This window comes from Coloeus monedula, assembly GCF_965178545.1.
Source record: "Coloeus monedula genome assembly, chromosome: 1".
Classification (NCBI taxonomy): Eukaryota; Metazoa; Chordata; class Aves; order Passeriformes; family Corvidae; genus Coloeus; species Coloeus monedula.
In genome coordinates this window covers 121785662-121929840 of record NC_138781.1, presented here as the reverse complement: position 1 = coordinate 121929840, position 144179 = coordinate 121785662, and the positions used below count along the sequence as shown (strand labels likewise).

Genomic DNA, 144179 nt, shown 5'->3' with positions numbered 1-144179 from the left:
TGTGCAGTTCTCTTCAGTTCTGAAGGCCACTGAGCTGGCTCTTACAAAAGCAGGACACAAGAAGACCCAACTTCAAGATACAGAAGGTAAATTGAATTTTGAATAAACTTTTAAAAATTTCCATTTTGCCTGGCTGAATCATTTTGAGTTTCCTGGTAATAAACCCAAAGGATTCAGTTTTCTAAGGAAAGCTGACTTCTTTGAATATAAAAGTATTTTAGTTCTTCTGGGGAGGGGGATGTGTGTCATCACTACAGGAAAAAGATCTAGTTCACCCCCTCACTGTATCTGGTAAGTGCAGATTGCTTCTCAGAAACCTAGATCACAGCAACCCTTCTGACTTCTGCATTGTAACAGTTTTGCACCTTCTGGTTTGGTGATAATGAAATACAATCTTTCAGCCTTCCCTTTTTGCTTTCTGAAAAAAACATATCCTGTTTGTTTTCATAAGTGCTTGAAAGTGTTCAGAAGTGTTTAAATGAGGCACATGTCAGCATACCAAACTAACATTGTAGCCATAAGGAGTGCTATTGTATTTATACCTTACAAATCATCTCCAAGCCCTTATCTGCTTTTTGAAAGAACAGTCTGTCCAAAGTTATCATTTAGTGAAATTGTCGCTGAAAATTGTTGTGGATTTGTTACAACACTGAAAAGGATTACTTGATCAGGAGAGAAGAATATAATCTAATTTCAACACAGGTAGGGAGGGCTTAATGATATATTTGCTATGTTGAGAGTTTTTTGGTCCATGAGAGTTTGTGGTGTCTTGTTTGTTACAATGTTTTAGTCCTGTTCCATATCAGAGAATCGTAAAATGGTTTGGGTTGGAAGGGGCCTTTAAGATCATGCAGTTCCAACACCTGACCATGGACAGGAACACCTTCCACTACTCCAGGTTGCTCAGAGCCCCGTCCAACCTGGCCTTGAACACTCCCAGGGATGGGGCATCCACAACTTCTCTGGGCAGCCTGTTCCAGTGCCTCACCAACCTCACAGTGAAGAATTTCTTCATAATGTCTAATCTATATCTACCCTCTTTCTGTTTAAAGCCACTCTTCCTGTCCTTTCACTACATGCCCCTGTAAAAACTCCCTCTCTTGACTATTCTTCACTGTAAATTTTGCTCTGCCAGTTCTTGTAATCACTGAAACAGCCTGTGTGTGCCGGTACAGTAAGGCTACAGGAGAGTGACATACTCTCAAATATTATGTGTTGGACAGAGAGCAGAAAATAATTTATCTAGTTTGTACTTCAAAGCAAGAGAAGTGAGAGCCAGGCAGAGGAAAAAAAATGTCCTGTTTCCAGATCTCTGTATGGAAACATTCCAGATCACTAGCTGCTCTGAGTGATTGTTTTCCACTTAGTTAAGGTAGAAACTAGAGATCAAGAGCCAAGATGTCCACAGTCAGAGATAAAATCATGGGACACGAAGTTCAGGTGTGATGATGGAGTTTCTTTTTAAAGTGCGACATCCTTAGAAAAATTGAAAACTCACAAGGGTGAAGGTTGGGAACTCTGTCCTTTAGCAGCACCAGTGCACAACATAATGAAACATGTCAGAAAAATCATTATCTTTTGGAAAGTGAAAACTTTATTTTGTGTTCAGAAGACAGCAGATGTAAGCAACTTTTACTGTAACCTGCCAATCCAAGTGTTTTCAAGCTGACATTTTTTGTTTATTTTGCAATTGGAGAGTCTGCATGACTTATCATTTGTAAGGGAAATACTGATTTTCAGTCCAGAAGTGCTTAATCAACTCCACGTTTTCATGAATGCAAGAACATTTATGCAAGTTCCACAAGTATTATTTCCCCAGGAAAATATTTTAACAGTCCAGTTTCACACTGGTGTTATTATATCCCATTTAATCAGTAAGATTAGTAATCTAGAGCTGCTGAGTGACTGAGAGGAATTCTGATTCCTCTTATTCTCTGGGCCTGTATTCTCCGGGCCTGTATTCTCCATCAGTTACAGAATTTTCAGGGATCGGCTTTTCAGTGTGGAGAAATCCACCATTAAGCAATCATAATATATGTTTAGAGAGTGAGGTGTGCAAGAGTGGGGTCTGTGGGAGCACACAATCACCATTAGAAATCTCAAGTGAGCAAGAGCCTTACTCCTTAAAAAAGCTAAGGGTCTCTATCTCCCTCCTGACAAAATTAGATGCTGTTTCTCAGAAGTCCCTAAAGCAGGAGATCAACAGATCCAATACAGCTTATTCAGTCTTGTGAAACACTCACTGTCATACTCAGACTCATTTTTCTGTCTTTGGAGGTGGCAGTGCAGGGAGAGTTGAGTGTGGGTTTTATTAATTCTTCAGATGAAACTTTGTCATGCTTTGTAATGTAGTTGAATGCACTTAGACATTTTAAATCTCTACAGACTCTGAACTCCTCTGGAATTGCTGTATGTAGTGTGAGACAGTTTAATAGGACTAATTGAGATAATTTCACTCTAGCTTATTTGAGACATGGTGAGAATATACTCGCTTGGGAAGTGGGTGAGGTAGTTCAAGTCCTCCTGAGAGTTAACCTTGAGTGTCATAGACATATGAGGACAATAAAAGCTAAGGACAAAAGATGCGGCATTTTTTTTTCTTATTTTTTTAGAAGAAAAACTGCAGGGTTTTTTTTGTCTAAGAACACCAATCATGTATAGCCTCACAGAGGAGAAAGAAATGGTGCTTCTATCATCTGGGAATTCCCTTTGAGGACATAAGTATGCTCCAGACAGAAATTTTATTTTATTTTTTAGATAGCTGTAAACTTTAGACTTTTCTGGAGCAAGGATGTGCTGAAAAGCTCCATGTAGGTGACTTCTGGAGTCAGTGTGTAGATCCTGGGTCCTAATCTTTTTGTGAATCTAGCCTTACATTCCTGTCCTTGCTCTCGAGCTTCTGATGGCTGGATGAGAAAAGCCCTAAAGAGTGAGAACACTCCCTTTCTATAATTGCAGGGTGAAATCACAAACAAATGGCACAGCACCCGTTGACTTCAGGTCATGCCAGAAATTCACATGTGGTTTTGGTTTTATTGTATGTCTTTCCCCTTTGTTCATGAGCATTGGCAGTGAACCTAACATAATGAGACTTACAGAGCTTCCCTGGACAATATTATTAAAAAGGAAAAAGGAAGCTGTCTAAGGTATCTAATAATAACTGAATGATAGCAAACTATTCACATGGTTGTCTTTGCCAGCAGGGAATGTATTTAGTGACTAAATGGGAGGGAGGACTTCCAATCTTATATTCCTATGAAATATGCAAAGCACTGAACAACAAAGGATGACAGAAAATATGCATGTCCAAGTCAAACAACAAAAGTGACCTTTCCTTAAAAACATTTTGAAACAGTTAACTACAATTCCAAGTTAATACTTGGTAAGCGATTAATGAGTTAGCATACAGGCTTCTTTTCCAGACATTACAAATTAGTCTGCTTTTACACACAAAACCCATGCTACAATAAAAAACATAAATCAGATGTTTTTATAGCCTAAGAATATTGTATTTAACCCAGCTCAATCTAAACATTTTTCTGTCCTTCTGTCTGCAAAAAGATTTGTGCTGCTTGAACAGAAAAAATGTTTGTGCCGTTACTCAGTTTTGTTCTCACTCCTTCAAATATTTTGAAATTAAGTGTTGTGGCTACTATTCGTAATACTTTATGCTTTCTACTTGTTCTTTTTCAGATTGTGGTGCCAGGATTTCTGTTCTTACTTGTCATTATGTCTTTTGCATTGTCTCCTTGTTTTGTAATTAAATGTCTACTACTAAATATCATTACTAAAATGTAACTCGTCTGACCAAATTGTTCCTGCCAGTTAGGACACAGAGCATATAGCAAAAATTCTAGCACCTGCATGTCTCATGGGGTATTTTAAACTATAGTTTTACTTCAAATTAAATGATTATTAATTGATTGTAGATTTACTCAATATAGTTATTCATTTTGTTAAATTGTTGTACATATGGCCTGCATTTTTGTTTCCCTACAGGCACTTCTCTGCTTTTAAAGCCAAGTTAGTTGTTTCGAGCAAATGCTTGTGTAATGTCCAAAGTGTTCTTCATAACAATGTTAACAAGAAAGTAATTGATTTACAAATTATCCTAAAATCCATCTACTTTGGATAGTTTTCTGAGTTTATCATGCAGAATAGTACAAATGAGGTCCTTTATTAGAGACTGCCTTGACTATGGAGTTGGATTATGTTTTGTATTCTTTTTCTCTTGCTTATTCCCTCACTTAATAATATACATGCAGGAAATACTTACAGAAAAGGCATTTACATTTTAGTCAGTGCTGTCACAATGACCAAGATTTTGTTGCTGGATTTGGTTACATGCACTGGTTTATTCCAATTCCTATCCTTATAGAATAGATGCACTTGCTTATAAAATTTCCTTAAAAATATTTTTGCTTTTCATTTGCTTCTTTGTTTTTGGTGGACACAGCATCTGCTTATATCTTAAACAACACTACTAAATATCTTTCTGGTTGCTTCCCTCCATTGCTTGTGGTTGAATGTTCATGTCTCTCTAATTTTGCTAGAGTAATGTAATATGTTTCATCATTGAGTCACACTCCACCCTAATGCTACTTGCATTTAACATTTCTTTTTTCCCTGAAAGTGCATATATTTCAGTTAGATGTGTTAAAATCCCCATCTATTGCAAAACACTCCATTTTATCCGTGTGCTGGTATGTCTGGCAGCCACTACTTTTGGAATCCCATGTATTGTCCTTCTCCAATGTCATTTCAGCCGTGAGCAGGGCTTTCCTGAGGTCAGGAGAGGAAAAGGGTGTGCCTCTACTGACCTTTCTGCCTTCCTGCAGAGGTCACCTCTTGTAAGGTGATAAGAGCTTCTGGCTCTTGCTATTGTTAGACAGGACAGTTCTGACTCAGAGCAGAAAAGTGCCTAGGCAAGACATAGGATATGGTGGCCTTTGTGCAGTTCCCCCAGCTCCAAGACGCTGCATGCCAAAGCCTGTTCTCAGCACATGCTGACATCTTTGCACAATTATATGTAAATGTGTGGGACTCAGTTTCATAAATTGGATTCCAAACCGCTGCTCAAACCTTGCATGCTGAAATGTTAGTATTTCATAATTAAGGATATTACACAGAAATTATGTTTTTATGTTATGTGTAGTTTTTCCCATTCATCAAATATTAGATTGTATTTTACATTATTGTTTGGATGCATTTAAGCTTTTTGCATCCAACTTTGTTGAATAATAACTTATCTGTCATCTGTTAATGTCTACTTGATAGCTAAACAGCCGAGTCCTGGCATCACAGCTCGAGATATTTGCTAGTTTAGTGCTGTTGCTTTCATATTCATTGTTTGTTCTGTAATGGCCCTTAAACATTTCCCATGCATATTTGAGCTAGAATGATTCTTTACATAATGCCTTAGAGGAAAGCAAGGTTCTTCTAATAGCAATTAAAATTGGCAATGTTATTAGGCTAAGAATTTAAAATTACATATCACTTCTGTGCCAATTCCCTTTTATCATTAAAAAAAAAAAATCTGTTTTCAACAATGTGGTATACCTCATGCATTATACACAACTTCAGTGATTTACTTGTTTTGGCATAAGCTCAGTTGAATGATATAAGAGCTAATTTTGTTTTTCTGCTATAATAGCTTGTATTGTCTGCATAATGAATCCTTTCTGAGTTTCATCAGGAGAGTTATGATGTTCATATACTTCTGTTAGCGAAAAATTTTGTTCTCATTCTCTAAGAACTTTATCTTACCTATGATCTGAAAGAACCATTCATGCAGGTATCAGCTATCACACAACATTCACAGCCATTCATTCAGGTATCAGGAAGAGTTGAATCTAGAGATGGGTTTTCTTGTTAGGATGGTGGATATTTCCAAGTGAATGCAGGAAACAGAAGTGAGGAAGAAAACATTTAAAGAAGTTCCCAGCTATGCTACACATTTTGATAAATGACACTGTGATGTTTCCATTGAATCATATAAGAAATTATATCATACTTGGAGAGACGGGCAAAGAAAAAGCTTTTTGTAGCCAGAGAATGTCAAAGAAATAACAGTGAGGACTAGCAGATCAAAAACTTGCGATATCTGGACTTTTGCAATGTTAGTCCATTTGGAAATATTCCAGAAATTGAGCTCCTTTCCTTTTCCTCAAATCAAGAAGAAATGAGAGGGGAAGCTTAGAAGAAGCTTGTAACCTACACTCTCAGTGTTCACTATAAAGTAAATCAGGCAAATCAGAGTAAGCAAGACTTACTAATAAAGGTGAAGGAGTACCAAAGATCCTAGAAGAAAGAACAAATGTGAAAAGAGTAGGTGACAGCTGAAAGGCAGTAGAGCCACTGGAAGGCAGCAGAGGTAGGGAAAAGACCCTGTTGAGGACTAGGCAGTGAGGAATGATGGAAGTGCTTGTGTGTTAACTCAGACCAACATACAGTAGTGATTTATTTTTATGTTTCCAAGAGGGAGGCTGATATGTTCTTGTATGAAAGTTATCTTCAGCTGTGTAAGATTTATTATAGATGTTTATGATAAATCATTATATGTCAAGTGGATAAAATCTAGCTTAGAAATAAATGTCTTTTAATTTAGAATGTCTTTGTAGAAATATTAAGTGTATCAAGGCATAGGTATTATTTTTCCTTTGTAGTAATAAGTATGTCTCTGTCTGCCTGGATTTAAACTGTTTGAATCCTGTATTTGCCGTGACAGTCACAGTAGATAAACAATGTCAACATTGAACACATGCTTTGCTTCACTTACTGGAGGTTTGTCATCTGGGCTATGTAGGTAGAAAAACACCTTATAATTCTCATTGTAGTCATTTCACTCTTATAGATGGGATTCCTAGAAGCTAGATTGCAGTGAATATCAACTGGAAATCAGTGGATAAATGAAGAAAAAGGGTTCTCTGGGTCTTGAGTTATGACATAGACACTCAAAAAGGACTTGCAAAAGCTGAAGCCCATCTTTAGCGCTGAGATAAAGGAAAGCTTCCACTCTTTTTGAAATATTTCAAGAGAATTGATATAGATTATGATGCCATACAATGTTTAGGCATTTTCTGTATATCCCTAACAACTGTATCTATCTAAGCAGATTCCAGCTATGAGACTTAGGAGAGCAAAGCAGCATGAGGTGAAAGGGAAGTTAGCTGATGATATTCTTGATTTTCACACAATTCTGGTTAGAGTCATTCACAGGTCTCTATCTCAAACATTCAGTGAGAATAAACATTGATCAGATATACTTTGGAGAATTCTTGTAGACACTAACAGTGTTGATGCTGGTTTCTGCAGCGATGTCTTGATGAGGAGGTAGATGAAATACAGCAGGACTAAGTTCCAGCATGACAAATCCAATAATCTAAGCTTGCTCCAGCTTGCTATCAGCCGGTAATTTTTTCTATCTATACTAGCAGTTTGTCTTTAACATTCTGAGGGTATGTAGCAAAGATGGAGCAGTTCAAGCTAAGAGGACGAGGACAAACACAAACCTGGATGAGCCAGAGGGATTTTGCTTGCATGAATACAATTTGAAAAGTACTTTTTGCATTTAAGCTGAAAATAAAAAAACAACAAAGAGCATTAGGGTACAAACAAATAATGCAAGAAAATAATAATAAGGTTACAATATCTCTTCTTTCAGAGTTTGCATGTTTCTTAGCCTGGTGAGAAGTAGAAATATCACAGAAAATTGATTATTCAGATGACCTGGCCAATCTAAACAAACATGCCTCCTAAAGGAACACTTGGCATGAAGAAATAGGTGGGTTTTGCTTTATTCAACACTCTGAACACTGTATCTCAGTGCCCATTGTGGAAGACTTGAAATTGCAGGTATATATCTGTGAAACCCGGGGCTGGAGGAAAATGGATTTTTACATGCCTTCAACCTTAGAAATTGCTCCTGGCCTCAATTTGGGATAATTTTATCCTTTGGGGTGTGCTGGAAAACATCTCTCTGCTTTAATCCTTTTGAGGAGGCAAAGGAAGGGGTGGAAAGCAGGAATGAAGGGTTGGTCTTTGTGTAGCGATTACTGGGCATGGGATGAAGGAAATGTTGAGGATTATGTTGCTTTGGATATCTGAAGTGATTGACTGGGTTCATATTAATTTCTACAAATAAGAACAAAAGGTATATATATATAATATATATATATATATATATATAATATATATAAAGGTATATATATAAAATATATATATATATATGAAATAAATATTTTAAAGGAAATTACAGTACTTTGATATATTTCCTTGAATATAAGTTTCAATGAGGTTGGGGCAAATGCTGCTGCCTCACCCTGAATTTCAGCATGGAAATGTTTCCAGTGTAGAAATTCAATCACAAAAAGAATCTCTTTTCCCAGATCTTACCAACACTGCACAGGAACAATAAATTATTCTCTGCTTTAGCAAAATAGAGTTTGTCTGCTGTGTTGTGTGAGTCTTTGATACTGGCTAAAGAAAGTACAGCAACTAAAACATGAGTCATGGCAGCCTGTGTTAAAGTCATGCAATCATAGAACAGTTTGGGTTGGAACCTTAAAGGTCTTCTTGTTCCGATCCTCCTTCCATGGGCAGGGACACCTTCCACTAGACCAGGTTGCTCAAAGCCCTATCCAGCCTAGCCTTGAACAACTCCAGGAATGGGGCATTCACAACTTCTCCAGGCAACCTGTTATGGTGCCTCACCATGCTCTAATCTAAGTCTACTCAAGCTTAAAATCATTACCCCTTGTCTTATCACAACATGCCCCTCTAAAAAATCCCTCTCCAGCTCTCTTGTAGGTGTTGGAAGGCTGCTATAAGAGACAATTTATAAGAGGCTATATGAGACTTCATGTCATGTTACTACTGGGTGATGTGGAAGAGAAGTGCTGAAATTGGGGCTTCAGTTTACTAATTATCATGTCTTAGCTGGCACACAAAGGTGGTAGATCATAGAGAAAATGGCCACTCTTTGGTAGAAATAAAATTAAGTTCCAATATTATAGAGTTACTGTCTGTCCAGGCTTGCCAAAAACAAGCGTTCTGTATTATTAGTTGAATATATATTTGGAATACGTTGTATTCCTTTTCATGATAGAATCACTGTTATGTCTCTTGGAATGACTTAAGAAGGAAGTGTTCTCTTGCTAAACAATTCCCCAGTATGATGGTTTAATAAACAGGCTCTGAAAAAATCCTGTAAATATTCCTATTCATTTAGTGAAAAAAACCCAAAAACATATGTACAGACAAGAAAAATAAGTATGTAAAGTATTGAGTTAGATATGTACTTTTGAAAGTTCAATTTAAGGGATTGTAATAAATCTAAGATCACCTTCAAACAGCTTAGCCTCAAGTTAAATTTTTGAGCAGTAGTGCTCTCTATAAACAAGGTGTCTGTGAAGGTCTAGGGTTGGCCAATAGGAGACAACAAGCCCAGGAATTTAGGTAAAATTTAGGTGAAATGAATACATCAATAAAGCACATTTCAGAAAACGTTCTAAGAAGCAAATCCAATTGCAGTGCAAGCTACAACTCAGCAGATTATATGCCCTCTGCTTCACTATGAGAAAATTGTCTGAAGAGCAAACATTTCTGGTGAGAGCAGAAGTTAAATAAATGTAACATATATCTATATGCTAAGGCTTTTGGGAAGCCCATTTTGGATCCTTCATTTTTTGTGGTTTTATTTTTTTTTTTAAAAGATCAAATGCTGTTTTAAGATTTTGGGCAAAGACTTTTTGATTATCTTATTAAAATAAAAAAATAGTAATTAAAAGTGTTGTTTTAAAACATGATGTCAAATGTTTTGTTTAAAAGGTATCCTAAAAAAATATTCAGTGCCTTCAAATAAGGAATTTCATTAAACAAAGAAATATGAAACTGAAGTACTATGACCTTTTTATTCTCCCTAGCCAGTCCCCGTTTCTGGCTGAATTTATTAGTTGATTTGATTCAAAGTTCCCTAGTTCCAGTTCCCCCCTAGTTCATTTACTCTACAGAAAAGCTTATTTGCCCAGTTCTGAAGCCAGCCTTACATCTCACCTCTTTTGTAACTACTCCTCGGAAACAGAGTACTCCTTGCGAGACTCAGAGTAGGTAGTTTGGTAAAAGACTGTGTACTCAAGACCTGTATTCTTCTTTTTTAAAGAAAAAATACTAAGGCTGTGATGTCTAGTCAGTGTTGTACAGGCAGTGGTAGTCAGTGGGTACAGTTAATATGTTGTAATATTGTAATATTTCACATCCTGACCTTTGAAAATTGCTGTCATATATATCCTACACATAGTAAATCTGTTTCACAAAGGTTGGAAGAGTTCCTGAAACATTTTGTTCAATATTAATGTGTGTTTGAGCAAAATGGAGAGAGAGATTTTATGGAAAAGAATGACGTTTTCTAGGGACACTTAATTATTTTTTGGCTTTGATGTTAAAAATATAATGTTTAAAGGGGCCTCAGTTTTTTCCATTTCAAGAAGTGAGAAGCATTAAGGGACTGGAGTATCTCTCTTATGTGGAAAGACTGAGGGAATTGGGGCTGTTCAGCCTCAAGAAGAGACGACTGAGAGAAGATATCATCAATCTCTGTCAGAATCTGAAAGGAGGGTATCGAGACAATGGATCCAGCCCCTTCTCGGTGGTGCCAAACAATAGGACAAGAAGCAGTGGGCAGAAACTGATGCACAGAAAGTTCCACCTGAGTATGAGCAAGAAATTCTTTATAGTGCAGGTGACTGAGCACTGGAACAGATTGCCCAGAGAAGTTATGGAGTCTCCCTTACTAGAAATATTCCAGAAGCATCTGGACACAATCCTGTGCCATGTGCTCTAGGAATGACCCTACCTGAGCCGAGAGCTTGGACCAGATGACCCACTGAGGCCCCTTCCTTGGGAGTGGGGCGTTACCCATTTTGTCTATTTGTAAATCAGAGAATTCACAAAATCCCTGAATCTACATCTCTTCAAAATGTTTTCACACTTTGAGACTCAAAAAGTAAAGCTGGATTTTACACGATATTACAGACCATAATAACCCTAGACATAATTTTACGCAATGTTACAGCGTTTGGGTTCGATTTCATCGAATGCACAGCGTTTGTGACTATTACACCCATCATCCCTTTACTGCATGGCGCCGAGCATGGGTACTGTGCTTTGCACACACAACAAAGTCTCTGCCCGTGATCTGGAGCCCAGTCTGGAGTGGTTTAGTACAGAAAGTCTCCTCTTGTGTTAGGTAGGTATGAATCACAATGAATCCTGGAAACAGAGAGAAGGCAAAGCAAAACAGTGCTATAGAAATGAGTTTTCAGGGATATATTCTATCAGTTCATCCCTGAGATGCCTTAGAGTCTCACTCTGCTCTCTGCTTTCCACAAACATAGCTGGATTATTATTTATATTAATTAATAATGCTATCACTATTTATTATTATTTTGGCTGTATGTGCAGAATGTATTACATTTGATGATTAAAAAAAGTCTTTTACCATCTTTTTCAGACTGATGAAAATAATGTTTGATTCCAAAATAACTGAAAGTGAGGTAGTGGCAGATGTACTACATGGAAATGTCACTGCAGCAATCCTCACAGAGGAGAAGTAATAATTAAATGCCTTTCAAACACTAGGACCCAAGCCTCAGAGCTGCTTAGTTTAAATGCTGTACCTCCTGAAGCCCACTATGAAGTATTTATAGGATAGAGACTGAAAGGTAGTCACACTAAGCACTGACAGTCTAAAGTAAATGAAAATAATTAAAGGAAGCAGTATAGTGTGTAGTACAATTTACAGAAAGTCAGGATAAAAATAGGTGAGGATCAATATATACACTAAATTACATACATTGGTGACTATTTAACATCTTGTGTCTGTCATGTATTTGCTTTATTTACTGTGAAAGCAAGAAAGAAAAATGATCATAAAATATTTAAGAGTCAGTGTAAATGGAAAAAATGTTTTCCCAAGGTAATGGACTCCTCCAGCTATTAGGCAATGAAGCAAAGTAGAAGCATTTATTTTCCAGGCAGAAGGCAGTGCTTCTGAGATAAATTTCTATGATAATGAACATAAGGCTGAAATGCGATATAATGGATCCAGAGGTATCTGGTTTTACACAGAGAGCTCTGAATGAGCAGGGATGGCTTTTGTCCACAGCCTGGCTGTGGTGGCCCAGCCCCATTTCCCACACCAGTCCTGCCAGGGCTCCGTGTGCTCAGTGTCCATCTCCAGCAGTGTGTTGGCTCCCAGAGACTGGTGCTGGCTGAGAACATATGTTTCCTCTCTGACAGAAGTGATGTTTGTAGCATGAGGGGCAGGCTCTGACAGACTGCTTTTTACTGCACAAATGTCCTTTATGTGCTTCCTATGAATAAAAACCTTTGCAACAGAGGAAACTCTAACCCTCTTTCACAATGATTTTCGTAGGTGACATTGCTTTTCCCCACAGTTATTTTTTTATGCAACTGCTGACCACCTGCCCATTTGCTTCAGAACAGTGTTTCCCCCAGCCTTCCAAACACCACTTCAGACAGGCTTTTAATCCCCCCTCCTCATGCATCTCCTGTGCTTTACTCTGGGCACAATCAGCACTTTGTTTTCCAGCTGACTTCTCACAGTTTGATTCTCAATATCTTGCAGTCTCAAATTTAATGTATATTTGAAGATACAGAGCATTTTAAAAATTCCCTGACTTCCCTACCTTTCTTAGCACTTCAACTTTCCTTAATATTTGTTCAACATTTTAACATTACTTTTATGAATTATCATATTTAAATGTCATCTTGGCTAGGTTGTTTTTTCTTTTTTTAGCATCTGAACATGTATTTCTTCATCAAGCTAAAAAATATTTGCTTTTGCCTTAGTAGTAATTCCTTTCTAATCCTTAAGGCAAACAGTCGCTAGCCTGAAAATGTAAATTGATAAATGTGTTTTTGATTTTTTAAATAAATATTTTGTTAGGAAATTGTCACTAGAAAGCATTAGAAGTCAAATACATAAGTAAATGCAACCTGGTGGTACTTTTAAAATTATGCAGGATAAATTTCAGAAAGTCAGAATTAAATAAAAGCTTTTGTCACTCTGAGCACTAGCACTAGGTCCTAGGCAGATCAGACTCAACTTGTCAAAACTTCCCCTTGTGATTTGAAGTATATGTGCCTGATTCTTGGACTGTTTGATCTTAAAATGTCACTGAGGCTATTTGTGCTGGGTCATATCACTTCAAACAAAGTATTTTATACTCTTCTCCCTCCTTTCCTCTTATCTGATAGGTGGATAGGTCTGCTAGTGCTTAATGTAAAACCATTAAACATCACTTTTTCATTTATCTTAAATCACTGCTTTCCTAAATTGATACTATTATCTACTTTAAAAAATGGATATTGGGGATACATATATAATAACAGTAGTAATAAACACTGCTAGACTTCCCCAAAGTGCCATTAACACTTAACATTTTTGTTACCATTGCTCTGTTTTATGGGCATGTTTAATAAATATAGAAATACCTGGGTACTCTCCCTACATCTGTGTTCCACTTCTGTGTTTGATAGCTATCATTCAAGTTATGTTAAAACATTTCATGACAGTAATAGGGCTCAGGCATCAGCTTAGGAAACTTTAGGAGTCAACTTCTCAGTATTTTGTAGTGAGATTTGTTTATTGGATTCAATCTTATTGGCAATGTGAAGGTTTATGAGTATTCACATGGCAGATGCAGGTGCCTGACCAGGCTCTGCCTGCCACACGGTCAGGTCTTGGAGCATCGGGTAGCAGGGATGTAGAAAGAGCTGGGGTGGCTGCATGCAAGCCAGGTTGAGACTTGAAGTGAGTGGTAGCTGTAGTGAGGTGAGTCTGTGCTGTTTACAGGTACTGACTGGATGAGAAATCTGTTCAGCACTGCTGGTCATAGCATTACCACCTCAGGTCTCAGTGAAGCTGGGGAGACAGTGCTCTTTGGTGAATTGCATTTGGTGCAGGCACTGAAACATGCAGGGGGGCTAAACCAAGACAACAGTATCCCCATCCAGCTGAAGGCAATAAAAACCATGCAGAAAGGTGAACATTCTGGAAAACCACCGGAGTCTGATATAAGGCATATTGCAATGGTAAAGTGCATGCTATGCTTTGCTTAAAAAGCGGGAATTTACATGTGATTGTCTAATTTGTACTTTTAAATTTGAACCAGTGTTTTGAGTACTCTCCACTCCCATCATTTAAGACTCATCCCTTTTAAACACAGTAATATGCCCTTAGCCATAGATGAAACCAACTTTCTTGACTGGCTGAAAATCAGAAGTGTAGTAAACGAAATAATTTCTTAGATTATAATTACTGTGTGTATAACAGAGAGCTCAGTGAGTTGAAGATCATCACACAAATAAGTAGAAAGAGACAATCTCCATATACATGCCATCTTCATTTAAGAAAAGGAAATCTAAACTACACTAGAGGTCACTGCAGTTGAACCTTAGAAAGTCTGAACTGCTGAATTAATTTACAGGAAGTTCAGGAAAACAAATGTAGACTGCTGTATTCACCCTTACCTGTTATTTCAATTTTCCTCCTGTTTAGGTAGGGAAAAACAAAGGAAAAATCAGTTCACCTCTTGCAGACATATTATTGTCTGACAATATTTCAAAAGCTGTGCAGGCTGGTAATATCTACATGAGGGAGAGCAAAATTTAAAACCAGTCATTATAGTCCCAGGCTAGAACTTCCTTTCCTGAGAGACAACAAAGAATAGGCACAAAGGGCCCCTAGATTACTGAATAAACACTGCTCTGAAGTTCCTCATGACTATAACTCTTTTGTTGTGTATTACTGTGGTCATGCTTATTTTTTCCATGGTGCCCAGGAGGCCTAAGCAAGGGAGGCCTAAGCAAATCCTATCCTGCACCTCTAAACAGCTGCTCAGAAAGACAATTCCAGTTCCAGAGAGCTTACTGAGAAGAGATTGTCTTTGTAAGATGAGTAAGGATGTTTTCAATAGTGAAGGGTAAGCATACTCAAATATACCCTCACCAATACACTATTTTTCAACTCTAAAAGATGTTTTCCAGGTAAATAAAGAAACATGTATATTCAAATCAATATAGGGAGCAACGAGTGTCTATCTCCTGCTTCTGAAAATTCAACTCTATGAACATGGAAGTGGAAAACAACAGCTGGGAGGGAGGGAATTTGGAGTACAAATGAACACCAGACCCAGCTGTAGATTTGCATTCTTTGACATCTGGTGCTGAGTAGACACTGGGGAATTCTGTGACAACATGAGATTTTTTGCATCTGTCAGCTAAATCTAGCAATTCTCTTTGGGACAGTTGCATGGATGAGGTAGATCTCAGAGAACTGTTTTAAGCCAGAACAAAATAAAAGAAGAAGACTATATCTGATTTGGACCCTCAATTCACAGAGCTGGCAGGTTGAATGAATTGAAATCACACATCTGTTCTCCTAGAATGTGCAAGATAGCTTCCATAAAATACCAACAGGTTTGATTTCAGGAGTGCTGTGATTTGGGGCCACTAAAACCTTTTGGTGCATAATGAAAGGGGTTAAGAGTGTGTGCGTGTGTGTGTCCACATGGATGTGGGGAATTCAATTAAAGGACAGACCTATACAGCTTAAAGAATGGACTTTCAACACTTCTCTTTTACAACAAGATTATTTGAATATCATACTAAATCCAGATACTCAAGGAAGAGTTGTGACCATATGAAGCAATTCCCTGATCTGAAGTAATCCTGCCCTTACCTTTGTACTTTTGCCTCATTCCAGTACAGCTAATCCTTTTTTTCTGAGATGAGAAAAAGTCTTGTGCCTTATGCCAAACCAGTTTGTGGTTTACATGCAAACAAAGGAGTGAGAGTTTGAGCATCAAAGACATTTCACATTATACATTGTAAATCCTCATGTGCCCTCTTTGTCATTGACATTATATAGTGTTTGACACTACACATTGTAAAACATCATTGCCAAATGAAATCAGATGACTAATTCATGGAATTTTACTTTAATCTGTGCTTCACAGTAATTGCCATTCTTAAGAAGGCAGCTACTTAATTTAACGTGATTCTTCTTTGTATGCCACCAGGATAAACACAGACCTCATATGAAAGCATTTAACCTCCCTTCCTCATAACTCTGGATAACCAGGGCTGGGTTGTAGACAGGCCAGATCGTGGTGCTGTGAAGTCTGTGGCTGTGACCTTTCCACCTCAGACATCTGAGAGCACACACTGCAGCAGTGCTAATGAAAGTGCCTTTTCTCAATGAACTCCTGCTTCACAGTCCCTGCCATGGTATATTGCATAATCTGAGATGATGTAAAAATGATCCGCAGTGCAGAAGATGAAATAAGTCTTCTTCCTTCCTTCCTTCCTTCCTTCCTTCCTTCCTCATCTTCCTCTCAGATAGGCTGCTTGAATTGCTTTTGTTTTGGGATGACCCTTGTTCCAAGTGATTTCTGCACCGAAAGGAAAGCAAAGAGCTTTTTACAACTGCTGCTTGTAGATCATGACTCTTCAGATATAAACTAACAGGACCATTTTTATGCTGTTGTCTAGTCCCCATTATCTGCAAAAACTAATCAAATTTAAGCCATTTTCAGATACAGTGATTGAACAGTTATTGTGTTAGAATGTTGTTTTTTTAATGACACGTGCCATTGTGCTATTGTCATGAATATACGAAGAAATACCCTGAACTGCTTTGGCTCCCAGTTGTCTCTTTGCAAAGCAATCTTTGTGCTACACATTGGGGGGCAAATGTTTCTGTAATACAGACCCCGACTCCTTTAATTACAGCTTATTATGCTGTGAAGGAAAAAAAACGACTAAAGCTCTTAAATACCATATTAATGACAGCTATAAATGTAGATATTACCTTAGCAGTGCTGTAATAGAGTCTGGTATGCTGAATAAAAGTCCAAAATTTTCTAAAATTATGCTGCTGTAACTATGAAAGAGACACAGGTGGGAGCTTACCAGGAGAAAATAGGCTTGGTTGACAACTTGTGGCTGACAAATGTTAAAACCCAATTTCTGAGAAATTCTTGGTTGGTTATAAATCAGGCATGAGAGAAACTTTGCTCCCTTGAGACAACTGCCAAGTTTTTGCTCTGGATATGGATGTAGTTCCTTAAAAACAGAATGTATTTACAGCCTGTAAGATACCTGCTATTTTTAATAATGATTCGCAACAAGCTAACAATGGAATTTTTTGTTTATATTAGAAAGTGGTGGTATGTCTGCGCGGTTTTTGTGTGTCCATGCATGTGAATGTAACCCTTGCACATACTATGCAACCTGTGGAGGGCCACTATAGGTGGTATTCAAGTTATGCAATTAATTAAGTCCAGGCCACCCTAAGGCACAAGTCCCAGGGCGTGCACACATCAACCTTTCTAAAACTGGAGCACTAGTTTACAGCACTGACATGCCTAAGCAAGGGACTGACATTAACCTCGTGCTAGATTTAAATCATTCCAGACAATCTGTTTTGAATTTCCAAATGTGCCGTACCGTTCTAATGAGTTAATTCACTTGGTATCCATTTCCTCCTGTCAGCTGCTTTTGGAAAATAAATTGTGCATTGTTATCTTAGCCTTGTCTATCCTGTTAATGGTTTAGGAAATGCAGCTGAAGATTAGCTGGAGTTTTCTATGGCAGAGGTTGACCTGTGACAATGGGATGATCAATCATATCTTGAAGGAGTCAGAAACTGTGAAATCCTTATTCATTTTGTTTTCTGTCTTCAGTATAGTTTTTTAAAAAATTGTTTTCCACCGTTTGTGCAGAGGGGTAAAAACAAAAGTGTCCAGAAGTTTTGAAAAACATCCATTTCAGTGTTTAAATGTCATCCATCCAATGAGGGTGGATATAGCAATATACTACAAATTCCACATTTCCCAGCAGTATATTAGAAGTCTTCTCTGTTGCCTTCTTGTTCGGTGTTAGTGATTATATTGACCACACCCTGATGTTTTTTGGTGTTTCGTGATGCTTTCTTAGGCTAGGTGTGAGTGGGGATGGATGTAGTTCTCTCACCCCACAGTGTCTTTCAACACTGGACTCACAAGAGAGCGTTGTCCAGCAGGACCCTGGTGTTCCCCAAATGCTCATCTCCTTCAGCTCAATGGCACAGCCTTCACCTGTCAAATCCTGTCCCCGGCTTCCCAACATGTGTTAAAGATGGCAGTACTTGTATCCTCTAATTCATTCTGGTGAGAGACGCTACTTTTAACTGGTCCTCCTTGAGTTTAGAAAACAAAGCTACCCAAAGTGTCTCTGATTCCTGTTGAAGAGCTGGAAAAACTCCCACAAGAGACAATTCCTGTCTATTAATCTATTTTGGCAGCAGTATCCTTCCCTGCTCTTTCCAATCCTACCACCACTTCCAAAACCTCACAGTTTTTCTTTACACACCTTCCTCAGTTTCCTAGCAAGCATTTCAAATCTGCTCTTCTATGATTATTCCAGCAACTAATTTTTAGAAATGCTTAGATATCTTTGCTCCCTGGTGTTCTGGCTGTGTTGCTCATGTCAGCTTTCGGCACTGTGCTGTGTGTTAACCCCACTGCGGCACACAGCGCAGCGTTACTCGTGCCCACACTCTCCCTTCTCTCCAACCACAATTAGATCATCTCAAAATATCTGTACTGCTCAGAGGCTCTAGATCTGATGTGAAGGTTCATAGATTAATTTAGCACAAGTAGTTTACCTTGGGATTTAAACAAGCTACTATTTTAACAGCCCTGAATCTTTTTGGCTGTCCCTGTGCTGAAGTCCTATGCTTCCCATAGGGTCTGTGGGAATAAAAAGTGTATAAAAAGAAAAAGAAGCACAAAATTCTTAGCCTTTCAGCCCTTCATTTCCCTGTGACTTTCAGACAGTTCTGACTTGCACACTGGAGAGACTCAGAGTTATTTTTTTACAAGAAACAGATTGAACGCACAGGTTTTCATTGATCTCAGTGCAAGTGAAGTTCACCTCTCTGAAGAATCCCCAAAGAGTCTAACACATGGTGCCAGGAATAGTCAGGACCTTGTACTTGAGTCTGTTTTCTCCTGCACTTCCCCTCTCCTCAGCAGGTGGTGGAAAGACCTCTTTATTTTCCCTCATTACGCTTTTCATTGTTGCAAACGGCTTTGACCATTTTAGCCTTACTTTAACTTAAGCCACCAAAGTGGAGCCCTGAGTTGCTCTTTAATCCTGAGCTGAGTGGGAACAGAAGCTGCTTACACAGTAGTGAGGAAATCCATTTTCTGAGAAGGAATTCTCTACAGCCTCACATGGCATTGCCTGAGAACAATCCTCACCAACACTGATGTGATGCACAAATCTGAGCTGGGCCAAATAACTTGCATCCTGTGCACATCTGAATTTCCATTTTCTCAGAGTGTTTCTCAGTGAGCATAAAAATCCCCTCCCCTGGAGGTGCTGGTGATTCTTGGGTGGCTCTCTGTACCCTGTGTGGCCTGAAAGTGCCTGGCTTTTTGCTGGTGTCTGTGGATAGCTCATTCTTCCCATGGTGCTGAAGAGCTGCAGCTGCGCATCTGCAAGATACTCCAGGGAGAAATGGACCACAGTTTGATGTTCATAAATAGCCTCTCCAGTCCAACATCTGTGAAAGAAAATGCTGCCAATGCTTCTATTTCAATTTTAGCCTTAATTAAAAAAAATTGTAATAATAATAATAAAAAATGTCCTGTATTCTCTGTAACAAAAGTTGGTGAAGTTCCAGTGGAGTCTGTGCAATTGCATCAAATATGCCAGCAGAAAATTTGGCCCATGAAGGGAAAAGAAGTCTCAATAACGTTATACTCTCAACAGGAATATTTATTTTTCTTATTGCCAAAAGATCATTTTCTCTGTTCAGAACTCCGACTGCAAATTTTGCTATCAAGAATATGGCTTTTAAATAGAAAAATAAAGAGTAAACTATGATAATTTACAATATTACTTTAGCCTTAATTTTCAAGTGAAAACATTACCAAACTAAATTTCAGATAGCGTTTTATTATGTGCAAACCACTGTTGATATAATAACTTCTATTTTAGGTTGCTAGCAAAGAAAAGAACAATGTGACCCATTTAAAAACTGGCTCACAGAAAAATATTAGCAAGCCATTTATCATTTCTATTTAATTTTGGTGATAAGCACCTTTTGATAGAAACAATTCTTTGTTACAAAACTAACAGTAGCATAGGACATATTTGACCATAACACATGTGCTTTGCAATGGTACTGAGAAATGGACTTTCTGTTTGTTGCCCGTTGTTTGGAAAAGAAATAGAAAAAGGGAAAATGCTCACCTTTGAATTCTTTGGTAGATGGAACCTGTTTTTTGAAATCTCTGATTAAAAGGCAAATCAAACTCACAGAGCTGGACTGCTGCAATGGCTGGATACAGCCTGACAAAAGCAATCCAAGAGGTCTCTAGAGTGCATTGGCATAGAGGGCTGTAGAGCAAAAATAATATTACAAAATTTCTGGTAATGATAATAATACAAACATTTCTGATACAGGTGACCGAGAAGGTGAAGAGAGGAGATGCTCTGCAGGACCCGATTTTCACAAACAAGATCTTGTTGGGAATGTGAATGCCAGGAGCAGATGTGGCCACCATGGAGTTCAGGATCCTGAGAGAAGACAGCAATTTAACAACCCTGGATATTAGGAAAGCAAACAATGAGACCTGCTTGGAAGTATCCCATGTGACAGCATCTTGCAGAAGAGAGGAGGAGTTCAGGAGGGCTGACTGATTTTCAAGGATCACCTCTTCCAGACTCAAGAGTTGTTGATCCCCACCTGCAGGAAGTAAAACAAAGGTGGGAGGAGGCCTGCATGGATGAACAGGAAGCTCAAAGGTAAAAAAGAAACATTCAAGAGGTGGAAGTAGAGTTAGGTCATGCGGGAGGAATATAGAGACACTGACCAAGCATGCAGGGATCAGGTTGGTAAAGTCAAAGCCTGCTTGGAGTTGAATCTAGCTAGAGATGTGAAGGGCAAAAAGGGAGGTTTTTGCAGGTACATCATCAGCAAAAGGAAGACTGGGGAAAATGTAGGCTCACTGTTGAATGGGACAGGTGACCTGGTGACAGAGGAGACAGGAAAGACCAATGTGCTCTTTTCTCTTTTTCTCCACTGGTAAAACCAACCTCCAGGGATCTCAGGTCCCTAAGACACACAAAAATATCTGGAATAAGCAAGAATTGCCATTGTTGGAGAAGGACCAGATTAGGGGACACTTACACAGCTGGAATGAACACAAGTCCATGGGACCTAATAGGATGCAACCACAAGTCCTGAGGGAGCTAATGTCACTGCAAGACCTTTCTTGAAATGCCATCAGGGAAGGGTCCTGAGGACTGGAAGAAAGCCAGTGTCCCTCCTTTCTTTGAGAAGGAACTACAGGTCAGTTGGAGCTGAGTTTAGCAAAAGTTATCTTATCTTGAATTTAGCAAAGTTTTTGACACTGGCTACTGTGACATCCTTCCTGTTAAATCGATGTACATACTAGATAACAGGAGTGAGTTGGACTGAAAATTGCCTGAACTGCTGGGCTGAAAGCACTGTGATCAGTTACACAAAGTCTACCTGGAGACCACTCACCAGAGGTGTACACTGGAGATTGATATTGGGGCCAAAAGTGTTTAACATATTCATAAGTTACCTTATGAGAGTGGGACAGTGCTCCCTCAGCGAGTTTACAGATGATAGAAAAATGGAACATGTGGCTGCCACACCAAATGTTTACACCAAATGTGGAGAAACATGCTGAACAGAAACCTCTTGAAGTTCAAAAAAGAAAAATGCCAAGTCAAAGGAACCCATAGAACTGCAGGTACCCATAAAAGCCGTGGGGTCAACCAGCTGAAAAGCAGCTTTAATACAAAGGACTTTCTGGGCTTCATTAGGAAGAGAGTTGCCAGAAACTCAAAGGTGGTGAACCTGCCCCTCCACCCAGTGCTGCTGAGTCTACATGTGGAGTTTTGTGTCCTGTTCTGGGCTGCCCAAGATGAGAGGTGTTGAGCTAATGAAGAGAGTCCAGCGCAGGGCCAAGAAAATGGTTAAGGAACTGGAGTGTCTCTCCTAACAGGAAAGGCTGAGATAGTTGGGGTGATTGAGCCATGAGATAAGAAAGCTCAGAGGGGATCTCATCCATGTGAATAAATACCTGATGGAGGTGAGTGAAAAGGATGGAGTCAGGATCTTTTCAGTGGTGCCTAATGACAGGACAAGGGTCAATGAAACAAATGAAACACAGGAAATTCCGCTTAAATGTAAGAAAAACAATAATTTCTGTGAGAGCAGTTGAACACTGGCACAGGTTTCCCAGAGAGGTGGTGGATTCTCCATCCTTGGAGATATTCAAAACCCAGTGAGACATGGCCTTGAAAATCTGCTTTAAGCTGACCCTACCTTGAGCAGGGGGTTAGGACTAGTTGGTTTCTAGAGCTACTTTTCAATCTCAGCCATTCTGTGGAACTATTGCTTATATAATAAATCAAAAAGTGTTGGCTGTGTAGGAAGCCCCATGTCACAGTCTGGATGTAATCATGCTCTTCTGCTGCTAGTAAGTTCTGCTAGAAAGAATTAATGTATAAACCTGCAGGGTGTAAGTGCATGTAGGATCCTGACATCCAGGGAGACAGCGGGGATCTTTTGGCACCTGATTCTGGGGTAGATGGGGGATGCTTTGTCGCTCCTCACCAGCTGCATTCCTTAGAGGCTGGGCTTTCCCATCCCCAGGTAGGGAGCACAGTGAGCATGACAACCTTGCTCCATCAGTCTGCTGGAGAGGAGGAGCGAGCTGCTGGTGGGGAGCAGCTAGGGAGCACTGGCACTGGGGCACCTGAGGAGCCCTTCTCTCAAGGAGAACCTGCAGCTGATTTTTCCAGCCTACTTTCTAGACCTTTTGTGCTGATCTCACAAAGCACAAAGGGAATAGAGCAGGGCTGGGAATATGTGTGAAAAAATATCTCCCCCAGCCTTTTAAATACTGAAGAGAAGGAGTATGTAACAGCATGACTTTTGTACCAATTCCATAGAGATACAACCACTTGGAAAGCAGTTTTTTCATTGTTTAGGAAAACTAATTTTCTGCCCTGCTTTGAATTAGACAAAGTAATTTTATTTTCTCTCCAAGTTCCTATTATTGTTATGACTATTATCAGCAATGAATTACTTTGAACACCAAGCATTAGAAGAAAGCTATATATTTTTTTTACATCATCCTTTTAATAGTAAATTTTGGCCTAGACCACTTACTCTGTTTAGGATTAATGCATTCATGAGCCTTAGTTTCAGTAGCTATGAAGAAAAGACATTTTAAAGCAAATTGAGGTAGTTGATATCTTCTCTAATGCATTTTTAATGTATGAGACATTGTAAGGACCAGAAAAGCATTCTGTGCTCTGCAATACAATTTGACAACTAGAAAAAAACCAAACAAAAAACCAATAAAAAAGAAAGTAAGATAAAAACAAGCTATGGGAACATATGGGAGAGTGAAAGATACAGCCATGCTATTAGTGTCCAGTTAGCTAATTTTATTGGTATTTCCAGCATATGAAAGATGAATATGATAACTGGTGGGGGTATGAGGATGTTGTGATATTAATAAGAATGTAATTCCATAAGAAATTGTCTTGTGATTTATAGCTAATAATGTTACTGAAATGAGGCTAATGAAGGCAATCAATCCTATATAATACATTTTTGTAAATCTGATTCTCAAAGCATTTCTGATAGAAAGAGGATAGATTTGTCTTCTAGCAGCAATCCCTGCTGACATGAGAACTCCCACTGAAATCAATTGACAAGCAGACAGGGGAGTAAATAAACCTCTGCAGATGCACTTCTGCTCTGCCTTGCTTCTGTAGTTCCTCTCTCATGACAATGTCCTTAGAGTCACATTTTCTGTAAGAAAACTGCTCCGGTGCATCTGGAGCGCAGTCTCAGACCTCACTGCTCTACTCATGAACTCTGCCTGCTCTGAAAGTTGCCTTTGCTCTTGCTGACTTGGGTACAGATCACAGAGACCTTTGCTGTGCTATGCCAGTCTCTCCAGACCTTTAGGTATTTATGCAATTAGCTGGTCTACACTGCTTGGTTTTACTGATATTATTATACTACAGGAAGGCAAGTTTCATTGTACTTACCCATTTTGTAGGAACATTGCAGACTGCAGAGCATCTTTTCCCACCCCAGCCTCCTTTCCTCTAAGCAACTGAAATCAGCTTCAGTGAGATTTAACAGATCCCTGAAAACACACAGACACTTACTCCCCTCTTTGTCCCCTTCCTTGTCTGTTTCATTACCCATTTTCTTTGGAAAGGATGAATTGATTTATAATCTGTATCTTTATATCATTTGGAAGAACACCTTTTCTTCAGAGAAATGTCATGGGATATATTTAAAATTACAGAAATTCTAGATATCTGGCAGTACTTTGCTTTGCTTGAAGTACAGACTCATAGTTCTCCTTATAAAGGGATGTCTACAATGAAATGACTCATCTTGTGAAAAATTTTGTGATGTTAAAGTGTGACCTCTGTTCTGGGTAGACTGTGAAGAGAAGCTCCCACACACATTTATCTCCTCAAGCCCAACACCTTCCTCTTCAGGATTCTGGGAATGGACATTATAGCAGAGATTTCTGTCCCTGTCACCATGCTTATTTAAGTCAATGGCAATTACCTTTTCGATGTCAGTGAGGCAGGATAAAATCTTGTGTAAACAGCCAGCACTCACATCTTTCCTCATCTCAAGAACCTTGCTGACATCTGACTTAACACCTTACACACCCACCTCACCCAAATACTTAAGTAGGCACAGATATGTGACAGCAAGGAGGTATCATGGTGAAGAAAAGGATGTGAATTTAAGGTTGGATTAAAGGTGTAGTGCTATAGACAAGATCATACCATCTATTTTTCTGTGCAAGTGAATATCTCCATTCAAGGCACCTGTTGAGGCAAGCAGCATGAGATACAGAAGATTACAGGCAAAAATATATTTGAACCATCCGATGCTCGGAAGAACTGAAGTCTTATCTGAGCTTGGTGAGAAGAACCTGAGAAATGACACAGACTGGAGAAACACCAGGAACACAGCAAACGAGGGAATGGCTACTGATTTCAAAAGAAAAACAGCTGATTATATTTTGTCAGAAAAGGAAAGATTTTAGTCCTGACTGGTTTTTTGTGTTTGAGGTTACTTATGAAAACCACTTAGCACAGAGCAGATTAGATCCTGGCTTGTGTGTAAATTCATTAATGTTTCACTGAACTGTTCTAATGCCATTAGAGTGCTCCATGTCACATGTGTTGTGTCTATGAATGCTCTCTTTGTCTCCCTGCATAGCAAGGAAGGTGAAAGGCACTGGAATTGAACTGATTCTTCAAGCCAAGAATCTTTGCAATCATAAATAAAGTAAGTCCCTTCAGCTTAACATTCATTGCCTCCTTTCTCATTTACAAACAGATGTCAGCACAAGGAGAGGGCAGGTGCAGAGTGCCTCTTTCAGCTGCTTTTGAAGGAAAGCAGGAAGTGAATAAGTCACAAGGAGCTGTGTTGTTTGGATCTTTAGAAAGCATTTATAGCTTCTAGATACGTTACTGCTAATGAGGGTGTGAGATGCCAGCTCTTTGGAAGTTACAGCATGCACTGTTGCACTGTCATCAACTCTGATGGATGCAGTGTGTATGGGAATATAATTTAAACATGAGGATATTGGGAATGATTTAAGTTACCACGGAAAGTACTTAAGAAAAAAATGTCTAATACTAGAAAAAATGTCTGGCATAGTTGAATGCTATATAAACTACAAAATTTCTTATAAACTGGAAACCCCCAAATGGATGCTCTCCATAAATTGCAGCACTGTCTGAAACTGCATATAAATACCCTGAATAGTAGCTGTAAAATATTACAATTTACAACAGCCAGACTCCTGAACCTAATGAAGGCCACAAACTGATTGTTGCTGATCATATTATTGCTGTTAAAGCCAGCAGCAGTGTAGTCTGAGAGCATACTATGGGTGTGTGGTGAGAATCCGGCTACTGCCATTTTCCCCCTTAGGCAAACCAACTTCCACACAAAATAGTGTCCTTTTTCAATGAGGGCAAGATCAGACGTGATATGTTCCATAGTCTCTACAAGACACCAGACTGGGTGAGTAGAAAGGAATAAGTAGCCCTGTAGCCTCTCTCTCCTCTCTTTCCACATCTATCAAGTCTGATGTGGGTGGAAACACGCTATTCTTTGTAAGGAGCTGGCACAATTTGCCCTCATTAGCAAAGCATGCCTACTTTTTTTTTTGCCACTTTTGCTGTACCTCATTTGAAACACCACACTGCAGGGATTTTGCACAGTGCCTGGGATTTTAACTATGAAAGGAGTTTACAAGAAAAACGCCTGCAGCTTCCTGGGCTTGATGCACTGCATTGTCTACCATGGATTTCACTTTCCCTGTGACACTGAAAAAGCACTGCCATGGAACAACTTGCTTTGATGCCCTAAGCTAGCAAAGAAGTTCTGTGATAAACAAGCTTTTAATCATGTATTTCCTCACTTTTACTAAGTAAATTGCAACTTGACAAAGCTGTGTGTCAATGACTGTGCCAAAAGCTCAGTCCTGAACAGAGATGGTAAAAGAGAGTAGGAGAGAAAGTGCTCACAGGAAGCACACAGAAGAATTGTACTTTAGAAGCTTTGTCAAAGCTTTGATTTAGTGCCATCAGTCCTGCTGCAGCAGGCCTTCTACTAAGTGCTAGTGTAAACAGTCCAGGAAAACTCCCAAGAAGCTATAAATGATGCCTTGTGACCTGAAAAGTATCTTCTGCCTCCCTGAATTCTAAGGAGGGATCTGCCAAAACAAAAAATGTGCCAGGACTCACAAGGAGCCTGCCCTTTCATGTGATAAGGTCTCTATGGAGAGAACTGTAGTGTAATCAAAGTACATAAGTAGCCAAATCTCAGCATCAGATTTTCAGGAAAAAGCCCTGCTGGCTCCTTCCATATGACACCAGTCCACATGTGTCACACAGAACAGCTGGTGATGAGCCATCTTCTGCATGAAGGGAATACCCAGCACTTACATGTATGTTAACATACCCAATACAGGGTTTTTCAGTGCCAAAATGAACAGTCTGGGAAGCAGCACAGGAATGTAAGTAACAGAGGACCTTTTCTGCTTACCTGAAAGTCATCTTGTTGCCTGAAATCTTCACAGTATCCTGGAGTATTGCACTGTCTCCTGGTGCTACTCTGTTCCTTTTCCAGATGAAGAGAGGCTGAGCTTATCTGCTTTGCTGATGCAGATTCAACAAAGCACACTATGCTACGAACTAACTCCCTTCCTGTGGAACAAACATTAGGAAGCAGCTGAAGACTCCTGTGTTTTAATGTAAACCAGCAAATGCCTGTTTTCAGATTCTTAAACAGGAGGGTGAAGACTGTGAAATACAAAATCCAATTGCAAGAATAAAAATCCTGATATCAAACTCTTCTTTTTAATGAATAAATGTTCTCCGATGTCTTCCCCCCTGCCCTTTTTATACAGAACTGCAGTACACAGATGTATTGTAGGACATTGATAAAGTATTAGAACCACTGGATAAATTACTGCATGGAAATCTGGAGTATTTTTGGAAAATATTTCATATTCAGTGTGGGAAAGTATTTTTATTTTTAATGGTAGCTGTTTGAAGTTGCTCAGTGGCTTGGAAAGTTACCAGTTCCTTTTCATTTCTGAATATGAACATTTCTATGTCTGTGCAAGATGTCAATTCTTGAGGCTGTGGTTCTTTTTACCACACATCTAACTGGAGCCAAATATTACTACATTATTTTTGATTATATTATCACCCTGGAAGAATACTAATCCAAGAAAAATCAGTGTTCAATATTTCTATACAAAGCATTTAAATTAGAACACAGTCAGTTTCTTCTTCCTTGTTATCTACCAATGATTAACGATTGGTAAAATATAAATCTGAATGGAAATATCTCCTCTTCCAAGGTTCCAGTTGATCAGTTTTGAATTGCCAAACTGAGGACATGAGCTAAGAGCCACTCTAGTAGCATTACAGTGACACACTGCCTGTCACTCACTGCCTGTTCTCCTTTTAAGTACTTGTTCCTTCAAAATTATTACCTGCAGTTGGCCACTGGACTTTGAAACTGCAAACTGCTTTCCATGTCTTTTGTTTCCTGCTGTATATACACTGAAATCACACGGTTTGTTATCTGTCACTAAGATTACAAGCATCATGACTTAAAAGGAAAAAGGTAGAAAAATGTCAATGAAAGTAGGGAGCTCTTTACTGACTATAAAGTGTGACACATTTCTGTACCCAAAAATAGAGCAGTGGTACTTGAAATCTGATGCTGATTCAGTGGTGAATAGAAAAAAATGAGTAGAAATAAGTAAAAAAAGAGTAAACAAATATTGATATGTAGTAGAAATTTCAGGCCATAAAAATATTGATAAACACTTCAAGAAAAATCAATAACCAGATTTCACACAAATTTGTAACAATTTTTTAACTACAATAATTAGAGAAGAGACTCAAAGTCATTACTGTCTGAGACTCTGAATTTGTTGATGGTGATAAAGAGATAAAATATTCATAAATATTTTGGGGGTTTTATGTTTGGGGAGGAGTATCATCTGCTTACATCATGTGTGGTTAAAAAATTTTGCATTTTATTAATAGCTAAGTGGTATTGTGCAATATCATAACCTTAAAATCTGATTTAAATGTATGCACCTGGATAGGTGCTTACCAGATTCTCACAGAACCCTGGCATTTTACATGAATTGGCTGAACAGATCCAAAGTTTATTCTGTTTGGTTTTTTTATTATTTTATTTTTAACAAATATAGGAAGATGTTAAAAGACCTAAATAATGTTATCATTATGTAAATATTAAAGAAAGAGAGAGAGAAATGAGATAATTTAAGTAATTACTCTCTGGTTTGACAAAAGTAGCAGGAAAACTACAAAAAATATGGGACTACAGTCATAAAAACTTGATGTAGAGCACTAATGCTAGTAACAATAGTTTTACTAGAAGTGTGTCTTGTCAAAGAAACTTATAATGAGATTACAGATTTGTTGAGGCATATGATTTACTAGTGTAAAAGATACTGATTAAAAAGGAACATTAGGGCTCATTCAAATGAATGGCATTTTAGGTCAACAAAACGTAAAATGATAATGCAGTCTGTGTCCACATCCTGTAGACTGGCTGCTGGATACCCTGACTCAGAAAGTGGATTTACTATTTATACTAAATTGCAGCAAACAAGAGATCCAATATTTGATTCAACAGCAAAAAAAGACTAATGTGAATCCTAAATGTGCAGATAAAAAAAGAAATAAATGAGTACATAGAGGTGAAACAAGCTACGCAGTGTCCATATTTTTAATGTGGAAAATGGGAAAATGTGCAGAAAAAAGCTAAACCCAAGATATCCTGATCTTAACCCTCTAGTAAGTGTTAATGAGCTCCTTTTGTTTAGGCCTCACAGAGGTGACCACATTAGACCACAGGTGAGCACATTAGAGAGAAAACACAAAGCAATAAAGGTTCCCCTGTCAAGGCAAACAAGCATAACATGAGCTAGAGGCTGAAAGTTAAAGCCAGAAAAATTCAAATTAGAATTGAATATCCATTAGTTAACACTGAAAGAGATTAACTACTGGAACGAGCTCTCAAAGTAATGAATTCTTCATGTCTTGACGTCTTCAGGTCAGGCATTTCTGAAAAATGTGCCGTGGCTAAACACAAGTTATTATTTATTGATAGCCAAATAATTAACTTAATACATGAGCAATTGCATGAAATGTAATAGCTTGTGATATAGGAAGCCAGATTGCACTCTGAATGTACGATTTCATAGCTTTTCCAGAACAGGGCACATGAGCACTTTGCCAGCTATGGATGTTGGCACATTGATAAGTGAAACTTAGTAGAATGAATGATGAACTGACACTCCTTTCACCATCATTTTACAGGCTCAAATATGTTGTTATCCCCTTGCCACTTCATGCTGATCAGTGCTTCCTCTTTCTCACAAGCTTCCCAGATGAAAAGTCAACACCTGTAAGCCAACACCTGCTTGTGCTCTTCTAGTGAAAAAATGATCAGGCTCATTATTTAGCTCATTCTCTCCTTTTATTTAAACTCTAGAAGGTATTATATCTTTCCCTGATTCAGTACTTCCCTTTGAAACATTTAATTTGCAAGTGGTGGATTTAACGTCTTTCAATTCCACTGACAAAGAGCCACTCCTTTTCGATAGCTATTATATGAAATTCATAATCCTTCAAGACTCTCATCTAATGTTAAAGATCTGAAATGATTACAGCTAGGTAAATACATATTTATCATCTCCTTATTGCAGATTTTCACCCTCAGCTTCCCATCTTCTTCCTTTAATTTGCATCTGGGTGTATCTTTAGTTTTGCTTCCTTCCTAAAGGAATAAAGAACTATTTACATAGGAGTTTTGCCATGTCAGGGCCCTTGATAATCATTTGCATTCTGTGTTTCAGAGACATCCTATTTCATCCTTTAACACTCTTTTCCTTTTGGCCTGGTAACAGAAAAAAAATCTCACTTCCCTTCTAGTCTTCTATTGTCTTCAGGAATTCACTTTACTTTTGTGCTTACTTTACTTCATCAGCAATTCCTGCTGTGTCCACCACTTTTTGTAATTTTTATACATTTTTTTTTTCCCAGGGCTAGATCCTTTTAGGGGAAGGAAAAGCTTCAGGAGACTACATAGATTACTCTCTAAAAGTTTTAGTGTGCCCTTAAATACGTTGTACTTTATAATTTCTTCAGTTCCCTTTTGATGGTAGTATTTTCAGTTCTCAAAAATGACTTCCTATTCCTTATGTTTTCTTTAAAGAACTTGAAACTATCCTGCTGTAGTTTTAGTGTCCTCTAGCTGTATGTCTAAATTCTCATGGGCAGCCATAAATAGTCCTGTTTTACCCATTTGAACACAGGGGGACTACACAACAATTATGCCCATAGGTTTGTAGCTTGTTCCCATTTTCCCCTGATCTCTTGTGCATGTAAGAGGTTTATAACTATACTGTAGAAGAACTTCTGTACACACTTGCAGATCAATATGTTGATCTTTAAATTCCCCACCCAAACCATGCATATTGTAAAGTGAAACATGTGAAGTGTGTGCAGGGCCAATCTTCTATCCTATTACCTGGCAAAACCAGGAAGCACAAATTTACACTTACAGTCCATAAAAACACACAAGGCCATGGAAACCACCCTTTGGTGTAGATGTAAGGGGAAATTGGGATTCAGCTGACATATTTTTGCAGTATTTGCAGTATATCATTTGCCAATGTCAATCTGACTTGCAAACATACAGTGGCCTTCACTGTGAATAGTTTCTTTTTGCTATGAATGCCCCCTTTCTGGAAACGATCTCCCTTTACCTTTTCATCTTGGACTGTTTGAACTATCCAAACAAACTTTTCCTTTTTGTGACACATTACTACAGATGAAGAAAATAGGCAAATATTATTATTATTCCAAGAATACTGGAATATTGTTCCTTTTGATGAACCAGTTCCTTTTAAAACGTGCAGAGATGTTTTCAATATTACAAATAAGCTTGCTCTTTAATGTTCAAATGCAGAAACTCTGTGCTCACACTTCTAAACTTGGAAAAGAATCAAACTTATTTGAGAGCGTAACCTGGCAAGAAATAAAGATAGAAACAAGACCACGTGGGAGATGTTTGCTGGTCAACCTCATAGTCAACACAGGAAGCAAAATAGGAAGCCCTATTCAGTGGAAAAACTAGATGCTCCGGGTCCGTTCAGCTGCCTGTCGTGATGTACAGACATTGCCTTTTCTTTCAGGACACCTTGGCAAGAACTGAGATCTGGCTTGCAGAAGCATAAATAGACTCTAAATTACCCCAAATGGAATGCTCTAATATTCCATTGAACAATTCCCTCCCTATCAAAATATTAAATCCTGCATGCCCTCAACTACTCTAGGCTGGCAGCAGTGTAATAAAGAAAAGTGTGGATAATAAGGAAATATGATCCTCTCAGAGTCTGAATTTCTCACCCTTCACACAGAGGAAATAACTGTCAGTTCTGTGTTTGCAAAGAATCATGCAGGTGGGAATGTATAGTCTAAAATAATTAGTATGTAATTCTGCCTTTTTTTTCCCTATAGATTTCTCAGTAGCCTGTACAGTTGTCTGCATTGGACTCTCTTCAGAGTGGTGAAAGCAGTAAGTAAAGTTGTGGATATGCAACCTCTTAAAAAAATATTGCTAGTCATTAATAACAATTTACACATACAAATTTTACAGCGTTTGGATGGAGAATTTTGGTTCAGGCCCAGTTTTCCCAGTATACACTTTTTAAGGTGTTTGGGGAAGATATATTACCTTCTGAAAAAAAAAAAAAAAGAAGAACAAATAAGTATATCTAGATATAGAAAACAGAAGAATAGTTGCTTGGAATCTCATCAGGATTAAGTATTTTACTGACCATGTTTCAAAACGCCATTTCTCGTTTGACAAAAGGAATGTCAGAGACTACACTGCTTCTGAACTACTGTTGTGTGAGTTCAAAGAGGAACTGTTAAGCCCCAGATCTGTGCCTGAGCTTTTTATTCCTGGTACTATCAAAGGGTGTGATCATTAATCCCAGTTAAACAAGAAGTCAGCATGTTCCACAGAATCAAAGGCTGAACTGGGATTCAGGAGAGAGGTGTCCTTCTCCTGCTTCTGTTGATGAGGTGTTATATCACTTATGAAGGTCATGCTGGCTGAGCTTCTCCTACTTTTAGCCCAACAATTTGATATTAGCTTGGGGGCCATAACTATACCTATCTATAGCTTTTTCAGTGTGTTGAGCCAATGTAGCAAACATCATGAGCAATACATTTTTACAGAATAGAGCATTTATATGTATTATAGTTATACATTTAACACCTTTTCATAGTAAATTCAACTATTGGGAGCTTCTACACAAACTTACATAATTTTACATTTGCCCACATCATTAAAGGAGATCAAATCCCACTGATCTTGAACAAATCTTAGATCATACTACTATCTCCATGTGATTGTTTCAACCCTTTTACTTGAAGCTGAGTCCATAAATGAGTGAGTTGGCTTGTGCAGAGATTGGTAAGGTCAATATCCGCATTTGTGATTGGAGTTTAATGTGAGGGCTCAGTCCCATGCTCCATTTCGTGGTGGAGAAGCAAACTCCTACATTACTTACACACTTCACCATCAAAGAAGTCCCTGGAATCTTCAGTGGAATGTAATCTGTTGATTAGATCATGCAATGCCTGACAGATGCTAAGGAAGAAACAGGATATTTGCACAAAAACTACTCAGCAGACATATGGGAATAAAGAAATGTCAGCTATTCAGTAATGCTTTACCTGCTATGCCTAATTTTCCTGATGGATATGGAAAGAATCAAAAGGTTAAAAGGAAGGGCAACAAATATATGGCAAAGCCATGAGAAGTATTAATTGCGAGACAAGGACTCACAGGTCTGATAATGTTGCCCCTCATAAGCATGAAATTCTAGAACAGACATCCCACAGGAAGGTTACTGCAGGAAAGGACTTAATAGAGAGCATGAATGAATGAAATACTGTATTTCAAGAACTGAGGGAATGAACCCAGCCTCCTAGGGCTGCTTGGTTTGTTTCCAAAATATAAGACTCCTTTTGAAGAAGAAAATTAATTTCCAGTCAGATGGACCAGAATTGGTGATGATTTAGGGTAATGTATGGTTTTTCCCCCATGTGGTTGAACAATGATTCAAATGAATCTACATTAATAGAAGCAGCAGGTGTGTCTTTTAGAAGTGAGTAGATGATAAAACTTAACAACTTAATAAAGCCAGTTGGCTATGGGAGATGGGTGTGCATATACAACATGATACCTCATGTGACTAAAATGCCCATTAAAAATATCTGAGTTTTCTGTCTGTACTAATGTCAGGTGCTCAATATATGAAAAATGTCTGTTAGAGATTTTTTTCCTCAATAAACTGCACCATGTTTTAATTTGGGTAGTATGATACTGCAGAAGGAAACCTGTGTTTCTTCTCTGCTCTTGAAAAAACCCAACCCAGTAAAGCCTTACTTCTTTTGCCCTATTTTCTTTTCACCTTGCATGCAGCTCATGAACCAATACTCTCTTGCTTCATTAATGAAGTTTCATCTCAGTCCTTCTTTTTTCATCTCACATTCACACTGATGATAATTTCTGCTCCCCTGCCAGTGCTGCACAGGAAACACAGGTACTGCTGCTGAGCTGGGGATCACTGAAGCACAATGAGCTCCACACCTAGATCAAACCTTGTGGATCAACAGCACAGGATCAAGATGTTATCCTCTTGGGATGCCAGAATTCAGGGAGGTCTGGTCACTGTCTTAAAGTGGACTAGGATGGTAAGCAAAGGGCACTTCTTACCATTATAGCAATGCTATTTGACTGCTTCTGTTACCTTTTCTGATTGCTGTCAGGGATTGCAGACTGTCAGTACTACATTCCCATTTCCCTTCCTGTCACTGATGCAAGTTTTTGGGCCATTGCCTAGAAGAGATCTCTGTAACAGAGGTCCCTTCTGTCCTTTTTTTCCCTTGACAGAATGAATATTCTCTAGTTCCATACATGGCTGTTTTCAAAGGAGAATGAAGAGTCCTTTCATACCCTTGCACTGAGGCATCTTCATGTTAGGGAGAGAATTTCCTCAAACCCTCCATTTTGTATAATTTGCAGTAGGAATTGATGCCACACTTCTTCCTTTATGACAGAAGGGACAGAACTGGGCTCCCTTCCTTATTCAGTGGCTTCCTTATCCTCACTGAGGGTCTCCGTTCCTCTATAGAAGGGGCACAGTGCTCAGTGGTGAGGAGTAAACAAATTCACAGAATGTCTGATGATGGAAGGGACTTCTGGAGATCATCTTGTCCAAATCATCTGCTCAAGCAGGGCTGCCCAGAACAAGGACCATTCAGATGAATACCCTCATGGATGGAGACTCCACAGCCTCCTGGGGCAACCTGTGCAGGGCTTAGTCGTTCTCACAGTGAAACGTGTTTCCTGATGTTCAAAAGGAACCTCCCATGTTTCAGTTTCTGCCCCTCACCACTGGTCTTGTTACTGGGCCCCACTGAAAAGAGCCTGGCTCCACCCTCTTTGCATCTTCCCTTCGGGTATTTGTACACATCTGTGAGATCCCATTGAGCCTGCTCTTCTCTAAGCTGAACAGTCCCAGCTCTCTCAACCTTTCCTCATAGGAGAGACGGTCCAGCACCTTAACCATGGTCGTGACCATTTGTTGGACTCTCTCCAGTACGTCCATGTCTCTCTTGTACTGAAGGAACCCAGATCTGAACCCAGCACCCCAGGTGTGCCCACACCAGAGCTGAGCAGAAGGGCACGATCACGTCCCTCGACTTGTTGGCATTGCTTTGCCTAATGCAGCCCAAGATATCGTTCACCTTCTTTGCGGCAAGGGCACACTGCTGGCTCATGTCTGACCTGATGCCCCACCACGACCCACAGTGGGTGCCACCCACCCAATGCCCAAATGCATTTCCAGACAGGTAGTCCCCCTCCTGTCCCGGCGCCTGGGTTGTTCCTCCCCAGTGGCTGGGCTCTGCCCTTCCCCTTGTTGAAGTTGCTCTCCCTGGGTGACCCCGGGTGCACAGAGCGCCTGTGCCCAGCTGGAGGGGCAGCAGGAGCTGTGGAGACACACACCCACCGGGGCTAGGGAAGCAGCCTGCGGAGGACGCCGAGGAAGCCGCAGGGAGGATCAGGGAGCAGCGTCCCGCCGGGAACGCCCGCTGCCACCTCACCTCTCGCTCGCCGCGCCGCATCGCGCCGCTGGGACAGCGACGGGCTCCCGGTGTCACCCGGCGGCCGCGCCCGGCCCTGCCCCTGCCCCGGCGCTCGCCGACACCCGCGGGCGGGGGCGGAGGGCGGGGGGAGGTCCAGGCGCGGAGCCGAGCGCCGCCAGCCCGGCTCGCCCCGCACACGCTCGCACACCGCACACCCCGCCCGGCCGCTCCCGGGGCGCCCGCCCATGGCTGACAGGAGCCTGATCGAGGGCGCCGAGCCCCTGCCGCGCCGGGAGGAGGCTCCGGAGTGGGGCTACGAGGAAGGTGAGGAGCGGGCGGCGACTCCGCCGGGGAGAAACTTTGTCCGCGGCCCGGGGAGGGGGAGGCGGTGCGGGGATTTCAGCGGCGGAGCGCAGCGGGGTTCGCTCCCCGGCCGTCCCGCAGCCGGAGCAGGTCCATCCCCGCCGGCGGGAGGGCAGCGCGGGGCGGCGGCCGCGGAGCCGCCGGGTCCGGCGGGGCAGCCCCTTCCCTCCCGGGGGCAGCGGCCGGACGGGGTCTGTCTGACCCGCAGCGCGTGCTGCCGGGTGCCTCCGTAACCACTTTTCCCTTGTGCTTCAGGAGTGGAGTGGGGGCTGATTTTCCCCGATGCTAACGGGGAGTACCAGTCGCCCATTAACTTGAACTCGAGAGAAGCTAAATATGACCCCTCGCTCCTGGAAGTGCGTTTGTCACCGAACTACGTGGTGTGTCGTGACTGTGAAGTGATCAATGACGGGCATTCGATTCAGATTGCCCTGAAGTCAAAATCAGGTATGCCGAAACATGGCCTTGGTTTTCCCGGCTAAAGCTTGTGTTGCCTGAAGACTCACTGTACTTATGTCCTGGAGTGTAGGAAAAGCAGCTTTTCCCAGCAGCGAGCAGTTGTGCCCATTCAGCATGGACTATGCCCGGTGAGAGTGTTGCTGTTGACTTTTGTAGGAAGAGGAGCAAGTGTTGCAATGGGAGTTGCAGATTTTGATGCCAGACTGGATGGTCAGTCAGATTGCTTTGAAGCATGTCCAGAATTTTCTCTTGTGATGGTGGTATCCAATTCACCGGCATTAGCAGCTGTCTGCATTCAGAAGCAGTACAGACTATTGCTAAGACAGTGGAGTGCCAAACTGTTCTGTACAGCTGACAAGATTTGTTCATGGTTCAAAGACCATGTAAGTTAAAAGTGCTTTTTCCCATTAATTTGAGTGGGTTCTGAATACTAAGTACGGAATTGGACAGCTTAAGATAAATACACCAGTTAAACATGCTCACAATATTGATGAGGACCAAGTAGAAGGCAGTCCTCATTTCTTAAACAGTGACATTTTTGGTGTCCCTCATCAAATATGATTTAGAAGCAAATAATAAACAATTCCAACATAAGTGAAATTGCAATATCTTACTCAGACCTTTCATCTGGGTAAAATATTCTATATGAAGGAGACAAGAAAGTAGGGAGAAAAAAGTCCATTTTGCTTTCCAGCACTGCAGTAGTTCTTACCATGTGTTTGGAAGAACCTCCATGTTATTTCAACCAGTCTTAGCTAGTAACAGCCCTTTGGGGGCATTTAAACAGCTGAACATTGTCAAACCATGAGACATTCCAACTTTTGTTTCCTTCTGAGAACTCAGTAATACTGGGAACTACAGCTGTGCTAAGTGAGGGAGTCAGTTCAGTTTTACACAGTTTTTTAGAAAGGAAGGGTTTGTTATTTTAATAATGATGCTTTCCTTTATAATTTCCTTTTGATGATAATTTCCCTGTATTTTTCAACACAGAACATTTATGTCCACGTAATTTTGCAGATTTGCAATAAAAGCGAGATGTTGTACTTCCAGTCAGTTTTACTGCCTTCTTCAGAAGCAGAGCTCTTTCCCAAGGGATAAGGTTCTCCCTGCAGGATCAGAAATTCTTGAATTCTCCTGTGGAGGAAGTGAGAGTGACCACAAATGACCTCATCACTTGCATGCCAAAATGCAACTCCTTCCATCCTACCTTTCCCAAGGGCAGTTTGAAACTTAGTAGCGATAATTAATGAGATGGGACCAGCACACCTAAATGCCTTTGCAAAACCATTAAGAGAATTAGAAAAAATGAAAGACTTCTTTTTACACTTGAATGCAGTGTGATGCCAGACAGATGAGTCTTAAATGATAAGAAAATGTGAAATAGAGAAAGTTTATGACTGAAGTATGGAATTATGATTTAGGAAATCTTGGTTTAGTTTCAGCTTTTCCTTAGATTTCATGTTCTGTAATTTCCCATTCTCTATTTGTAAACTGGGAATAATTTGAGAGGGAAAAGACAACATTTCTTAAACCTACCAAGAGGAGAAAAGAGTTAATAAGCTGTGTTTGAACCTGGCCTAGTATTCTGGCCATTTTTCATGTATTGCAGAAACTCCTGCAGTTTCTTTTCCTCACAGGGGATCTCTGATGACAAATCCATTTAGCCACATTATTTTGATGGGAACTATTGAGCACTGAATGCCTTTGGAACTCTGTCCAATTAATGTACAAGAGATCCTCATCTACTGTAATTTTAACAGTCAAAGAAAAAGTTCTTTATGGAAAAAAGTAAACTGATTAAAATACACATTAAAAATAAATTTGTCATTACTGTGATTGATTTTATCCTTTAATTTGAGACACACAGTCCATATGGAATTCCCAAATCCTTCTCACTATTTAATTGCAAACATTTTCACAGCTGCTTTCATTTTGATGATGGAATATGTGTTGTGCATTAGGTGGAAGAACCATGACCAGCTATGAAACAGTTTTATCATGGGATCAAGTATCCTGACTGAAGCCTTGGAAATAAATTCTTTGAAGTTCTTGGAGATCCAGAACTACATCATATAGAGAACATTTGTTTTCGTTACAGTTTTTCTCAGAGCAATATTTTAAAACAGAGAAAATGCCCAATTTTCCTAATTGAGATGATGATGACTTATATTATCCTAATTGAGCCCTAATTGAGTACCATGATTCTTTTCATTTGTCCAGATTTCTTAAATACTTCAATGCGTTGTTTCCCTGAGTGTTCACCAGATTTGTAGATTTCCCCTCTAGGAGATATAAGTATAGATAGAATACAGATAAGGTTAAGATGCAAATCTGAATCTATAACTACATTTAGAACATTTCATTTTAGAAACTCTAATGGCTGTTAGATTAGTTATGAAGAATTATTAAAAGGATTAATTGGAATATTTGACTTTTTTTTCCCCTCCAACATAATTGTTTATGAAAACCATAATTGATCTGTTTTCTTTCAGTTTTTTTATAGTTCCATACCTTTGGTTTTATGTTTGTACAGTTGTAATATGGTTCAATTGCTAACTTATGTTTTAGTATTACACTACATCTTGTGCTCCAAACTCAGGCTGTATAGTTTGTGTGTCAAAATAGCTATATATTATGGAACCAAATCCCTAAGGCTCTATTTCATGCAGTTATATAATCCTTATCAATTATCAGAGATTGTAAAAGATTAATTCCAAGTCTATGAAATGTAAGCGGAATTTAATGGATTCTGGGGAAGACTGTGAATGCCCTTAAATAAAACTCAGCCCTGCCTAGAAGCCCGTATTCAATGATTTTAGTGGGAAGTTACCTCCAGCTTGTGGTGTAATATTTGATCTAAAGCAGATTCAGAAATCCCTGGGCAAAATGTTCCCGTTGATTAATTCCATAGCAGATTGGGCCTCACAACTGCTTGCTTTTACTACTTATGGTGGAAGTCTTTATTAATGCAAAAGTACTGAGCTGCTATGTAAAATTTTTTGTGCGTGTGTTGCGATTGTGGACAGATGCTTTTAAGAAATTCCAGATGTTTAAAAAAATGGAGTAAGGAAAGGCCTTGTTTGCCTAGAAGCTGTTTTTAAGTAAATGAGGCATGTTTTTTTGCTCCAGTGAATAGGTTTGATTATATTTTGGTATGGAGGAATTCTGTATCTCAGAAGCCTGACAGGTGGCATATGACTGAACGCCTTTACCTAGCAAAATATTTGCAATCAAAAGTTTTCTATCTATTTCTGTGACCCATAGTAAATATAGGTGATGGAGAGTAAGCATTTGGACAGCCTGGAGGTAACTTCCCAGTTCAATTCAGAACCCCTGCCATCTGTTTAGAGTACATGGTTAATGTCTTGATTAGACCAATAAACATTCCCTCTTCTGACTGGTAAAGGCATAATTTTTTTATTTGGTGTTCTGCCTCATAAAACAAAGAGTTCAGTATGACAGCAGTTTTACTGTTTTTCATAACTGCCTCAGTTCATGTTCTGTACCTGCAAGGTTCTTCAGAAGTAATGATGACAAGTCTGTCAACTTAACTCTTCTCCTCTCTGGTACCACTAATAATGTAGAAGACTGCCACAATCTCTTTGTTGTATTTGGAGAATATATTCAGTGGCTTGTCTGCTTTGAAAGACAAGTTGTTTACCACTTATCTTCTTTCCCAGTGTTAACAGGGGGCCCATTACCTCGGGGACATGAGTTTGAACTACATGATGTTCGATTTCATTGGGGGAGAGAAAACCAGCGTGGTTCTGAACACACGGTTAATTTTAAGGCCTTTCCCATGGAGGTAAGAGTGCACTGCACTGTATAACACCCATGAAATGCAAAAGATTTTATTTCATAGCCTGAATTCTTGGTAACCCAAAAGCAATTTCCTTTTATCTCAGCATGCTTTCTGTTTCTACTGCAAAGCTATCTTCCTGAGGTGTGCTTTAATGCAGGTAAATTAGGATATGCATCTGGAATAGAATGCCTCCAGCACTCATCACATTGTATGATTAATTGGTCGTAAAGTTAACTTGCAGAATTATTAACTTCTTATTAGTGTTCTAACAAGATCTGCCATTTCAACACTTCCTATGTCACCTTGACTAATAGCTGTAGATGGGGACAACTAGCCACTGGAAATATTTCCAAGGTGAGTAATAACAATTTAGGTCAATTTGGAGTAAGTGTAGAGCAATTTGTTCATGAAACAGCTTTACACACTTGAAAATTGAAGATTATGTGATGGTCCTGTGTATGTTCTGCAAGATCTCGAAGAAGCACAAGATTTTGAAATAAAAGCAAAGTGATAACAGAGTCTTAAAAAATTCAGCTGCTCATGGGGTTCGTGTCATAGGCAACACAATGTGCTTGGTCCTATTTCTCCTGCCCTCCAGCAGTGGTTTGTCATATTACTTCACTTCCCACTGTCCCATTGCTTACACCTGTCAAGGAATGGCTTGGACTATCCCTTAGATCCTGGGCTGCAAGACTAGTTTTAGCAGATACCAACCCTGATGTTTGATGATTTCAGCTTTGCATCTTTTATTTCATTTGTTGTGCACTATTTGTTTTAAAGAAAGTCAAGATTTTTCAGAGTTCTTTAAGTTATTTTTGCCTTATTTATCTATCATAATCCCTCATGAATCTGAAACTGTTTCTTTTTTTCACTGTGCTCAGTGCTAGGAAATTTATTATTGTAGTGTTCATGAGTGCCTGACTACTGGAATAGAACTGTCTTATGGAAAAGAATATAAAGATATTAAAGAATATTAAAGCAACTACTACAGAACTAAGTGTAAAAATCTTGTGGCCTTAAATCATCAGTCTAATTCTTAGGGATGTTCAAATAGTTTCTTTCAGAGTTATGGGTCAAATTCTGGTCTCTGTTATTTGCTATTTTGTGCTGGTCCATCACAACTCCCCATATATTTACTCATAGGGGCTTTCCAGGTTGAATTGAGTCAGATCATAGAATCATTTAGATTGGAAAAGACTTTTAAGGTCAAAAAGTCCAACCGGAAACCTAATACTGCCACAGTCCTCCCCTAAACCATCTCCATAAGTGCCACATCTGTGTGTAGATCCCCTCTGCATGTTGATTCTAGGCAGGTCCTGGAAATGCAGAATTGCTTGAATGGGTAAGACTCATCAACCAAAGGGAAGACAAGGGAATGACTTCTGCATCCTGGTTACCTGGCATAATATATACATTATGATTTATATGGGCAGTAAGACCTTCAGGATACAGCAGTGTTCCCCTGAGGCTGGAAGTAGCCAGTTCATTATGAAACAGCTCTGCTTAGTGCTTTTCTTCGAGGCTGATCCGGCATGTGGTGGTCGGGAAATATTGAGATGAACTATGCTGAGCACTGTACTTGGGAGTCTATCAGGGTTTCCTGTCTCTTTGTTTATTAAGGGTCACTTGAAACAGTCTTGGTGCTATTTGGGAACAGTCTACTGATAATCTGCAGAAAACCTAGAATTATCTACTCCAGATCAGTCCAGAGAAAAATAAGCTTCACCCAGAGATAGAAAACAACAAACTTAATAAGTCATGAAGGGATTTCATCCTTCACCTACTTTAAAAGCAGTACAACAGCTGCACAAACAGAAGTCTGGCACAGTTGAAGAACATCACCTGGAGGTGAGCAAGCCAGTGTTTTTCTGTTTCCTGCATCTAAGCAGCTTTCAACTAAACTAATTTCCAAGAAATAATTACTGATGCAAAAATTCTCTAGCAGAAAAAACCTGATTCATAATGCACTTTAAGTACAGTGTGAATGTTTCATTTTGTAAACAGAAAAATTCTTATGGTAGAAAATGGCCAGTTCATCACCTTTTTCCCCAAGCTGCAAGAAAGTGGAGAGCACTTTGTTTGACAGATAAACTGCATTTCCTTCTGCTGCATGCACAAAGGGCTGTTATATTAATTCCTTCTCAAATTGTCCAGATCAAATATTATACTTGAGCAATAATAAAATGGGTGCTTGTAGCCACTGTGAATGTTTATGTAGTACACCTGAGACTCCAGAATGGAAACTTTACTGTTTCCATTCCAGGAATAGTCTTTTCTTTTTTTTTTTTTTTGTACAATGGCTTAGATCAATGGACCAGGAAATCTTATTCTCTTAGCTTTTGACATTGGCATTTGTTGGAAATATTCTGAGTGTATATTTGCCTTGATTTTCACTGGGTTTCACAGATTCACAGAATATCCTCATTTGGAAGGGACGCACATCACTCAATGAAGGGATTATCAAGTCCAGCTCTTAAATAAATGACCCATATGAGGATTGATCCCACAATCTTGGTGTTATAAGTACCATGCTCTAATCAGCTGAGCTAAGTTTGTTGGTTACTGAACACAAACAGCAATTGATGCCTATTTTGGCTACATCCAAGCAATCTGGTGTAGTTTAGGCTTTTGTACAAAATAAGCTGGCATTTGTTTGTGAATCAGTGCATGCCTAGAAATATGTTGAGCACCAAGTGCATATGTCTGGGTCTTTTTCAAGTGTAACAAATCTAGTAGGACATTTTCCTAAGGAACTAGAAATTATTTCCATGGCAAATGATAAGGGTTCTCCTCTCTTTATGAGAGGAAAACAAGGGAATAAGCAGTTATATGAAAATGGAAGTGCTCGATTTAAGTGGGTACATTAACAACACAACAGCTTGTCCTAGATTATACACTCTGCTGTGCAAAACCTGAGCAGTCCTACAGAAATCAGCTTTTAGTTTGAAGAGATCTGAGATGACTATCTAAGACTAATTATTGACTGGAGCAGCAGTCTGGTTTTTTTAGGGCTGAGGACCCTACAGCTTTATTTTATTACACTGGACAAAATAGTTGTGTAACAGCTTCAGATTATCAGTGTAATGACCTTTGTAAAAGATGACTTTGAAAAAGAGAGTAGTTTTTCAAAGTTTGGAAGACCAATCTTCAATTGCTTCCTTACTCTCTTCATCTTTGGGACCATAGCTTCTTTTATAGACGTTAGGCAATATCCTGTATTAGTTGGGTAATATCCCATGTTTCTAAGTGCAAAAATCCATTACTTCTTACTACACAGCTGGGGCCTTTGCATGTAGTTAGTATATATAGGTTGATGGGGAATTTGGTTAGACTAAAAAGCTTGTGTAACCTCTGGAATAGCTTCTTGAACTAATACATATTGTTGCAAAATGTTGTTCATGTGGCTTGGAGGCTGAGTTGTTTTTTAATTTTTATATGAGGTTCAGCAAAGATGTGCTTTCCACCTTCCTTGACTGAAGACACCAGAATGTAGACAGTGATATGCCAGTGTTTTAATTTTCACTGGAAATTCTGTGTTTGCAGTAAGTCTGGAAACCAGGACAAAACAATAAATAGTTGTCAAAAGTAAGTACTGCAACACCTGTTTTTAAACCAAGGAAAAGCAGAGTGCTGTACGTACTGATACTCCTCTCTCTTTCCCATGGAAACAAGAGCATGAAGGCTCTTCTTGCCCTTTGGCCAGAAATTGGAAGGAAACATTTGTGTGCCTTTCTCCAGAAATCCTTCTCACTGAGTACTTCTACTGCATGTAAAGCAGTGCTACTTTGCCTCTTGGCCAAAGTAAAATTGACCACGACATATGCTAAATGTTTAGTAATGGTCTTAACATTGAGAGACTGTTTCTTGCCAGCAAATGGAACAGGGTACCAAATATCTCTGCTTTACAGTACAAATTTCCACAGAGCAGTGACGTCCACATTTGCACATGTGATTTACCTGAAGCTGATTTAGGTGTAGGATAGAGAGGAAACCATTTGGCATCTTTATTCTTCTCCTTGATGCCAAGGGTATGGGTTGGAGAAGAAGGAAAAGCAAATGAAGAAGTAATGAAGCTGACTCTTTCCCTTACCTCTTTCCCTTATATAACAGGGAGATAGAGGAGGGCAGGAATTGCAAATTTCTGCTATTTATTTTTATTGTTAACAAACTGAAATGGGAGCAAAAATGAGTTCCCATTGTATCTGATCTCTGTATAAACACAGCATATTATAGTGCTGGGCTGAATGAAAAGTCAAAAAAGAAATGAAAGCCAGCAGGAGAAAGTAAAACACATGATAACATCAATACTGGTTTATGGAAAAAAAAAATGTTTTCACTACTTCTGAAATGAAGGGAAACAGGGAGAAATATGCCTTAAAGTTGCCTCTTCCTCTTAGTTACTCAAGTGGTGATGTGACCAAAGGCACAAACTGACCACAATGGCACAGTTTTTTCCAGGCCGCTGCTCTGAAATAAAACTGTATCAGGGAAAATAAAAAGGTTCCTTTCACCACTTGCAATATAACCAGGAGGATAATTCTCTGTAATCCATCCTCTTTAAAATGTAGGATTACATTAGCTGTGAACCCTATGAAAGCTCTCAGTAGAAGTGGGCTGGCAGAAAATAATTTAAAAAATGTTTCCAAGATGTCCAGGAAGATTAAAAACTATTATTGTCCGTCCTACATTTTTTGAGTAGAACAGAAGAAAATCTAGTTGCTGGAAGGACCAGAATCAGTTCTGGACAGGAATAAAAGCTGTTCCTTTCTGTTGCATAACAAAGAGCAGACTAATTAATTCAGTAGACTCTTTAAGAGTAACTGAAATACCTGCTGCAATGAAGGTAACATTATGCAAAACACATATGCTACCCTCAATTTGATTTAAACCATGAAGTGTTCCTTTCTTAACGAGCAATGGTGCCTAAAGTACTCATCTAACAGAGTTAAAGCTTTAGGGCTTCCGGTTAGGCTGTTAACATTGCACTTACCTACTAAAGTCTTTACAGTCTTCAGCATGAGGTTTTCTCTGTGCCTTGCTCTGAAATCAGATATCTGCAGATAGTACACCCCTTTTCTGGCATTTCTTGAGGGAAGGTATCATGCTTTCAACACAGAAATTTATTTTTTTGCCAACTTTTATTATTCTTTTCCAATGCTGTTTAACCTTGCCATCTCTTTTAATCATTTTCTTATTACCTTATCTGGGCTAAAAAATGAAGCTAAAATATTTGTAACTGTAATGGAAGGCCTGGGAAACAGTGTGCTTGCCAGCGTGTCTCTCCCTCTTTATTCAGAGACCTACAAGCTGCAGAAAGACTGGGTAGGTGTGAATGGCAAACAGAATTTAAACCATGATGACAGCAATTTCTTTAATAGGACTATGATCCAAGTAATAAACTCTAAAAGATAAACAGAGGAGTAAATCCTGTTGCTTTAGTTGGTTGCATTGATTGCCTGCTTGTGGAAAAAAATAATTAATTCCACTCATGTTGGCAGCACAAGACCTTTGAATGAAGGATATCTTGCCTAGGCACTCATGAATTTAACAGGAGGCAAAAAGAACAGATTCCAGAAGAGTTTACATAGCATCATTCTGAGGTCTGGAACTCTGCTCAGAAATTGTCCAAGTTTTCTGGCGGAAAATTAACTTGTTACTAATAGTCTTGGATGATCTTCTAAATTTTGGAATCATTGCAGGTGAACACTCTTAGCTGTGATTAAACACAGTGTGCCTTATAAGGAAATGATGACATTCGTGTAATAGCGATATCCTTGACAGGTTATGAATAAGAGTAATAATTGTTTAAAGTAGATATTTTCATTGGACAGTATCTAATTTTTGAGGACAGAATTGTGGAAAAACACAGGAAAATCATGCCAATATTTAAACAGATGTTTCCAGTTTTGTTTTCTAAATCTCAGTGATTTCTACAAAAGCAATTTTTTACATGTTGTGTGGATGCCATTGAGGAATGTAACAATAATGCTTAGCTTTACACTGTTCACTCCATGGACAAAATTTGTCTTAGCACCAGTTCCAGGACTGTCAGTGAATTGTGTTATGTGGGATCCTAGCCCCAAATGTGCATGTGTTTAAGTATTTTTCTGCATTTTTCTATGTACCATACACTCTGCAATCCTCTAATTGATGTGACTTCTGTTGGGATTTTTTGTAGTGGGACAAAACTGTGAGATCTTTGTCTCCTCCCAATATACAGGGAAACATGAAACCAGCAATGAGATAAAGAAAAAATTACCATCATTGTAAAAGCACACATGATCAGCTTATGACTCCTGAGATTGCTAGTGCTTTAAGTTCTTTCAGTGTTATATTTTTATTGTTGTTGAAGGTTAATTTGACCTAAGTAGGCACATGCAGTCTCCGGAGTATACTTTTTTTTTGGGTAATTTGCCATTATGAGCTTTGATTGTCCCTTGTTTTGCGCACTCACGTATAGTTTTAATTTTCAGGGATGCACCTCTGTGCTTTCTATTGTGAATTCTTGAAAGTAGGTGCAAAAATGGGCTGATGTAGTAGCACAAACATGGTTTTATCTTGTCTAACACCTGAAAAAAATTTAAGTTAAGCCCTGTGGAAAAAGGTACACTTCTTTAGAGGTAGCAAATGTGATTTCCCTTCTGTGTAAAATCTACAATATATTTATTGGATTGTGGAAGATACACAAGCTGACACACACCAGGTCAAAGAAGAGTGGTGTTAACAGTGTGTACTGAAGCCTCTTTATCTTTGTGTCTGTTTTTTAAGAGTGATTTGAGTTTTGTGTGGAGAAGCTTTGTGGCCCATATGCACCTAAACCACTTTTGAGGTGGTAGTTGCAACTGTCTGTGATTTGTAACTTCTACCAAGATGGAGAATTTCAGTATTCATTGAAGAAATAGAGTTCAAACTCAAAATGACTGAGCAGAATAGGACAAACTAATAGGAAAAAATTTGCAAGTGAAGAAAAGTTGGGTGAAGGAAGAGAGAATGTGAAGAAAATGAGGAGCGACTGAAGAGAGCAACCCTTCTCTGGGCTCCCTGTTCCACCTAATCTCAGTTTATTGGTTTAATTCTTCCAGAAGCTCAAGTAGTTGTGTTCTGCCTGTAATAGAGGTTTTGCATCAAATTTTCTTGCAGCCCTACTGGGCTAAGATAAGATGTTCAGTTGTAGCCTGTTTGGCGGCACTGCATCCTTGTGGAGACAGGTGTGTAACCTTGGACAGAAGAGCTCTTAGCATACCCTGTCTGTGGTAGCAACAATATAGACTCTGACACTTTTAAAAAATATGTGATTCTTTTCCATTCCTTGAGCAGATTTGCAGCTTTGCCTTCTCCTTACTCTACTTTCTTACACAATTGTCTTGCTGACAGTGCCTGTATGTGTGGATATAGAGGGTGCTACCAGACAACCCTTACAGAAAACTGTCCCCAACTCTAGCAGAATGGCTGCTTATGTAGCTTATGTACTTATTTCTGCTGTGAGAGAAGACCTTGTGTAGCCTATTAGAAGAGGGGACTTCAGAAGAGGATTTAAACCTATTTTGGAGCTCAACAAGTTTGCTGTTCAAGTCTTTGCCACTTTTCTTGGCTGTGTGCCCTTGCTGTGATTTGCTGCAGCTGTACATAATTTTCTAACTTCTGCCATGATCTTTGCTGGCATTCTGCATGTATTTTGCTTCAGTTTCCTGCTGTCTTGGTTTTCCTATTTGGTTTTCTTTGGCACTTTGCCCTAACCACTAGGCCTAGCTGTTTTGCTATCTAAAACTTATCACTTGTTGAAGAAGGGGAAAGGAGAGTCCTTATTTTGTTGTTTTCCATGCTGCATGCTTGGGTCAGGACCAGTTCCTAGACTGGCCCCAATGTATAAGTAAATACTCTAAAAAAAAGAAGTAATAGCTTTCTGATGATAACCCCAAATTTTGTGTTATTTGTGCTAATGGTGCACTCATGGCCCTCAAGAGGTATAGGATGAAACTTGTAGATCATCTAAGAGCTGAAAACCTTGGGAGGCTTCCACAAGTATTTGCTGTTATGCCTGAGTGCGTCACAAGCACAAATAATGTAATCCTTAAAACATCAGTGCAAAGGAGATGAGTTCTGCTATTGCCAAGGAACTGGTTGAAAACAAGTTCAAAGGGATTAAATTGTTTGGCCATGGTCACACATGAGGGAGAACTGACTCATGATTCCTAGATGCTCAAATTCTAGTAAGACTTTCAGACACTGTAGTGTTGGAAAACCAAACTTGGGTTGTAAATCCGGGTTCAGTAATTTAACCACAGGGCTATCTGATGCCCTAGTCCATAGACCACACTGTTGTCAATGAGATACTGATCATTCCTGCCTTTTTACTGTTCCATCATTCAGCCATGTAATGAACCGAACTGGGGAACAGCTAAAGTTTAGCAAAGTTGGTGGAGTACATGGAACTATGGAAGGGGAGAAAAGGATAGCACACTATTATGCAATCCATAACACTGAAATTCAAGAGAAAACTGTTGGAGAAGCATAACAAAGTTTATTATTTCAAAGGAAGTTTAGCCAACGTTACAGGAAAAAAAAACCTGACTGAGTTTCCTAGAGGAGTGTGCTATGGAAGAACCACTGCTCACTGGATAACAGTCAAGATTATGACTTAAGAAGATAATATGCAGCTGCACATTCTCATATCTTAAGACAGACCATTACCTTTGAAACACAGAGAACTTTGGGATTCAAATCAGTTATTAACAAAACTTGGCAAATTAACAGGGAGGGAGTGTTTTCTGCCTTCATGAGACAATCTACCATTGAAAATTAAATTGGTGGTTTAAAACCTTCCACATACAGACAGTCTGGTTTTAAATCCAAGACAACAGATTGCAGGCAACACTTTGGAACTGGACATGCTTTTATTAAATGCTTAGTCATATAAATAACACTTCCAGAATTAAATACTTAACCTATAGGTCTGTGTTTTCTGTCTTCTTGATGATATTGCTAGTCTGTAATATCATCAACTGTCCATCAAGGTCCGGTCTTTTTTCCAAGCCTCACCCTATCTAACTATGGAGCTACAAAAGCACATGCAGACACACACATGCACACCCTCAGGCTGGCAAGAACCCAGACTGAAGGTATGCTGGAGAGTCCTGTAGTAAAACCTTTGCTTTTTCCTTCCTGGCTTTCATATTTCAAAGGAAGGAAAAAGAAGGGCCTGAAAGTATATTTGTTTCTGTTAGCACAGGTAAAGGCAGACCCAGGGCACTTCAGCCTAAATGTTTGCTGGGGCCAAACATGGTATCAGGGAACAATAAGCTGCTGTGGTGCTCCTTGCTTCACACACTGAGCAGAAACTTGGCACAGTGAAGAGCCTGACCAATGAATCTGACAGTAATAACTGTGTAGCTGTTTAGTTTCTTACTATTAGGTTGATATTGAAAGTTGGCAGCATAGAGACAGGGATATTTGGCCTTTTTCAGTCCTTTCCTTAGCTTGTATACTTACATTACTGTTAGAAAAATGTTAATTTTGATTAATTCCTGTTTTATTTTAATCTCCTGTGTGTGCCAGTAGACACAAGCTGTGCTTGTAATTTCAAAAGTGAAGAAAAAATAAATACACACAGATGACAAATTATGTATCCTCAGTTTCCCCTACACCCTATGATGGTTTTGCCAATGATTTTCCTAAGAAATAGGCAAGTTGCAGTTGCATTAACCATGAATATTCTTCTTTTGTTTATTATTTTTTTAAACCTTTTGGCTTCTTTTCCCAGAACAGAAAGAAGAGCACTTGTTGGATTTTTATGGTTCCCATTACTTTTCTTTTTAGCTTACTGTTTGTAGCTGTTGTGTTTTGAGTTTTTCCATGTACATCAGTACTTCCTGCTGTTAATTTCATTTTTTTAATGGACCAGTAGTTCTTTGTGTAAAATGAAATGAGGATGCTGTGTGTGATTAGACTTTTCAAAGGGAACAGAGATTCCTGTTTAATATTAGATGTTGCAATGTTTTTATTATTCTGTTATGTCGATCCTTCTTTAGTGAGTTCACCAAAAGAAACTGCAATAATGTTTCCTGAGATGCTGAAAATAATTCAATAGTCCCACCATTCATTACCTTTTGAGTGGCACATCTGAAGGTATGCCACACAATTGCTTAGACTACTTCTGCTTTCACTTGGCTGGCTCATTTGGAAAGAGAATGGATTTTGGAAGGTGTCTTTGCAGTCCTTCCTGTTAAGATACAACAAAACCCCCTTTTTTTACAGCAGTTCTTCTTTCTTTCAAAAATGTTCATGGAGAGGGGAGCACCAGTCAGCAAAGGTTCTGGACTATCCTGGTGTCCCAGTCAAGCATTTGTTCAGCATGTTTTAGCAGTGAATTTAGCTTTTGACCTGAAACATGTAGTGTCTCACACTGAGATTGCAAAGTTGTTTAAACAGTATCTCCAGGATACCTTGTGCTCTGCTCCATCTTGATTTATGTGCACCTAATTTCTCTGATCTTAGATTACAAACTTCTTTGTTCAGGGAATGTCATCTTGTTCTGAACATACTTGGAGCCTGACGATTAATGCGCAGACTAGATCTGCTCGATCTTTAACACTTTCAATAAATTATAACAAGCAGAAGTTCAGCAGAAACTGTGCTTTCTCTTCTACATTATATTAGTCAGGAGATTTTTAATGCTAACAGTGTTGTCATCTGTTTTCATTGGCACTGCTTTCAGTTGTGTCTCTTAGTGGTGAAATTAGTGTTGTTTTCACAGATAGGCAGAATTCTCTATATGTAATTTTTTCATTACAATCATCTGTGTATGGAATTTTAAAGAGGATTTAAATTGTACTGAAATTCAGTGGCAATTTGGCACCTATCCACTATAGAAGCCTTGAAAAATTCAAGTCTGGAAGTATAAACCAAGTGCACTTATTTATAACCTAATGACATTCTCATCCTCTTCTTCTTCATTTTGCCCAGAGTTCATGATCTAGTAATTTTCTTCTATTTGCATTTTCATTTTCAATGGAAGCATGTTTACTTTGACTGAACTTGTAATGTTTAACCATGAAGACTTTGTTACTTTATGGGTATTTGTTTCTTTGTTTTGTGGCATGAAGTATGTACACTTACTCTTGCTTCTCCTAAGATATTTTCAAGCAGCCTGTGTATCAATTCCACTAACTTTATTTTCCTAAACCTCTCCTTCAAGCTGTTAATAACTAACTTTCTGGTTTTTTAATCACTTTTCTGTAAGCTGTGTGCCCTGGTCATATCCTTGGTTTGGTCTCCTTGTGAGGATTTTGAACTTAATTACTCTATGTTATGGTCACTGCCAACAGCTTAGTCAATTGCTTCCTGAAACAACTCAGTGCCAGGTGAAGTATCAACTCATAAATTCTTGTGCACATGTAAAATAGCAAGACACAAATTTCCACATTTTGTTCTCCTGAGATGTTGCTTACGCAATATTTGTGCTGTTGAAATTACACATCATTATTGTACAATTAGACTGTGTTGCCTTCCATTATTACTAGCTGAAATCCTCAGCTTCGTTTCATCCCCCTCAATCCAGGGAAAAGCCTTCATGCTGGTCCTAGTTAGGTAGCCAGAGTTTGCCATTTTTACTGTTCCCTACTCCACTTTTATGGCATGTTGTGACTGTAACTGGAATATACTGATCCCTGGAAAACTTGGGTGAGTCCAGGAGAACATTTCTTATCTCCACAATCTTTAGCAGAGAAATTCTAAAATTAATTCTGCTTTAATTTACCTTAGAGATACAGATTTATCCCTGAGATGGTGTTTATGTAGAATCAAAAGGGAGTTTCAGCTACGCTCTTTCTCAGCAGTGACAGAAAAAAATTTCTCAAAATCCTGGAGAGATTTGTTGAGAGGTGCCTTCTATCCTGTAATATTATTAGACTAAGCAGACTTTTCTGGAGCTTGTAATTGCTGGTTGCACAGCTAACAAGGAATAGCTGTATATCCTAGTTCTGAGCAAGGAACAAAGGTTACTACAAGATTAATTTACACATGATGCATCATGCCCTGAAGAAAGAAGCTTTTGTAATAATTAGCCTCTCAGTCAAGAGTGTAGAGAGTGGAAAAAATGCAATGGGTGATTGTGCCAGCTGCATAGATTCAAGCAAGCCCACTGAAGATTGTGTCCCAATCAGATATTCTAATAGATCTAAAGAGGAATTATTTAAAAATTATGGTCTTCTACTGTGCATAGAGCACAAACAAGAGCCTGTTAAACAGAAGAATCCTTTATGCCAGAAGCTCTTGCCATATGGGCTATGGCTGCCAATTAAGTTGAGGCAGGACCTACATCCAGGTTGGGCAGGTGTTTCATGTTGCCTCTTGCTGCCTGAGCTGCCAGTGGTTTTCTCAGGCCCCTGTAGAGCCTGCTTCTGGTGCCAGGGGTTCAGGACACTTTCTGCTATTGGCACATTTCCCCTAGACTCTTATGGAGCGTGAGCTTGGTGCTCTGTTCCAAACTGCCTGACTTAGCCAGTGGACACACAGCACATTGAATAGTGTTTTATAGGGATCCCAATAGCAAATTAGGGTTTCAGTAGTTTAGCAGTAAGTATTCATAAAGAAAGGAATTATAGCATATGAGCTGCTTTTTATGGCAGCAGGACATTCCAGACTGAGCAGGTTTACAGCAAATTCGTGACATTAAGATCATACAAGAGTGCAGAAATGTTGGAGCAGAGTCTTTCTTCTCCTCTTACCATTAATCAGATACGTCATAACAGATGATGAACTGTGATTTATTTCAGAATGTATTCCTGTAAGGAATTAGCCTGTGTCATGTTTGGTCTGACATTTGGGTGACACAAGGACACCAGCATGTCACAGTAAGGGACAGAGCTAGTAGCAACTTTCCTGACATTGTAAGAGTTGGGCAAGCTTAGTTGAAAGTAAGCTTAGGTGAAACATGGCCATTCACACTGGTGGATGACTGAGGAGGTCTGAGATAGAGGCATCATTCAGGAGGCAATCAAGAGATGCTAATCTGGCAGTCACAGACCATTCATGCCTGGGTTCCCCAACAGAGAATCCTGAGGAGTGTGAAAGAACAAGAGGCAAGGGACACAGGTTGCAACAGGAGAGATTCTGATTAGGTAGAAGGAGAAATAAATTATGGGGAAGGTCAAGCAAGAACAGGTTATCTAGAGACCTCCATCGTTGGAGATATGCAAAACTTAGTTGGACAAGGACCTGAACAACCTGACCTGACTTTGAATTAGTAGCTAACTTTGAAGTTGGTGCTGCTGCGAAACACCTGAACTTCAGAGGTTACTTCCAACATAAATTATCCTGTCATTATATATTTTATGTGTGAGCTGGGAAAGTAAGGTCATCAGCAGAGCTTAAAAGATCATTTTTGCTCTCAGTGAGTTTAAGACCCTGCAGATTTCCACAGAGTAGTCAGTGCCCCAGACAGGGAAAAATGTACATTTTTGTAACTGTGTTTTTTATTGAGAGACACTGGTTTCCAGAACTGATGAATGTGCTAGGTCATATAGAGAGACTGATTCCTGCTGGAATCTGTCATCCCAGGACTCCAATTCTGTATAAAAATCTTCTATCAAGCCTTTTCATATTGACGTAGAAGGTATTTCTGTGGTAGAGAAAGGAATGGATTTAAGGGGTAGGGTTTTCATTTGATCAATGTTTATTGATTTTAAAGCCAGAATCTCAGGTCCTTACTCAGTTATGAGAAAGTCTTGTTTTGAGACAGGCCCCTTGTTAATGTCTGTCAGCTTTTCCTAAAAAAGGATTGGGTTCAGTAGTCTTTTGGTTGAGTGGGGACTGGATGAAAATTGAGAAGTTTCTTAGAATGTGTTCCATACAGAATAATACTTCCAGAGGGTTTGTTCTGCTACCTGGAATGATTTCTTAATCTTCACTGTGTAGGAGAGTGTCTCCAGCTGTTCACAGAGAAAATCAGCTTTATCAGCACTTTATTATCATTTGCCTTCATGAGTTTTCAGTTTATCTGATTTTAAAGAAGTTGCTGCTACAATTCTTTGATTACAGCTGTAATGTTAAAAGGCTCAAAATTATTATTTTTTCAAGAGAAAAGTGGATTTTTTGTGTGCTAAGGATTTTCTGATTGCCTTCTGATGTTTTTGTAAAAATAACTGTCTGGCATGTCAAGCCAGCCACTGATAATCAGTAACAGTGTAGCTGACTCATTTTGGTTGTGTAGAACCATCATAACTACCAAGTATCAAAACATTACCAACAAGGTGAGCAGAGCCTTTTCTGCCAACCTGACATGTGTGGCTGCTTTGTATTCTGAATGAAAACTACACCATGGGAAGCTGCCAACGCACTGCAGCTGATTGTTTAAAAACCCCTGCATAGTTATGTTCATATCAGGGGCTGGCACCACTTGTGAGTGTGCACTTTTCAAACAGCTGTCTCAAATAAATGTAAAAGTGAAGGTTTACAAAATATAGGACATTAATAGCCTCTGTGATTATTCCTAGTTGTGAGATATGGATTCATGGATATGATGTTGTCCATGTGCATGGACATTATATCACATTGACAATTTCAAGATTTGTGAAACTACTCTGGTCTTTGTGTACATCTGATTTCCATAAATATTAACAAGAGTTATAGGCCATGTTGTTTGTGATCTGTACTCTCAAGACTTCAGATTTTGTAGTGTTTGTAGACTTGTTGCCATATTTTTTTGAAACTGTTATCTGATGTTTATATCTGATGTTCTATTACAAATAAAAAAGAACACACAAAAGAACAGCTCTAGAGAACCACAAATACACAGGACAAAACACGGTTTAAAAAACCCACACACTTTACTACAAACACTTACTACTTCCTTGCTACCTCACTGTCTGAATGACTTTTTTTCATGTACTTCCCTCCCTCTCTCCTTCCCTTTTTCTCTTTCCAGCTGTCACTCTGTTTTCCAGCGTTATTTTTTTTCCTCTCTTCCCCCATCTCCCTTCCCACCTTCTTCCTTCCCTCCCCTCCCTTCTTTCCTCCCTTTCCAACTTCCTGCTAGTCTGTCTTGCAGCACTTTTCTCAAACACCACTTCCCAAATCATGCTGTGACACTTCACTGGAACAGACTTTGTGTTTACTATCCAGTGTCTACTGCCTCCCATGTATTAATGCATTAACTCCTTTGCTCTTTACCATCCCTTTCTTTCAGCATTATCCCTAAGGTGGTCCTCAAGCCACTTTTCTCTGCTTGACTTTCTCTATGTTTAACCTTTTCTGAAATCACTTCTACTCTTACTACTGACATTTGAGTGATTCATCTTGGGAGGTAGTGTGTGAGACAAGTGGCGTTATGATAGTACAGTCAGTCAGTCAAAGATGTGTTTGGACAGCCTATGTCCATAATAATTCTCCTGCCTTGGGGGAGAGCTGGCTGGCTGAGAGGCAATGTTGGTGGATTTCATTAGCTGACATTATTTCAGAATTCAGATTGAAGGAGTTGTTAAATCATCAACAGTATAGTCATTCACACCTTTGATGTGCATTTTTAGTAACTGGCTACACATCACTTTATCTGCAACTTTATCTGTGTCTTATCTTGGTGTTCCTGATATTTACAGTAGTAAATCCACTTATCCCTACATGCACAGCCATGAGCATACACGTGTAGTCATGCATGCGCACACACAACATGCTGAGGCTTTGTTAATTGATGTTAATTGCTGGTGTGTTTAATTACAAATCATATTTCTCTATTGCTCTATTTGCACTGCTTTGTTTTAGCTTCATCTAATGCACTGGAACTCCACACTGTACAGCAGTATTGATGAGGCAGTAGGGAAGAAGCACGGCATAGCAATTATTGCTTTGTTTGTGCAGGTAAGTTTCCTGTGTTACACTTGCTACAATGCACTGCCATTTGTCTGAGGGTAATGAGGTCCTTTCCATGTTATTTAATTTTTAATGATTTCATAACAGAAAATAATGTATGACTGCTGGTATTCTATTTGAAAGATATTTTTCAGTCGTGTCTTCTATATGTGAGCTAAGCAATTAATTCTTGTTTAAACAGGATATTGGAAGTATGTTAGTTAAAGAAGGGATAATACATAGTTAGGCATGTTTCTGGGGCTCTGGCTATAAGTAGACATCCAATCTCCATTCCTCTGAAGGCAGGATGAGGGCTGTCAGGAGGTTCAAGTGATTCACTATGTCTGTGATGTATTTCTTTTTATTACTGGCCAGGTCTGCTGTTCAGGGATTGAGGAAATAGACAGAGGAGAGAAGGAAATAGAGGAGAGGAGGAAAGATGAAAAAAAAAGGCCTACTAACCCCTGGCACTTCTGAAAAGTGGTAGTAGAATTGTGCTTTCCTGAACACAGGGACAAGTGTGTTTCTTCACACAGGACAAATGCAAGGCAGAGTCATATTACTTCTTCAGAGACTGAGTGTTAACAAGACTTGCCAGAGACCCTCAGAAAAGCCTGCAATGAGGAGGCTTAAAGTTTCGTGGGGACAATGAAATTTGGGAAGTTAGCACTAATATAATTGCTATTGAAGGTTTATCAAGGTCTGCACCCTATAAAGATTTTCAGATTTAGTTCTCAAACACGAGATTCTCATCTGAGAAATGGCAAACTGTTTTATTTAAATGGGTTTGGAGGAAGAGGTTCGGAGTTCATGCTTAGATCAAATGGATTTTCTTTCACAGTGATATTATTAATTTGTCATATTTCATAATGAGTTTATGAGTGCCTTTGAGCTTTACCTCTGAATTTAAAGGTACATTGGTTACTGCCTCAACACTCAGATAGAACTGCTAAAAATGGAAGTTAGAAAGTCTTCAGTTTTGTGTCCTAGAGGGCTGTGTGATAATTGCTTATGTAAGTCACCTTCTCATTACAGCAGAGGTAACCTTCGAGACAGTTAGAAAGTTATATATAAGTTCTTAAATAAATCTGAAACTTCAATGATACATTTTCCATTTCTGGTCTCTCACTTGCATCAGTGGTCTTAAGCATTCCAAAAAGACTTTTTCATTAGCCAAGAAAGGCATCATATAATTACAATTGACCAAGGAAAAATAATATTTAAACTATTTATTAAAGGAATAGGGAGAGGAAATTTGGTGACCATTTTTTTCTTGGTAAAGGCACAAAAAAATAATTTTGTACCACAGTTCTCAAAATACATTATTTTAAGGTCAGTGAAAATATTTTCACTGACTTAAGTGACAGCCCTTGGGGATTAACAATTTAGAAGCAGCATCTTTGAAGTGGCTTCAATATCTTTTATGCACTTTGAAGGTTTTAAATTGAAATTCCATTCTAAAACAAAAGAAAATGCTCTTAAATTCCTAGAAATAACAAAGTACCTTTTGTTGACATTCAATTGTTTCCTTCCAGTGGCTACTGTGTCATTCTATTCCAAGAGAAACAAAAAGCAAACAAAATTTTCAGGGTCTAGCTCTCCCATTCTCACTCATGCTGGCTTATTTCCTCACCTCATGTATGTACATGTTGGCAAAGAAATCCAGTGGAAGGCCACTCTGCATCTCATGATTTTGACAATGTTTTCTGAAGGCAAAACTAGGGTCCTGCAGTGGGTGATTTGAGTCAGAAGTAGCTGAGTTTAGTGTGCAGGGTGAGCAGCATTGATATAAAATTAGAATCTCTTATATCAGCGTGTTTCTTTAGAGCCTCATTTTTTGTGCCTTACAGGCGTTTAGTAGAGGCAGTGCTGCAGCCTGCCGGGAGCCTGGCTTTTGCTGGCAGAATCCCAGAGATGCTGGGAGAGAGGGAATCTGCCATTCTGCACTCTGCAGGCAGGAAAAAACTCCCCCGAGCTCCAGAGATACCTTGGGAGAGATTTACAATGCTATGGGAACAGATTCAAAAAGTGTCTGTTGTGCTTGTTCACTCTGTTCCTTTCTGTGTACTTTTCTGACAAAAACTGGTAAGGACAAACTGTATCCTTGGCATTTATATGCCACAATGCTGCACAATCTTGACTCCACATAGAGTGGATGCTGCAAAACAGGGTTAATCAAAACTTACCAGACTTAATTATGACTATTTCTCTTGTTCTGTAAGTTTCTGTCTCTGCTTTAAAGTTATTTAAGCCCTGTTTACTTTTGGCTGGTGGTTTTATAATGATTTAATTTTTTGGAGTTGTCATGTATCTGTGTATTTGATTAACACAAGGTTGTGTAGCTAAACTAAAAACAGCTATAGTACTTACTGTTCTGGTTGACCTGTGTTTTGCCTCACAGTTTCTGAAATACCAAGATACTGAAACTCACCTTTGCTTTGCTGTATTTCAGATAGGAAAAGAGCATGTGGGCCTAAAGGCTGTAACTGAAATTCTTCAGGACATCCAGTACAAGGTAAGGTGTTTCTGAAGCAATGCTTCCTTCAGTGAGCAGAGAGACAGTGAGAAAAGGGTCTGTATGGAGCCAAGAGAAAGATTTCATATGTGTCTGTAGTAAAACCACATGTAATAGCCATCATTTGGTGGCCTGCATGAAAACCTCAGCATTTTACAGTATTCAGTTAATATACATTTTTAGTACTTCTTCCCTTTTCTGGTGGCCAGCAAGTTTGATCCGTACAAGTAACTGATTGCAAGTCCTGCCTTTACAGTGATTTTCATGGAGTTAGTGTGAGTGCAAGCACTGCAACATGCTTAGTGAACACCAGAAGCCATATCTCCAAACTTACCTGGTTTTAATTTGTAGAGGAAAAGAACAGATGAACTGAGCACCCATATTAACTTGCAGTGGGAAATCAGCAAAAACACAATGTTGACTTGTCAGGTGGATTATATGTGGGGATCCTGAAGGACAGATAATAATCCTAGCGGGACTGAGGAGATATGAGTGCTCTCCAAAATGTTGATCCTATCTTAAATGACCTTGGGCAAGTTACTTCCATCTCTGCTTCATGATCTGTAACATAGAAATAATCATACATATCTTTGACTTTAAAAGGATTTTGAGATGCATTGATGACACTTTTTTTATTGGTCTGAAGAGATTAACCATTCACTTCAGCAGATGCTGAAGTGTAGAAAAATAGGAAAGAAATCGAAAATCTTTTAGTCAAATAATGTATGGTAAACTTGAATCATGATGTTAAGTATTAAAAACTCTTTGTTTATGAAAGAGACAGGGAAAACAATAGTGTATGGACTCTGTAATTTCATTATTGAGACAACAGCCAAGCAGAGGAAGGTCATGAAAGGCCTCACCGTTGTGTGACTGTGTTATAATGGTGACTTTCAAAGGGTCAGCATCAAACACACTTTGGCATACATAACACTTTTGTGCATTAAATATGTGGAGCTTTATTTTATAAAGTGTTATCCACATCAGTGAAGGAAAATCTCACTTTGGCCCTTGTTTTTTTAACTCTTTTGGTACGAAACCCCTGAATTTCATGTAGGGAATTTCAAGGCTGGGACCTGGAAGAAGTTCAGGTGCTAAAGGCAGAAAGTTAACAAATTGCTGTGATAAGCTTAAAAATTATGTAAAAAATAGAATAAAAGTATGTGTATGTGCAAGGAAAAATGCAATGATGATTAAATGGGGGCTCCTAATGAGGTTGCTTTCCACAGGAATTCAAGGTTTAATGTTATAAGAACACGGAATGTGTTATATCTCAGCATTCATCAGCATTTTAATAAGAAACTAGAGACGAGATTGATTTGTATTCATTTTTTCAGGGAAAGTCGAAAACAATACCCTGTTTTAATCCCAACTCTTTATTGCCAGGTAGGTGCCTTTGCTTACTTTCACATGTGTGGATTAGTAGCTGATTGCAGAGGCTGAGACAATCCTAATCTAAAGCCTAGCTTAAACTGCAAGCCTGAGTGTGTCCCGTAAGGTGGTAATGCATTTTGGTAATGCACATCCTAACAGGGATAGGGATGAAGTCCCGTTGGAATTTACTGTAAATCTGCACCTTTGCCATGTGAGTGGGATGTGATGCCGTAGTCTGTGCACTGCTGGCAACACCGTGGCTAGCTTTGTTGAGGATTTATCATCCCATCTAGAGAGTCAGCTGTGTGTATTCCTTTTTCTACTTTGGCATAAAATAGGAAGTGTAAGGCTACCCACTTAACAAGGTGGTTTTTGTCAGCACCAAAAGATAATGCTGTAATGCAATGAGAGTTGCATAGCATAGAATGAGTAGTGACAAAGGGAGGCAAATTCAAATACATAGCGAAAAGTTAAAGAGTAACTGTAAGAAATGTGACTTTTTAAAAAAATACATTTCTAAAAAGAAATGTTTCTGCAAGGAATCCATCTGAGCTGAACTCTGACATAGTGGCAAGATCTTTAATTTTTCAAAATAGCCCAGGTCTACATTAAACTATATTAATTATATCAAAAGAATATTGTCTAGGTTGCAAAGTCAAGTGCTCAGCAATTAGGAATTGCAGGAATTAAGGCAGCCTGTGCCTCTCACGCATATCCATTATGAAACATCACCTGATTGCATGACCATAAATTATTTTTTACAGGAGCCCTGCCTCACAGTTCCTGTTTGATGCTGATCAAGTCACATAAACAAAAATTTTCACAAGTCGTCTCTAACTATGTGTTCCTCATTTTCTAGGTGCCCGACTTGAGATCATGGGGTCTGATTTGCAGAAGTGCTGAGTGCTTACACCTCCAAGAGAAGTCAATGGGAGCAGTGCTCTGACTGTATTAAGTGCTATAGAAAGTTAACCACTCTGAGAAATCAGGTTCTAAGCATGCCATATTGAACACCTCAAATGAATAGATGCATTTGACATTAACTTCTCTGTGCCTCAGTTTCCCAGCTTTAAAGTGAGGGGGTAATCTGTCCTTCCTCACCACAAAAGGTATGGGAGGATAAATTAATTCAGGCACTGGAGAAATTAGTGTATTAAAAATATGAAAAATATTGAGAAAATATTCTAACAAGCAGGATTTGAATGGTATGGGAAAAAGAAGACAAAGTGCTTCATATTGTACTCAGAATTCCAAATAATATTATGTACTTTTCAAGACAGAATCATCCATCTTTGCAAGTAAATGATGAAAGGTTCTCCAGAAAAGACACACATGATCATGTAACAACACTGTGTTAAAATACATGCACAGGATGGGCTGAATTAATTCTTGCAGTTCTTAACTTTCGAGTGTTTGATAATGCAACTTGCTGTCAATGGATTTGCTACATAATTTCCTAACTGAGAAAGAAAATTACACCAACAAAAAATCCATTCACTGACAATCGCAGGCTTCATTAGCAAGATTTAATTCTAGTGATATTCCTCTGAGCTAGTAGAGAAAAGACAGCAACAGGTTAGTTCAACCAAGCAGGTTTACTTGTTTCCAGTCTCCCATTCTGTCCTTGTTAAGCTAGTCACAACCTTTCCCCTGGCTCTCCATGCCATGATTAACCACCCTTTGTCTCCATTTTCCCTCTAGGTTTGTTTCTTCTCCCCTCTTTTGCAGTCAGGCAGTTTCCTCTCCATACTTCATAGGCAGTATGGCCTACAGCAGCAAAGGAAAGCCCTGTGCAGTCCCACTTATGAAGTGGTGTGATTGGAATCTCTGACAAATTAAAATAATTAAAATCAAATGTCTTGAATGTAGAGTTAAAACTCTGCATGGACAAAATATTGTACATTTTCTTCAGCAACAACTGTTTATTCTAACAGTTATTTATAAACCTACTAATACATTTATAAACTTAAAAAAATATGTAATTTTAAGATAAACCTTGATGTTTTTCCTGTTCTGAAATTCAGCTCACTTTTCCAAAGGTAGGAAGCACCAGTGCATCTCAAAAAATGTCACCAGAATTGCAAAGTGAAAAGTTTTTCTTCAGCTGAATTTTCATTGATTTTTTCTAAAAAAAAAAAAAAAAAAAAAAAATTAGTTCTTGAGACAGATCTTAAACATGAAGTCAGTTAAAATTTGATCACCGCAGCCCCTCTACCTTCAAAATTCAATGTCTCTTTTAGCTTTTGACATTAAAAGGAATTCTTTCATTCCCATAGTATTGCTTATTTGCTGTGTTAATTTAAAGAGCTGTGGACTTGTTATTTTCCATACCTATAAAGCAGCATTTTTGTATTTAAAATGCTCATCTGCAGGGTAAGTTACTGTAATATAATGACCACAAGCTCATATATATTCATATGAGGAAGTAGTGGGCAATGCTTGGTAGGTTATAAATTCACACCTTAGCTTGCTGCTTACTAACTTCATCATGTGAGCGAGCCCACAGCTGTCATAAGCTGTCATAACTGAAAGACACCATTAACTTCCTTAATGCCATTAAAATTCCACATTTGTTTTCATTTCAGATCCTCTTCTGCGTGACTACTGGGTGTATGAGGGCTCTCTAACCATTCCACCCTGCAGTGAAGGTGTCACCTGGATATTATTTCGCTATCCTTTGACTGTGTCCCAAGTGCAGGTAACAGCTGTGCTTAAAGTGACCTTGGAATATGGTTAAGAGCTAAAGGTTATAGCGTGCAAATATATATATCAGAATGTTATGTCTGTTCTCCTTAAAGATCCCATTAGATCGGTACATGGCTTTTCAAGTAAAGGTTAAACCTTTTGAGTCACTGAAAGCAACGCAAAGGTCAGAGATGAAAAACCTTGTTATCATTTATCATCTGCATTTAAAATAATTCTTATATTTAAGTGAACGAAAAGGAAAAAAAGGAAGTCAGTGGGCAAAAGAAATTCAATTATTTGTAACTGTAAGCTTTCAAATATCACTGCTTTTTGATGTTAAAGGAACAAAAAAGCACAGGAGGCACTACGTCCTGGAGAATGAAAAATGTTAATGTAGTACAGACTGGCTAGATTGCATTGAACTATATTTAATTTATCTGTCTCTTTTTAAATTCAGTTTTATAATAAATGTCAAACAGAAACTACCTATTTAAATTTGATTTTGCATGCTTGTATTTTAAAGTGTTCGGGGTTTTTTTCTTAAATTAAATCTAACAGTTGTGAGCCTTTCTACATAAAACTTTTCAAATCTGTCTACAAATAATCCCAGGAAAAACAATGAAAACTCCCAATGAATATTCTCTCACAGTCTGTGAATCCCAGCTGGAGAAATGTGCGTTTAATTTAAGTGAAACTACCTAGAATCCCTGAAGCTGAATGCATTTATTTTCATTGCCTGCTCTGAAGCATGTGAAAAAAGTATAAAAGGTGATAAATTCAGATTTAAATTATTTCAGCTTTAATAATTTAAAAGTTTGCTAGTGATGCCAGCCCAATATTTTAACATCTTTTACAATTTAAAATTGGCAATGTTTCTTTTCTTACGGAAACCGAATTCTAGGTCTAATCACAGGATAAAGGCAATAACTCCCAGTAAGTTATTTGTCTAGTAGCTGCAACTTAAATGCATCCCATCATGAAAGTGTTATTTATTTATGAAAAGGTAAGACTTGTGGCTGCTTACTGCCGAGTAAATGCATTACTTACAACATTACTTACAGCAATGAGTAAACAGCATTTTGTTAGCATTATTAGATTCAGAATAACTTTTAAAGACAGTGCATTTTGTAACTTGTCATCTAACTGTCCAGATATGATATTGATAAATAAGGGGACTTAATCAGATTTACAAAGTCTGCAGCTGAGACATAGTATTATATTGCTGGTTGCAGATTTTGTAGTCTCTGTTCCCTTTTAATCCACTCAGTGCACAGAGGAGAGTTGAGTTTAAGCCATCCACATGTAGTGGGAGACAGCAAGAGGGTGAACGAAAGAGGAATTAAGAAGGGAAATGCAACTTTAGCTAGTATTATTATGTACTAATTTACCACAAGAAAACGAGATGTTGGAATATAGTGTGAAGGGGATAAGGCTCCTGAAAAGAATATTGTGCCTTCGGAAGAGTGACCATAGTGCCTGGGGCAAAGACGGAGATTCACAACCATGTTAGGCGAGGGGTAGCTGGTTTGGGTTGCTGCATTACTTTGATAGGTATAAACTCAGTCCAAAACCATTGCAGTGATGAAGGGCATGCAAGTCACAGAGGAGCTTTTCCCTCCCTGTGGCACTGTATGTGGGTGAGATGTGGCACTGGAGTCGAGTGATGGATTGGAGCAGACTTACGCCAGTATGATCCACTATGCTTGTCATAGATAAGCATCAATTAGAAAAAAATTCCTCACTGATATTTATGATTGCAACATAAAAGTTAAGGTTGTGCAGGAAAGACAATTATTAAGATCATGAAAGGCTTTTGCCAAGGTGGGATAAAATATTATCTTTCATCAGATATTGCTTTCAGATGTCAATTCAAAATAAATATGGGGTAAGTGAGAGGAGGTGGTTCTGGGATTCATAAGTTGAAAGGTACGGTGAGGTCTCCGTGATGCCCAAATATTAAGATTTTGGCGGTTCTAGAATATCTTGCTATAGCCTAAAATTCCAAGATTTTAAATTGTAATCAGCCTTTTGGCTGCAATGAAATATGTGGCCTCTTTTGTGCATGCTGTCATGAGTGCCTGTGAGAGGTTTCATTTAATCTCAGAACCGCAGAATGATTGGGATTGGAAGGCACCTCTGGAGATCATCTATTCCAAATGCCCTCCTAAAGCAGGTTCATCTAGAGCAGGTTGCCCAGGAGAGATTAAGGAGAGATTAGAAATGCAAGGGCTTCTGTCTATGGAAAATAAGAGGATGTAGTGCAGGATATACCATTTTGAATCTTCCATGGAAGGCTGGTAGAGGCATTTAATTTTATTAAGACAGCTTCTAGTATTAAATCACAGATTTCAGTGCAAATGCATTTCAAATGGGTTTAAATACATTATTTTTACATGTGTCGTTACCTTGTAGAACTTCCTTCTTTGGGATACTAATGAAACGTCAAGTGCTTTATGTAAATACTAGCAGCATCTGTGGTTATAGCCAGAGAGAAATAAATTCAAGGCTTTCTATTTTCATTTTTCAGGCCATGAAATAATCAAGCTATGAGTGCCAATAACAAGTAAATAAAGAATTAGATAGTATTATATGGAATAAGTTTTATTTCTTTCCTCTGATCAAACTAGTTCATATATTGGAGATGATACTAATTTTCTGCAATTAACACAGCAATATTAATTAGCTTAACAAACTGTGGGTCATAAGGGAAAAATGAATAAAATTGCAATTCTAGTTCATGGTCACACTCATAAGATGTTTTCATATTTTGTTATTTTGAAACAATGAAGTAACTATTTTGACATAGGCAGAGTAGGCTGACCATTACAAAGTAGAGAACCTTTTTTTTTTTCTCCTAAAGACATTTTCAGATAGTAAAGTTCAGCTGATGAGCTGATATACTACTGATCTAAGTCAATGTTAAGTGAAAGGAGTTCTGAGTGTGCTGGTTATATGAATAGCAAAAGAGCAGTCCAGGACTGCAGCAGCAGGATGTGCTTTCCTGGAATCCAATGCTGTTTCCTCACTGGAAGTAATTTTCTTTGCCATGAGACTTCACTTTCATCAAAGAGCTTTTTCCTTCATGGGTCATTCTGTGTGTATTCCTGTCCTCCTATTGTAATTTTTGTCATCCTCACTTGACTTATGTTGAAATACACTAGCTCAGAAAAAACTGTGGTGTTTGTTTCTGTGAGATACCTCCCACATGCATGTACACTGCTGAAATGCAGTGGGAGAAAACTCCCTCTTATTAGGCCAGTAAAGAGCAGGAAATAGTTAAAAAAGACTTGGTCATGCTTCTCTCCACTATATTTTAAAACAATGGAACATTTGTGAATAATGTGCTTTGTGGTTCACTGAAGCCCAGAACAAGTACATTGTCTAAAATGATGCAGAAGGAGCTGTTGTTCTGCTGTATTCATTGTCAGAGTTAACTGGTTTTGTATTGAATGGCATGGTCTCTAGTCCTTTTGTCTACCTCATTCAGAATCAAAAACTCCTAAAGGACAGAAATAGTAACTAGCATATGGAGCTGTAGTGGAAATTGTGCAAGATTTATGTAAACTGTAAAATAAAGCACTCACAGCTTCATGGTATTCTGGGTGCTGGGAAGTAGGTCCGTGTTCTTGGCAGGTGTCATGGAGATGTGAAATTTTCAAGCAGAAGGATAATGGTTCTATACCTCATATTGAATAAATGTTTATAGAAAGCGTGCAAATTCTTAGTTTTGTGTGCTCTGTTTTTCAGCAAATATGTACGTGAAACAGAAGAATGCAGTGGTCAGGATCTGAATACAATGAGTGGTAAAAAAATTCTACAAAATGTGAACATAAATGGTTTCACTCAGTAGATATGCAACTGTTCATGTTGTGGATTTGCCTCTACACTGGTTAGAACTTAATCCTGAGTTTCAGTGTGAACAGGCTTAGGTCATCCTTAATGTCTTGTGGGCATGAGAAGAACTTTTGTAAGTGACTATTCCTGGTAAAAGCATGTGAATATCCAAGGGTGCTTAGCCATATGCCTCTAAAGTATCTGTTTCCTTGGTAGTCCTGCAGGGTGTACTTCGCAGCATTGACTTATGAAGGGTTGGGAGAAGATGGTAAGCAGTGAAACAGGATGAGCAGGGCACACATATTTCCTGGCCACATGGAAATTTAATAGGGAAAGTAGTGTTGGCACAGCTAGTGTCCTTTTCTGACAGAACTACTTCAGAGTAGAGCAAACCACCATGTGTCATGGCAGTCTTAACCATGGAAGGAACAACTAAATCAGGAGGCTGTTGAGCCCAGAAGCAATTCCCCCTCAGAGCAGGGCTACAGTTCTTGGCTTCCCTAAAGACCAAAGAGCAGGCACAGAGATCAGGTCAGTTCTACTCTCCTGACTGAAGAAACTGGAAGCAGCTTTGTGAGGAGTACCTCCTGGAGAAAGATTTCACTGTGGGGACTGGGACGGAGCATTTGTAGTTACAGTAGGAGGCAGCTCACAAATGCCAGCTTTGCAGAGAGTCTGCTCTTCCCCCTCCTTCATCTGTGTTTGTTTGAAGTATCTCATTCTCACAAGATCAAACAAAAGCCACATTTTTGTAAAGTGCTCCTTCCTAAACTGCAATTATCTCAGACTTTCCAGAGTTGACTCAGATGGTAGAAGAGGATGCTTTTACAAAACTCCTTCAGTGATTTACCAGCCCTTGAGTTCTGAAGACTTTTTCAATTCCAAGCTGGTAGTGGGTTTGTTTTCAGTTTGCTTTAAACAACAACAACAACAATCTTCCATAACAGGATTTTGCCTCTAAAAGCACCTTCAAGGAGCTTTTTTCATTTTTGCAGTCTAAGCTGTTGCCTTATATCTCAGCTGCCAGAAGCTGAGTGTTGATTTCCAAGCACACTGGTTTTTTTAAGGAAAATGAAACAGAGATGAGCTAGCCTCTAAATCAAGTAAATAAGTCTGTATCAGTACTGCGGTAGAGTGGAAAACAACAAGGGCAGTTGTCTTCCAGGTTGCAGTAAGAAAGTATTCTCTGTAGGCAGAATAAGAATAAAAGTGCCATTACCTGCTGTTTAGTACCTCATTTAATTTAATTCTGGAATCATGCTTACATTCTCCCTGTAATATTTCCTAGGGTGTTTTTCATGGAGAAATTAACTCTATAATATCCTAGATGTTAAAATGATTGTATACTCCAGGCTCCATTTTGCTTTATGTGTATTTGCAGTTTCAACTTAGAAACGAACTGCATAGTGAGGCATCACAGGGTCAGTATAAGTACAAAGGCTGACGCTAGAGGAGTCAGCCATCAAGTACATTTGCTGTATCCAGCTAAGACAGATTGTGAATATGTCAAAGAAAAAACTATTTTTCCAGTAGTTGTAACTATTTAAAATACCAGACTCTTTAAAATGCCACTGGTGAACAGTAAGGTAAAGTTTTTTATCATGCAGCACTTGATGCTAATACCAGGGACGGGGATGGAAGCTGCTCATATTCTTCCCTACACCAGATTAGATTTAGAAAATTCTAAAAAGAGTCTATAAGCAAAAAACATACTTGTTTTGGCTCAGTTGAAATCTTTTATATTTATTTTTTACTGTATTTGACTTTCTAACTATCTACATCTACAGATCTTTTGAAGCAGTATTTTGTTTTGATCACAAAACCTGTATTTTTTCATATAAAATATCAACAGACATCCGCTAAAGCTAAGAATCTGTTCAGTATTCTTCCGGTTTAGAAGATAACAACAGTTTCAGGCAGTAAATAAATCACCAGGAGAATTTCAAAACAATTTATAGTCAAGCAAGTTATTCCTGAAATGCGCTTCTTTGAAGAAGACAAGAATTACTACTCTCAACACACAAGAGAAAGGTTGATTCATAGGATGTAATCTGCAATGGCCAAGATGGTTATAGATCCTAAAAGTAGTTGTGAAAAGGCAAAGGATAAATTTGCCAAACCATGTGTATAAGAGTTCTTGTCTTTCTCTATATCAAATGTTTTGACAGTGCTGATAACTATTTTAAAATGTTATTAATGTATATTGACCTTAGTATACGGTACCCGAACACTCCAATTTTCAAAGCTGCAGAATTGGCTGGACAAGGCTGGGTTTGATAATTAGTCCCACAGTGAAGAATGTGTCTCAGCTTCTTCATTTCTGTTTTTCTGTCTTTCAGATAGAGGAATTTCGAAGACTGAGGACTCATGTTAAAGGTGCTGAACTTTTAGAGGGCTCTGATGGAATCCTAGGAGATAACTTCAGACCAACTCAGCCACTTAGTGATAGAGTCATCAGGGCTGCATTTCAGTAGCAGAGGAGGAAGATTGGTAAATCTTCAGTCAGGTAAGTAAAAACTTAATAGAAAAATCAAAACTTTGAAATAATTTAGCTAAAGGAGAAAATGCCCTTAATTTTAGCTGATGTTATGATACATTGTCACTACTGTAAATTTTGACACTAATTTCTGTTTCATCCTGTGGTATAATAGTTTGGTTATGTGACAGTTTAACTCCAGTTAGCAACCAAGCCCCACAAGCTGCTCAGTCACTCTCACCTATGGATCAGGTAAAGGGGATCAGAAGGGTAAAAGTGAGAGAACTGGTGGGCTGAGGCAAGACAGTGTGATAGGTAAAACAAAAGCCATGCATGCAAGTGAAGCAATACAAAACAAGAAGGTCATTCATCACCATCCAGGCAGTGGATCACGAGGCACAGTTACATCACAATTAATTCTTGTAGCTTTAAATTTCTCCTGCTGCAGTGAGGAAGAACACAGTATGCCTTGGTTATCTGATATATTTCCCCAGGTACTGAGTTTTACTGGTTGATTTCTTACCATGTTTCTAGAGGACCAGTCGTTGGTGGATCTTCTTACTCCGTTAAAAAAGCAGGGTAGTAGTTCTGGAAGGAGGCCTTTAATTCTAAAAGGAGGCTTTTTTTTTTACGATACTGTTCTTTCCCAACGAGACCAAATTTTGGGCAACTCCAGTGAAGATACAGGAGGAAACAAATTAACTTCTGTCATGGCTAATTTTTCATATTTCATTCATCTAAGTAGTTGTTGCTTCTTGCCCACCTTCATTGACTCACAGAGCAAGGATTTGAGGATGACATAAGAGTAATGCACATGTGAACCTACATTATCCCTGCTTCAGTTACTAAAACCTCTCATGTTATGTTCCCCTAGCCTCTATCAGTTACAAAATAAATCCCCTTAATGCTCAAGTTACTCCTAAACCTCGTTATACTTAGTTAATGGATGTTTTACTGTAATGAACAACCTGGCAATGAGATTCAAAGAGAATTAAAGTCCAGAGAAGTAACTGAGTCACCATCTCTGAAGGCATTTAAGATGTGTAGATGTGAGTTTTAGGGGCACGGTTTAGTGGTGGACGTGGCAATGCTGGGTTAATAGTTGGACATGATGATCTTAAAAGTCTTTTCTAGCTTAAACAATTCTATGATCCTAAGACAAATTGTTGCCTTGAAAGTAGTGAGTCGAGGCACCAGCTTTATGGTTGATTTTGAAATGAAGTGCCCCAGCCTTGATGCAAAAAATAAGACAGCAAATCTGGGAAGTCTTCAAGAAAAGAATCTGTATGATTGCTTTTTTCAATAAATTCTACTGTTTTTTAACATAGTAAAATTTTTCATCTAGTTTCTTAAAAAAAACTTTATTTAAATAATAAAAACACTGGGTACTCCCCATTACCCTATTTACCGTTGAAATACACCATATAAAAGCATAAAGTTTTCTATCTTCACATTTCTTCAACGCTACAAAATAACTGATTCATCTAGGGTTTCATCTGGAAAGCATGCTGCTAAAAGGTTTTTGATAAACAGTTTTGGGTAAGGATATTTATGTGTTCTTTAAATTCTTGCCCTCTCTAGTTCATGTCAGGCTCTGTTGTGGAGTTATGCCCCATCAGAGCATGCTCTGGGTCCAGTCCCCAATTTCATGTGAAGTAACAAATGATCAGGCAGCAGATAACCTGCAAAAAAGATTGATAATTCAATGCTTCCAAAAAATGGACCCATTAAAACTAAGCAAGAAGATTATCCTCCCTCCTGCATATGATAGAAATTATTACATTGGCTAGGACAGTGACCAGCAATTTCATGGTCTTTCTATATAGCATAAACATTCAATATAGTGTTTGCAACTAAACATTCTTGAAGTAAGGGTTTATTTGTATTTTATAACCCAATTTAATATCTGAGAAGTTAAACAAAAAAACCAAAACACTGATCCCTTTTTTAAATATTATTTTCTCATTCTCATATTTAATTTTAGGCCTATCCCTAAGCCCAGTCCTCAGTTGCATGGTTCTCTGCAGTAACCAATTGTTGTCGCTTTAATCTTGAAATAGATGTTTCAAATTTATCCCAGCTTCTGCATAAAAATTACTTGGGAAAATCGTGGCAATATTAAAGTACAATTTTTCTCAGAGAGTGAATAATGCCCTCAGGCCAGTGCAGGTAATTCAAGTCTGTAACAGTGAAATTATGTGACACACTGAGTTTGAATTTTAAGCATGAAAGACTTTCCTTTACAATGTTGGAATTGAAATGTAAAAATTTCCCTTTTGCTTTCAAGTTTGAAATTTTATTACATTTGTCAATACTTATAAAGATTTGTTCTATATAATAAGATTTATCTCGGCCCTGCTTCACAAAATAATCTGCAGTTTTAATTCCCAAATGATGGAATTTTTAATACAAAGTAATAGTCCTCAATGTAGGGCTATGCTAATTATGGGCACTCAAGCACTGAGGAAGAACTGTGACTCCTGGCACAGTGTAGCTCACAGAAGAAATGACACTTGTTTCTCTGCACCTGATTGAATTATTTATCAGAAATTCATTTGGTCAGGTCTTTTCAGTTTTGTGTGCATCAGTCCAAGTAGCACTGAACTAATCAAGGTTTCGTTATATATCCTTGCTATTGAGTTTAGGGAGCTGAAAAAAATGAAGTATAAAAAGAAATCACATGGCTTTGTTCACATTTCTTCTATGCAAAGAGGTAAAAAGGGAAGGAAACAATCTTACTTACTTTGTAGTGATTTCCTCACACCTCTCTGGGAGGAAGGTGTTGAGGAACAGTAGCTCCTCACACATACCTCAGAAATCTTCAAAAAGATTCCTTCCTTCACAGGAATGAGGGAAGTCCCTTAAGCTGGGACTGTTGGCATCAACTGAATGTTGCTATGAAGACTCAGTAGCAGATGGGGAAGTAATAATTTTCAGAGCAGCATCTTCCTAGTGATTCAAGAGGAACATTTTTTCTTTTTAAAGAGCAGATTACCTTTTATTTTAGAGCTCTGGTATGTCTTGAATTACAGTTAGGAACACACTGGTTGACTTATTTTCTTACACAATGCCTCTCTGCCAAGGCTGCTGGAACTCCTGTCAGTAAAGTTTTCAACATTTTTTTTTTATTCCAAGCCAGTGTGGCACCAGCCACTTGAAGAACCTTGAGGAATGTTAGTTTGCCATGACCTCATTACTCTATCAGGGAAAGAAGGAGACAAATGTTTCTGTAAGTGTAGCCACAGGAGTAGAAAGGGGATGTTTGAAAGGTCTAATTAATTTTGACTGAAGCAGAATGCAGGCTCTATGCACACCATGCTCCCAAAGCTTCAGAACATCTGCTCCTCAGCCTTGATTTAAACCTTGACAAAACTGGACTCTTTGTGGCTTATGATCAAATGGCATATGTTGATCTTTGATGTAATTTGTTCTAGTTTGTTGAAAAAGAAGCAGAGTTTACACAAGCATGGAATATCATGGTGTGTAGTACCAGGGAAGGAACTATTTTTTTTTTAATGTTCCTCCATCATGGGAAAGCCCAGATCTCAAAATACTTCTCTCCAGTTCTAAGACAAAGTTCTGCCAGCCTCTAAAGGGAGCCTTCAGGATTACAAAACAGAACTTTGTAGCTTCTCTGCTGTCTTTAACCCAGTGGGTTTTAGAATAAGTTTGTTGCTATCTAGTTGGCCTCATCTGGCTCTGCTTTTTTCTGCTGAAAACATCTCTCTCTCGTATAGCCTGGGGTTAATGACTTTTTGGACTCCGTTTTGGTAGTGTTTTTGAAATGCGTCCCAATCACGTCCCATTAAATGACCTTTTCACCCTTCTTCTTCTGCAGTTGCTGAAGTTTTCAAATACATTTCTTTCGAAAAAGCCATTTAAAAATTTTCTAACCTTTTAAAATCATATCCAATAGAGCCAGGCAGGTGTTAAGGAGTTTGGAGGAAAAGCTCAGTACAGATTTGCTTTCAGACATGGAAGGTTAAAAAATTGAGTTCAGCTTTATACAGTGAAGAACAATAGAATAACAGAGTAGTTGTGATTGAAAGGTGCCTCTGGAGATCTATTAAGTTTGATCCTCTGCTCAAAGCAGTGTTAACTACAGTGGGTTTCTCAGAGCCATGTCCAGCTGGGTTTTGAATATCATAAGGATGAAGACTCCTTAATCTCTCTAAGCAAATTGTTCCTGTGTACTCTTGCAGGGAAAAAGGTTTTTCTTCGTTTAAAATGAAATTTCCTGTATTTCAGTTTGTACCCTTTGCCTCTTCTCCTTTCACTGGATGCAGCTGAAGAGTCTGGTGCCGCCTTCTATACTTGTTCTCATAAAGTATTTATACACATTGATAAAATCCCTGTTGAAGCATCTTTGCTGGAGGCTGAACAGTTCCAGCTCTCTCAGCCATACTTGTATGACAGGTGCTCCAATCCCTTACCATGTTTGTAGCTTGTTGCTGATCTCAGTATGTTCTGTGTTTCTTCTGAACTGGGGAACCCAGGACGGGACCCAGTGCTCCAGGTGTTCTATCAGTGCTGAGTAGAAGCATTTCCCTCTACCTGCTGGCAGTGCTTTTCCTGGTGCAGCCCAGAAGGCTGTGGAACTTCATTGTTGCCTTGGGTGCATTACTGACTAGAACTTGATGTTTGCCAGGACTCCCAGGTCCTTTTCTGAAAGAAAAGAGAACGGATAACATTGTGACTTCCTCAGTGTTAACACTAGTTTCTTTTATACTTCCTGCTTGACTCAGAACCCTTGCTATGGGCATTGAGCTATTTCTTGATAATTTCAGATATCTTGGAATAAGATTTATAGTTCTTACTGTTATACAGCAAAGCCTCACAGTGGGGACAACAAATGTTACCACTCCGAGAAATCAAATAAGAAAAACCTTAAATCTTCCATTTCATTAAAGGCTAATTTTTTGACAGTTTTAGGCTTGACACACTATTTCTCAATATGTGAATTGTGAGTATTCCAGAAGGCTGGCTGGAATTTTGGGGCTTACTGCCTTTCCTAATGGATAAGTACTTTTCCAGTACTGCATTCTTCACTGAGGACAGCATTATTTGTGTTTTCCAATGGATTTATCACTCCCTCTTTAATTCTTGTTGCTTTACATGTAGCTGCTGTGATAGACATGCCTTTCCTCTCTTTTACATCAGTGGAACAGCCTTATATGTGAATGAGCAAGATGTCTGATCCCAAACACTTGAATATCAACTTGAATTTGTAATGATAGCGAATTCAGTATGGCATGCCTACAATGTTCTTATCCCTTTATACATCAAGGGGTATACACATGATTCCAGACATGGAGTAGGTAAATGGCATTGCTCCTATTTTCTAAGAGGAATAGGTGCCTGTTACAGAAGTAATTTAAATCCATGAGGCTCTTTTAATAGAAGACAGTAAGAGCTTTTTCTAAAAAATAATTTACTAAAATTATATTGAAAGAATATTTTCTTTTTAAAGTCCTAAACTTTAATTTGCTTTCCTAAGTAATTTGATTTCCAGTGTGTTGTCTCAAAACTCCCCATCTCAGACACAATTTATTTTGTATTCATAAATAAAGAATTGTCCTCCAAGTGTGATGATGTATTATACCTACTCCATCTACATACATACATTACTCAAGTTCTCCTGAACATTTTTTCATTTGTGACTGATTCAGAAATTCCTGAGAAAGCATCAATTTTTACATATGCAACTACATATACACACTCACACATACATCTGTGGTAGACCTCAGACTGGAAGTAGCTGCAAGTTTATCCAATATCCTGTAAATTATGATAGCAGAAATTAATTCAGGTTAAGAACATTCTTAATATAATTACTATTTTCCTAGATGTACATTCACGATTAGAGAAAAAATAAATAACATCATTAAAATAGCAATGTTGTGCTAGGCCTGGGGAACAGGAAGGTGTAATGTAGGGTGGGAGGAACAGGGACTGCATTTCTGATGCTGCAGAGACTCTCTGCATGATACTGAGAGGTCTGAGCAGACAAGGAGAAACCGGCACAGCATTAGTTTCACAGCAAGGAGAGAGGGCAATGTGGTGACTGTATCTGGTGTGTTTTGTGAATGGATAGTGCAAATTCCTTGCTTTTGAAGCTGCTGAGCAGCTCTTGTGGCACCAAAACTATGTTGCCCTTCCCCCAGAATATTGAACGGGGTATCTGGTGTTGCCAGTGGGAATGAACTAGTACTAAACAGGTAGTGGTGCACTCTTCCCTTTATGGAATTGTCAGTTGTATGGTAACAGATCATAGAATACGAAGGAACATTCAAACACAGAGAGAGCCGTGGAGCTGCACCTTGCCTTTGAGAAATGGGAAGTGTGATACAATGCTGTGGACTGTATTTCTATGTTTAAAGAGATCTCAGTGAAATTTACGTTTTAATGGACATTTACATTAGCAATCCATGTGTCTTTATTCTCAGTTTCTAGTAGCATTTGCAGTTTGTGAAGTTCACAAACAAGTTGCTCTGCAGAAGTTCTAACACTTGGGGATTTTATCCTTTCCTGTTGTGTAGATCCAGAGCTGGAATGAGCTGTCAGCAGCCATGCATCATTAGGCTACTATGACCATTCTTATCATTTTCCTGTTTAAAAAAACCCGAATCAACCTGACACAAAGATTATTAACAGTAGTTCTTTAGAAATGCAAACACTGATTTCCTAGATTTGTTGAAATATGAGTATTTATGCTGCTTCTAAGTGAGCAATTTTTTTATTGGTTATTGTTTGTCTCCATAAATTTAGAGTTTGTGCTTAAAAGGTGGTTGGTTTAATTAAGTTTCAGTCTTTTAAAGAAACAACTTTATTTATCACCAAAACTGACTATTGTTCTTCTATATTTAAGGTCTTATGTACAGTGCCCAACCCTCCCCTGCCACTTCAGAGTACTCGAGAATGTGCTTGCACTTGAGTGCATGACTGTAGGACAGAGGGCCAAACACCTTTGGCTTGTGAGCCACACACCATAATCAGAGGCTTACTGGAAACAAAACAAAACTTTTGGAGTCTCCAGGCAACCAAAAGCTGCAGGAATGGCTGAAAAATAGTGCCTTTTCAGGTTGTTTTCCACTACTTCATTGTAGTACCAGGGAGTAGGGTGTACACTGAGATTGCAAGTGAACCCTGTAATATCAGCCTAAATTCTTTTCCCACTGCTGATGTTTCAAATAAGTGAGTAGAAAAACACTTTTGTAGCTTATGTGACCTATCCCTGACATGGGGGCCAGAATGTAGGAACTTGGTAGCCAGAGGCAGCCAAGAGTCATAGACTGGTCCTTGCTGTGGTAGGTATTTATGTGTCCAGGCCAGAGCATCAGTATAGCAGGTGAACAAGCCCTAAATGAGAAAGAAAACAATTTTGAGTTTTTAGAGTTAGTATCATATTGGAATTGTCCTTGTTCAATTCCTTACTGCGCTCTTGTTAGAAATACACAAACTGTGGAGGAATGGAAAATGGTCAAAATCCCTTAGCATGTAAAGAAGCATGGAGAAAAGATTACTGTGCTTCCTTTTCAAAGCTAATAAAGTCATAAGGTAGCCTAGTGTAGTGGTTTGGTCCAAAATACTCATTACTGTTTATCTTCTGTGAGATAAGAATTAGGAGAAATGCGAAGCAGGCACCAAACTTGAAAGAATATAAAGAAGTTTATTAACAGACCTAAAAGAAGAAAATAAAATCATACCACACCTTCAGAACACTTCTCCTCCCCCCACCTTTCTCCCTTCTCCCAGTGACAATGTAAAAAGACAACCCTTGAGATGTTCAGTCTGTTTACCACTTCCATAATAACCTTGTTCAGTCCATTTTGGAAGAGGAGTCTCTCTTGCCCATGCTATGAAAACATTATCACAACGAGACAGCCGCCCGGGTTGGTTCTCTGCTCGCATGTGAGTCCCTTCCCGGACTTGCAGCTTTTCCCACAACTGCTTTCAAGGGTCCACTCTTGAATTACTGGGGTACAATTTTAAGGTTGAGCCATTCAGAAACAAAAGTTCTCTTCACCCATCTCTGGGAGCATTTCATCTCTAAGAACAGAGGCCCTTCTCCTTCCCTGGGAGCAAAGGGTCTTCCTCATCTTCATCTTTAGGACTATCTCTGGGAGCATCTCTAGGAACTGAGGTTTTCTCCTTTTCCATTTGGAGCAAAAGTCCTCATCTGGTCCATCTCTCCCTGTCCAAACTTCTCATGAAATTACAGCTGCGTCAGCATCTGCCTATCTCAGCGCAGGTGCTTTTGCTCACAAGTACAAGTTGAACACTCCACCCCCCATATCTTCGTGAAATTACAACGGGTACTCTGATATATCATAGCTTCACAACAGAATTTCAGCTTTAAGCATCTCTTTCTTCTCCCTCAGGTTTTCAGCTCTTCACAGCACTAAAAGGGTTAATCTCACCTCGGCCTTGCAGCTGGAATGTCACTTATCGCTGTTGGTCACATGATCCTTTGCCGGACAGCAGGACACCTTCAGCTGAATCTTGGCCACACTGGAGGGGGGAGAGCCGAGCCGCTCCGGCTGCCCACATCAGGGCTGTGGGGGGGTTCTGTGGCTGGAACAGGGCCCATCAGCTCCAGGATGGCCGTGGCCTGGCCCAGCCTGGCCCGAGCAGGGCCTGGCCGGGCCCTCTGGCCCCCACATGGGGCCCGTAGCCACCTGTCCCAGCGCCGGAAAATGAGACAGAGAGGCTCTCCCGCAGAGTTCCCTATTCTTAAGTGTGGATCACAGAGGCGGTCACAACTTTAAGTGGCTTAAAGAATTGTCCCTATTCAAACTGGCCAGCTGATAGGTTCTGTCAGGTCATAGAGGAAGCTGTAAGCACCCCTTTGCAAGAACATCACTTCCGGGACTATGCTTGCTAACCCATGACACCTAGGAATCAGATCCCTGCTTATGCTTCAAATAAGATACTTCATGCTGACAAGTGTTCCTAAATTTTGTGACCTGTGAGTTTCTGTCAGCATCACACATTCTTTCCTGTTCATAATTCACTGTTATCATCAGCTTCTCATAAAAAGACTTCTGAGAATATCATTTCCAGCTGCTTACCATAAGCCGTGTATGGTTTGTAGAATTCTATTTGGGAACTGATAATGGAGCCAAGAGTCAGGAGTGCCAGTCATACAAAACACCCTCACAACATGTTCATTAGCAATCACAACACACAAGTTAGAGTCTGAACATGCACTGAAACTCTGCCATGGTATTTTCATATGGGGAATATGCTGCAAATTAGTGGTGAGTCAAAATAGTAGGAAGCTTAAATCATCATTGATAAAACTATACCCATTCTTAGGAAAAGAGATTAGTGCATATAAAATATAATGTAATAGGCTCTCAAATGTCAAAGGTACTAGGAGGACATGTAGGTACATGTGTCTGTATGTTACAGAGAAGAGAGCCTGAAATATGCTCTCCTCCTTCAGCAATGATATACAAGTCAGGCACTGGAAGTGCATTCTGTTTTACCTGGATGAAATCACACAGATTCAAGCACAAGATAATTACTCCATTGAAACTGAAGATCCAGGTAGTCACAGATCCTTACTCTTACTGGAATTTTTAATTCTGATTATTTCATACAGATAAAGACAATGCAATGAAAAATATGCAAACTCTTGCTAAGCAGACAGACATATTTTGTAAGTAAATAGTAAATTGAAACTACCAAGTTATTTGGATTACTGAAAGTGTTTTTGCAACTGACACTTGCCACTCAAGAAACAGAATGTCAGCAATGACTGTTGTCAGCAATGTTTTATGGATAAGACCAGAGTTTATGGCAGAGCAGTGCTACCCAATAAAACTTCATTTAAAAACATTTATGCATCCCCATAGCTCAAGACAAACAAAGGTGTATTTTAGTTATTTAGATGTAGCTAAATGCCCACAGAACTTGATGTAGATGAAATAAATTGTAACGTTTTCATGGAAGGAATGCAAAGTGTTTCAAGAAAGATAAGGTTTGATAAGGTACTCAGTTTTCTTTTCTGATACAGTCCAAAACTACTCCTGGCTGTACTTTCAGGTGCTGTTTTTAGGAAGGTGTAGGAGAAAGGTAATGTTTTATCAGTATTATACTGGTTTTGCCCCCCATGTCTTTTGATTTTGTTTTAAACTCTTAAACATTTTGATTTATCGTAGTATTAAGGAGGAGAAGGCAAGATCCTTCTGTAAAGAAAAAGATAGGACATTGTGTGAGACAGTGGTGGTAAGGAATATGGTAAGACAAAAGAGGTGGAAAAGCTCTCCAGAAAGGAGATTGCCTACTTTTAAGCACCAGGATAAAGGTTTTGATCTTATGTAGTGATCTTGACCTAAAGCTGCTGCAGTGGGACATCTTACTTCCTCCCTATCTGATGGAAAGACATCTTATAGTGGCCATCCTATTTAATTTCTCCTTAGTCTCTTTATTTGCACTTTCTCAACACTTTTGGAAGACTTTGAAATATAATTATTTTCACTAAAGTTTTCTTATATCTTCTTTTAAATATGTTCTCTCTATTGCTATAGGAACATTGGGACCTTTGGTTCTTAGAAATATACCAGCTTTGCTCCTTATCGTTGCTTGTGCTTCTGCTCCTTGTTTCAGAGATAAGATTTATAGTGTTGCATTTATCTCAGTTTTGTACAAGAAAATTTTCTCTGTGAAGAATATAGGTACATAAAACTATTATATGAAAGAATTAGATATAAATCTTCTTGGGAAAACAATGATTTTTTTACATTCTGAGGTCGATTTCTGAGTTTTGATTAACCTTGTTAATATTTTTTTTTCAAACCATGGGTATTGTGAAGAACTCTTAGATTTTGCAGGTATTTATGCTTTATGGCACTGATCCTGGAAGGTTTTCTTTGGGAATGGTTATTTGATTCATAGAGGACTTCACCAGAAGCAGTGGGTCTCTACTAAATATATGTAGGACTCAACCCAAGCAAAGGAAATTTCAGGGGCAGAAATATAATCTATAAACAAGGCATCTAAGAATTTTGTGGTTATGATGCACATGCCCATTTGTACAATTGTAGCTGAAATATTGCATTTCCAAAAACTTTTCAGAAGAGTAAGAGAAGCATGTGTCTTCATATCTACATAAACCTCTGGCCTGAATAGAGTGTTACTTGACCACATATATTATGGAACGGTGCTATTGATTTAGCATGGTGGGAAAGTTATTGTTAAACAAGAATAAGGGGTAAACATGAATAACAACACTACCAATATATACAATCAGTCTTTTGTCAGACAATACATTAAATATTTCTGTAACAAACACAACTGAAATCTTCAGACTGGCTCATAATTAGGCTCCTTTCAAAAAGTAATTCATTAATACAATAGGTACCCAAATCTCAGTTCAACTTAATTTCACTGACTTTGACTTTTGGACTAAAAGCATTAAGCTTGAACTAGCTAAAAATGTACAAAATGTGCATTCAATTAAGGAGTAATTAGATACTCAATCACCCTTATATCACACTAGGGATTATCCAAGAAAGAGGAGAGGTACTACTCACTGCAGTGTGTAAAACAATTTTCTTAATTAGTTTAGCACTAATTGAGATTGAGGAAGTGTCACTGTGCCACAGCATTAGTTTACCTAAACGGAACCTTAAAAACACAAAGGTTTTGGCTTCTTTTGGACTTTCTCACTCGGATTGCTCAGTCTTATTCACTGATCCAGTAACTTCTGGCCATGCAAATGGAAACTTTCTGTTCCCTTCAGGGAGGGGTTTGGTCCCTGCACTCTTGTATCAGTAGCCCACTGAAAAACATGCCAAGAGTTTTTTCCAGATATGGAGAATACTACTTGTTATTATTACTTGGCTGTTGTTTGGTTTTTTTATGTTACACCTTTATACCAAGCCCCAGGAAGAACCGGGAATCCTCTGTGCTGTTATGTGGTGTGTAAAACCTGCTGCTCTGTGAATGCCTTACAGCCTCCCTTAGGAGGCAGCTGGTAGAAAGCTCTTCAAGTGGACCATCAAATGGTGCTGCTGCCAGATGACATGACTTTTGGGGGGTATTGAATGATAACCAGGGAGTACGTGGAAATCACAACACTGATTGTCTTGTGGGTAGGCACTGACTTCTTAACAGCATTGCTGGTGCCTAAAAATCTCTACTCTCCCTTCTGCTGTCAGGACCAGAGTGGGAACTCTCTAGAATATGTTGACTCTTCCTGCAAGCAGTTGTAGCCCCAGGTGACCATTTGCACACAAGCACTTTCAGACTGGTTGTGTGTATATACTGAGCTATAGTTAGCACTAAAATAACCTCAGGGAAAAAAAAAAGGCAAATTATTAGTACAACAGAATGAAGTGGTTTGGCGTTCTCATACCTATTGCTTCTGAACTGAGAGCACTGACACAATCTGAGCACCTGGATTGTTAAGGTTATGCCAAAGCACATGAATATGTGTTTGCATGAAATCAAGTATTGATTAATGCTTCTAATGAATAAGAATATTACTTATTGGTGATTGCTTTCTGTCCCTTGAGCCCACCTGACTCCTGTGAGATCTGGTACTCAGCACTTCACTTAGTAAGGCCCTTAAAATAGTAAATGGTAAAAAGTTCTCTGTGACCAGTGTAGTTTGCTTTCTAGTTCACTATCATGAGCACCAGGTTAGAATCAATTACCAGATTGATTCAGAAAGCCAGTTGTAAAACTTTGTTTCAATTTAATAATTTTACTACTGCCTTTAACTTTGCATTTTTACTGCCATTTCCTCCATTGCTAGTAAATCTTGCAGCACTGGCTTTACCCTAAAAGAGAAGAATCAGTACCATTATGTCACTGAAGTATATACCCTGAAACTGCTCCCACCTGCTGTCATGAAATCCCAGCTTTTAGTTTTCCCTGTCTCCCTGGCTGGACATAAACAGTCTTTCAGACCCACTGCAGAGGAATTTCAGTAACATAATTGTTCCATTCTCTTTTCAGAGAGGGGGAAGACAATGCTCCCACAGTGCCCACAGATGAGAAATGGAAACTTTTGAGCCTGCTGCTTCAGTTGAACCACAAAGCCTGTATTGTTTGTCTTCATCTAATTCAGCCTTGATAGACATCTGTGACAGTTGGTCTGTCCACACGGTCCAGTGAAATTCTGGGAATGGGCTGAAGAAAATGTATTAAAGAAGAAAACATATTAAATCTTCCAATTCACACTGTTAACTATTTTTAAATTGTCATTATCATTGCTTTTATAGCTACTATGCCATAGCATTCAATAGTCATCTGTGATCCAAATAATACTGATTTTAAGCTTGGTATGAATGCTAATATGTAGAAATACTCATTATTGTTTTGAATGTTAGATTTAGTTTTATTCCATATCATCTCTTGTGCTGTCAGTAGCCATATTTTCTGTAGAGGGGAGATGCATTCCACAGAGGTAATAAAAACATTGTTTGTTCACAAAGAGTATTATACAAATTCAGAATTAATTTTTGACAGAAGGCAGCACTTCTCTGCCAAACATATGCACTTGACATGGTTTATCTGAATAAAGCTGAATGATACTTGCATTACTAGGACCCTTACTGAAATAAAGGACAGTTTGGAACTAAGTAAAATTAACCAATACAACAATAAACAGAATTGTCTGGATTATTTTCTATTTGGTGAGCCATGGAACTTCGCGACACAGTGTTCAATTCAGGCAGAAAATTATCAGCCATTGTTCTCCTGTGAATTATGACAGTTCTATTTGTTCTGTACATTGCTGAGGATGGTGGTCTGGGGACTTACTCTGCATGTCCTGAGCTCACTGCACAGCATGGGCATTGCCATGCTGGGCCACACATGACTTATCTGACAGAGAAGATAAGGCAAGGGTAGTCTGAGCCAGCTAGTCAACCTCATAGCTTCTAATTCCTGAGAAACACCAAGATCTGAAGGACAGAGTCAGTAATGTGGGAGGCAATGGCTTTGATCACCGTAGCTATTAGTGAGATCCCCTGTCCTAGCATGAGGGACATTGCAGAGATCTGTGTCAGTGGAAGAGCCCCAAAGGCACAGATGGCAAGTTCCAGTCTGGGGCATAATGAAGATGCAAACTGAGGGCTCAAAAAGGGGACGCCACTGCCTTGGAGCAGGTCGATTGTCCATCACAAAGTCATTGCCAGGCAATGGTAAATGCAGAGTCAGAAGGCATCCTTAACCCACCTTGTCAAGGGTTACTGGGAGAGCTGCTGCTGAGGAACGAGTTACGAGCCCTCTGAGTAATTTATGTGTATATTGGGGGCAGCAGAAACAACAGGACAAACCCACACTCTGCATGTGAGTGGGACCAGATAATGCTGACCACTTAATGTGCTTGTAACTGGGTGTACTGCAGAAACACATGCTTCCTTTGGAGACAAGGCTTGGCAGCATGCATTGCAATAAATGCACTGAAAATATAATGCAAGCAGCCCACCATGAGGTCATCTGTTCATTTTGGGCTTAGCAGAGTAGCAATCAGCATGTTGCTCCTTGGGCTTAGAGAAACTTATATTTCTTAGGGTTATCTCTATCTTTCACCCACATTTGATGAAGTATAACCCCATTATCTATACAATGGGTTCAAGATTTTAGTGCTGGCCAAAACCATATTTTCCACCTGCAGTGTCTGCAACATGTGCATGTAGCAGCTTCACTGGCTGCTGCCCTCTTCCTTCAGCAGTTACTCCCCAAGCAGCTGCAGCTAGAGCCCAGCCCCAACACCCGATTACCAGACCCCAGCCTCCCACTGATCTGCATGATACCACGGGGCAGGACAAGTCTCTGCTGCAATGGCCTGCAGTGGCCTGGCTGGACTGTCTGCAGTTTTTGACAGGAGCCTGATAATTTGTCTTAGTTGTCAGGTTTGGTACTAAAAGCTTGGGAAAATAAAACAAAGCTCTATGAGATGGAAGTCAACTGGTTTCTGCCAGGTGAAGGTCTGTTCTTTTCTCCTTGCACCCAGCAATGAAAAAACCCTCCAAAAGTGGAGTGAACCACGTTCCAAACCTGACAATTCTCAGGTTATATGCACAGCTCATTCAGAAGATCTTCTCCCTTTGCATATAACATATTATTAACTACTGAGTGTTAACTAACAGGAACTGTAGTATTAATATGGCAAATATTGACATTATGATGAAATCTGAAGTAGATTTATTCACTAAATAAACATGTTCCTTATCTTGGACCTGGCTGATATTCTTGTGGCTGTGAAATACAGATACATTGCAAAGCAAATGATGTAATGTCTCCACCAAAAAGTTCATTATTTCCCTTTCCCGTGCTCCCTTCCTGTGTTTGCTGTTCTTTCAAGCATTGCCTTGTGCAGTGAAATTCTAGTCATATAAATACTACTACTACTGAGGAATTTAAGTTAGTAAATTTGTCTCAACATTTGTCAGACTTTTTTTTTCCTAGGCTTGGCTTTGAAAGAAAAAGAAAACCCACTGGTAAAAATACTTACAACAGTTTTGTGTCTTAAGAGCTAGATCTAATTATAACAACAAATTCATTCACAAAACACCCCCATTATAATTACAGATTGGTCAACCCCCATTCATTTTGTGTTGGGAAAAGTTAAGTTAGTCTTTCTGGTTTTGGTAGGAATCCACAGGGAGGAATTTTCAGGAAGGGCTCTCTGTGTATTATTTCAGTTACACTGCACCCATGAGAGGTTTTATTGAGTGTGGCAAGGGTCTGCTGCTCTCCAATTAGAGTTCCACATGCCTGCCTTTGTATTAATATTTTTAAGAAATCATAAAACAGATAAAGGGGTTCTGAGGGTAGTGTAAGGCCCTACATTAATAATTTCCTCTTCAAGCCTACAGCTGCTAAAAGTTGTAATCAGATTGCTCTTTGGAAGTATTTTTAAAGGTAAATGTTAATGAGCATAACGCTTCATACAATTTTAGAGATTTATTAGAAATGTGAATTACAAATTTCTAAGAGTTGCACACTTGTTGGTCAAGAAATCAATGCCATAATACTTAAAAGCAACTTTGTGCCTCATCACACAAAATCTGGCTCCACAGGTTTCTGATAAACTGTAGGAAGGTATTGGGAATAGGAAGAGATTTGTCTCTTGGGAGAAGGAAGGTGAATTGGGGCAGATGCCTGCTGTCAGTGATCTTCCCTCTACAGGTGATGTGTTCTTCAGTTTCCTCTGTAGTTTTCTGGAGCTCTCAGAAAAATTTAGAGCCTTTAAACTCTTAGTTTAACTTCAGACCATGATATGATGTGCTTTGTACCTTGGGCTGTGATCCTGGGTTCTCACTTTTCTAAATCAGAGTAGCTTCTCAGCACAGTGCCTCCCTACAGCTGCCTTTTGCCCTGGCTCCCACCTTTCCTTTGTGTGAAAATTAAGGCATAGCCACCACTAATAATAAATTCTGTCAATAAGGCCTGTTCCCAAAATATATCTGGGAAGTAAATAGGCATAAACTGGTGTGGGTTAAAGGATAGGCTTGATCCCAGACATTACATAGGCAAGAGTGTGCTAGTGGCTTTGTCTGGAAACAGATGGACATGAGTCTAAGAGGAAGTAAGAGTGGTCCCTGGCCATCATCCTGGTCTGCATCCTAATGGTTGACTCATCTGTGTTCCTGACTCTCAGAGAGTAATTGAAGACTACTGTTGCTGATGAGGTGAAAGTGCTTAACAGCAGGGCAATATAAAGAAAAGATAATTTTACTGATAAATTTTAGCAGAATTTTGCTGAGAAGGAACAAGGAGGGGAGATCCATTCACATGCAGCTTCATGAGAAGTCACACCCGTCAGTGTTTTCCAGACCCTGCCAGGATGCAGCTGCCATAAGCACAGACTCACCTTCATTGACTTTGACTGGTGGGCACACCACTGCCCCAGTAATGGTCTTGGGCAAACTATTCCTTTCATGGTTGTCACACCCACTCCAGCGAGAATGAAGGGAAGCTTCCATTCTTGTAGAAATGGAGGGAGCCTCAGAGGGAATGATGGCTGTAGCGAAAAAGGGGAAAACCCTCTAGGGATTGAGAACTGTGGAAGGAGTACAAATTTTGGCCTGCTTTTTCCTCCTTGGCTGGGTTTCATGGTGGTATCATCAGCCATGGAGTTTGCTTTGAGATGTGTTCTCCCTTTATGTGCTGCCGGCTGAAATGTCAGGTAGCTGGAGAACCACCCACTACACCTCCTGAGGCTGGACCATGCAGGACGTGTTTGGAAGTGTTTATATGCACATTTATTTATGAAACTGTAGCTGCCATTGTAAGCACACCTCTGCGTGTGTGTTTACGTCTTTAGAATGCTACACATAAAAAAATATTTTAAAAACAAAACCATTTTTAAATTAATTATACAACATCTAATTAAAGCTAATATATTTCAGTATGAAGACTATATGCCTACCATCAGCTCACCAGCCCTATTGGTATTTGTGTGATTGGGTTTCTCCCTTTGCTTAATGAATTTTTGTTAGTCCTGTTCCTTTTCCTTTTTCCCCATTATTCATTTTACTGCCCCAGGTCTTTTATATTGAATGCTGTTCAAGACTTGCTCTGAAGATGTTATTCACTTTCTTGTGAGCCTTTCTCTTTTACAGTACTTGTTTGAATGCTTCAGATGTATTAAAGAACTTATCTTTACAATCACTTTGCATATGCCTTCTCCCCTCTAACATGTGAGGATTCCTCTCTGATCACAGATTATCTGTATGATGCTAGGTATCAGAAAAAGACCCCATGTCAGAGAGAGATTCTTCATATGGACCTGCAGAGCATGTAGTCCTTGTCCAGGAGAACTTGTTATACCTTAACTTAGCCTTATTTGCAAATTAAAAACCCAGCCTTGACTCAGCAGTCAGATCTCTTAAGCCTTCTCTCTGATGTGCTCCGATAACTACTTCTAATGCAATTTTTGCTTTTCAGTGCTGGGTTATTTTTTGTGATTCTTCTGTTCAGTACCTTCAAATGCTTCTCACCAGCATTCTTCCCATGCTGTTTACAGACACAGTGGCAGCTTTTTACTTCTGCTTGGCCTTCCCCACAGCCTGACCTCATCTTCATACAAAGAGTCCCTCTCCTCCCCAAATATGAGGGAAACAACTGAAGATGGGATAAAAGAAGGGAAATATTAGATATACCTAGAAAGAATTTGCCCTATAAAGTACACATTGAGCTGTTTAAGCCTTGAATAACCTAAAAAGTATCAAGATAAAGTAAAAACAGCATAAAGAAACTTCCTTAAGTGCCCTTTGCACTAGCAGAGATGTGGTTGGAAATATTTCTTCTCTATTTCCCTCTCAACTTGCTTGTGTTGGAAGTGATCCATTCTGGGTTGTGTAACACCAGCTGACTAACTCACAGCCAACTCCCAAATCAGTGATCAGAAACCACATCCAGCCAGCCTTATTCCCTGAGACTGCTTCTCTCCTGCACCTTTCCCATCAGTGACAGGGAATTGGCTGCTTGTCCTTGGACAGCAATCCTTACCCCAAACCCTGGCTGTTCACCACATTCCCTGTGCTGAGTCACCTTCCCATGCCCACGACATCTCCTGAGACGGAAGACAGTAAAGAAATAAGGTCTCAACACAAACTCCATTTTTTTATGAAGTAGAGCACTCAAGAAGGCAGAAGTTTCAAACAAAAAAGCAACTCCCCTGCTTATTATTAAAGGTGATGTTTGTGACGGAGACAAAACCAACTTGATCTTACATAGACATAAACTCTTTTCCTCCCTTAGGCTTTAATATAAATATACACTACAAACAGTGCTTTCTGAAGTGCCTCCCATGTAAACATCTGACAGTGGTGAGCATGAAACAGATGAAAGCTCTGATAAGTCAGTGAACACAGAGAGCTGACTATGATACACCATGTCAGCAATATTTTAAATAGCAGGTATAAAGCAGTTCTAGAAAATGTGTGTTTAGCCTCATGTTGTGAAGATACCTGGGTTTTTCTTTTTGATGCACTATAGGTCTGTAGGAAATGGGTTTCATTATCTTGGATTGTAAGTTGAAAATGGGTTGGTCTCTTTAGCTGGGTAATCATATGTGCGGCCAGGCAAAAAGAAAAAAATTGCAAACCAAAGGTAGCTGAAAGATTTATTCATGGCTTAGAAAAATGTAGTAGTTCACACAGATAAGGAGATGTTTACTCAAGAGAAAAATAAAAAACAAACACAAAAAAGCCTGAGAGCTGTGTGCTCTTGGCAGGGAAGCCTCTAATGACTACCAAATGCATGAGCCTCAGTGTGAAATTACAGGCTGTGATTCAGTAGATGTGCTGCAGTATTTTGAACCTTCCTGATTTTATGTTTTGACCACCCCAGTTCCACACAATTTAAAATGGGATCCTAAAAACACATGGGGTCAGAGCATCTCAAAATAACTGTGACTAGGGCTGTAAGGAATTAAAAAAGTTCTTGAAGAGCCAAAGAATCTGTTTTCAACAGGGCCCGAGGTGTCTGGCCTTCAGATGATGATATGATGGCACAAAATTTTTCCAGGTGTCCTGTAAAGATGTGTAATTGCATTATATTATCCAACCACTAGATGTCTGCATACTGTAGAGCTTCAGGCAGGGTTTGTTCTCCAACAGAAAACACAAACAAAGAAAACATGTATCTGCAGATGTATCATAATTTGGCATCTGTTTTTTTCTGACCTATATCCCTTGTCTAAGGAGGGATCTGTGGGCAAAGAGATAGTCTGCAAGAAAAATTATATGTATGAAAATGACTGGTTTCTGTTAAAACTGGAAAGTAAACTGTAGATTAGGCCACGTGTCAAGGTCACATCTATTCAGATAAAATTAAAAAATACAAGAAATTAAATACAGCAGGACCACCAGTGATTTTGGGATCAGTGCAAATCCCAGTGCTGGTTTGACTTCAGTTCTTCAGAGAGTCCCACAGGTTTTTGTTGCTTATTATTTGGAAAATGGAGCCCATCTGGGTGTTTTCAGTGGAATCAGAGCTATTGGGAAGCCTAAGGTGAGCTGTGAGCACTGCGAGCCCACAGGTAGTCCCCCAAGTGCTTGCTTTGAAGTAACAGTGTTAAAACAAGGACACATTTTGGCTGAACTGTAGGACAGCCCAGACTAAGTGTGCTCTGCATGGGCAGTTGTTTACATACCTTTTTGGCATAAACACTTTTCTCACAGAGTTTCCCCAAGGCACAGTGATCAGCAGCCCTTCCTAGGTGCTCACTCTGCTGAAATGCCAAGAATGGGATGGGGGAAAAAAAAAATCCTGTGCTTTCAGGGCTTTTGCTGCTGCCAGGAAAACATATATTGCTTGGGTTTAGATCCCCAGCTTCAGAGGTACCTGTTATCTGAGTTCATGGGAATAAGTGAAGACTGTGAACTTCTGTGAAAATTACGGGTTTACACAAGGGCAGTACCTGCAGTGTCTCAAGTGAGCATCACTACAAAGGCAGATTAACTGTGTCCTATAACCCTTGAATGTGAACTCTTCCTCCTCTCTCCAAAGGCCTCTTCACATCTGTATCATGTTGCTTTTATTTGTTGCTCCAAAATACAACTTCCCCTTGCTTCTCTTGATCTGCCGCCTTCCCTTGCTGTTGTGAATTCTTTCCCAAACACATTTAGTAGTGGGTAGCTGCAGAGCACAGACATTTTTTGTGTGCTACTTGATATTACAGTAGTCACCCTTTCCCAAAAAGTTTTGAGTGGTGTTCAAGACTTTCCATGCTTCTTTACATCTCTTGGCTAGTTAATCAAGTAACAGTTCCTAAATTCAGTTTCTCATTAACAAAATTGAATCTAATATTAAGGATTCATTCTCATTTTAGAGTTGATTACCATGATTGTGGTTAGTGTTACATCACAATTAACTTTGTTTTTAATCACTAAAAGGCTAACAAGCTCAGTTGCCACCACTTCCATTTGGACTCATAAATGCAAAAAAGAAGGTCTGATAGGTGTCCTGCATTTACCAGCTGCAGAAAGTTTCTTTCACTGTCCTTAATAGTGAGTGTCAAATTTGTGAAGCTTAGGGACAGATTGATGAGGAATTTTTTCTCTTTTTAAGAAGTGGAGGAGCACTTAATAAAATGTCATTTCTACTTCTTTTTGAATTAGGGCAGAATCCTGCTGCTGTACATGAGAATGCTAAACTATGCAGTTCTTCACCATAATTTTTTTTTTATTCACAAAGCCCCTGAAATTATTTTGTGAAGATTATTTGTCTTGAGACAAATATGTGCTCAATCTTAGGGTCTCAAAAGTAAGGATTCAATGAAGCTCTTGGAAGATGGGTCTTTGTTCCACCTGCAAGAAAAGGAAGTGCCTTTCTTGACATTTTTAGATATTTTCTGAATTGCAGGGAAGTTTTAATTAAGTTAGAATACTCTAAATTACGGAGATTTTAAATTTCAATCATTTTTAGCAATGTTTTTTAGGACTTCTGTAATATTAGCTAAATTTCTCTTTTCATTGAGCCTGCAGCTCCTGCATTCTACATTTGTTCTGTTGTGTAATTGTTTTTATTTGTCAAAGAGAGAGAAAAGAAAAAGGAATGCTTTTAAAGAAAGTATCTGTCAGTTGTCCTGTAAATGAAGAGAGTGATAATATGTGGTCACATTACCAGCTCTTAATAGGAGAGACACTGTGATCTCAAATACACACCTCCTCTTGCTAATTAGCCAGTTAAAAAAGAGTAATCTGGTATTACTTTGGGAATATCTTCATATAGAAAGAAATTAAGATGGGCATAGATTGATTTTATGGTTTTTTAATAATGTTTCATTTCTACCAATTTCTAAGAAGGAAGAAGCAAAATATATTCAGTTTTGGGCAACAAGAGACCAAGTGATGAGACATCCCTCTTCCCTTCACTTTACTTATGCCTGTCCCTTTCCCTAGCAGCCAGAAGAATGAGAGAAAAGACTCAAAACACGGTGTCCTCCCAGCAAAAAGTCCCAGCTCACATTTTAGCTGTAGTAGACATCTACATGAAGGGGTAGGACTGTTGTCACCCAAATCAAAGCAGTTGCACCTGTAAGAGGGGAACATTTGGCAAGGAAGAGCAAGAAAGGAGTTAGATTCAAGTCTAAATCTTCTCTCAAGAGCTTTTCAACTGCTAATTTACTGAGATCACGTGGGGTTTTAGATCTCCTTATCTTTCATTAGATTTTAATGAGATATTTTTCCTCTTGTCCAGGCAGAGTCCTCCCATTTTCTTGTCACAGTCTTCCTGTTTGTACCCAGCAGCACAGCCTTGGCTTCAAAGCTGCGGCAAAAATACACTCAAATCTGTGTGTGCAATCCAGACTGCACCACCACAGTGACTGGCAATTACTTATGATCAACCAGCATTAAAGTGGAAAGGTTCACTCTATTAGGCTTCATCTTTATAAAAGAGACCACAGAAATTCACCCAGTAATTCCTTCATCAAGCTGAGAAGCTTGCATTGACCTTCTGCCTCATCTTGAGTTGCCTTTAATCTTTGTACTCTCAGTGCTTTACGTCTGGCACTGTGTGTAACCGTATTTGCACTACCCGCAGTGTTGTGCGTGGTTTTCAAATCTTTTGTTTCACGTGCTACTTTTCCTTTTCTACATTTCTTTTTTTCCCTTTTAAGTCACGTCTCAATTTTTTTTGTTCATCAGCTTTCCTCCAGCTTTTATACTTTTTACTTTCCTCCTAGATTCTTTCTGTCACATACCATTTCTGTCAAGAGGCCGCACACGGGCTGTGCTTCCTTGATATAAGATCTGTGTGCTCCTGGATCAGCCTGTGGTACAAATCCAATCTGAATGAGGCACGAGCATATTTCTGATGAATTAGCCAGAGTATGGTATGTGGATATATGCCAGGCTTTATCCCAACTATGGGTAAACAGATGATGTGTATTCGGCATAAAATTAGAGTGGGCAGGATGAGCTAAAAACTGATCTGTCAAGACAGATTGAAGTTGTACTAAGAATTCAAAATATTTGGAACAAATTTGAACTGACAGACTGAAGTTGTTTTAGTGCTTTGTGTCATATGGCCACAGGGTTTTTGATCTTGTAACAGGCATCTTAAAACAGGTTTCCCATCTTGTCTATTTACAGCCTCAGTAACACTAATGTCAGCAAAGTAATGAACTTCCTGCTATTAAGACCAGAAGAGTCCTTAGGGTAATTTCACCTGATCCTTGAGTGACCCAGACAGTAAAATTTCATTCATTAGTCCACAATGTGTTCAATATCCTTCTGTCATCCTTGAATACCAAGCCCCCTGACAGAAAATATGTGAAGCATCCAATAATACAATGTTGTTTGGACAATACAGTCAACACATCATCTCAGAAGAACCTGTCTGGGATTTGTACCTAGAGTCACATTTTCACACAGAACCCTGGCAAACCTCTTAGCTTAGAAACAGCCATCCTTAGCCTGGATCTTGGCACTCCCTGAGGAGTAAGGCACCAGCCATGGATAAGAGACAGCTGTGGCTGGTGGTTGCCACACCAGGTAACTCCGTTGCCTGCTGCTTGCCAGCTGAAATCAGCATTTGGCCACTGGAATCAGAACATGCTTGAGAGGGGTTTGCAGGCTTGGCACATCCAGGGCTTGTGCCTCACACAGACACAGGATGGAGATGCAGTCTAAGAGAGTACCACTGGCTCCTACGGCTGCAAAAGAGAGCAATCTAAGGAAAAGCTCCTCCATCCCTACCAGGGGAAATCCAGTACTGAATTCTGAACTTTACGAGATGAAAGTTTTTCCTGTTCATTTGTGTACCTGCAGATCAGGTATGCAATTAGGGGGGAAGTTGAATGAGAAGATAAGAAGGAAGACAGATGCACAAATTGATGGAAATAAATCCAGAATCTTTCCTGACACTGAAATCAGATGACATGTGAAGAGCCAAACAAGACCACTTCAAACAGGGACACAGGAATCTCTTTGTGGGTGAACTGAGAGTGACAAAGGTCTTTTTACTTTTAAAAGTTTTTAATAATTGATAAAATGGGGGACTAAAGGCATATAAAAGAGCATATGCACTTCTCGTGAAAAATATTTATCACTTTCTACCCACTTCATTGCATAAGATTCATTGCATCTGATGGTAGAAAGATTGGATTTGGCCAAAGTGTAAAGCCTTTCTCCAAAAATGACCAAGTCACATTTTTGGTCTAGTAAACAACCTATCTTTGTGCGTGTTCAGACATCACCTCCCAGAAATAAGTTTCCTCGTTTTTTCACTCGTGTTAGTCCTTCAGCTCCAGCTGCAGGACAAATGTTTCTGTTCTCTTTTCCTGTCTCACAGATCTCCAGAATGTGTGCTTTTTGTACAAAAAATATCTTTCTTTGATATTTTTCAGGTACTGGACAATCAGTAGGGATGGTCCAAATACTTCATGTCTTCAAAGCTCTGTTAAGGACCTATCCCCTACATACCACTTCAGCCAAGTCATTTCTGAGCAGTAGGAGATGGCCTGGAAGATATTTATTGCCTGCTTATCATGTTTGCTGTATACTTGCACAAATTTCCCTCTAGCCAGGGCTGTAGTAAGATATTCTAGCACTCAGAGTACCTAATATTTTACCCTTCTAATAATGCAGTTTGAATAAGTATAGAATCATAGAATGGCTTGGGTTGGAAGGGACCTTAAAGGTCATCTTGTTCCAACTCCCCTGCCATAAGCAGAAACACCTTTCATTAGGCAGGTGGCTCAGGGGCCCATCCAGCCTGGCTTTGAACATTTACAAGGATGGGACATCTACAACTTCCCTGGGCAACCTGTTCCACTGCCTCACCAACCCCACAGTAAAGAACTTCTGAGTAATATCTTACCTAAACCTACACTCAGTGTAAGCCATTATGCCTTGACCTATCACTACATGCTCTTGTAAAAAGTCCCTCTCCATCTTTCTTGTAGGCTTCCTTCAGGTAATGGAAGATGCAATTAGGTCATCCTGAAGTCTTCTCTTCAGGCTAAATAATTCTAACTCTCAGGCTTTCCACACAAAGAGAAGTGCTCCATCCCTCTAATCATTTTGATGGCTTCCTGTTATGATCCAGTTTTAAGGTTCTTAGAAATGCCTCTTCCTGTATTAAGGTGCAAAAGAGACCATATGCCAGTGACAATAGTAAAGGTTTTATTTGATGGTAAATATGAGAGAGAGAGAGAGAGAAAGAAAGAAAAGAAAGAAAAAGAAAGAAAGAAAGAAAGAAAGAAAGAAAGAAAGAAAGAAAGAAAGAAAGAAAGAAAGAAAGAAAGAAAGAAAGAAAGAAAGAAAGAAAGAAAGAAAGAAAGAAAGAAAGAAAGAAAGAAAGAAAGAAAGAAAGAAAGAAAGAAAGAAAGAAAGAAAGAAAGAAAGAAAGAAAGAAAGAAAGAAAGAAAGAAAGAAAGAAAGAAAGAAAGAAAGAAAGAAAGAAAGAAAGAAAGAAAGAAAGAAAGAAAGAAAGAAAGAAAGAGAAAGAAAGAAAGAAACTAAGTAGAAAATAGGTGGGGGGGACAGAAAGAGTGACAGGGACAGAATAAGGAAAATATCACCACTCTGTGGATCCCAACGATGTCCACTGATCCTCTCCAGCTGGTCTCTTGGTGGTGAAGGTCCCCCCAGAAGGCACAGAGTCCCATGGGTGTACATGCTCAGGCTGGGTGGGCATGTCTGGCCATGTCCCCCTGGGCTGGGGGTCAGTCTCTCACAGCAGACTCTGGGTCTGTTGCACCATGTGCAGCCCTGTAGGGCCGAGCCTCTCATGTGAAAGTCCCGTGGATGTGCTCTGTGGGGTTGGGGGTTCCACAGCTGGGCCAGTTTGTGTAATGGGAGGATGGGTGTTTAGTGCCTCTCACCAGAAGTTGCACCATGCGCCCAAAACCTTCTCCTCCCCCCTCGGCTGGGGGGAGTCTGTGTAAACCTGGCTTCTGTGAGCTGTGCTCTCCCCCACCCCAAATTCATCTAGGGATAGTTGCAGCTGGTGGCTTTGGCCTTTTGTGGATGCAAACCTTTCCCTCAGCCTGAGGTGACTGAACAATGCGTTTCCCTTTATCTAATCAATAGTTTGACTTTCAGTTCAAAGTCCCACTCTTCAGGGAAGCTTCTTCAGTTGTAGCTTCCTTATAATGAGCAAAACTTTATATCAATGTTTAAGGCATGAACTATTTTCAGTCTCTGACATCTCCTCTGGACTCGCTCCAACAGGTCATTGTCCTTCCTGTGCTGGGGACCCCAAACCTGGAAGCAGTACTCAAGGTGGGGTCTCACAAAGATGCAGTATAGAGGTAGAACCACCTCACTTGACCCCCTGGCCATGCTGATTTGGATGCAGCCCAGGACACAAGTGGCTTTGGTATTTGTTCAAATACTTAAATTCTCAGATAAATAATTCAGTATTACAGTTGCAGGCACTAAATATTGATTAGTCACAGAAAGTTACTACAAAATGGCATTGCTTTTGCCTAGCTGTGTAGCCAGTCTCTTGAAAAAGGGACTGATGATATGGCTGGAAATGGATGGGCCTCAAGGGTACCTGCAGTGAGATCACATCTGCTTTGGGAGACAAAGGCAGAGCCACCCCAGTGGCCCTGACAGAGGTCTGAAGTTTCACTGCTGGATCCAGGTGCTCAGGTCTTGAGCTGGAAAGATTTAATGAAACTGCTTGGTCCTTCCTCTGCCAGTGTAGGAGAGATGTAAAGGAGTAGCCAAAATAAAGTCTTATCTTCCCTGCTATGTGCCCTACTCGGGTGAAGTTCAACAAGGCACCTCGAAGCAGGCTCAGCAGAAGCATATGCTCCCAGAGGAGGTCTCCCCTTGCTGTACATGAGCCTGTTGCTGCTGTAAAAACACAGGGATGCTGAGCTGCAGTGTCTTGTCCTACCCCAGCACTGAGGCAAGAGTGGCTGATGGGTATGTGTAAAACTTGCTTTAGAGACCTTCCCATGTGAGCCTCCCCCATCTCCTTAGAAAGCTTTTCCTCTTTGCTAACCACACTCAGCTTCAGCAAATATGTCCCCCTGCCTTGTCCCCATCCCTCTTGGCTTCTTCAGGGTATGGCAGTGCAGCAGGGCACCCTGAGGGCTGGGGACTACCTGGGGTCGCAGGGCTGGGCCTGGCAGCTGGACCTGTTCCACCACCTCATCCAGGAACATCCAGGGGCACTGGGGCACACTGTCCCGTATCAGGCATCTCCCTGGGGACAGGGACAGCCCTGTAAGTGCCCTCAGGCAGTGACACAGAAATTTGTTCTGTGCCTAACAGCCTTTTACCTGCCTTAAAGCTGTGTTTGCATCTGTTGGCAGTCCTGTTCTCTGAAAAAAGCCTGGTGCCCATCTCCACTATTTTCTGCACCAGAAATTTTTCTTAGTTTTTTTGGGTCTGTCATTTCTGTAGTGCAGAGAAGCCACCATCCCACCTGAGGACTGCGATGCAGGTGACTGCCAGATGCTACTGATCCCAGATGGTATCACCTCCTGGTGGTTCCTGATGTCCCTCTATCTTGACCTCTATGCTTCCCTCATGGGGTTTACCTCGGCAGACAGAAATTTGACATTGGCACTGTGAACTCTGCTGAATCACAAAATCTCCACACCTTAATTTCATGGGCCTCATCAATAAGTCTTGGTACTACAGCAGCTGATTAAACAGTAACTAATCCCCTTTTGTTGTTGGAGGGAAAAGTAGAACAGTGAAACCTCTTGTATGTTGTCCATCTCCTGAAGTTGAAAGGGTAAAAAGGAAGAAAAGCAAATAACTGTGCTTTGGATAAAACCTCATGATCAGAAAAGGAGCTATTTACACATGCTCCTCAAAGGATCATGTGCTAGCCAATTTTAAATTAATAAAATTTCACACCTATTTCATAGCTTTTTCTTCTTTTCTTGTGTACATTATTAATCCATAAGTGACATCAGGCAGTTCACTGGCTTCTAATGGTGAGGAGTTTTGCCTGAGTGATGTGGGAAGAAGAAGCAGAGAGGACCTCATGGTAATGGTTCTCAAGGGCCAAGATCTCCCATTCTGCTCAGCCAGCCTCATCCATCCCAGTGGAAACTGCTTCAATAGTGCTGCATTAAATACAGAGAGTAACCTGTACCATCCTCCTTGGCATGGGGTTTTACCACCTGGTCTGAATGCCAGTGCTTCGAAAGGGCTGCTGCAGTTCCCTTGGGCATGAGAAAAAACCCACAACCTACCTCTTCATCAATTTTGTTTCTCTTCCATTAAAAGAACAGTTTGAGGTGGCAGGATGGCATGGAGGGGTGAAAAAGATTATCGTGCCATAAGTCCTCTGAACTCTTGTGTTGAACAGCTCTGTGACCCTGTCCTGAGGCAGCCCAGCCTGGAGTGAAGGTGTTCTGCTCTCCAGAATCACCTCTTGGACACTCTTGCCCACTAAGTTTCCTCTGCCTGAACAGGGAAAAAGCAGGTCTAATTCACAAAGGCAGAAACTGGAGTCAGTTTTTTGCACACCCGACTGATGTTTCCAAATGTTGCCACCAGAGGATGTACCAAGCACATTTTTTGCTGTATCAACACATAAACACACAAACAGATTAAAATAGCCAGATTTACCAGCAGAGGTAGCATAACTTCTGTATCAACACAGGAAATATCAGTGTAAACAACAGTTCTTGAAAAAGAGAATGGAGAGAGAGAGGTAAGGAAGTTATGCACTGTATTTTCTCATGCATTTATCCCAGCTCTGTAATATCTAACATATTAAATGATAAATGCATTTCTGATTTTTTTAATGCATTGCTAATAGTGGGAATGTCTAACCTAGGCCACTTCCAGTATTTAAAGCAGTTTCTATCAAAGACAGCAGCCATTTTGATGTTTGAATATTTTTCATTGCTGTAATTCATCTTCTAGATCTGGGGTAGTTGGCAATTTAGACACCAGGCAGAACAGAGTGTTCAAAGAGACAATGGCTACTGGAGAGAGGCATGACTCAAAAGCTGTTTGAAAAATGGTTGCTATAAAAAGGAATGGTAGATAATGAGACAGCATTTAAAACTGGTGTTTTAGGGAAAGATCTGTAATCTTCTCAAAGACAGTTGTCAAAGATTTCTTAGTGGTTACACTCTGTGTCAACAAGAAAGTATACAATTTTAACTGAAAAAAAAGAAGTTGATCTCACCCTGGCATTATCCCCCTTACTACAGGCACTGAATACTTCTAGGAAGCCACAGGTATACTTCAAAATGTATGTTCTAAAAGTGTATAATGTTGTGAAACATTCAAGAATACTCATTCTGCATTAATTATTTTCAGACTTCATTAATGGTCTGACTCTGACAATTCAGTGTCTGGTTAAGTGGAAAAACATCCCATTTGGTGGAAGAGAATCAAGCCTTGACAAATGTATTTTAAAATTATTTGTCATCACACTCTGAAATAAAGATAACTCTTTGCAGGAGTTTTATCTTTAATGGATAAACTGAGTTATGTAGTCATGGTCCCATCCCAGAACCAACTCATTTATGTCTCTGTGTTTGTTTAGGCACCAAGTCTCATCTAATAACTCAGGAGTTATTAACTTTCTAAAACAACCTGTTTACTCAGTACATGACCCCTCGGTATTATGATAAACAAACATGAAAACAGATGGATTAAGGAAAGATTCACTGGTCTCTGTTGAAGTCTTCTGAGAAGAATTATTCTGGATACACAGTAAATTGCAGTTATTGTTTATTTGAATGGGCTTGTCAGTATAAAAAATAGCAGAAAAATTTCCCTTCAGTTACAGTGTTTGCAACATCTGCAATTGCTGTAGTAGAGAGCAGTGGATGAACAGATTCATCTTCCATATTGTAAATACAATCATCTTCTTTCAGCTATCAGTGTACTATGGTTCATTTTTTAACCAATCATACACTTTTTCACTTATTGTTACTATCACTATCCACTTAATCCTGTCCATTTGAACTCCCCTTGCAAGTGCTGGGAAGCTTGAATGTTGCAGTAAATTTGTTTATTGATCATCCAATTATAAGATAAGACAACTTTTTACTTACTTCTTCCTAATGGCAAACAAGATAATTCTGAGGACTTTTTCATACTCTTGTATTCTCATGGCCAGTGTTAAGTATCTGTCCATGACTGCTGCAGCCCCTGGCAGACCTGTAAGACATCAAATGCCTGATCACTTTTTCTGAAAGTGGGAGGTCATTCCTCCCGCATCTCTGTGAAAGCATAAAGAGAGGGAAATGTTAGCCTTTGGCAGCCCAAGTGGTGCTCGCACTTTGGCCCATGCAGTATGCAAGCCACCATCTAAAGCTTCTCACAGTACTTTCTCTGAAATCCCTTAGCTCTAAACAGTTAGGATATAACATTCCTACTCTTAACTGTCTTTGAATTTTCTGTTTCCTCTATTTCAATAGCAGAAAAGGAAATCAAACACATCATAGAAATCTTATACACACCTGAGCAAACAAAACCCAATCAACATCTGAGGCATAGAGGAGGAGAACAGTTCAAATATTAGTATATGTTTGGTTGGAGCCTGACTGACTGACTCCTCAGAAGCCCATTCACTCACAGATTCCAGCATGCTCGTGTAGGGGGGAAGGCATCCTCTGGATACAGGAACCTCTGAACCCAGCTGTACCCCAAGCAAGTCATTGCAGCTGGAGACACTAGATAAATAGACATCAGAGGCTCCACAGGGCAGACCGGGGAAGAAGTTGCTTCTGAGAGTCCTATCTATGAAGAGCCTGGAGATACAGGCACACCTGGTCTAGTCAAGCCTTTCCTTGTGATGAAGTCATTGCTGCTTGCTGCTACCACTGATGCAGCTGTGCAGCCCCACACCTATGGAGTCTGAGCCTCAAAGAAGCACAGCCTCCAGAGGAGCCTTCAAGCAGGGCTCAGGATTCCTGCAGCCCCCTCCTCTCTCCTGCTGAACTGTCCCTACACCCAAAAGAGGATCCAATTCCCTGTCCTCAGGGGCACCTGGCACATGCACTCTTTTGCCCTTTTGTTTTTAGCACGGTGTCTGCCACAAGGTGTTGTCACTTGTGCAACTGAGTAGACAACCCCCCAAGATGCAACAGGTAGGACAATGCCTGAGAAACTCCATCACTCAGTGAATAGTGCCAGACAGAGCTGGTTAGAGCAGCCTTTCATTCTGGCAACACTCTTAGCTCTGGTGTTTGCACACATGCCCCCAAAACTGAATTTTTCTCACGACTGTAATGTCAGAAATTTCAAAAGAATTTTTTATTTGCTTGTTGTGGGAGATTTCAGCTGTACTTCATATGGTCTTCTCCTCTTTAGTGGACAAATCTGGAGCCAATTTCTGATGTGTAACTTTATCCAAAATCCCACTGTAGTCTCTAGAAGTTCTGAGACTTCTCAGATGGGGGGCTGACAGGAAGCTGCCTGGTTACATGAGTTTTAACACATCTTTCAGCTAACTCTGAGACCCAAATGCAACATCTGCTAGAACAAGCAAGGACGTCATGTGGATTTATGATATTTGCTTGAGGATTCTGGAGCCATAAACCAGTGAATGGACTACAATGAGATAAATACAGTATTTCTCTTCTGTCAAAGACAATTCTGTTCCAATACTTTTCAATGCATTATTTAATTGAAAGCAGTTCCCATTTTGCTCAACCTAGCAATTTGAAAGTTTAAAAGATAAGCTACATTTCTTTGTTTGACTATACTGTCAAATGCATTTGAAAATAAAATGCTCAATCACGATAATGTTAAGACTGCTCTTTATGTTTGTGGGTTTAAAATGTTAAACCTAATAATACTCCCTTTTTGAAACTGGGCCAATGCTACTTCACTTGAAGTCAATGGGAATTTTGCCAATGACTTAAATGAAAGCAAATTTGGGGCCTATATATCAGCTTCAGGCTTTAGGACTCCACGGGAGCCCAGTACTTCCACTTTCTGAAAATTAAATATTTCCAACTGCACTGATCTCTCTGACTGCAATTTGCTGCCATAACTCCAAAAATGCATTAAAATGAACACTGACAAAGAGGGAAATATTTTATTATACTGCTGCCAGATTCGAAAGTTTTAAAGCAACAACATACCCTTCCTTTTTTTTTTTTCCTTCCCCCCCCCCCCCCCCAAACATTTGCATTTCTCAAAGACATGAGACACAGTGCCAATCCTGCAGGCAAATACATACAGGAGAATTGTGAAGCACAGGTACTGTCTGCATGTCTTCAACAAGCCTGTGCACAGCCTGGGAGCCCACCTACACACAGTGACTGAATAGCTATAGATGGTATAGAGACTCCAAAGATTTTTGAAGACCATTGTCTTTTAAAAGATTATTAAAAATATTGATGCATTTTTCCTCGTACTCATCTGTCTTGTTTTGTCATAATGGCTCAAAAAGGAAGGGTAATAAAAGTTTAAATCTTTTGTGGCCAATTCTAACCAAATTGATTAAATAAGCTCTTTTTCAGTTATTATGAAATGTTAATAAACTCAGTAGGCAGATGAAAGATGGGCCAGGTAAGTTTAACCTGATATAGAGAATGAATAGTCCTTTCAGTACTAAGTCTTTAGAATGAACACTTGATATTTCTCAAAGAAAATAATTTCTGCATTTGGACCAGTACTCTATGGACCCCAAGTTATTGCAACCAGTGTTTTAATTATGGCCTGAGAATGCAAGTAATCATGAGGGAAAGCAAGAAAGAGGCAGGACCAAACTCACTACCCTACTTACATATCAAATTTGAGATGTCAGTCTCCCCATACAGCAAATTAATCTCCTGGTTTTGGAGAGGCTTCCTTCCTCTCCTCATTTGGTGATCAGATAGCTCAGAGGTGAGCACTGCAGCTCAGCTACGAAACAGGTGGCTCAGTGACATAGAGTCACTATACCTGCTTGCCTGATTTCCTGGAACCAGCACACCTTCCAGACTCAAGCTGAGGGTTTGTATGCAGAGGAGGTCCGAAAAACTGTGAATACCCTTCTGAAATCATAGAATCACAGAATGGGTTGGTTGGAAGGGACCTTTAAAGTTTCACTAGGCCAACACATAAATATCATAAAAATATCATACTTTACCCACAATTTCTTTTTTGTACAGCATTTCAGCACAGAGCAATACTAAAAGTCATATTCTGATTGCTGTGACATACCAGAAGTCATGGTCTGTCTTGCTCTGCACAGCAGTTTTTGAGGAACTAGTTTATCTCTTGAAAAAAATCCCAGTATTTTACAAGTGACCAAATAGCTCTGCATGCTTTGCAGGCAAACACACAGAATTCATCCTCTCCTTCCCTCTACTGATATCACAGTAAGTGGGGCCTGATTTAGAGACTCTGAGTATCTACAAGGTCCAACAGACTTTGAACACTTTTGAACAGCAATGCTTCCGGAAAACCAACACATCTGCATGAGTTTTTTCCACAGCAGGATGTTCATTTGCAAGTTCGACTTGAAGCATATTAAAAGTGTGTTATTATGTCTTTCTATGAATTATATGTACTCAGTAATCATTCCCTCCTACTCCGGATGGTTAATGACAGATTCGTTCTATTTGTCTGAGAAAGATGGAGTTTGGGGTACAATGTAGTGGTTAAATAATTGCCAAGTCACCATAAAGACATTACTCCATCTAATGTGCACAATCACACATTCAGTCAACTGACGATACAAGCCAAGCAGAACTAATCAAAACATTGAAGGTGGATGCTTGCTGCCAGCATCTCTTCTGCATTTACCAGACAAGCTATTTACAAACCTAGAATGTGAGCTACTTAACTGTGAGCGAATTGAGTTTTGAAAGTAAAATGTAGCTAAAATTAAATAAAAATATTCACTTAGAAGAGCTGGAGAGTTGCAGGCTGGCTACAGATTAGATTTTCAGTAGTCATATCATTCACCAGTGATGATATCTTCACTTCTAGGCTTTCACTGACCTTCTAAAACCACATATCCATTGTTTCATGGAAATGGATGTTATCACTAGATTTCCCAAAATCTTAGGAAACACAGTGGAAAATAAGCTCCTGAGATCATCTTCGCACCTCTTCAAAGGGATCAGTTGTCCTAAATCTCTCCTAAGGGAAGTTTATACAGACTGCTATCATTTGTCTAATACTGTAGCCCAAGACCCTGTGAGCTGATGCAGATGTCTTCTGCTGATTCCTCCAAGCTGGCACTGGGGGTCATGCCATTAGGTGATCTAGTAGTTAAAGTGTACAAACATAAATGTTTTGTTCAATGTGTTATATCATGACCAGAAAAAAAAAAGTTAAAGGAAATAAATTAGTGAAACTCACCAAATTAGATGGAGTATTATCAGGCTTAGCTAGATCTATTGACCTATTTACTTTTAGTGACAATCTGTTGCCCTTTCATTTTGAGCAGCAATCTGCTGTTCTCTTGGTTTGTTGCCACCAGGTGCCAACCAGACTGCTTGATCACTTCTACCTCCTCAGCAGGGGCAGAAATAGTCCATGGACTGAGATAAAGAGAGGGACATCACTCCCCATTTACTGTCTTGGGCAAAACATACTTGACTTTGCAAAATGATTTGATTTATTAACAACTAAAACCAGAGCTGGATAAAACCAAAACTAAACCCACTTTTCACCTGTGCCACCCTTCTTCATCTACCATCTTCCCAGTCTCAACTTCACACACAATACTGCTGCCTCTTTCTGCCCTTAAGTGGCACTGGAGGGTTGAGAATGGGGGTTGCCATCAGTTCAAAAATCATTTTCTTCTTTGCTGCTCCTTCTTTCTCATACTCTTCCCCTCCTCCAGCATGAGGGCCCTTCCATTAGATGTAGTCTAATCACCAACAGGATACACTCTTCCACCAGCTTCTCCAATATGCATCCATCCTATGGGCTGCTGTCCTTCAAGAACTGCTCCAGAGTGAGTCTTTCCTACTGGGTAGGATCTTTCGGTAATGGACTTCTCTAGTGTGTCATGTCCCGAAAATGGGGTATGAATAAAGTAGTGCAAGATATAATGTGATTACTTGTAGCGGATTCAGTTCGTTAACCGGGCAGAAACACAATTAGAGTGTAGTGGTTTGGTTCAAAATATCCATTACTTACTTATTTTCCTTCTGTGAGATAAGAATTAGGAGAAAGCAAAGCAGGCACAAAACTTAAAAGACTATAAAGAAGTTTATTAACAGACCTAAAAGAAAGAAAAAAAGTCAGACAAAACCTTCAGAACACTTCTCCTCCCCCCACCTTTCTCCCTTCTCCCACTGACAATGTAAAAAGACAACCCTTGAGGTGTCCAGTCAGTTTACCACTTCTATAATAACTCTTTTTTCAGTTCACTTAGGGAGAGGAGTCTCTCTTGCTCATGCTATGGAGACATCTCCACAAGAAACAGTTATCTCTTGGCTTCAATATCACAGCGAGACAGCTGCCCGGGTTGGTTCTCTGCTCACATGTGAGAGTCTCTTCCCCTGACTTACAGCTTTCCCCACAACTGCTTTCGAGGGTCCAATCTTGACCTACTGGGGTACCATTTTAAGGATGAGCTGTTCAGAAGCAAAGGTTCTTCACCCATCTCTGGGAGCATCTTCATCTCTAGGAATAGAGGCCCTCCTCCTCCCCTGGGAGTAAGGGTCCTCATCACTTTCATCTCTAGGAACAGAGGTCTTCTCCTTCCCTGGGAGTAAGGGTCCTCATCAAATTGCAGCTACAGTCATTTGCTTATTTCAGCACAAGTACTTTTGCTCACAATTACAGTCATTTGCTTATTTCAGCACAGATACTTCTGCTCAAAATTGCAGTTTGAATTCTTCACCCCCCCCCATGCTTTCATGAAATTACAACAGGCACTCTGATGTATCACAGTTCATCACCATAGCTTTACAACAGAATTTCAGCTTCTAAGCTTGAAGCATCTCCTCTTTCTCCTCCCTCGGGGTTTCAGCTCTTCCTTCTTTACTGACTTTGGTGTCTCTATGGTGTTTTCTTCACTTGCCTCCACCTTTCCTCTTCCTCTGGCTCAGGAGAGGATTGATGTCTGCGGCTTCATCTGTTCTGGAGGAAACTTACAGCCCTAAAGGTTTACTCTCACCCGGCCCCACAGCTGGAATTCGCTTATCGCTGTTGGTCACATGATCTTTGCCGGGCAGGGGGCAGCAGTCCCAGATGAGCCCCGACTGCACCAGGGGCTGCCGCACGGAGCAGGAGCAGGGGCTGCCCGCACGGAGCAGGGGCTGCCGCACGGAGCAGGGGCAGGGGCTGCCGCACGGAGCAGGGGCTGCCCGCACGGAGCAGGGGCTGCCGCACGGAGCAGGGGCAGGGGCTGCCCGCACGGAGCAGGGGCTGCCCGCACGGAGCAGGGGCAGGGGCTGCCCGCCCGGAGCAGGGGCTGCCCGCACGGAGCAGGGGCTGCCGCACGGAGCAGGGGCTGCCCGCACGGAGCAGGAGCAGGGGCTGCCCGCACGGAGCAGGGGCTGCCGCACGGAGCAGGGGCTGCCCGCACGGAGCAGGAGCAGGGGCTGCCCGCACGGAGCAGGAGCAGGGGCTGCCGCACGGAGCAGGGGCTGCCGCACGGAGCAGGGCCGTGGGGGGGCCGCAGGCGGAACAGGGCCGTGCCTCGGCCAACCCGGCTGGGCCGAGCAAGGCCCAGCCCGGCCCCGCTGGGCCGCCTGCAGGGCCCCCCACTACCTGTTCGAAAGCCAGAAGACAAGAGAGGTTTCCCGGGCTCTGTTCGTTCTTAAATGTGGATCACAGAGGCGTGTCAAGCTGCTTAAGTGGCTTAAAAAGTGGCCAATATTCAAACTAGCCAATTGATTGGTTCTGTTAGGTCATAGAGGAAGCTGTAAGCACCTCTTTGCAAGAGAATCACTTCTGTGGCTGAAGCCCTCTTTACTAAAAACCCAAACTATACTAAACCATGACATTACTAGAAGACCTGGATGCTAAAATATCCATGAAAATATCAAAGTTGTAATACTCATAAAAATATGGACATTCTCTATACCGAATTCATTCAGTATCCTAAAATATGAATAGCAGAAAAGATTTTTTTTTATTGTGTGTGTGTGTACATCATGCACATTAAAAACACTGTTTAAAAATTGAATATTATGTGCTTATGTGATTAATTTTAGTGAATGGACTCAGAACCACTACCTAGTAGACTTAATTTCAGAATTTTCTAATTTATGAGTGTTTGAAATGGAATTTAATATTCTGTTGTCTTGTTTTTTATCCAGAAATATCTATTTCTAGTAACAGCCAATATTTAAGTATGCCTGTACTGCTAAGAGTCAGGAAAAGAGATTTATCTATTTGAAAAAAAAAGTCAAGAAAAATGGCTGTGGAATGGATATACAACAATATTCCTATATCACCACATAGGTAGGCTTCATAAAGCTGCTAACAATTTGTGTATAAATCTTGACATTTGGTGTCATTATTTGTTTGTTTTTTATTTATATTCCTCATCAGGCTTATAGATGTTCTCTAGTGTGTACTTTCATCAGCTATCTTTCTTCCTAACCTGTAAAAGCTCATTTTGATTCTTCTAGACAAAGCATCTTCATCTGATAAAAGCCATCTCTTATCAGTAATTCTGTTTCCTTCTGTGAAAGGTCTGATGATCTGGCTGCCTGGTAGCTACCACGATTATCTGACACACATTATATCTGTACTGCTACTTCATTGCTTCCCACCATTAAACTGGAGGAGAAAGTGATGTCAGGAGACAAGAGGATGAGAGAATTATTTTGCATTAATAAAGCCCACAGCCACGACTGACTGATAAGGAACTAAGTGGTGATTGTGAAAGTACAGCTTCACTCTCTTGATGGATGGAAAAGAGGAGGTATGTCTAAAAGTCATCACAGGAACTGCAGTGGGTCTTAATCAGGCATATCAGTACCTGATAAGTGAATGGCTTAGTGAAATGCTGAGTGAGGAATCTAAGCCATCGACATGTGCCTTGTGAATTTCACTGCATGGTGACAAGCAGTTCAGAAAGCCCAGCACTGAAGATCCTGTTTATCTCTTCAGTTAGAATGTTGCTGTCTCCTTAAACAGAGACTAAGCTGAAAATAATAAGAACTACATTTTAAACAAAAATGTATAAGCCAAACATTGGCCACATGAGAGGAAGAAGTGCAGGATACTACAGATTTCTGATAGGCAAGAGAAGATTTCTTGGATAACTGCTGCAAGGACAGACACGTACCCTTTTTGTTTCACATCACATAGAGCAAGATTAACTTTATATAAGAACAGGAAGATGCTTGATGATAAAATACTAGTGTTGGTTTGTTTTTTTTTCCTTCATATTACAACCAGAAATAAGCTTCACAAAATAGAAATTTTGACCACACTGGCTTGTGATCATGACTGGGGGTTTAGCATTCACACAGTCTGTACCTAAACTGGGAACACCAGGACTCTTTTCAGGCTCGTGGGCAAGTGTGCGAGCCTAGACTGTGTCCTAAATTCAACCAACTCAGCAAAGAAAGCACACACAGACTGCCAACAACCAACGCTCTGGTTAGGGCCCCACGCTAGAGACACACATGCATGTGTGCCCTTCTAGCTTCTTCCAGATACAACCACTGTTGTGAATCCACCAATACTCATGCTTTTACTCAGATTTAAAAGTTAAGTAATTTTGGCTGCATGAATGAGCCAAAAATTTCTTCTGGTGGTATGTCACCTTTCTGTAGCTTAAACTTGTAACAAGAGTTTAAAACAATATGATACTTTCTCATCTATTCCCCTGCAGACTTACCTTTACATATACCATCTACTCAATTAATTTATGTTTCTTTAGAGATAGTACTAGGTATTGCATTACTTAAAAAATGTCCTATAATGAATACTGAACTGGTAATTTGGACAGTCTCTGCTGAGAGTCTGGGTGAAAGCAGACCAATTTTCACCAGGAAAGAACAGGAAGTCATCAGTAAGTATTTACCTAGGAATAATACCTAGAATGTAGAAGTTTTTAAGTGAGAAAAGCAAAGAAGGAATCCAAAATACATTGTCACAATAAATCTAGCATTCTCATCTGTTCCTGGTTTAGCATTTTCACTTGACAGATTAACAGAGATGTGTAGCATATGGATTGCTGTTCTATGAATTATTGCATGTGGTATTCAGGCCTAAACTACATAACTCTTTTTAAATGATCTACAACGGAAAATTTAAAGTAAATTTTTCCTACTTGGATCAATTCTAGTATTAGTGCTGGGAAAATCAATTTAAGAATCAGCTAAACCCCAAAGTTCCTTGAAATTCATGACTATATGGCTAATTTTATTAATTTAAATATTCTATTTTCTCATTTCTGGTGTTCCTGTTTACAGATCACACCAAACCAAAAAAACTAATAAACAAGCACCCCCCTTCCACCCCCCAAAAAAGTTGCAGAAACCGTCCCCCAGTCCCTCCAGTCCTTCAAGAAAGACTTTTCACATACTGTTTATGGCTAAACTGCAATGAAATGTATTTCAATTAGACACAGATGCGTACTGACAACACTATGATGACAGTTCAATTACCATAATACATTCAACACAGAATGCACTTGTGAATTTGTGACATGTTTTTATGTTAAATGACCCTACTGAGAAGTTCCATAATTTTTAGCAATGCTTACCCAAGGCCCTGAATAGCTTTTACTAGTGGTTTTAGACACAGTGAGTAAAATCCAGGCCTTGTGAAATAAATGTAACTTTTACTATATAGGTAGTGGGTCCAATCTCTGCATATTCAACTTACTGGATGTCTGCTGAGAATACAATACAGAAGACAGGAAACAGTCCAGGAGGTGCCTGGAGGGAGTGGAAGAAAACTTCCTGACACAGCTGTTGAGGCAGCCAACTAGGAAAGGTGCTCACTGGACCCACTTTTTGTGAATGGAGAAGGACTGTTAGGTGATGTGATTGTTGGAGGCCATCAGCTGCACAGTGATCATGAAATTATGGAGTTTTTGCTTCTTGGAGAAGTAAGGAGAGGGGTCAGCAGAACTGTCACCTTGGACTTCCAGAGTTTAGACTGTTTAGGAGACTGATTAGGAGAGTTCTTGGGAGGCAGTCATGAAGGGCAAAGAAGTCTAGGAAAGCTGGACATTTTCCAAGAAGGAAATCCTAAAGGTGAAGGAGCCCGCTGTCCCCATGTGCCAAAAGACAAGATGGCAGGGAAGAAGAAATCCTGGCTGAACAGATTTGCCTAGAATTCAGAGTAAAAAGGAGAGTTTATGATATTTGGAAGCAGGGGCAGACAACTCAGGTTGTGAAGTTATGCAGGGAGTATACTAGAAGGTCCAAAGCCCAGCTAGAATTAATGTGTATAGTGCTGCAAAAGAAAAATGTTTCTATAAATACATCCACAACAAAAGAAGGGTTAAGGAGAATTTCCATTCTTTTTTGGTTGTGGGGGGAAATATCATGACAAAGAATAAGGAAAAGGCTGAGATACTTAATGGTTTCTTTGCCTCAGTCTTTAATAATACCAGCAATAAGACCTGTTAATATGACCGGTTTTTTGCTGGTTGCCCAGCCCCCTGAGCTGGAAGACAGGGATGGGGAGCAGAATAAGGCCCTCATAATCCAAGGGGAAGTGGTCAGTGACCTGCTGCAACATTTGACACCCACAAGTCTGCATCAGAATGGATAGGATTCATCCAAGGATACTGAAGGAGCTGGTGGAACTACAGACCTGTCGGCCTGACCTCATTGCTTGAGAAGGTCAGGAAAGGTGGAACAGACCATCTTGAGGGCCATCCCACAGCATGTGCAGAGCAACAAGGGGATCAGACCCAGAAAACAAGGTTTGGGAAAGTCAGGTCCTATTTTTGACCAACCTTCTATGACAGTGTGACCCATCTAGTGGATGAGGGAAAGAATGGATGTTGTCTACCTGGACTTTTGTAAAGCTTTTGGCACTGCCTCCCATAGCATTTTACTGGAGAAACTGGCTGCCCATGGCATGGATTACTCTGCTAGGTAAAAATCTGGCTGGATGGTAAAAACCAGGCCCAGAGAGTGGTGGTGAACGAGTTGAATCCAGCTGGGACCTAATCACAAGTGGTGCTCCCCAGGGCTCAGTACTGGGGCCAGTCCTGTTTAATGTCTTTACTAATGACCTGGACAAGGGGATTGAGTGTACTCTCAGTCAGCTTGCAGGCAACACCAACTTGGGTGGGAGTGCTGATCTGCTGGAGTGCAGGAAGGCTCTGCAGATGGATCTGGACAGGCTGGATAGATGGGCCAAGTGTATGAGGTTCAGCAAGGCCAAGTGCTACAGTCTGGGGGCAGAGTGGCTGGAAAGTTGCCCAGTGGAAAAGGACCTGGGGGTGCTCATCAACAGCTGGCTGAACATGAGCCAGTGTGTGCCCAGGGGACCAAGAAGGTCACTGGCATCCTGGCCTGTACCAGAAATAGAGGACTGAGGTGCTGAAGCCGTGTTCAGTTTTGGTCTCCTCAAGAAAGACACTGAGGTGCTGGAGCATGTCCACTTGATGATCTGGAAGGATTTTTCCAACCTATATAATTTTATGATTCTATATTCTCATTCTCTTTCCCCGACCGACCATAAAGAGAGACATTAAGAGTTCATGGGATTGTCAAAGAATGTTCCTGACACAATCCAGAGAGTCTTTCACACTGGATTACAAGTGCCGTGGTCTTGTGACTGTATCATACTCTCTTTAATGACTAAGAGAAAAGATTAAGTTAAATCTTTATTTGAACTCTCAGGGGAGTCTTGTCTTTCGGCATTACCCTTTCATTTTACGAATTTCTGAATTTCATTTCACTATGTTTATTTTAAACTCAAAACTAATAAAAACTATTGAGTGGGTAGTCAGAGCTGTGTTACAAGAATTTTTCAAGCAAAGTCCATATTTAAAATGAAGTATCTATAATTCAGTTAAAGAGAATGAATTTCACGGTTTTGAAAAAAATCATTTTTGATATAAATCATGACCCTGAAGGCAATTACTGTCATCAGATGTACTTGCAACAGATGTGGTTTTATACCTAAAATCTGCAAATAAAATAATCTAATAGTAATAATAATAATAATAGTAATAATAGCTGTGAAAAATAAAAACTGTCCCATGTACACCAGTGGGGTTTTTAACCCCAAAAAATGAGAATGAAAATGGTATTATATTGTTACATACTGTGTTTTAAAACCTGTTTAAATATCAGGGCAGAACTTAGGGTGTATGTTGCTGGACCACATAATTTTTTACATGATACTTTCATATTGGCTTATTTTGAGACAGGGTCTATAAAACTTCATTCATGTGCAGCATCTGTCTATTGAGAAAATGCATGTAGACTGCTTTTACAAAGCCTTAGATAAGTTAATATCTCTATCCAAGTTAAGGTGAGTCTGTTACATGAATGAGAATTGTGTAAATAGTAAAAAAACATGTATTGTTAAGTTCACATTCTACTAATTCTGGAGTTTTACTAATTTGGTACTTTCTCATGAACATTTAAGTTTAGCGTCTGCTTTTTAAGCATAATACCTTTCTGAAAAAATTGCTTTTTGGAGTATACAACAATAACAAAAAGAATTAAGTCAACACTGGTTATTTGAAATACTTCTTGAAGTGCAGTACCACATACCAATATTGCGTTCACCTATTGTATCTGAAGTGTGCTGCAAACTTTGGAAATCACATTGCCTCAACCATACAAAGCATTTACTCTTTCTTCCTGCAAAACAAATAACTCAAGTTGTTTCTTTAATCATGTGTTTCTTTCTTAAGGAAGGGAAATTTGGTATTTTTCTTACTACTGCTGATACTTGCCATCTATAAAAACAACGTTGCCTGGCTTTAAACAAATTCTCTTCACAGGCTTCATTGCTCTCCTCTGGATAGACATGTTGCCCATTTCTGACAACAACAGATGCAGTGCTTTCAGACTCTACAGAAGGTAATGGTGCCTGACATTTCTAGGGTGAAAGTCTCTCTATGGTTTTAGTGCTAATGGAAACAGACTTTTATTCTTCTTGAAAATCCAAAGCCAGAATGTAAATGGCTATGTAGTAAACAGAACAGATTTTTTTAATCCCTGAAAATAAAGTAACATTCTTATTGTAAAGTTATGGAAGTTTTGAAACAACCCAACGCTTTCTATCCAGAGCTTGTTTTCTTTAGTACCTATTAGATAACATGTATACTGAACAACTACCAATATTTATACTTTATACATAAGGGAATTTGACAACAGTTTAAATGACATCAGCAGCAAGTATTTACAAATAAGAACAAACCTCAGCCAGATTGGCTATAGTGATTCACAAAACCATTTTGAGTTAGGATGGTGTGTTCAGATGGCTTATACTCAATGAAAATCTCAGTTACTTTGAATTAGTCCTATAGCAGTTCTGAAGCAGATTGTATACTTAGCAAAAGAGACTTGATAAATAATATTTTACTTCTTTTCTTAGGAGTTAAGTATCCAGAGTAAAGAATTCTCTATGGTACAAAACAGGAAGACAAATTTTAAAATATTTTAGAGGATAGTTTGAAGGGCAGGGAGTTTTCATAATGTGGGGTTCCCTAACAAAGGTAAATGTACAGGCTTAGCATCTGGGTGATATTTCTTGAATAATAAGTACTGAACAACAATCCCTGGATATAATCTAATTCCTGTAATAACGTAGATTCAGTGTATAGAATAGCTTCTTCTGAGTTCTTGCTTCAGGCCTGGAAATCTGTGATATTCTGTGTTTGGCTACCATCATGTTTACATCAGACTGAAAGAGGTTGCTGAAAGAGTACTGTTACTTATGGTGCTAAAACCTTAACACCCCAGCACATGTATCCATTCTGATGCATCTGTGTAATGCACGTGCAACTGAACATGTTGGGATTCACCCGCACATGATGTTAACTGAGTACTTCACTCTTGGTCAGACAGTGGCCTAAGTCCTTGAAAGTCATCCATGGTCAAAATCTCAAGCCAACCATAAAGTCTCAAGTTTGCAGAGGTACTAGGTTTTTCACGATGCACTCAGCATTATGTCACTGAGGTTTTGCCCATCGTTGTCCAGCTTTGTTGTACTGGCTTCTGGAAAAAAGTAGTTCTGCAGAGGCCAATTCTCAGGCACAAGAAACTTTTAATGTTACAAAGAAATCAGGCCAATTTCAAGAAGCTTTTCAAATAAAATATTTTAGGTTCCTTAATTCAGTGAAATATTTTAATCTGGGCAAAGCAACCTGAAACAATTCTCAATGGGGTTGGAAGACATAAAATCTAATTGAAACAGCCCCATGAAACATATTAATTTACAAAAACTGCAGGATCCATCAGAAAATTGTTCTGATGGAAAAAAATCTGTGTGGGTCCCTTTGAGACTTTACTTCAGGTAATATACAAGATATTTCCTTCCAGCTTTTGGCCTCTTAAGAAGCCACATATTGATGTCTTAAATCAGAATGCCACTGGTATCAGGGCTATAGTTTGGTACCATCAGCAACTGTTCAGAGACATAGTTACACAGTCATTAAAGAGGCAGGTGATGATTTCTCTTTAGTTGGGCTCTTCTGGAAGTTGCAAAACCACATGAGTTCATTAGGTACTCTTCATTTGAAAGCTAGGAGTCAAACATCTTTTTTTTTTTTTTTTCCACTTCAGTTAGCTCTGGTTGTGTTTCATTTAGCCTGTTTCCTCCTGGCCTCTATGGGAACAAGAGTCTCCTATGATTTCCTCAAAACTTTGGGTTCATGATCATCTAATTCTCCTTGGCCTGTGGAATAGCTCTTTTAAAATCTGCGTCTTTTAATGCTGTGCCTGATACTGTTTGGAGTCATTTCAGAAGACCAAAGTCCACCTGTCCAGATATAGAAAAGAATTGCCCTAGCTAATAAACCAGATGCTGAGCCTCTCTCCTGCCTTTATGTCTCCCACTCAGTCAACTGCAGAAATAAATTTTTTCTGGTAACCTTGATTATATCAACAAAGTAAAGAGTTAATCTCAACTAGGTAACTTATACAGATACTTACACACACAGAGTATACAGCAGAAGAAGAGCAGGAAAGTTACACACATAGAAAGTCATCAAACTTCTGAACACTGTCATTAATGCAGGTTTTTGTCACCCACAGAAGTTTTGGTTCCATGCGACACTTTATTGGTTTCCACTGATTTGGAAAGTTTACATTTGAGAGTTTTACACTGTACTTTTTTTTTGTTTTGTTTTTGGTGTCTGTGTTTTTAAAAATTTTTATAATGTTCTGAAAAAATTTCACCAAGAAATTTCAAACTTCAGTTTTCTGGTGTCAGCTGAGTACAGAACTCTTCAAAGTTAGCAACCATCAGCTGAGCATAGTTACTTCAGAGCTCACCAGGAACAGTGACTCAGAAGGTGTCAAGTTCTTGCTACAAAATGAACACTCAAAACTGAATTAAAGGTTAAAACTAGACAAGAACTTACCAGAATAAGTGGGATATATATATATATATATATATTAACACATACTTATTCCAAAATGGTCACATCGCTTTTGTTCAACCTGGATCAATGGAAGTCATAACATCAATCCAAACAAATTTTGTCAAATTTTCTCTAAAATGAGACAATATTTTCTTTTGAATGAAATTACATTAAGTGGTCTCAGAGTCATGCGAGTACTAAATATTCAGTATATTTCAGTATTTTCAGGGGAAGAGAAAGACAATCAGGGTCTTTACTCTGGCAAAGCCCTGAAAAATATAATGACTAGGAGTTAAAATAACTTAAGTAAAAGTAGAAATACAGCATTACTTTTTAACAATAAGGCAATTTATGATATAGATTACCAAGAGAAATATGAAAATTTTTAAGGAAGATTTTGTTCCTTTCCAAGCAAGATTTAGTATCGACCTCTGGAAGAACCTCACTCAAGCACAGGAATGCAGAAAGCATCCTGTGCTTGATTTGGGAGCAAAACCAGGAGTATCTAGTGCCATCTGAGATGCTATAGGAGATGTGGTCTGGTTTCCAGATGCTGTGCAAGTACAGGTCTGTCTTTAGAGCAGTGTCACAGCTGCTTCTCCTGGATGTGTGTCTCGTAGCCTGCTGCATCTGAAGTGGCACTAGGTGTTTACGTGTGAGCAACTTGTACAAGAGGAAATGGAGACGATCTGCTAATAGCTGGCCTTCTTGCATTATTTCTCACCATTTTCAAACAGAAATGAAACCAGATTGCCTTTCATTTTTCTGTTCTGTAGTATCAAACTTGTGAATCCATGAAGAGAATCCAGTAACCTTATTCCTGGAAATTTGCAACAAGGTGTGTGAACTTGCTTTCTCTGAAACATTCTTAGTGGGTTTATTCTGTGCTTCCTCATAACAAAGGTAAATTTAAAAAGAATATGCATTGTTAAATTGTTTGAATTTAGACTTCATTTTTGTGTTCCATGACAGTTCAAAAATCCTTAACTAACTAACTATCTAATGACATAACTGATTAAAGATCAAGCAATGAGCACATTATTTTCCTGTTGCATTTCTTACCTGGATTTTTTATTCATTTCTGAGTAATGCTATTCATCCAGGAGAGCTCTATGAAAATGTAAGTGTAAATGCTACACAATGTGAGCCAGGGATAAGGAGAGAAGCAGTGGATTCAAGGCTTTTGGGCTATAATGTACTGCTTTCTAGATAATGGTCTCTCTTGGTGTTATAAAGAAAAGCAAACATATCATTAAGAAAGAGCTCCATAAAAACTGCCTGTCAAATATCTTAAGCTTCATTAGTTTAGATTAATGACTTACTTGATCTACATGACAATAGGTGAAGCAAATCTTTGTTTATTTATTGACAATTCCATGTAACTGTGACATGCATAAACAGGCTTCCTCCTGATTAGTTCCATGTTTTAAAGTAACTTTGTGTTATAAAACTTGTTAACTACAGTATCATTTTATTGAACTCTGCTCCGTGAATGATGTGATCTACATTGAAAGGCGTCAATATTGCAGCCATTCCTGGCAGGCATTGGAGCATTATGTACACAGATTGGAGTAGATATCTCATTGTACAAATCCACAGACCCAGAAAATGTCCAGTTATTGAGACTGCACTGAAAGGACAATGTTTTATTCATAGGATCTGTGATGCAAGGTCAGAGAATGAAACCTGAACTAAGTGTAAGGTTCAGATTAGTTTCATGGTTTTGCAGAAGACCTCCCTGAAAGTTGGGTCTCTGAAAGCACCAGTCCTTTCCAAAAGACCCATGGCAAGCATTTGTAGCACACAGCATAGCATTCATGTGAATAAGTTGTTGGGGAGTGATTTCCAGTGTGAAGCTCCTGTAAAGCTCTGCAAGAGGGAGGCAGAGAGAGAGTGAGTGAAAGTAAGTTATACAAGCCTTTTGTAAGAGAACAACTTTTCCAGATGATGCTTGTGGAGTAATGGTATGAGGATGTTGAATTTTGTAATGTGTTTTTGTTTGCATGACATAATTAATATTTTGTTTCATTTACAGTTTGGAGGCCGTAACCCCATAGTACCATTGACACCCTGTGGTTCTCCCTTATCCATGCTCCTGAAAGCACATAGCTGAAAGTGAGTTTCTTTAGCAGTAGCTATTTTAGGCAGAACAGGTCATGTTGTCTCTTATTATGCCACTTTTATGCTTTCAATTATAAGGATCTGTTTTCACTGACTGTAAATTTTCCAACTTTTTTGGGCTGATATTTTATAGATTCAATGTTGACTTCAGGCTGCAACTTAGGAAAAGCCAACCAACACATTTCAAATGAGCTGACATAAGGATCAAGGTCAAGGCAAAGAAGAGGTCAAAGGAGGGAGGAATGGGAAAGAAAAGACTCTGCCCAATTTGCACGTGGCTGGGTGAACACAAGTGTCCTGAGTCTCACTACTGTTCTGCTGCTGGTAAAAATGGCAAAGTAATGGCAAACTGTTATCTCAGAGTTCCACAGCAGACCTGCAAGAACAACTTTGCTGCTATCTGCTCCCTGCTAAAATCTCCAAAGTTTTTCTCCACCTCTGTTGCTTGTTGCCACAGGAAAGATTCTCCTCTATTCTCTTCTTCTAAAAACACTCAAGAGGTCACATGTGAAAACAAGCATGAGAAAAGCTAACAGGGTAAAAATATTAAACCAATTTTTTCTCTAAATTGTGAAGGAAATGTCTTCAATAAAATATGTGGGTTCAACAGTTAATGAAATTATGAAAGGAGCATTCACTAAGGTGATGCTATTGGAGAAAAATACCCTCCAAATTAATTCCTTGTGTCAACATTCATTGCAAAAGAGGCCAGAGAGATTCCTACTCCACAGCTACACTTTACCAGAGCATAAGCCCACAGGGCTGATTCCATCCGGAATTCCTAAGCAACTGAAATAAACAACTAATAAATTATTATCTGTGAATAATAGTCTGTCATTTAAATGACTTGAGTTACCTGAAGAATGGAAAGTGGCAAATATGACACCAAAATTTAAAAAGATTTTCTAGATTAACTCAGACAATTCCAAACCAATAAATTATATTTATGTAAGAGCAAATCTGTAGGAATATTCCATTTCACAGAATGAGTAATAAAAGAGAAAAACATGATATACTAGGAAAAAGCCAACCTAGCCTTTGCAAGGAGAAGTCATGACTCATATATCAGTCATCTACAGAGGAGCCACTGAGCATATGGTTCAGGTGAAAGTATAAGAAACAGATGGTAGGAGTGGGTAGCTGGTTTTCAGAAAGAAAGGAGCTCAAACATATTCTACATGTGAAAAATGTGCCATTTGACATATTCATAAATGGATATTGCTTGAATGATAAGGAGAGAAAAATCTGAAAATGATCCAGAATTATTTGGGATAATCTAAAGCTGATTGTGAGAAGTTGTCAAGGAACTCAAACTTACAAGTAGATTATAAACAGTTAGATGAAATGATATGTTAAGAAGTGGAATGTGAAGTCTAGGAAAAGAAATAACCTACAAGTATTAGTATAGGATGGCCATCAGTTTAATTACTACCATTCTGGAAAGAGATTCTGTAGCTGTAAACTGTTCTTCAAAACAACAGCTTAGCATTCAGCAGTGTCTATAAATATAACTAGAATCTGAAGAATAATTAGGAAAATATTTAGGAGCATAACAGAATACATAATTATGTCCCAGTGCATATTAATCATCTATTAATATTTCAAGATTACATTATTCTAAATTTAAGGACACTGGGGTCCTACGAATGCGCAAGCAAAAGAAAAAGGTATAACAGAATTATCAAGGATCCAGACAAAGACAACAAAAATAAGCAGAGATGTGGATTGTCTTTTGCATAGCTAGAAAGCAAATAAAAATAAAAAGAATTTGGAAAAATAGGTTACAGCACAAGTGAGACTTGTGGAATGGAGTTGATCAATAACAAACAACTGACAGTGCAAGTAGTAACACCAAATGAAATTGTCAGAGTGGACTTTGAAAGACACAAAAGGTATACTTTTCATGCAAAAAGGTATGGTTCTTAAAACAAGTTTAGAAGGGGACCTGAGAAATTCAGGCAGGCTAGATCCACTGCTGGCCACCGCTCATGATGAGCTGTAACCTCCAGAATAAGTCAGCCAGTTCTTGCTGGAGGCTGGCTCACTCTACTCATTGCTCAAAGGAGATGTGAGTCTGGGCTCATGCCTTCTGCCTACATTTACATTCAACAGTCAGACATGAGAAAACTGGAAAATTAAGGTTCTCTGTGCAACTTTTATTAAAAATTCCTTTCCCAGTAAGTATTGTGACATAAGTATTTATTACTATTTATTATTATGGTTTTGCTCTTTTCATCTCCTGCAATGTTCTCCCTTTCCTTGTATAAGTCCAGGAACAGTTTGGGAACGGAGCAATGCTGCATATGAAGGCGGCCCTGGCGGAATATATTTTCACCAGTTGCAGTTGTCTGGTGACTGCCATGGGGAACTGCAAGAAAATAACAGATCAAATGAAGTCAAAACCCCTTGAATACAGCCTGGAGAACCCTCTCCTACTATATCTTAGCTTGTGTGCCAAGGATGTCTTGCAGGCAGATATCCACAAACCTCCTGCCTTTGAACTGCATAGCATCAGCATTGTAATTGTAGCCAAACTATGAGTGTTAGCTGGTAGCATGTTTTCCATATTCTGCTCCCTCCTTGGGATCTCAGACTCCTTTCTTAAAGAAGGACTTAACCCCAGTCAGTTTGATGGAATTCACAACCAAGAAGACATACAGCCATAAAACATCAGAAAGTCACATCAAATTGGAGTTTTTACAGCTCATCCCTAATTTTTACTACAGTACCAGGGAATCTGCTTAAGGAAAGTATTAGGAACTTGCAATTTCAGCTAAAGGCAGTAAGATTACATAAGCTGCTATGTGGTGTTTAGTGCTGTGGGATGTCTGATCCTTCTGTGTCTCAAATTCTGCTTGCTAATCACTGGAAACATTTGTTTTCACATATGTGTTAACCACTCTGGCTCTTGCATAATAGTCATGCCACTCTTCAGCTCCTAAAGTGTGCCATTTGACATATTCATAAATGGATATTGGAAATAATTAATTAATATGTATATGTCACTCAGTTGTGGATATAATGAGTGTGACTGAAAAGAAAAATGTGTTCTTCTGTCTTTAAATCTACATTTTAGCAACAAAGATGGCCTGATGTTGTAGAATGAAAGGGAAAAACAAACCCAGAATATTGACTACATTTTTCTTAAGACCGTTTTGCATGTTGAATAAAGTAGGTAGTATGTAAGGAATTATTTTGTATTTGAAGACAATAATAAAGGACAATAATAAAAATATGTGCACAAAACCATACAATGGCAATCCTAATTTTGACATTTCCTAGCTACTGAGCGCGTTCATTGAAAGCCTGCTTTTTGAATGTGTGATTTGTGTGTAATAAAACCCATGAGCTTTATATCAGCACTGATTGTTAGAAATTTTTTATATATATCCACCCGACACTTTCAGTGTAACATTTTTATATAAATTGAAAATAAATGTATTCTAAGGCAATTTTAGCAACATTCACATTTTATGGTTTAGCCTGTCCAGAGTAGTGCTAGATTTCTGCATAATAATGTCATCACATTCAGAGGAAATAGAGAGTTCAGTGGTGGATGGGTTATTGCAGATCAGTGAAAACTGAAAGATTGGTTTTCCCCTTCATATAAGAGCTATATTTAGCAGAGTGTGACCATGCCATCACACCATACAGAAAAAGTGATAAAAGCAAGGCTGTACAACCAGACTACTTTTCTTGAAAATAATTCACTTTCTATTATACCAAAGTGGTGAGAATAATGTTGTCTTGGAATTTTTAATATTTCTAGGCTATATTTCCATTGCTGGTGTCATGGGCAGCAGGAGCATATACTCTGTTTCAACAGGCAGAGTCTGAATAATGTTATTTGTAATTTAAAAAAAAAGACGGGTACTAAAACAATCACAATAGCCCAGAGTAAATCTACAAAATCTGCATATAATTCACCATTCTCCTCAAGAAATTGGTTTTCTTCTATGACATCATAGAGGATTCTATATTTCAAGAAGAAGAGATTAGGACAGCTCCAGCTCCAAGATGTGATGAGAAGAATGGTCATCTGCTGCTTTTACTGCTTTCATATGTTGTTGGTCTGAAGGAAGTCGTATTCTCAACACTTCTTCAGTTTTTTAGGCAGCATAAAAAAAATAAAATCCATATTCTTCTGTCCTTCAGATGGCAGTCCTAGAGGAAAGTGGTTTATCCCTGTAGGGGACTGTTAATTAGCTTGATGGAGCAACGAATGTGAATTTTTATGTATTATGTATATTTTTTCCCCTTAAATTAATAGCAGCAATCTATTCTTCCTTTCTCTAGTCATCTTTTATGTGGTAGCTAGTTACTTTGTATCACAAACATCTGGAATATAAATGTTCAGAGCATGAAACATTACTTTCATCCTCTATCCATGCTGAAGATCATACAATCAGGTTAATGTTAACATAATACTCTATATGTAGTGTCAGGGAAGCAATCAGAAGGAACTGCTTTCAGGTCAGGAACAGATATGTGCAATTTTCCTTGAAATTTGTGAATGGCGAAGGGCTTCAGCTATGCAGGCTGTGCACAGAGGTTTGGTCCTTGTATTCTTGCTTCTTCTGAATTGCACTGAGTACTGCCCAAATCTGATGTGCTGTGCTGTTTGCCTGTTAGCTGTCCTCTGAGGAGACATCTAAACCAAGTCCCTTCACTGAGCTGTTGGTATTGTTTTCAGCAGGTACCAGCACCAGTAGGAAGGCACAGAGCTTCCTACATGGCAGGCGTGCAGCATCTCTAGCCTTTTCTAGCTCCAGAAGCTACAAATTTGCTGATCTCAGAAGCAGTAAGGTTTATATCCCTTTCTAACTTAAAACAAATCCTGTTTAACTGAATTTAAAGCACACTTACTGCCAGTATAAATGCATGATCCTTTTCAAATCCTACTAAATCACTGGTCTCAGTGATTTCTCTGGCAAGGAAAAAGCCAGCAGAAGCACGGTGCAGATTAGGATGTGGGTCCTGCCTGTGAAAGAATGGTCTCATGGACAGTCGAGACAGGAGTGAATTAAAAGGCCCAGGTCCTCTTTCTGTCTGGTTTGGGAATGTTTCCAATCCAGGATGGCACAGGGGAAGAGACTGAGAGTTAGATATCTAAGACTTATCTGTTGAGATGTCTGTAGACAGATATTTTGCTCTCTGTGGCCCAATTCCAGAGAAATAAAAATATTTTCCTTCAACTTGATAGCCCCATATGACAGGATATCCATGAATATCTTTTACTCTAAAGGGAAATGAAAGTTGGAAGACTCAGCCCTATAGAAATGCATGTGCACAGGGGAACTCTGTAAGGCCAGCTGTTCATCTGTTTAAGTCAGCACGGCATCAACAACTTCAAGAAAACAACACCAATTTGCAGTAGCTAAGGGTTTGATATCTAGTGCTATATTGAAATGAAGGGAATTTTTCCCCCCACAACTCAGGTGTCTAAGTCAGCTAGAAAACCAGGAAAAAGGAAAGTCTTCCTCTTAAAGGGTGACTCTGAATCTAAACCTGACCTTGCTGTGCCAAACTTCTGCCCAATGAATCCTGTTCCTGTCCCTTTGTCAGGTGTCAGGGGACCTACTCATCTGCGTGGGATGTAACAGGCACCTAAAGCCAAGGGCATTGATTTATCCCCTAAGGAAGGTATTTGAGTGGAACTTATGTTAAATCATCTCTTTGGTCAGCAAACATAAAAATATACATCAGCCAAAGAGAGTTCCAATCTCATAGCCTCTAATCATACAAATAATCATGCTGAAACCTGCAGAGTTCTGTAAAATGGCCTACTGGATAAAGAGTATTATGTTTAATAAAATTTATACAAGGTTTTTTTTCCCATTGAAAAAGAACAATAGAATACATCTAATTCATTTCACTTCTAAATAAAAGAATGACTCAGAAGCCACAGACTGATTAGCAAACAGGAAATGGAGAAAGACCTCTGAGTTGTAACTTTGAGACAATATTCTACTGTTAATCTCTTTGAAAAATAATGGAAACAGATTTTAATATTAACCTGTCATTGCACTGTAAAAGGGTCTAGAGAGAGCAGTAAGCAGTATCAATGCATTAATCTAATGACATTTTATTGTTGCCACAGACTAGAAATCCAGAGATTAGTCTGCCAAAAGGAAAATATTTTAGAATTTCTTACTAAATTATGCAGTTGCAACAATTTTATAGATTATATTATAAGGTAAAAAAATGTGCATTTTCAAATTTAAAGGCTCAGTTTTCATAAGAGCGCTGTTTAGCTTGGTTCTGTGATCCTGCCTTGCTGCAAGAATAAATTTCAGCAGTGCTCTTGTCAAGCAGGACACACAATAATTTCCACTGTGCTGATAAAACTCCCTGCCACTACAACACAGACATGTAAGAAGTGTAAGTTAGAACTGAATCCAAAGCTTTTAAACCCTGCATTAGTTTATGTTTATCTTTATTAAAATACAACATTTGTTTTATAAAACAACAATTAGTGGTCTAATGTAATTTAAATTGCTGCCTCCAAATAAGATGCTAAAAGAAAAATATATTGTTCCATTGAGATAGTGAATAAAAACAAATCTCAAAATAAGAACAAATGGAGGTATTATCCCATGAGAAAGAGCCTTCTGAATCGATCTATTATTTCGCAGCTTGAAATGTGCCACTATTGTACTTCCACTTGATTATGAGTCTTGTTATCACTTCCTCCAGTTGATCCAAATTGAGTGCTTCTGACATTTGCAAAGTTACTCACATATTCCACTGCACAGCAGGGAAAACCTTGTTAATGAAGAAATAACAAGCAGAAGAAGTGAATAAATATTTAGTTGATGGTAAAGAGTTACATTTGCTGGTATTTAAATGCTGAAAATAAAGAAAACCCAACTCAAGCCACAGTGACATGGTTGTTCATGTTCTCTAAAAAGGGGTGCCAGTGGTGCTTTTCTCTTGCCACAGGGCACTTTCATTTCCTGATTCTATTATACACTAAGTGGCCACCTGAACCTGCCAATGAACTTGTTCTATTGTGTTTTTCTATTTTTAATCCAAAAGGAGTAAACACATTTCTCATCAGATGTGTCACACACTGCTCTACATTGGTGAGATTTATGAAGGTGTCACTGAGTTATTACAGAGCCATTCATTTATAAAGAGGTGTCCATTCTTCAGGAAATCATAAATGGTAGGAGTATTGCCACCATTTCACAAAATCTGTGCTGTAAGAAGGATGTCCATTAGTGATTTTTTTTGACTGCACTACACAGGTGTAATTTGTTTTTTATCCCTCCCCCATTATTTCAAGGCTTTTTCTCTACTTTATGATTATGTTCAACCAGATTCCTGCACCGGATGACCAACATTAGTAGAGCAAGGAACATAACTACTATTTCAATAGTCATTAATATATAAAAAATAACGCTTGTAAAATTTGCTCTTTAACCAGACAGGCTTGCAGACTCTGAGTCAGCCCTCCTGTTTCATATATATATATATATATATTTTATTTTTTTTTTTTTTTTTTATGGTCTTTAGAAGTTGATGTAGAGGTACACTTAGCAGATGCTCTTCTTAAAACACCTACCACAGCTGCCCAGGAGTGGATATGAATGCCACTGTAGCCATATGACAATGACATCTCCTACAATCTCCTGTCAAGGAGAATCTTTAATATATCATTAGTGGCATTTTAAAGTAACTTGAGAGCTAAACTTATTTTGCCAATCATAAAGAAACCTCATCTGATAGAAGAATTGCTCCAGAGAGACGAGAATCAAAGGCAAATTGTAGAGAATCATATAGATGTATTCAAGAGTTCTGGAAAAGCATAAAAAAAAGAGAAAGAAAAAACCAAAGTATCAGCATCCTCTAAATTTACAGTTCTTTTAAATTTCATATGGGATGTTAAGTCAATGTAATTAGGTTGCATTAAAAGAACCTGGAGCATATTTCCTGGCTTATTAATCTTTTTTTTAATGTTCATGTAGCACATTATAAATCCTGTCATTTTTTTCACTATTTTAATATTTCAGATATTATTTTTACAATCACTAGCACCAAAACCCAGAAGAAAAATGTTTGTTTGGTGTGTTCAGTGTCACTAGATTTTGAGTATGTTACCTAACTATCTAAGCTAAAATGAAGAGTCACTTTCCATGCTGTAGGCTTTTTGTTTTTTTCTCTGTTTTAGGGTTTTTTGATTGTTCCTGTGTGTGCATGTGCTTCATTTGCTGTGAATGAATCAGGGAAAAACCCAGAAAAAACACAAACCCACTTACCTTTGTAGATGTCATCTAATTTCCGTTAAAAAATAGAATAATGGGATGTTTTGAAGGCTTTGATATAGAGGAGTAACAATGGTATCTTTTAGTAACTGATGTCTGTCATTCTCTTCTATGTCCTCAGCAAAGTTATGATTTTGTTCTGACAGCAGGAGCTTTGTGCCACTTTTGAAGTCCTCTTTCACGCATATAGAACATTGTGTTAGAAAAACAAATGCCTTCACTCTGGCATCAACTTTAACAGCCAAGAAATAACATGAAAAATCCATGTACAGACTCCAAACAGCAAATGGGATTGATTGACGTGTGTTAAAATAGATCCCTTTCTGCACTTTAACTGATTTCCATGCCCAATCTTTGAAGACTAAGAAGCACCCAGGAGTGTAAAGTCTGCCTGGGCTCCAAAAGGAGGATTGTGCCTGCCTGTGTAGTGTGTTAGATGAGAACTTTCTACACACCTTTGCAAGGGACTGCCCTTAGATACAGAAGGATTCTTGCTCCTTATACTGAGATGTGCTTAAAAACCACTGCAAAAATATTTGTTGGCAAATATCTTTCAAAACCATAAAAATGCTGTGTGGATCTTCTATAAACATATGGGGGGGACAGAGGTTTAACAGACTCTCTGATAGCACAACTATTTGCACAAAAACCTAACACAGCCAAATAGATTTAATGAACGGCAAGAGGGGAATTTTCTTCTGATTCATCAACTCTGCATCATGAAGCCATGCTCCTCTCCACAACTTCCCACTGCTCCTGTTCATTGCAGAAGGCATAGGTCTCTTTATTACTGCTGCAGTGCTGTGTCCCTGTGTCATCAGTTCTCTGCTTCTCTCCATCTCCATCTTCACATTTAGGTGTATATACACATTTTTATTCTTCTCCCTTTTGTGCATTTTTATTTATACTGATCACTAATAAAGGGGTTCCTCAGATTTATGCATGAAAATATTACCTTTTCTTTGCTCATGTCCCTATTAAAACACCCATCTCCAGCCCTATCTAGCAGAGCTGTTATTCATCCAGTAAAAAAAACAAATCAGACAGTTCCAATGGAAATGTGCAGTCACATTTCAGCTGTTGGTCAGGATCAAAGAGAGAAATCCTACTGCACTTGTCTCTCTTTTTCTGTCTTTTTTACTCTACTTTGAAGACAAGGAGGTAAAGCTCCAGTGAGTACACCAGAGAAAAAGAGCCCAAACAAACCCACAAAGATTCCTAAGCATCACTGCATTAAAAGAGTAAGTCAGCAGTACCTTTAGCTTGAATCCAGCTTTCCTTAATTGTTTCATGTAGTAGCAGGGAATAGGTTTTAATAATGCCTAGATCTACTACTTGCTTTTCCAGCTGAACATATACCAAGCTCCTCGGGGCAAAGACAAGTTTCTTGTTCTGTATAGATCTGCTCAATAAGTAAATAATAAATGGTTTGACTCAGGGGCATTAACAGCAATCAATTTTACCCTATTTTTAATGTGATGATGTCAGCTATGTTGTGATACTGAGTTAGATATGGGCAAATGTCAGTCTCTTATTAGTAATATCTGATAGATTAGACATAAAACATATTTATGGAAAAAGAGATGTAGTTTTGGAGGTTTTTTTGTGTAGAGTATATGGCATATCTGAATTTTGATCTGTCCTGTAGCTCAGTAACTGGAACCTGAGGTACCACCCACTGCAAAAGGGGTTACTTTCACTCATTGTTATTTCTTCTCTCACCTGTACCTAGCAGTAGTTTGCATCTGGTAAGGGGATGGTGATAAGAGGTTTTACATTTGAATTTTCCCTCTTGACCTTTTAACTTCTTAGAAAAACAAATTACTTCCTTTTCTTTTATGGAATAACACCTTTCTAACTGACACAAACTCCCGGGGGGGAGCAGGACGAGCTGATAGCAGCCCAGACCAGTTTTCATCATGTGGTGCTGAGCCCTGAATAGAGTATCTTTAGTTATTATAGCAGTATACAAAACCAGTGACCTGAGTACAATAGCTGTGACCCATATATTGCAGTGTCAAGGAATTTTTCCAGGATACAGTGAGAACTGAGTAACTAGCAGTGTCTTATTTTCTGTGCCTGTGTACAGACAAAACCTTGTGGGTGTGACTTAATAGAACTAGGCCATAGCTTGGAGAATTAATCCAGATAATTAGAGAGCATGGTGTCACATTCTTCTGTGCAGAGGGAAAAACAATATTTTAAAGGATAGGATTCACAAACCAAAGTATTGCAGATCATTTAGGTAATGCCTACCCATCTTTACAACTTATGTCCACAGGGTTTAAGGAAGCATATAATGCATGATGTGTTGGAAATGATGGTCTTGTAATTTTTCGATCATTGCCTGGCCAGCAAAAAAACATAGACCTGCAAAACAGAAGCATCAACATCAGTATTGATGGTCCAATATCGCTGGCAGCAGATGATCTACTTATATCTCCATAGTGATGCTGTTGGAGGAATCACATAAGGAGGATTGCAGGCCATCTGACTGCTTGTCTTTTTACTTTGCTTTTGCAGCCCCAGACATTTCCATTAAAACTGACACTCAATTGAATAAACACAGGGCTTTAAATCTGATGTTTGTCACATATAGGAAGAACCTTGGTGGTTTTTTTTCTTACAGATTTTTGCAACTGCACTGAGGCAGAGGCAGGAAGGAAGGGTTTACAAACTAGCTGCAGGTCGTGTCCATGTGTCTAACAGGGAAGAGCACATATTTTGCATTGCAACATGGCCCCAGAGGATACTGCATCATCATCTCAGACTCTGTGTATGACTCACACAGTGTTTACGTGCATCTGAACTAGGTATGTTTTAATTTATTGAGGAAGTTAACCATACAGCTTACTGGAAAAGAAAAAAGGCCATCATAAGAAACTTGGACTTGAAGAGCATTGGGACCGAGTCTGAGCAGACAGCTGGCAAGATAATCGAGTGTTTGGTTCCTTAGGTAATCCAAAATTCAGGTGCTTAGGGCTCTATAGGAAGTTATGTTCTGCAGAAGTAATATATACTGTAAATAAATCAAGGTAGAATGAATTATTTAGTTTCTTTCTGATATTTAGGAGCACATTGACCATCAGATTTAGTGGAAGCAGCACTTTCTCAATCTTGGAAAAAGCCTGACTCTTCTCTTGCTCAGCTGTGAGCCTAACTGTATCTAAATTTATATGGAGGATGCCATGGACCATTTGAACCCCTTTTTTCTCCTCCGTGATTTGAGGGGGGGGTCCGTGGGGGAGAGGGGTTGATGATATCATACTGCCATCTGGTGACCATCGCCAGAAAATTTAACCTCGAGAAGGAAACCCCAAATCCCAACAAGTGTAGGATTTAACTTGTAAGTGGGTGAGGAAGGGGCGAGAGAACAGAGGCAGGCAGCTGCCAGGGCAGGGGCACACCGACAGCCACCTCTCCCTCCCAGCCCCGAGCCCGGGGTGCCTCTCCTCACCCACAGCTCCTTAGAGTGGTGCTGTGCAGGGCTGGCTTTAAATTTAATTATCGGGAGAGCGCATTCATTCACTCACTAAGAGAACCTGAATATTCAGAGCATAAGGTTTCTTTTTTTTTTTCTTTCTTTTTTTTTTCCCCCCCTTTTAAGAGAGGCTTAAATACAGTTTCCATGGCAGTTAATCCAACTTTGACCCAAATTAAATTTCAACGTCTAAAAATTCATTCAGCCAGAGAAGGACAATGCTTAGCCCTATCTGAACGAGGCACAGAGCTGTGTGAGAACATTTCTCCTCCCCTGTTTTGCTCTTTGCAGGAGGAACCTCTGTAATTGCAAAGCCAGTTGGTGCTGCTGAAACACTTTCCTGGGTGGTGGAAGCAGCCCAGTGAGTTTCCCAAGGATCCTATTCCTACATATGGTCCACTCAGGGCATAAGGATTTGGTGCAATATTGCAGCCTCACAAGGCAGGGCTAAGAAAGGCAACCATTCAAAATTATCTTATTTCTGTTTCAAAATGAAGATTAATCCATTTTGTGTACTTCTGAGGAAATAATATTCTCATTGATGCTCACTCTCATAAAACACTATTTTATGACACTATCAGTACAAAACAAGTAATTTAGGTATTATAGCAGTATTTTAGATGATACCTACTATCAAAGATAGTATCAAAGACTCTCTCACCGTAATGGTGCTGAAGCACAATAGAGCTTTTATAATATAAAAGAACTTTCCCTACCTGTTATCATGCTGATGGGGACACAGTCCCTGTTTCAGTCCTGCCCATAGTGGCAAATTACTTTTAATGTACTATATATTTCAGTGATATCTAGTTAAGATTTCATTATGACATTTCAGAATAAAATATAATGTACATTTCTATGATGTTTTCCTAAAACATTACTGTGGGTGAGATTTTTCACATTAACCACAATTGCAGAAATGACTGATGTTTAAATCTGAAGGCAATTTTAGTCATTATTAAACTTCATTATAAAATAAAGTACGTGGGTGGAATTGTGGTTTGATGCTTTTGTAATTTGCTCTACCTTTTCAATGTACTTTTCAGTTACATTAACTGAATCATTTCATCTTATAGATGCAAAGATGAAGGAGAAGAACAAAAACATGCCCATTAACTGAAGCAGTGCAAATGTGCATAGTTAATGGAAACCATTTTGACATTTTGTATTTGATTCCATGGTGTGTCTACTCAAACAATTTCAATGGCATATTAGAACAAAATGCTACATTGTGCTCTTCACTAAGAATGCAAGTAATAGACTTCAAAAATTACCTTTCGACTGAAAGTATTATCTGTTGGAAATGAAATGTTTTACATTATGAAAGGCTAATAGCAGTAAGGGGGAGAAATGGGCTGCAATGAGAATTGAGGCAGAGAGGGGTTTTTGACCCTATGTTTCCCAAATGCTTGTGTTTTTACAAGTTATAGCAGAATTCCTTAGCTAGTGACATAAACGCCTCTGTTTAATGGCAATTATTTCACCACGTTACAATTAAAGGCTTCTTATGCAAGATCATGTTAAATATTGTGGCAGTATTTTTTCTATCACAGATCAGATAAGTCATTGCTTTTGCAAAACCAGTTGGCTTTCTCCCATGATTGAATCAATTCAAAGACCAGATGCTGTCTGTAACATATTTCCACTCTGATGCTATAGCAAGGTTTACCTCTTAAACAAACTCTGTGTTTCACCACAGGATAATTTATCTGTTGGCAAGCATATGATAATTTTTAAATGTATTTAATCCTGATTGGAAGTATTTTTAATTTCTTGTCACTTTCAGGCCAGGTAAAAAATCACTGTATCTTAAATTTCACATTTGAGACTTCATAGAGGTACCATTCTTCTGATTGCCTCAAAAATACTACCCTATAACCACTTCTCTGTGGCAATACAGTCACTAAACTTAAGAACAGCTGAACTGCAGCTCTGGAATGCAACTAGTAAAACAAAAACCTCTGCATATACATTTCAGGTAAGTGCTGGTTTTGGCATTTCAGTGAAATGTTTGGCTACAGATTTTTGCCTTATTCAGATACACGATTGAGTGTTTGGCTGATGGATAGACTGCAAGCCCCTACAAGCTAATTCAGTTTTACAAGAGCTTAGGCTATGCTTGCCTTCCTTCTGTCCTCCTGCCTGCTTTTCTGTGTCAGGTTTTCTTTCCAGATGATGTCTGGAATTCTACAACTGGCATCAAACACTTGTTATAATTTCTAGTTGTTATCCTTGATTCACTCCAGGGAAGAAGGTTGTCACTTTTTGGCTTCACTTGATTGGTCTACCATATATGTACCATTTCTGGTGACTATTGCAATTTTTCACAAGAATGAGATATCAGAATTTCAGCACTCGTTATGCATTTCAAAAGAGAACAAAACCTCATTCCCTTTAGCTTCCAAGTCTTGTCTAGCTCACTGTTCCTCAATCTTTGCTCTGTAAGTCACTTGTGTTTGACAGCCATTTAAAAAAGTGAAAATACCACAAATTAAAGCAAACAAAAAATGAATCCCACTTCTGTAAACATTGACTTCCATGTAATAAAGAAAAAAAACCAAGTTGAATGGGGTAAAACAGAGCCAAGAGACAAATATTTAACATTTAGGCCAGCTCTTAGCGTATCAATGTCAGCTGAAAGGTATAGGTAGGAGCCAGCCACTGATTCCTATCAGTTCTTGCCTGCAAGCAGAGAGGCTTTCCTTAATAATTGATTTTTTATCATAGTATACATATAATACTCCTAATCCTTGCATAATGGTGAGTGTTTCTACTATGAAATATTTGTAAATGGAAGAGTGAAATTAATATCTTTAAAAAAAGGGGACTGTTTCTTCTTCTTGCAAAGCTAAGCATGTTATCTACCCTCTTCTGTCCCATTATCATCAGGATTGGGATGAAAGATAGCTTATAATTTTTTTTTTTTTTGCTAAATGCTTAAGCTATCCTTCAGCTGAACAAGGAGGAAAAAATATCTACATTGCTTCTTACAGATAATTCCCATTAATTTAAGATCTAGTTCTCTGATTATACTGGATGCTTACTTGTTTTATATAGTTTAAGACCCTGTGGAAAATAGAGCCACTAAGCAAAACATGACATATTCAAAAGGTTGAGGCAGTGCATCAGTGCTATTGGTGCTTTATAGCTTTTTTTTGTCTCTAATTGTGCATGTGTAGGCTACTGGAAATATTACAAATGTTGTGTCTTACAGTCTTAGGTAACCTGATTATAAAAAGTTTTGAAAATAGAAGAGCTCCTGGGCAGTGCATCTGCACACAGAATGTATAATCTCAGAGACTGATTCATCATGGTGTCACTCATGTTGTTCACTACTGAAATTCTACTGGCATAAAACTGGACTATCAAACAGGAAAATTAGGTCCTCAAACTCTTTTTATAGAAGCTGAGCTGCTTTGTTGTGTTATCCTTCTATCCAGAGTATAAAATATGTATGAATAAGGCAGTTTCTGTTGAGTCATCGTGTTGAAAACATTTTGTTAACTCCAGCCAGCATAAAGATTTGTTTCCTGGGCAAAGGTGTAACTTGGGGTCAGAGCACAGGTGGACATGTGGGAAAAAGACTATAAGACAAATTTTGTGGTAGAGGGGAAATCTTGCATTTTTATTATTATCAAAATTAACAACAAAGTCAAATTCAAGAAAAATTATCAGAAGATGATGATAATACAGGAAACAAGTTAATTTTACATTAACCTGCTACGGAAAATTCTAACACAAGCCTCAGATAGAAAGTTGCAAAGAAGTCCTAATACACCTGAAAATATGGGCAGTAAATACATCTTCAGTGCAGACGCCTTCTTCCATTATCTAGTTCTTAGTATGAATCAGATTTAGTACAAAGACACCTGCCATGGAAACTTGATTTTCCAATCAACCTCTGTAACAATTAGATCTAAACTTAAACCTTTTTTTTCTTACACTAACCCTCACCTAAAATTGTGCTCAGACTTGTCTAGCAGAATGAAATACTCTTTATAGCTTCTGTGCTTGTCAATGACTAGATTTTGCATTTTCTTTCCCCAAAATTAGAAACTTTACAATATTGTTTATAAAGTATTCTAAAACTATTAACTAAAACTTCTCCACACATCCATTAAGTTTTTGCTCTAGCTTTTTTTATTTTAAATTTTATTTGTTGCTCTTTGGTCCAGGATTAGCCTTTGTTTTTTAATCTTTGACTTTTTTAAAGACAGGTTGCATAAGGTGGCCTTGATATATCAATTGGTTTTGTTGATACAAAAGGCAAGGTAGGGCAAGAAGCATAATCATCAGAGCTATAATGCCATTTGACGTTATGATGAAGCTCCAGGTAGGCAATGAGCTTTTATGTATATGTAACCAAGCACAGGCCATTTTCCAGCCATCTATTTGTTACTGAACTAGGTGGTAAATCACCCTCTGGAAAGTAGCAAAGTGCTTACAGACCTGTGACCCATTGGTTTAATATCAGCATGTCCTCTTCTAATGTAGTCATCTCAGAGATATGTAATTTTATATTTTGGGTAGCCAGACTTCAGGATCTTCCGGGATGTTGTTCTCTTCAGTGGAAGAGACCGGATCATGATGAACTAATTATTTTCTCTCCTTAAAGCAGTGCAATAATTTTTTATAGCATTCAGCTTTGGGGGCTCCAGCACAGGAAGGACATTGACCTGTTGGAGCAAAGCCAGAGGAGGCCACCAATTTGATTGGAGGGGTGGAGCACCTCTTCTACAAGGAAAGGCTGAGAGAGCTGGGATTGTTCAGGCTGGAGAATAGAAGGCTGCAGGGTGACTTAATGGGGACCTTCCAGTTCCTGAAGGGAGTCTCCAAGAAAGATGAAGAGAGACTGTTTACAAGGGTATTTACAAGACAAGCTGGAATGGAAACTGAAAGAGAGTGGGTTTGGATTAGTTACTAGGAAGAAAATCTTTACTGTGAAGGTGGGGAGGCACTGGCACAGGTTTTCCAGAGAAATTGTGGATGACCCATCTCTAGCAGTGCTCAAGACCAGGTTGGATGGACTCTGAGCAACCTGGTCCAGTGAAAGGTATCCTTGTCCATGGCTGGGGGTTGGAACTGTACAACCATTAAGGTACCTTTCAGACCAGGCCTTTCTACCATTCTATGATCAATACCACAATTCTAGATATTAAATTGTTATTATCTTCTTCATGCCCATGACAAACATGTGACGGGCCTTGCTGGAATATGGTTTTCAGCAACACAATGGAGTCATCCTGGTTTTAGGTCACCCTGTATTGGTTTCATATTTAAGGCTTTATGTTATCAACAGTTTCATTTCAATACTATTTTAATAGTAATAGGACTTAACAATGCTCCATATCAGCAGAAAGATTCCTCAGTGTAGCAGCTATCAGGAAAAACAAGCATTTAAGAGTTAATACTGTGCAAGAATAAGCTCCAAGGAATCCCATTCACAATAACACAAGTTCTATTTCATTTGAAGCCCTTTTTTAGCTACAGCAGCACTGTGAGTTGGCTTTTGACACATCATGACTGTGTTTTTAGCTGGTGTCATTCATAGTGTCCGAATAGCTCTGGATCTATAATTTCAAGGGAACCCTTCTCCTGAGGAAGATGGATCTATAATACGTTAAATCACAAACTTGTTGCAGTATGAGCATGGCTTTTTCTGTAAGGGTCGACCTTAGAAGAAATGCTCTCTTCTATATCTTGTAGTGCACACATACACACTGAAAAAAGTATCTGTTCATAGCTGAGAGATCTGTTGGAATATTGAATCATGGTAGAAGGGCATAGTTTTACCCTGGGTGAGTGGTGGGGTAGACTTAGAGTGTGCTCCAAGTGGAGAATTCAGATGTAAGCCACACTAAACAAGGCTGAAAGGCTGAAATTTAGGTGGATCCTGTGCTATGGGAAGTACCAAAAGCAAAACTGACCAGGAAATCATGTTTTGGGCTTATCTGTCCTTATCTCAAAATACTTCTTGAGTGAAGACTTTCAGGAGACTTAGAGAAATCTCCAGTTTCTAAAACAAGAGCATGCTAGATGTAGAACTATTCAGTGTAAGGCAGGCCTGATGGCCTGGTTTCAAGGGAAATTTAAGCTGAAGAGAAAGATCAGGCACCCCTGATATCAGGTGGTAGCTTACTGAGGTTTTTTTCAGATCATAATTTTGAGCTGAGGCATTCTTTACTGGATACAGACTGGTATCAGTAGTCTTCTACATAAAAGGTTCTGCAGCCAATTCTTTAAAATCCTTCAGTACTTGCAGAACATAAGGTTTCTCAAAGATGTATATATCTATATATATTTATAAGAAATATCCACACAAAGGTTAGGTGTTCAGAAAACGTGTATGGGGGGACATGCTTTAGTGATGAACACGGTGGTTGAACTGGATGATCTTAGAAATCTTTTCCAACCTTATCGATTCCATGATCCTATGATTCTATATGCTATTAAACTTCACTGGACTAGTTAGAGAACTGTAAGTAGCAATATTTTATAGATACAAAGGAGAAGATGTTAAAAATAAGGAAAAATGTGTGAAACATTGCTCCTTGAGATCAGACATAACTCTACGCCTCTTAAATTTAAGAGTTCATTCATTAAATGAACAGAAACCAAAGATTTTAAGTCTTAGTTCAGCTTTCTGTGTTGATGGAATAGACTGCTTTAGTGTTTCCAAGAACAACTTTTTCTGGTTTTATTCCAAAACAGAATACTTATAAACCAAACACACAGAAGTTCAAAAAACAAATTCACAGTTGTGCACTTATGCTGTTACTTATGCTGTAGCTTAATACAGAAGTTCAAAAAACAAATTCACAGTTGTGCACTTATGCTGTTACTTATGCTGTAGCTTAATACTACACTGCAATTAAATTTTTAAAGAAAAAAGTGAAAGATCAAGCATTTTGAAAAAGTATTAATTTAAATATTTGCTTCCAAAATTCTTATCTAGACAAATATAAATGATTTTAAAAATTAATCATATTTTGGAAATCCTTATATTTTGACTTTTCATTTTCTTATATGTAAGAAGCCTTCATTTTCATGGCATTTTCATTACGTAATTTCTAACAAAGATGTTCTATTGTGATGATCCAAATCGGCATCTGAAAATGGTTTGGAGCGAGCTTCAGAGTACAAACTATCCAAGGACTACTCAAAATTTATTATGTCTCCACCCTAGAGAAAAGATTAACTGTAAAGAGATCCAGTTTTCAGTGCTGTCTGAGGTGACACTCTATGCAGTGCTTTACTGGCACAGTCTTGCTAGTGACTCAGAGCTTTCATTAGCAAAAAAAAGGAGAGCAGACATGTTTCTTTCACTCTGCCTTTCAAGCTCTGTGTTTGTTGCTTTGCCTGTTAAAGACTCACTTAGTTTCAAGCTCCAACAGAGATTTCTCATTAGCCAGCGCATCAGAACACCACAATGGTGTAACTTCCATATCATTAAGTCTTTGATGCATCTGTAAAGACTACCGACACCACCTGTCATAGCTGTGAAGAAGATATGCGTCCACGGGAGATTTGAATAGCACTGTGAATTTCTATCATACAGGTCCTTTTACAACCATCACTTTTGGCTGCCATCAAAGATAGGTCAAATGGGGTGCTGGATGTGATACCTCTTGGCCTATTACATTTACTGGAAACTCAAATCCAGGTTAAACTATAACCTCACACATCAAAATACCCAAGTCTGTTTGTGCTCACTGCACATCCAAGGGAAATGTCTTCTAATTTAAACTACCCAACTGGCAGTTGGGTTGACTGGGGTTTGTTCCAGGACTTTTTTGTCCTGACATAGGTCTTCAACAGCAAGTTACTCCATTCTTTTCTATGTAGGTTTCATCTTTGCATTGAAGTGCATAAATTAGATTAACTAGTTAATCAATATGTTTTGTGTATTTGCAATACCTAAATTAGGAGCAAACTTACCTACCTTGTTTTCCTGCTGTTGAGTTTCCAAACTCATAGAAAAGCAGTATTTTGTTTCTAATATTAAGTTGTATGTGTTGATTTGATATTGATTTTGAGATAGCCTCAGAGGCAGCATAATAGAAGTGCAAGTTATTAATTTCTTTAGCGCTAGACTATCAGACTATTTTCAGAATATGAAATATTAGAGAACATAGGAAAAACCTGTATAATAACTAAAATTTACAGGATGTCCACCTTCATCTGGTTCTTATCTGGAAAAATCCTGTGGTTTGAAAAATCATATTAGTTGCAAACTGGATAGTGGAACTAGAGCTGATGAAACATATTCCTGAAATACAGGGAGAAATCCACTACTTGTAGCATTTGGAAAAGCACCGTTGGCCTTACACTGGCACATACTGTAGAAAAACATAACAACAAAGATGTAACAACATTTGAGAAAAGCAAGATGGCTTAAGAAATGGGTTGCTGTAAAGAAATACTATATGTCTCAGTCTGAGCCCATGTCCTGCTAGAGGCCGCCTTGGGTGCAGTCCCAAGGACTCTACTGAACATGGAAGCAGCTTCCACTTTATGGGCACATGATTTTAATAAATTAGAGCCATGTATTTTCATGTATTGTATTCATAGTGTGGAGTCGAATTTTGAAGACACCTAAACACCCCCACGATTATTTCAGTACCTTGCTTGCACTTTACTCAGTGACTTATGTGCCCAGCTTTTTCTGACTTTGCACACGCAAAATAAACAACTGACATTTGGAAAGAAAAGTGTTTCTTCATACTACAGAAGGGTATTTCCCACATCCTTCCTCAGGGGTGCATCTGCCTACACTGGCACAGAATTTATTCTTGTTCATGGAGAATCGATTGTAAACCATTTGTACTTTTTCCATACGCCCCAAATTTCACAGCTTCAAGGATGAATCTGCTGTAGATTTAGGATCTTGTTGAGCAGCTTATTACAGTTATTAGACAAACACTACTATGTGCAGATTCATACCTGGAGGAGAAAAAGGAGTACCATATTAAGGGTGCAGTTCTGCTCCTTGTTCCTAATCTGCCTCAGAGTTCATTTGGATATCCTTGCATGACGCCACATTGGGCCAGGAAAACATTATCTCCATGATCAAGGACTAAATCCATCAAGGTGCTTAGACATCTCACTACCAGTAAGTCTAATCTATTCTCACCAGAAGTCCACAGGCACCAATATTTCTGGCTATAAAATCCACTACATTCCTGCCACTCAGAGCTATGCTCATCATGCTGATGACAGGAAAGGTGTCTTTACCTTTGAAGAACACAAAGAAGGAGGAAATGTCCAATATACATCCCTCAAATCCCTTATTTCACTGTTTTGCTACTGGGAATTGGACAAAATTTCTCAGAAAGTGTGTTAACAACTAGATTTTTCTAAGATGGCTCTTCCTTTCCTGTCCCTAATGAAGCAGCATGACTTTGTATATAATAAATACTCATCATCAAAGCATTACAATTAGAATTAATAACATGGATAATTAAAATGTCAGAAATTATCAATGTTAAAATGTTGAACACTCAGTTGCCTGTTGGAAATAAAGCACATGTGATAAAGTGAAAATTACAATAAATTATATTTTTATTTTTCATTTGGTGTGGGAAGAGTAGAAGTAGCTTTCTTTAGAAAAAATATTGATAGGAGACTGGGAATAGAATTTATAAAAGGTTATCATGATGTCACACTGTTCAAACAGAAGAGAGCTCAGCTCCTTGGAAACAGCACTGACTACCCTTACAAGAGTTTGATCCTCAAGATCAGTGATCAAAGTTTTGCTCAGCTCAGGGTCTACATTTCTGTTTGAACTGAGTACCATCAGCTGGCAGTGTACCCAAGTGTCTTCCCTTTTTTATATTCTAAGTATTGCTATAGATTGCATTATGGCCCTCCGAGTTGGACCTCTTATTTATGAAGCTCATGACAGTTCTTCCATTGATTTATAAACATTTTTGATTGGCTGTCTAGGAAACATCCTCATAGGCAAACTAGATATAGTTTTAAATGACCCTGCAGAAAAATCCTTCTTACGGCATACATTATCAATAGAACATGGACAATCTTCCTGCCTATCCTGTCCTGCTCTTCACACATCTCTGTAGTTAAAACCCATAAGTTTTACCTTTCCAAATACTGTTCAGCAGGAGGATACTTTCACTTACCCATTTTGCATGCTACTCCAGCTGCCATGAGAGATGTTCTGACTAATTACAGGCCTCAGCTAATTATTTTTTAAAATTTTGGATGATTTATCAGTGAAGGGGATCTGCGATAAATCTCAGCATTTGTCACAAATTTTCCCTTGTAAGTTTCTATTCCTTATAGTAAGGAATAGAATAGTAAATAAATTATGACAGTGGGTTATTTGGGCATTTTAACAGTGGCCAGGATTTCTTGGCCTAGATGGGCAGAATTGTCCTCTTGCATCATGGTCTATGACCTGCAGCATCCTATTCCTATGACAGACAACAGCAAGTCATGAAATCTCATATGCTTCTTTGGAATTGTAGCTGAAAAATGTATGAGGCTTGTATTGAGCTAAGTGGATTTACAGTGATATTCTCTACAAGGTGGAGATGGGACTGGAAGAAAGAGCTCATCTGTGAAAGGTTACACGGGGTTACAGAGGTCGTGTGGGCAGACTCAGCTGTTCTCAGACTACTGAGTAAAAGTTTCATCTCTTTCCCACCTCTCCCCCTTGGAAGTTGATAAAGAGCATAAAATTTGAGTTTTGTGTCAGGTTCTAATAGTTTTTTTTCCACTTATTTCCTAGTTTTTATTATAAAAAGTCATTGGCATTGTGGAGTTGGTCCATTTCATCTTTCCACTTATCTTGAATGTCTCCATCCCATACAAGGTTCACTGGAAGAAAACCCACTGCAACTGACATCTAAACATCAGGTTTCCTGAGAGATTTGCCTGTGAGTATAACAAATTCTATTCTTTTGGCCTGGAAATTGGATGACTGCCCAAAAAGAAAAAGAATAAAGTCTCCAACGCCTACTGGATCTTCCTGAAAATGTTAGTTACTGTACCAGACTGAAAGAAAAGCCTTTCTTCCTAAAAATATTAATATACAAAAAAATGTTACTACCTATATGGACTGCATATCTGCACATCTAAGTGTTGCTTTTTCCCTCCCAAAAGGTCATACTGCATGGATTGAACTTTTTACTCCCTCAAGAAATTAGGATTGATCTGTTAGCTTCAGAGAACCTTTGGGAGATCCTGGATGGGTGGCAAACACATAGTCAAAAAGAATCCATAGGAACATTTGCAAACCATTTTATAACTACACTATAACAACTTTAAAAACAACTGAAAACTTAAAGTTGGAACTATTGCTCCGTCTCCAGAAGAAAGCAGAAGGGAATATGTGCTACATGTCCCCACACGGAGAATTTTCTTTAGCTAAATTTCCCTGAGAATCCTAGGAGCACCCCTTGTAGATAAACCCTATGGTCACTTCCATCTGAGTCCATGGGAAAACTCTGTCCTCATCTTAAAGTTGGCAACTGGTTTAGTCATGAGTGGGTGAGAGTTGATTCAGTTGACATTTGCAAAGCCTAACTAGACAGGTACCCTCCATTCTGTATTCTGTGTCTGTCAGGGGCCCACCCCCAGTGACTCTGAGAAAGGTGTAAACCTCCCCTGGTGCAGTGGACCTGTCACCCTCCATATTTCCCTCTCCATTTCACCTCTCCAGGTGCTAAGGCTTTACTCAAGCTGCAACTTTGATAAAAAGGTGTCTCTGAAAAACAGGGCTGAAGGGCCAACACAGATCACAAGTGAATTTATTTAACATCAATATGTGTTTCTCTTTTTCTGTTTTCAGCTCTGTGAAAAGCTTCATGCCTTCCTTTTCACAGAAGACAAGAGTAAGCTTTCTGTTTTATTTATTTAAAAAAAAAAATTGGTCTACTTTTCCTTGTCGGTTCCTCTAACTATTCCTCATTTTTGCAGAGAACCCTTTTTCTCCAATGGAAGTGAAACAAAATCTGGGGCAGAAGATCCTCTGGATATTCTGGAGAATTTCCCATGTCTCCCATGCAGTGGATCAGTACATTTTGAGATGGTTCATGGTGACAGTGGACCCTCAGACATGGGAATGTTCTCCACAACCAAGACCCAAGAGGGAGTGAAGCTCTGTGCAGGGATCATAAACTGCACCAGGCTGGCAGCCAGAGCTGCAGGACTGCTGCTGCTGTGGGGCCTTCCTGGGTCACTGGGGGGAGATGACTGGTACAAAGGATGAGACATCTCTGCCTACAGGCTACAGAGCAGCCAGGTTGAACAAGGACAAATCTTGGTGTGGTTCTAAGTGATGGGGTTAAGGACATTAAGGGCCATATGGCAGTCATTTTTGATTGATTATAGGTGTTTATACATTTCATGCTGCCTCCCTGGAGACACGCCTAGAAAGATGAGATGACAGGTCACAATGGAATAGAAATTTTGATTCCTGCCTCATCATTCAGCCTAGCTCTTTATTAAGAATGTGATCTTATTCAGCACAGTATACAAAATACCAGGGATTAAATCATTGACTAAGTCCATAAAGTCACATTAATGGCTATGAGCATAGATATAGATCACAGACTAACTATGCATTTGAAAAGGTTTTCTTCCTTGAGCATTCAGATAGTGTGATATTTGATCCTATATTTTTGTTATATTTAGAACGCATTCACTCATTTTTTTATATGTTTATCTTTGATTTTAAACTAATATTATTGAAGCAGGTGATGCATAATTTATGTAAAGAATAATCTTTGTTTAACACTTAGAGAAGCAAGTTACAAGCAATCACCACAAAGCTTTGCTTTTTGATAGGCCTTGCAAGCAGCATCTGTGTATTAACCAGGCTTCTGTAGGTGTGTTGCTTCCAAAGTAAAGGAAATGACTAAAAAGGCAACCCCACTGACCTTTGTCTGTGGGTTATCTTTTGTAGTCTTTTCTCTCCCATCATTTAGTGTTTCAGTATGATTGTCTGCAACTGGATGGATCTGAGCTGCCAAAACCACCAGCAAGGTTACATGAAGAAAGAGTAGTTGTACTGTCTTTCTCAGCCTACACACTGACTCATTAATATGTTTTTTGAAGTCCTGGGAGCTCTGTCAAGAAGTCTGTGAAGGAATCTTCAAAAAGGAAGCTACTAGAGATAATCACTGAGAGAATGTGCAAAGCAAGTACATATTTGGCAGACTGGTAGATGCTATAGAACAGCTTCTTGCTAATTGCTCAGATAACATAAAGTTATTCAGGAAATGATACTGGACTAGAATACTATAAAATAAAAAGCATGTTTTTCAACTGCAAATAATTTCTGGGGGAAAAAAAGTAATTTTGGCAGCCACAACTTTTTCATAATCAGAACATGTTTATGTCTATGCTAAAGCAAGGTGGAAGGAGCAAATATCAAGGCTGAAACATACAAGAAGTACATGAGATTTCTGTATCGTTCTTACAATGTTTTGTTGTATTTATTTTGATAGAATAAAGAGGCTTCAAAGATGTTTACAGAATGAACACTAAATAATCGAATAAGGTTGAAATTTTAATTACAGAGGACTTGAAGGAACTCTTTAGTTCCATGACATAATATTACCATTACAAGCATTTTAAGCAAAGTTAAATATTATACAAATGAAGGAACAGAAGACAAAGTATTTGAAACTTAACATAGTAATTAAGCCTTTTAATAATTCCTTATTCCCATTTCCTTCAAAAACAGAGAATATTTGAAGGAAAAATCCTTTGACTGACAGAATTTCAGATGGTTCATGGCAAAGAGAAATGCATTCAGGCTTTGTCTACTTTATTGATGTTAGAATCCTGAAAGCAGTGTGAGAATAACATGCAAAATGTGTAGAAGAGAATAACCAATACTGTAAAGAGAATATTGGCTTCTGGTTCTCAGTTTAACCTTTCAATCTTAACCTCCTGAAAATATAATCAGAATAGCATAGGTTCTTGCTAACTGCTCTTATACCTAGCAAAGTCCACACCTCATTGTTACTGTGTCATTTTATTTATATTCATAGTCATATTCTGCATGCTACTGGCATATTAGATCACTAAGTTAGACTTGCACTAAACAGCAGACAAAAAACCCCACAACTGAGAACCAGTTCTGTGTTGTAGTTTCTTCGGGACTAAAGTCACCAAGAGAGGTGTTGCTGCTATCTGGATGGTTCTCTGTAGCTCAGGATGGACAGAGTTACTGTGTAAAACAGTATGACACAGGAATGAAGTTCCATGGTGCAGTTTAACATCTATGGGAAGGATGCTAGAATTCACTTACTTCACACCTTCCCTAGGCATTGTTGACAAAACAAAATGCAATGAATAAAATAGACTACTTTGTCTTTATTTTCCCCATTAATTATGATTTATTTCTGATATAATAATTTTGGTCCACGTATTTCCAATTTTAGTCTCTTTTGTTTACCATATATATTTTGAGAACTGCATCAGAAACATTTATGTTTGATTTTCTTAACTCCAGGTTTCCATCTTTAACCTCTAGTGGGTTTTGTAAACATTATGTCCTACAGTGTTTTGTGCTTTTGTTGCTTTAGACAGCAAAAGCATGTGTTAGGTTCTATATGCTAGCCACCTATCCTTTTGGATCAGCATGATTTTCCCTGAAGTTCTTGATTATGTGTGTCTGCTCAACTTGTTTTAAACAAGATGGGATGCATGTAATTTACATAATCAACTCAGTGTACTAATTAGAAAAGCCGCTATATTCAATACCCTAGAAAAACCATGCCAGGCTAACACAAGGATATTGAAAGCATCTGCTTCTCTAGTTAGTAGACATGAGCCTTATCTTCCATTTATTCGAAGTGTTACTGTGTCAAAGGGTTTTGCTATACCAAAGATTAGTGACATTTTGATCTAGGAAGGTGAAAAATAAGATACCTCAATTAGTACTGCACAGAAAGCAATCTTTTACAAAGTAAACAAAACACCATACTTAATTCCTCTTCAAAAAATAATGTAGAGGCCATATAAAGCTGCAGATATAGTCATAAAGAAATAAGCCATATATGAATGCTTTTGGTGAAGCTTTAGTTTAAAAATAGCCTGTTCAGAATTCTGTGATGATGGGTAGATGACATAATAAATAGTGACTTTACCATTTCTCTTGGTCCAAGCATCTATATACAGTACATTTTGGAAAAATGACCAACATTAATTTCTTTGTCAGGAAATTTTGGTCACATCATTGTAGTGCCGTACTTCCCCACTGCTTTTCTTACTAAATTGTCCGCCTTTCCCACATGGTCCCTGCTTCCCTGCCCTTAGTCCTGGCCACACCCCTGGGTTCTCCCTATTGGTGCCAGTACTCCAACTCCGCCCATGTACCGCCCCTGCGCCCTGAGAAAATTCCAGGCTCCCTGACCATGTGGTGTCTCTGCCTCTGGGACCCGGCCTGTCATCATGTAAAAGAGAAGTTCCTTTGAGGTCGCTATGCAGGGACCTTTCTGCCTCCTTTATTGTCACTGTGTTGTAGAGCCCAGCTAGCCGGAGCAGGAACGCGAGGCCGCCCGAAAAGGCTACGGGAGAGCGGAACAGTCGGTCTCCTTGAGGCAGTCCTGCAGGGCTCTCTGGGATGGTTGCGGCTTGCTAAACCAGCACAGGAAACTGAACACCGCAACACATTATTACTATTTTTTTAAAATCAGACTTTTAAAAACATTGGCTACAAGACAGTTTATCTAGGCATCGAATATTTT

At 39.1% G+C, this 144179-nt stretch overlaps 1 protein-coding gene across 1 annotated transcript; it reads left to right on the top strand.

Annotated features, from left to right (window-relative positions):
- The first annotated feature begins 36108 nt into the window (after positions 1–36108).
- On the top strand, positions 36109–82333 carry CA8 (carbonic anhydrase 8). The gene is made up of 9 exons (XM_082278670.1): positions 36109–36219; positions 36514–36705; positions 40398–40522; positions 56276–56371; positions 58815–58877; positions 60215–60263; positions 62837–62949; positions 69110–69276; positions 82216–82333. Exons 1-8 carry the CDS (start codon positions 36141–36143, stop codon positions 69242–69244), a joined length of 852 nt encoding a protein of 283 aa, XP_082134796.1. The 5' UTR covers positions 36109–36140; the 3' UTR covers positions 69245–69276; positions 82216–82333.
- The last annotated feature ends 61846 nt before the right edge of the window (positions 82334–144179 follow it).

Bases quoted from the DNA above. Each gene is read 5' to 3' on its own strand.
- CA8 (XM_082278670.1), top strand. From the start codon at position 36,141: ATGGCTGACAGGAGCCTGATCGAGGGCGCCGAGCCCCTGCCGCGCCGG. The intron at 36,220-36,513 runs GTGAGGAGCGGG...CTTGTGCTTCAG, and splicing joins GGAGTGGGGCTACGAGGAAG to GAGTGGAGTGGGGGCTGATT. The intron at 60,264-62,836 runs GTAGGTGCCTTT...TTTTCATTTCAG, and splicing joins TCCCAACTCTTTATTGCCAG to ATCCTCTTCTGCGTGACTAC.